General features: G+C 34.9%; 7 protein-coding genes across 14 annotated transcripts; 4 read left to right on the forward strand and 3 right to left on the reverse strand.

Moving 5' to 3' along the window:
* The first annotated feature begins 1,316 nt into the window (after positions 1–1,316).
* LOC113691668 (uncharacterized) lies at positions 1,317–17,354 on the forward strand. 2 transcript variants are annotated; one of them, XM_072053158.1, is made up of 18 exons: positions 1,317–1,884; positions 2,509–3,055; positions 5,257–5,502; positions 6,354–6,442; positions 7,115–7,325; positions 8,084–8,262; positions 8,376–8,600; positions 8,878–9,062; positions 11,596–11,689; positions 11,776–11,832; positions 11,918–12,052; positions 12,296–12,364; positions 13,517–13,630; positions 14,354–14,515; positions 14,599–14,727; positions 15,489–15,590; positions 16,267–16,346; positions 16,440–17,354. In XM_072053158.1, exons 1-18 carry the CDS (start codon positions 1,408–1,410, stop codon positions 16,825–16,827), a joined length of 3,489 nt encoding a protein of 1,162 aa, XP_071909259.1. In that variant the 5' UTR covers positions 1,317–1,407; the 3' UTR covers positions 16,828–17,354. The 2 variants fall into 2 exon arrangements, with proteins under 2 accessions (XP_071909259.1, XP_071909260.1); XM_072053159.1 differs by having other exon boundaries at positions 16,449–17,354.
* Positions 17,355–18,653: 1,299 nt separating this feature from the next.
* On the forward strand, positions 18,654–25,116 carry LOC113691787 (pentatricopeptide repeat-containing protein At2g41720-like). Its single transcript, XM_072053160.1, has 10 exons — positions 18,654–19,128; positions 19,601–19,773; positions 19,868–19,973; positions 20,476–21,585; positions 21,665–21,770; positions 21,867–22,071; positions 22,769–22,901; positions 23,048–23,152; positions 23,647–23,767; positions 24,576–25,116. The coding sequence occupies exons 1-10, from the start codon at positions 18,727–18,729 to the stop codon at positions 24,674–24,676; spliced, it is 2,562 nt and encodes an 853-aa protein (XP_071909261.1). The 5' UTR covers positions 18,654–18,726; the 3' UTR covers positions 24,677–25,116.
* A 402-nt stretch (positions 25,117–25,518) lies between these two features.
* Positions 25,519–31,226, reverse strand: LOC113694264 (pentatricopeptide repeat-containing protein At1g79540-like). 4 transcript variants are annotated; one of them, XM_072053163.1, is made up of 5 exons: positions 28,036–31,226; positions 27,814–27,899; positions 26,621–27,132; positions 26,435–26,486; positions 25,519–25,936 (listed from the first exon to the last, which is right to left on the reverse strand). In XM_072053163.1, the coding sequence occupies exon 1, from the start codon at positions 31,144–31,146 to the stop codon at positions 28,720–28,722; it is 2,427 nt and encodes an 808-aa protein (XP_071909264.1). In that variant the 5' UTR covers positions 31,147–31,226; the 3' UTR covers positions 25,519–25,936; positions 26,435–26,486; positions 26,621–27,132; positions 27,814–27,899; positions 28,036–28,719. The 4 variants fall into 4 exon arrangements, with proteins under 4 accessions (XP_071909264.1, XP_027068963.2, XP_071909263.1 ...); XM_027213162.2 differs by lacking the exon at positions 26,435–26,486; XM_072053162.1 differs by lacking the exon at positions 26,435–26,486 and having other exon boundaries at positions 25,519–25,986.
* A 4,911-nt stretch (positions 31,227–36,137) lies between these two features.
* Positions 36,138–66,036, forward strand: LOC113692830 (ABC transporter A family member 1-like). Of its 4 annotated transcripts, XM_072053164.1 has the most exons (40): positions 36,138–36,589; positions 38,218–38,297; positions 39,436–39,607; positions 40,484–40,566; positions 43,223–43,439; positions 44,121–44,347; positions 44,476–44,536; positions 44,687–44,773; positions 46,311–46,543; positions 46,620–46,734; positions 46,809–46,898; positions 47,155–47,366; positions 47,477–47,589; positions 48,849–48,955; positions 49,509–49,571; positions 49,890–49,976; positions 50,879–50,977; positions 51,057–51,241; positions 51,759–51,813; positions 51,921–51,992; positions 52,163–52,870; positions 52,962–53,140; positions 54,240–54,450; positions 55,012–55,095; positions 55,724–55,765; positions 55,860–55,956; positions 57,509–57,636; positions 57,714–57,818; positions 58,446–58,592; positions 59,817–60,077; positions 60,318–60,450; positions 61,420–61,499; positions 61,604–61,711; positions 62,720–62,870; positions 63,443–63,579; positions 63,700–63,774; positions 63,843–64,152; positions 64,552–64,685; positions 65,548–65,606; positions 65,688–66,036. In XM_072053164.1, the coding sequence occupies exons 1-40, from the start codon at positions 36,425–36,427 to the stop codon at positions 65,770–65,772; spliced, it is 5,757 nt and encodes a 1,918-aa protein (XP_071909265.1). In that variant the 5' UTR covers positions 36,138–36,424; the 3' UTR covers positions 65,773–66,036. The 4 variants fall into 4 exon arrangements, 3 of the variants coding, with proteins under 3 accessions (XP_071909265.1, XP_071909267.1, XP_071909266.1); XM_072053165.1 differs by lacking the exon at positions 38,218–38,297 and having other exon boundaries at positions 36,455–36,589; XM_072053166.1 differs by lacking the exons at positions 64,552–64,685; positions 65,548–65,606; positions 65,688–66,036 and having other exon boundaries at positions 63,856–64,026.
* Positions 66,037–70,623: 4,587 nt separating this feature from the next.
* Positions 70,624–73,754, reverse strand: LOC113692290 (heat stress transcription factor B-3-like). The gene is made up of 2 exons (XM_027210683.2): positions 73,163–73,754; positions 70,624–71,307 (listed from the first exon to the last, which is right to left on the reverse strand). Exons 1-2 carry the CDS (start codon positions 73,403–73,405, stop codon positions 70,765–70,767), a joined length of 786 nt encoding a protein of 261 aa, XP_027066484.1. The 5' UTR covers positions 73,406–73,754; the 3' UTR covers positions 70,624–70,764.
* Positions 73,755–79,404: 5,650 nt separating this feature from the next.
* On the forward strand, positions 79,405–88,746 carry LOC113691470 (thioredoxin reductase NTRC-like). Its single transcript, XM_027209612.2, has 10 exons — positions 79,405–79,916; positions 81,219–81,426; positions 81,539–81,644; positions 82,560–82,825; positions 84,814–85,093; positions 85,681–85,788; positions 86,411–86,497; positions 86,648–86,752; positions 87,851–87,981; positions 88,337–88,746. The coding sequence occupies exons 1-10, from the start codon at positions 79,553–79,555 to the stop codon at positions 88,395–88,397; spliced, it is 1,716 nt and encodes a 571-aa protein (XP_027065413.1). The 5' UTR covers positions 79,405–79,552; the 3' UTR covers positions 88,398–88,746.
* A 2,190-nt stretch (positions 88,747–90,936) lies between these two features.
* Positions 90,937–97,488, reverse strand: LOC113692449 (short integuments 2, mitochondrial-like). Its single transcript, XM_027210856.2, has 8 exons — positions 97,188–97,488; positions 96,982–97,086; positions 95,790–95,867; positions 94,867–95,008; positions 94,609–94,679; positions 93,846–93,942; positions 92,406–92,605; positions 90,937–91,376 (listed from the first exon to the last, which is right to left on the reverse strand). The coding sequence occupies exons 1-8, from the start codon at positions 97,365–97,367 to the stop codon at positions 91,134–91,136; spliced, it is 1,116 nt and encodes a 371-aa protein (XP_027066657.2). The 5' UTR covers positions 97,368–97,488; the 3' UTR covers positions 90,937–91,133.
* Positions 97,489–117,271: the final 19,783 nt, after the last annotated feature.

Here is a 117,271-nt window from a genome sequence, read left to right on the forward strand (position 1 = left end):
GTTATTTGCACAATTTCAAACTAAACACATAACCACTCGCTATCATCTCCAAGTAGTTGGTTACTCCCCCTTTCACTACTCTAATGTAATCTTACCTCTCCGCTTCTCCATTGAAGACCATCATTTTTTTTTCTTTTTTCATTATTCTTTGTAATGGACAAATAATCGATTTTTTTTATTCGATAAGTTTTCCTCCATCTGTTGCGGGAACGGGATAATGTTCGACTTTGAATTGTCAATTATATCCTTTATGGAAACGACAAACCAATTCGAGGAATTTTTTATACAAGTATTTAATTAGTTCAAACTTGTTTAGTATTGAATCGGGACCGAGACAATAAAAGTTCTTCTAGCGGGGAAGCCCATGATTTTTTTTGTTGAAATAAGGACAAATGATTTGATTTGACATTTCCTAAGATTTGATGGGTTCTGGATCCATTACTTTTAGAAAAATTTTCGATCACGGCACACATATTGAATGTACGCGGGTCACTAGTTTGGATAATCGTAATTTTGTGGGTATCTGTCTAATCTGACCCAAATGTTCCGTAACGGACATTTTAATCCCACAGTTGCTCTTTCATGGCCCACAAGATATGTAGTAGTCGTACCAAATTTAACTTTAAAAAAAAAAAAGGAGAAAAGCAAGCAATAAAGGGAGAAAGTAAAAGAAGTTGGTGAGGAACTGAGGATTACTTCATTGTTTGTTACAATAGTCTTCTGCTTAATGAAATGAATAATCTTCTGCTTAATTGTCTCGCAATTATTTTAGAACTTTTATCATTAACACGATTTTTAGTTACCTCCTTTGCTTTTAAATTATTTTTTTTAATTTTACACACAGTACTGCAGCACAAAAAGTACTACAGTATTATTTTTAGAACAATTTTTTAAATTAAGGATGCCCAGTATTATTTTTCAAATCCACTGACACGTCTAAATTCCACTCAAGCTATTATGTACATACAGACACTAATAATTACTATCCTCGTTGATATTTATATACTTTTTTTAAATTAATTTTATATTTCTAAAAATCTAACACTTAAAATATTTATTCTTACGTTTTTATTAAAAATTTAACACATGAAATGAAATATATTTTATCTAACGTATGGACGACTGTTAGACGGGCACTTCTTCACATAGGGAAATCATATGCTGTGCAGGTTGCAATTGGGTCGTGGCTGCCAAACACACAGAATGGGCCTGCTGGGTTTCTATGGGCCCAAACATAATCAGGAAATAGCAAATCCTCGCCTTAAAGCGCGAGCTTCGAAACGCGCTTTTAGCTCAATCTAAAACCTTACCGTTACTTGAGGGACTGACCTCCAAAACCCTTGATAAACCTGCTTACAAAAGAAAACCTGTGCCCTCGGCCACCGCCCTTGGCCGCGCCAGTCCATAATGGAAACGTTCTCAAACGCTACCGACATCTGCCAGCAACTCCTCCACCGATACGGAAACTCCGCCGCACCACAGCACCGCCACCTCTGCGCCACCGCGGCTGCCACCCGTTCACTTATCCAATCAGAATCCCTCCCCCTCTCTCCTTTCTCTTATTTTGCCGCCACTATCTCCACTCTCTCCGACCAAACAGAATTAGACCCCGACGCTTTCGCCGCGCTTTCGTCTTTTCTATCAATTTTGCTTCCGCTAGTACCGGAAAATGCTATTTCGCCGGATAAAGCAAAGGAGGCTGTGGAGGTTGTGGTGGAGAAGATAAATAGTGATGTTAATGAGGTTGCTCCGGGGAATGCTAGCGCTAGAGCTTTGGTTAAATCTCTAGGGGTTTTGCTAGGGTTTTGTAATTTGGAGGATTGGGATTCTGTTCAGCTGGGGTTCAATTCGCTTCTTAAGTTCTCCATTGATAAGAGACCCAAGGTTTCTTTCCATTGTCTTCTTCCAGTATCCTTATTACATGGCTTTTCGGTGTGGATGATATTGAGGGACGGAATTGTGTAATAATTGGTTTATAAATTTATGCTTTGTAATTTTTGCCATGGTGATATACTTATGTACAACATTTTCTATGAAGTTTGTGACCGTTTCATCGGATGTTGATGCACTTTTTATGGAGTTTAGCAACTTTGAAATGGAAAATGTCGGGTTGAGTGGTTTTAATTAGATAGTTAGACTATCCCGCCGCCAACTCTGGTAGGATTCAGTGGAATGAAAATGTTGTTGGCTTCCTTCTTTTGGTGGGTTTGGCTGGGTAATGATTCTGTATGGTTAACAATTCATTTTGTAAGAGTCTCAGCTGTCACTCCGTAATAAGAAATAAAGGTCGATTGCCCTTTCAATTGGGCACCTGAAGCATTCAAGGAGTAAACATTTAGTTATCTGAGGAATCCTTATTGCCGGTTCAATATTTGATCATTGATTTTTTTTTTGGCTCTTACTTTCTCAGAGTTTATGGTTATATTTTCAAATGTAAGTGAGCTTTAACTTATTCTTTTGTCTTACCTTACCCCCTTACCCCCTTTCACTGGACAATAATTATTTCAGGTCAGGAAATGTGCTCAAGATTGTATTGGGGCCGTTTTCAAGTCATTCAAATCTTGTTCTGTAATTAAGAAGGCAAGCAAATCAGTAAACTCATTGCTCAAGGATCACATGCCTGTGGCAATCAAAATAAGTTATTTAAAGGCTGCGGATGAATCCAAAAAAGATATCATGTCTAAACCTGAACACCAAGAAGTTCTTTATACTTTGAACATGTTGAAAAGTATTGTTCCCTATCTTTCTGTCAAAGTATGTATAAAAATACTCTCTCAATTGGTGAAGCTTCTGAAGCCTGAGTCCTCGGCTTTGGCCCAGCATGTTTTTGAGATTCTCCAAATTATGTTTGAAACTTCAAGCTCTGAAGTTATTGCCCCGGAGGCCGAGAACATTGTTAAATCCCTTGTCTCTTACATATCTTCGCAAGACAAGAATCCTATGGACTCTGTACTCTTTGCTGCGACTTCATTGAAAGATCTTATTAACAAAATTCATGCTAGTGAGATGACAGATTGGATCAACCATCTACCTTCAGTGATTGGCTCGATGGCAGGTATAATGTGTCATTCTTGTTTTTAGTCGTATATGACATAAATTCTTTATATTCTAGCTTTCCAAGTTACCTCTCCCGGTTCTTGTGTTCTATGGTTGAAGAGGAGGCTGCAATGCTTCTAATTTTAGTGGTTTAAGTGTAGAACTGAATAAAACTATTCATAATATTTATTCAATTTCTATAAAAAAAATTTATGTGGACTTCCATAGGTTTGTCTGATTGTCTCAGTTTAGCCAGAAATATTAGAAAAATAGTTTAAATGTAGTACAGTGAATGAAGAAAATGAAACCTTGATATTTGGTTGGATGTAGGCCTTCTTTTTGTTAGTAAAATGGTAAGGGCAAAACTGAGTCCTCCAGAAGGAAAAAAGATCTTGGAACAGAGTCTTCAATCATAAATCATCAGTTAACTAGCCCCTGGAATCTAACCTATAATGTGCTGTGCATATCTTTTTGGATGCTATCAATATTTATAAATGTGGGTTTGAGAGTTACTGTTGCTTTTTCTTGCTTCTTGTGGTTGTATATGGTGGACTTTGGGATTCCTTTATACAGTATTAGTGCTTCTCTATCTTTTCAATTATTTGCAAAAGGGTGGACTTGTAGCTTTAAATGCTTTTTAGGTTTTGTTTTCTCATTTTGCAAAGGCAAAGTTGTTGGTTAAAAGTGGCATATTAAGAATGGCTATGGAGAAGTATGAGGATACGAGGAATGGGAGAGTGTCATGCAGGTGATCATGTTTTTTGTAATAACATAAGCAGAAGGTAGACTAAAAGTTTGGGTAGCTTAAGGTAATTAAAGAGGTAGATGAAGGGATCAAGGTGTTGTGGCATGATAGTAGACAATTAAGGAACGGATTTATGGTTGCATTTGTACATGGAGGTTCAGGATGTAATTCAAGAGTTCTAAAATGGAATTAGAAAACAATTCTAGGCTTTGACATGTAATAGTATTGCACTGGCCCAGAATGGATGTGCTGTTTATGAACAAAATACTAGCTTTCAGGCTGTGGATGCAGTAACTAATTTTGTTCTTGAGATCAGAATTTGGTAAATCGAGACTGGATATCTGGTATATCTTGTTTCTGGAGGTCTACAAGAATTGGTTAAAACTTTCTGGATGAAAACCACCATACCTTGTTGAAGTTAAGATTTTAACTTGAGAAATTATCCTCTCCATATTTCTAAGTGAGGAAATGAGGGCAGCCTAAGGAATTGATGAACATGATTTTTTTTTGTCGTATTACAAAAGCAAGAGCAACATTACTCTTATTGTGCAATTATGCAGACTGGTTTGTGGTACCTTTTAGTAATCCTACCGGAATGGTAGTTATATATTAAAATTTAAAAGAAGGATGAGGTTATAAAATGATGAGTTTTGAGTTTTAGTCCTCTACAGCATAATGGAGCTGTTTGGGCTCATTAATTTGACCTGCTGTTGTTAAATCTCTGGCAGACAGCCGTCAACTGAAAGAAATTGGGCATGTTGGTTGGAACCATGTTGGTTAAATCCTTCAATTGATTATATATTCTCACTGAACGCAATGAAATAGCTTTTGTCGGAGAAGATCCCAATAGTAGTGAAAAGGAATTTATTTCTTTTTGTTATTTATGGGAAAATCTTAAGTAGCTGCATTGGTGCCTTTTTCAGGCTACTTGCACAGTCTTTTGCAAAGTTGCTGCACATTTTGCCACCATTGGTGTGTTGTTCTGTTTAGAACAGAATTTACTCTCTTCATTTATTTTCTGAACTAGTGAATTTGGGCTGCTTTTGGTTTTGAGTTTGAATGAGAAACTTTGTTTTCATACTTGTCTAAGTTACTTTAAGTATCCACAAATGAGTGTTAGAGTTACATATTTGTTATCATGTCCCTTCAGTATAATCCAAAGTTCTATGTTTTTCAAGCATGTTAGCCAACAGATTTTTTTTTTCAGATTCAATATTAAATGTATGTCTCAAAGAAAAGTTTCTTGGGTATTCCTATCGTCTTTCTTCTTAATGTGCATGTGAGAACACAATGTTTTGAACACTTGCTTTTTATATCAGTCAACCTAAAATAAGTAATATTTTTAACTTTAAACTTTCATTAACTTTGGTGCAAGTCTGTCAAGTCTGTCTTTTTTCTTTTTGTATTAATGATGGTTCATTTGTGATTCGTTGTTCAGGAATTACTAATATTAACTTATTGACTTGTCTGTTTAGGTCTTCTCAGATCTGAGGCTAGTGCTTTGCAGGCTTCAAATATTTTGCAAGAGTTGATCAACATTCATATTGATGGAAAAGTTATAGTAGCAATCCAAGGTCAGGTTGAAGATGATGAGGCTATCTTTATTGAGCGAACAGCAGTAAAATCCATTTGTGGAGTCTTCGAAGACCTGTTGACTGCTCAAGTTGGCATTCCAAATGAGCAGCTTCTGCAAGTCATCTCTGTCTTGTTCTTAAAACTTAGTAAGTGTACAGTTATGCAAAGATGCAGTCTACTTTTATTGACTCATAGCTTGATAGGAATAAATTTATCAATGTCGTAATTCAGAAGTAGCTTATAGCTTTTTTTTTTTTTTTTTTTTTTTTGTCAAAAAGTAGCTTATAGCTATTAGCTGCAGGTGTTTGATAGTTGTAGCATCCAACTGAGAACACTTATTTGTGTAGGTTTCCCTGTGAGAATGGCTGTTTTATATTTATTTTCTCTTTAATAATTTCATTTTGGATATTTTTGTATGACATCTACCTTGCTTGCTCCTTCACTTAGAAGATTTATATTAGAAGCGTACAGTTTGATATCGTCGTGAAATCCCCATGTGATTAGTTTTTTCACCCATGTATCTCAGCAAAATAATTGACATTGGACTGTTTCTTGCAATTTATTTTCCTTGGCAGTTCTTATTGTTTCTAAATTTCTGTCTAGAAGTATGCATCTGATTTCCCTGGGACTTAGAGTTGTTTCCATATGTTCGTAAGCTTGACCCTAATCCCATGCATTTCTGAAATGACCACCTTGATGACTTCATAGCTGTGTTTCTAAGTAAAAATGGTTGAGATAAGATGAAGTTTGACCTTTTTTCCCCTTTTAAAGTTTTGTTCTGTATTTTCTCTTGATTGAGAAACATTAGTGCCTGACAAAGTTATGCACTCTGTTTTGAGATAGCAGCATTAACTCATTACTCTGTGGCAAATGTCTTATACATTTGCACCTGTAATTAGCTGCTCTAATGCATGTTTACATGCTATGCAGACACAAATTTTCTTCATAGTGTTTCAGTCTGAAATGCAAGCTAATCTGTGACTATGTTTGCTTGTAGGAGAGGTGTCAGACGTTTATTTGAAGAGCATAGTGCTCAAACTCGCTCAAATGATGACTAATGATAGTGGTGATTCTGACACAATACATGTAAGTGTACTTTGAAGCTTCTTATTAATTAACTCTAAAGATTTTGAAACTATCCTATGGTATGCCATCTTACAGAAGTTGTTTTTGATATGATTCATGTCCTCCAAAAGATGTGGATTCCAATTTAGTCTGGCTTGTTGGAGTCTGAAGCTTCTCCTAACTTGAACTTTTATTTCTTTCCCTTTTTTTTTTGCTTCTTTATAGGGGATTTTTTGTAAAGTTATTTTATTAAGCAACCAAGTTAATGCAGCATCAAAGATTTATTTTATTAAGCAACCAAGTCAATGCAGCGTCAAAGATTTCATTGGCAAGTTACTTATCAAGTTATAAGAAAAAATGCAATTATTTATTAAGTAACCAAGTTAATATTTTATTATACATTCGTTGCATGAGTATTTCTTTTCAAACGAATGAATATATGCACTTGTATGATTCATCTTCATATCTTGCTGTCCTGTTTAAGTTTGCATTACTGTTCCTGCATCAGATGCATGTTCTTCCATTTGTATGTCAAACCTAGAGTGTCATGCACTTAATTGCTTACCCTAGGACTCCTGGAAGATAGACTAGTTTTTCCCTCATCTTCCAATCATCTGCATGGGTATCTAAGTTTGCTTAGTTGCTTAACTATACTGTTGGAGAGGTTGAGCATCTGTTTCTTGGTTTTTACAGCTCAAAAAGTGTATTGGATCTGCAGTTATTGCTATGGGGCCTGAAAAGTTACTTGTTCTTCTACCTATCGCCCTTGATACAAAAGATTATTCCTGTTCGAATACATGGTTGATACCGATATTAAAGGAATACGTAGTGGGATCATCTTTAGGATTCTTTATGGAGTATTTTGTAACTCTTGCTGATTCCTTACAGCAGGAATCCCGTAAAGGTATGGTTTAGAAATTATCAAAAGAAGTTGTTGATATTATTGCCGTAGTCATTTATGTTTTGATCCTCGTTATAGTTTTGAAGTTCTTGCTCAAGTCAAGGAGATTGCTCATTGTAGTAGCATGGGGGTAATGCTCTGGCAGTCCTTTACACTTACCAAAAAATGGAGGACTTGAATCAAAGAGGGTAGAATCTTGGATTGTAGATTGTACTGTATCATAAACTTCAGCAGCCAAGCATGATTTATGTTTGTTTTCCTCTTTTTTAGGTGATTGCTATTCTAATATAAGGTGTTTGAAATGTCAAAAACAGCTGTTGCTCTGCTGGATTAGCTGATCAAAGGAAAATGGACTTTGTATTTCCTCTTGCACATGTTAAGGGGGGTTGCTGATGATACAAGTGATTTGAATTTTTTTTTTTTCATTTTGGCATGATACGCTACTATCTAGTAGTGTTTAGTTTTGAAAATATCTTTCCTTTGCCAATATGCTAGAATAGAAAAAAATGTAGATTTTCCTTGATAAGCAGGTAGGCATGTCTAGTAACTTTAATTTGTTGTTCTATCTTGATGCAATGAATTGTTCATGATCTACTGGATAAGTTTCTTATTAAAAATCCAAAAAAGAATAGGCACAGTTATGTCTCCTTTTAATCAGCTGCAGGCACTTCTTGTTTGCTATTATGTTGTGTACTATTTTCTTTGCATCTATGTTTTCAAACTCTTCCTTTATATCCATTGAAAGTTTTCCTTGTTGCCAGTTAAGAAATCAGAAATTGGCAAAGATCTGGAGACTTATGCCTGCAACTGTTGGGAATTATTACCTTCCTTCTGTCGCTTTCCAACTGACACATACCAGAATTTTGGAGCTCTAGCCAAACATTTGATACCTTGTATCAAAGACCCACCTATGCTTCAAATTGTGGCAGTTGCCTTGAAGGTCTAGTAAAAAGAATTTGTTCCTCATTGCTTCTTTGCAGTACTGTTATTCAGCCTTATGTTTCTTTTCTAGTGATTGTCTTTTAGTCTTACCTTCTCTGTTGTTGCGCATAGGAACTAGTAGATCAAAACAAAAAGGTACTTGCATCTGATGAGCTTCCTGGTGCAAAATCATCAAAGATGAAAAATCCTGTGCAAGAGTTGAAGAAAGATCAGATTTACTCGAAAAAGATCGCAAGCAAGAATATGAGGGCTTTGGCATCATGGTCCCAGATTTTGCTTCAGGCCTTGATAGATATCTTCTTTGACTTACCTCCTGATAGACTTGAAATTTTGAAGGTTCTCTTGCTATGGTCATTTTTCTACCAAGTTCATAGTGAATTCCTTCATGGTCTAATTTCTGCCAGATCATGTCATGCTTGATTGCTTACCTATGCATGGTCCCCATTTTTCTATTTATGTTCAGGTCAGTGTCTAAGCTTATGAAGGGTCAGTGTGCATCATGCATATGCACTTGATGACTTACCAAATTGCTTGGTGCTTCTGCTCAATGCTATTATCAAATTTTGGATCTGCTTTATTAATGTGCATTTCATTTGACATTTTTAACTCTCAGGATGCAATTGGATGCTTGGCATCTATTACTGATCCTTTGACAACCAAAAAGATTTTTATTTCTTCACTTGAGAGGCTTCAGCTGATCAAGGACCTTGCTGACTCTGGAGAAGAGGAGTTTCATATTAAGGCTTCAGTTGACAATGACGAAACTAATGCCACTTCCAGGGAGAAAGATACAGAGAGGTACATTTTTTTTGCTAAGTTTAAACTATTAAGATTGTTTTTTGGTTGTTTACACTCCGTTCCTGTTGTCCTGCATCATTTTGCTGTCACCTAGTATCTCAGATTAGTTTTTGCTACATGTTGTTTATTGTTGCCCTGACAAGTCATAAAATTAATAGAAAGCTTAAGTTCATAGTTTATACCAGAAACCTCATGCTAATTGTTCTATTTCGGAACAGGGTCCTCATCATCACTACCTTCTTTATGCCTTCATTTTTTACTTTTTTCTGATGATCCATGTCCTCACTGGGATTTCTTTTACATTGTGGATTCTAATGTTTGCCCTCTAGTGGGAAATCCTAAGTGTCTATGATTGTAGTAATTTTTGCAACAGTTCACAGCTGTATTGTAAATACTGTAAGCATATAGACGCTAGTATTTGGAATATTAATTTTCTTGTTTCTTATTATTTTTTTTTAAACCTCATTTACTGAAAGCTATTGTACTCCTGACAATGGACCCGCTATAAGCTGTTGGAGTGTGTATCCCCATTTTATATAGTGTGAGCTCATCGTGATTTTATTAATATTTTTTTTTGTGTTTTTGGGGGGAAGGGGGGGGAGGTGGGTGGGTGTTGGGATGGATGTGGGAGTCAGCATTCAGGGATATATATATATATATATATATATGCATGTGCTTTTTAGAGTTTCATCTGAATACCCGTCTGGTCCTCAAATTCTTTAAGAGAAACAAATGATCTTGTGATGGTTTGTTTCGGGGTGGATCTACTCCAGTTCTATGGAAAACATGTGTAGTGAAGCTAGACTTTATGGGTTAAATCGTCCACAAGTGGAGACAGTGGATCCACTTGCTTTATCCTTATGAACAACAAAATACCAGGAGGACTGGACTCAGGTCATGAGATAACTTCTAATTGTATGATAATCTGTTTGGGCTTACAAAATTCTTCTTATTGTTCCGTGCTGAGTTTCATTCACGTATTTTATCTTTATACTGTTTATTTATGGTTGAACACAGTTTTAAGTCAAAATCACAGGTAAGGTGATTTTGAATAGCAGATATACACTATATGTTTAGTTGAATTGTATGGTTCATGGTTTGTGGTGTTGTGGCCACTTGAAAAATGGGAAGAAATCGGATTCAGCCACTGCAAAGAAGTTGGAGGTGGAGTAAATTGCATTTTGTATAGCTTGGCAATTTTATGAAGTTAACAACCGAAATTAAATAGAAACATTAGACAAAGCAGGATAGAGACCATAAATACATATAATAAAGTGTGAGTAGGTTCTGTCACCTGTTATGAGAGATGGCAAAATCATTCATTTAATAGCCTAAATTTGGCTTATATGGTATCTAGAAAATTGCAAGGTTAAGTCTTAGATCCTTTATGAGCTGTATGATTATATATATATATATCTATACCAACTTATTGTCCATATTTATGTCTATAGGAATTAAAAGAACAAGCTTGTGCATGGCATGATTAGATCAGCTCAGTTCTGGTTGTATTCTTGCATCTTGTCAATGTGGTTGAAGAAAGATTGTGTGCATGAGTTTTCAGCAATGTCATTTGGTATCTCTCCAGGAGGTGTAACTAATCTTTGACAGATGAGACATAAAAATGTGGCTATACATTCCTAGCAGGTCCCTGAAATCATTATAGGGTAGAAAAACTTCCTAAAAACTTGGGAAACAAAAGGTCTATGGGACAGTTTGTACTACTGAGGAATTGGCCCATGAAGCTTCTGAAGCTCCCCCCACCCCCACCCCCTTAAAAAAAATCAAAAGAGAAAGAAGGATCTGACAAGGCATAGGATACTCTCTCTCCAAAATAATGAAGCCTATCCTTGTAGGGTACTGATTTTTGTCCAAAAGTACAATACCCTTTCCATGAGTCAGGTGTCCTTGATTTAAAAAATTTGGACTCTTGGTGTATAATTTTCAGGTCAGGATGTTAATCTAGAGCTTGAGTTTTTCTTCATCTACGGTCAGAGCTGATTCAATCACAGCAGCCACAGTCAACTCATTTTGTTCATTTTTGTTTTTTGTTCTTCTTAGTTTTCATTTTGACTTAAAAATTTTGTTCAAGGCTTTTCATTTGTTGAAATATGTGCTTTCTTTTTGTTCTGCAAGTCCTAGCTCAGTTGATGTAAGAAGAATATAAGAGGTTATTAGGATTGTGACTAGGGGACTTCTTCCATTATTGGCTACAGAAAAGCTGAATTTGTTGTTTGTGCTATTCCCATGCCCAAGTCTCCCCTTCGTTTTCCAGCTAATCTCATTGTGTGTGTGTGTGTGTACAGGCACTGCTTGTTTGTTTAATGACTAAGCTGTAGAACTTGCAAATAGAATAGTTTTACTTGAAGAGGTAGTTTATAATGCTTCCAAAATTATGCTATTCTGGACTTGGGGTTGTATGATTTGATTTTCTTTTCTTAATGATCTACATACCTTGTTGAATCCAACCTATGATTTGTTTGTATTTATCGTTCTATGTTATTTATTATTTTGTTTTTTGGCTTTCATTTCAAAGGTGCATATTGCTGAAGCTAGCATCATGTTTTGTTGATAAAGCCAGTGAGGAATTGATTACCCTGCTATTTAAGTTTACGAAACATGCTTTAGAGGTATGCTAGTACTGAAGCTTTTGATGATCTATTTTGCGTATTTGATGATTGATATGATGAGTAGACGTAAAATATTAAGTTTTTAGGTGTTGGAAGGAACTGGCCAGCCTGAAGCATATCAGACTTTAAGCAGAATAATAGAGGTGTGTTTTTGGTATTGCACCTGTTGGGATTTCCAAACTGTTATTTGCTTTTGAGTCATTGACATTGGCGTGATCTTGTCTGCAGAAGCATCCTTCATTTTGCTTTTCACACTTTGCTGAGTTGATGGACTTGTTGCTGAATCTGAAGTCTCCATACAATATTGATTCGCTTAAAAGCCGCTTTGCTTGTCTCCGTACCTTGTTTATCCATGCAGTAAAGGTGGGCTTCTTATTGTTGGTGTTTTTTGTTATTCCTATACGAATGAGCTAATTTGAGTGTTTTTTTTTTAGTGTTGTATCCTTATTTAGAAATTGTTGTGTAGGTGGTCTTGATGTTGTAGGTGATAAAAGTACTGTAAGGAAATTGAACTTGCTTTTATGTGTTCGTAAAGTTGGCTTTATATCCGTTTAATTCTTCACGTATATTTGAATGCATGTTAACCTTTTGATTTGTTTTCTGCAGGAAGATTTGGATGATGAAAACACGAAGGCTTTTCTTATCCTGAATGAGATTATTCTTGCACTAAAAGATGTAAGAAACACTAGATAGAATTTATTGTAGTATCATATGACATAATATGAGAAAGGCTTATTTTCCATTTTCTGATGCACTCTGTCAACCTCTTCCTCCCTTTCTCCCAAAAAAAGAAGGCAAGACAAAGGAAAATGGTAGTACCATGCAAATAAAAATTGAGGGCAAAAGGAAACCTGCAGTCAATAAAGATTTTTGAAAAAGAGACAAGGGAACTTCTTTTGTCCATCAACAGTCAGGAACCTTAACTACAAGAAATTCTTTTTTTCCAACATATTCTCGATCATAACTGGAGTAGTCAATTCACGTGCAGGTTATCTCGTCTTAAGGTGAAAGAGAGCAGTTATCCTCTGTATTTATGCTAAATTATGGTCAAAAGTTATTAGTTTCAAATAGCCCTTTTAAACTTGAGCAAAAAAGAAGCGTAGATTATATCTATCTATATATATATATATTTTACCGCAAGAGGTTTGTTACTACAAACCATATTTTACTCATTTCTTTAGTTTCTTTTTTTTTTTCCTTCTAATGAACAACCACCAAATGTCCTGTTTTAATTTTTTTTCTTTTCTTTTTGGGGTGGGGAGGGGGAAGGGGTGTTTTTTTCAAAGAGGAGCAAAGTGTACCAGGAAGTTCTGCTTCGGGATGCATTAAACCTAATCAAACAAGTCCTCGAATGAAGTCAAATTTTGTACTTGTGTCAATTGCTATGAAGTTACTTGTGTTAAATAGAGAGGCCATGTGCATATGTTAGCAGTTTCAAGGTTTCTACTACTACCTTTATCTAACTACAAGTTTATTCAGGGATACAACTGTTTGTCTGTCATCCTTTTCTTGCAACTAATTATCATCTCAGATTTGCATTCAATGTTCATGTAGTTGTTGTAATTGCTTGCTTGCTCTTTTACTCAACCATTTTGCCCTTCTACCTACATTTACTTCATTACATGAAATGGACATTCATTGGCATGTACTTGTAGATCTTTTGGCTATCAAATGCAGTTTCAGTGATTTCAAGCGTGTTCTAAACACGTTTGCTAAGTATCTATTCATTGCGGCAGAACTGAAATTGTCAGAGTTCGTGTCAAATACAATGAATTCGTGTCTAATGTTGTCGTTAATGTAAAATTCTGGCTGCTGTTTCTTGTTCAGTCTGCGGAAGAAGGCAGAAAAGCAGCTTATGATGTCCTTACTGATATCAGTTCGAGCTTGCGAAGCACTTCCTGCACCATTTCTGATGGACATTTTCACAATTTCATCACCATGGTAAACATATCGTTTTCATATATGTTAGCTGAATAAGTAGTATTATTACATATTTTGGTTGCAAGTAATACAATAAACATATGACACGAAGTTTCATTGGGAGAATGGGTTAAAGAGTAATGATCACAATCTGTTTCCTGAGTATGAACCTACCTGTATTTGCTTCTTGCAAGTGTGGAATTTTAAACTACATTTCATAAAAATGTAAAGAACTTTTTCATTGAAAGTAAGTTTAGGACTGGAAAATTTTTATGAGATTTTACATCTGCATTATCTTTCCAGTTTCAGCAGATGTCTAAATTTGCCAAACCGCAACTTAATTCTGTTAAAGTGATTTGATGCCTCTCTAGGACTTGGTTGTTTCAACTATCAGGAACCTCATTTAAGAGACATTTTTTATGATTTGTAAGTAATAAATGCTGGCACGGGCACAGAAAGAGAACTAAGAGGACACTATTGCACATAGAAGTCAGATTGGTTGAACAGATGGAGAAATCATTAAGGATTTTGTCTTATTTGCATTCAAGTCCATAGGGGGCCTTAGGTTTATGTTACTGGCGATCATTATCAATGTCAGAGATGATATTTTGTGCTTTTACCTTGTCGCAGGGAACATATATGGTCAATAGCCATTTCCTTTCCTGATCATTTTTCAGTTCTACTTGTATCTGCTTTCTTTTTGTGTGCTTTTGTGTTATCTGACTATGTTGTTCTTATATTCAGGTTATGGCTTATCTTACAGGGTCGTCCCCCCATATAAGGAGTGGTGCAGTTTCTGCATTGTCTGTACTTGTTTATAATGATACAGATTTATGCCTTTCTGTACCTGACCTGATTCCATCTGTTTTGGCTTTGCTGCAAAGTAAAGCTATTGAGATTATAAAAGTAAGTTTCCCTTGTTTCTTTACAATAAGTACCTAGAACTGTTGCATTAATGCTTACGAGCCATCTGGAGTAAACTTTTTTAGGCTGTTCTGGGCTTTGTGAAAGTACTCGTATCAAGTCTTCAAGAAAATGACCTGCAGAAATTTCTCCCTGACATTGTCAATGGGATTTTACCTTGGTCATCTGTGTCTCGCCATCATTTCAGATCAAAGGTATGTTACGTTTGACTTCTCATGCTTCCACACAGAGAGAGAGAGAGAGAGAGAGAGAGAGAGAGAGAGAGAGAGAGAGGTCATCTTCCATATTATCAGTAAAATTGACATTCCCCAACAACAAGGATTGAGAATCTTGGAGAGGTAATGTAGTTAGACTCTGGAATATCGAGGTGTTAATTTCACACACATTTCTATCACTGTACCTTAATATTTAAATACTCTCTCCATGAAGTCAAGGTGCTGGCTGCCTTGTCATTTTCATTAGGTCATCTTTCGTTTAGTAGGATTCTTTGTGGTAGCCTGCAATGGGTGGTTCTGCTTGTGCTTTTTCGTTGTCTCAGCTCCTGGTATTGAGATCGATGTATTAGCATATTGTTATTCTTTTTTTCTTGCTCACTATTTTGCAGGACCAATCACTGATGATTATGTGCTGTCTATTCTAAGTCAATATCTTTTTTGTCTTTGTTTGTCTAAATTGGAAGTTGAATGTTACCAGTAGATGGAGAAATTGCCTAGACTTCTCTCTCTCCTCCCTCCTCCTCCCCCCCCCCCCCCCCCCCCAAAAAAACAAAAAAAAAAACCAAAAAAAAAAGTGCATGTGAACCAGAACAGATGCATGGATGTCCCCCTTTTCGTAGTTTTTTTCTCAGTTTTTTGCTATTTGCTTACAATTTATGGCTGTAGCCTGTAGCTTCAGTTGAATTTGCATTTTTGCATTGAGATTTGTAATTAGTATGCTTGTGGCATGCAAATAACAGGTCACAGTTATCTTGGAGATCATGGTGAGAAAGTGTCGAGTTGCAGCAATACAGTCACTTGCACCCCAGAAGTATCACGATTTTCTAAGGAGCGTCTTAAAGGTACCATTCTTCTCTTTGTCCTTGCTGAGTTTCTTTATGGTATAGAACACCTTTAGGTTTCATATCTTGTAGACTTGATATCACACCTACCAGAAAACAATTGTTGTCAGCAATGTGCAAGGGTATAGATTGAATTAACATGACATTTCCTACTCAAGTTAGACAGGTTTTGAATTAATTAACTAGTTAAACTTTGGCCTTCAGCTTGGCTCAATATACTATTGACTACAAGAAACATCAAGCTACTCAATCTTGAAGCTTGTGCAAGGGCATCTAGAACCAAATTTAACTGTCAAGCTAGTTAAGAAACCAAGTCGATGTTGAACAATGTAAATGTTTAAATTCATGCATTGCATTATCCTTTAAATTAAGTTCTAGAGACATATTAAAAGTGCTAATACACGATATTTTCTTATTGTGGACTTTTATTTAATGCTTAAAGCTATGGAAGCACTAGGCCTATTCAGCATAGTTGTTCAAATATGAGGTCTCCAAATAATTGCACTATAGTTGCAAGTCATACATCACAATGTCAAGATTCCACTTATCTAATAGGTTGTTGGGTACTTTATTCTGTGATTTATGCTTGCTTGCATCATGCTTCCTCTTGTTCCCCCATGTGCTTGTCACATAGTTTGCACCTTTCTTTCTCGTTTATTTTTTGTTCAATTTGCAGAATCGTCATGGCAAGACAAGTTCTAAGGATGCTGGCATCACTGAGACTGAATCAAATCCTTCAGATATATCCCAAGGGAGGTCTGATACTTGTGAAAACCTTTTCTCCTCATTTGATGGTTTATGTGACTTTTACATTTATTTCTGAAATTGAAATTTGTATGAACCCTCAAGCAAGCACAGGTGGCAAAAGAGAAAGTACGAGGAATCTACAAGTTCAACAAAAGGAGGAGGTTTGACTGGATCTAGGAAAAGAGCAAGGCACCAGAGACAGAAAGGCGATCTTCCTAGTGCCAAAAAGCCTTTTAAGCCTGCTAGTAGCATCAAATCACAAGAGTCAGTGGACAGAGAGGGTGATGCCAATCATGATAGACAAAATGCAAAGCAGTCACAGTGGCAAAGAAGAGATAGAAAGGGTAGTTTTATGAAGGGTCAGTCAAGGGGGAAGAGGAAGAGGGATTTTGTAGAAACTAAGCTGAGGAATGGGAAAACTCATAAACCTGCTGCCAAGCTAACCAATCGTAAAAGGGTAGGGAAGAAGCAGTCGAAAATTAATAAATGAGATAGACGTGTGATTAAGTGGCTAAATTTAAATTGAAGCTGCACTCAGAATGACTTCTCTGTGTGCCCTGAATTTTCAAAATGTCGGTGATACAACCGGAGGATGAAGGTCAAGCACTTTCAGAGCTTGGAGGAGACAATATAGAGAATGAAGTGTGAAGTTTCAGCCACATTGGCTGGTTAACTGGAGAAGTTGAAATATATACGCAGAGGCTGCAGTCTGCAAGCACTCCGCTCTTGACGGACAATGGACTTCAGTTTCAGTTATACATTGGATGCTGCCGAGTGTTAACCGCAAAAGGGCGTTGAAGGACCCAAAGATGTATATTGTCTGATTACCAGCGAATATGTGATTGTACCCGTTTTATTTGTTTATTCCCATCCTCGAGCAACCTTCACATGTATTGTTTTTTTTTCAACCCCTAGACCATATTTGTAGTGTCCTAATGGCTATGTGGTAATATAAATGAATGTATACTCTGTACATGATTAATTACAGCGAGATATATCAGGGGAGCAATTTTCTTCTTTCTTAAGTTAAAATGAATGTTAACTGTGTTTTTTCCAACCCCTAGATAGTAAATGATTGCCTTGAACCCCTCTAGCCTTCCAGGTCAGGGGAGCAATTTTCTTTAGTTGAAAAAGTGTGTTCTTTCTTAATTTTGAAGATTTCTGTAAACATTTCACTTGTACCTTATACATGTTAATGCGGTTAAAAAATAGGATAAATTTTCTTTGGCCTAGCAAATAAGATGCAACCAAATCTACTTGCATAAAACAGTCCCAACTCAGTTGGGATAGGAAAAATAAGTGATACAGATTACTTCTCTCTGTCTCATTTTGGTAGTCCTAATTTTTCTTTTACACAGTTTAAGAAAAAGTTGTTAACATTATTGGAAAAACAAATTTAAGTTGCTATTTTTCTAAAATACCTTTACATTAAATAGAGAACAACTTTATATTAATTATTCATGAAAATTTGAATTGATGGTTTATGAGAACTTGAATTGATGGTCAAGAAAAAATCAATCCTCATTTTACATTATTTCACATTAAATCAAAATGTATTATATGGGGTAGGTTAACAATCTATATTAAATAAAGTATTTATACTAATAACAACCTATATTGAATATAGGTATTTTAGAGAAATTAAAAGATAATTATATTCTTCAATTGGAAAATAGATTACAATTTGGAACAGATGAAAAAGAAAGATAGGATTATCAAAATGGAACAAAGGGAGTACTAAACTAGCTTTGAAAGAAAGATTAAATTAATAAGTAATACAGATACTAATAAACTAACTTTGAAAGAAGAATTAAATCCATACGCCTTTAATTTAAATCTACATCCTGTACAAGTTTAAACATTAATCATACACTTTATGCAAGTTTTAATACTAATCATCCAAGTCATTTTCATTCTATATTCAAAGTGTATATGTGAGTTATGGTACAGATTAAAATCTTCTTTCCTTTTTTTTTTTTTTTTGTCGACGGAGTGGGTGTCCGGGTCAAGTCCGTAAAGGCGGCCCGACTAATCCCACTTCGGCCCGGCCCAGCGTCCCAACCAATTTTTTATCGACGAAGTGGGTGTCCGGGTCCCACTAATCCCACTTCGATCCGGCCCAACGCCCCAACCAGACCTAGCACGTTAGATGCACGGAGAAACCGATGTTGCTGCGGAGGTTCGATCCCAGGACCTGACGGTCCCGAGGAAGAGGCGTCAACCACCAGCCCATTCACGTGGGGGCTTAAAATCTTCTTTCCCCTTTGTTAAAATTCGACCATTTCATTTGAATACTTAACGTCGTCGTTTTGGAGGCGTTTCCCACCATCACCGTGTGTTGTAAGCCTTGAAGCCCCCGAAACAGATAAACCTTCCATTTCTTCCTCTCATGGCAACATTACCCCATCACTCCCCCTTCCTGAAGCTCTCCAACCCACCCGAACCAAACTCCATCTCCCAACCCGCAAATGCAACCCGTCCAAGAACAACCCGGTTAACAATTCATTGCAAAAAACCCAAGAACGAGGAAGCATTCAAGGAGAAGCAGAAAGCCCACGTGGACTACGACAATGGGACCCATCGTGTCTCTGTACAAGTCAGCGGGCTCCGGGCATCCGACTTGCCGAAGCGGCACCGTTTACGGGTCGCAACCGACCGGTTCCAGAAGGACTGGTCCATCTCAGAGGTTGTGGAGAAGATAATGGCGCTCGACCGGTTTGAGGATATTGAAGGCGTCTTGAACCGCTGGGCTGGCCGGTTTGCCCGCAAGAATTTCCCGGTTCTTATCAGGGTAAGTAAACTTTGATGTTTAGTGAATCTTTTGGGACTTAATTTGTATTTAATCATTAAGTATTCAAGCTACTCAAGCTGGATTTGCTTGTTTCAGCTTGGCTCTAAATTCTAACATTGAGCTTAATATGTTTGTGTTCGATTTGATTGGACTCGTTTTCAAATTAAATTTGGCTTTTGAAATATTAACCTTTTAGTTGAACTTTTTGTGGCGCGAAAAGGAAATTTTAAACAATTAAGACTTTAATTTTGTGCTGAACTTTGAATTTGTGGTTTAAGGAGTTCTTTTTGTTACGGCGTTTCTTTTCCATCATTTGCATTTAAACGAAGAAATGCTTGCGACTCGAAATCCTGTTGATAGCGTATGACTTGTTTTGCTTATTAGCCTTTTGACTTGTTGTTTTGGTTTGTTGTTTGATCTTCTGAATATTTTTTATATAGACCGTTGAGCTTCTTGTGTTTATGCGGTATAGGAAATAACTCAAACAGGTTCAATTGAACATAGCATTCAAGTGTTTTCTTGGATGAAGAATCAGAAGATATATTGTGCAAGAAATGATATCTATAATATGATGATAAGATTACATGCTAGGCATAATCAAGTGGATCAAGCACGTGGCTTGTTCTTCGAGATGCAAAAGCGGAGGTATTCTTTTTCATTAACTTTATTTTTTCTGTAAAAACATCCACCATCTAGCTTCTATTAATTCCTGCCCTTGTTGCTTATCTTTTCCTTATAGATGCAAGCCGGATGTTGAAACCTATAATGCACTCATTAATGTGCATGGTCGAATTGGTCAGTGGCGCTGGGCAATGAATATCATGGAAGACATGCTTCGTGCAGCTGTGTGTAATTGTATTTTTCTTTCCTGATCAATCTTTTTGTAGTTTAATCTGAGCTTTCTTCTTGATTTTGATTCCTTTTCTAGCTTTCAATTAGTGTATGCTAAAAGTAATCCACTTCAACATGCCTGCAAGCAAACATTGTAGTTATTTTACCACAATTGCTTTCGTTCCCTTATTCATGACTGTGTGAATGATATAGCGTGAAAGCTTTAGTGACATTAACATGTTGGAGGTGAAATATTTTAACAAACATCAAGTTTTCACTCCATCAATGGGTTGAAAAGACATGAAGATGCTGAAAACTTACTCCATCAAACTCCATTAGAATCAAACAATTGATGAAGAATAAAATTCATTAGGCTAGATGCACTTCTTCAATAGTTCTAATCATGGTCACCCATGTCAACTGTTCTTGTTACATTAAAGTTGGAAGTTTCTCTTCATCTGTTTTGAAGATTTGTCATTGTATAGACATCTTTGTGACCTTGATTGATTCATGCAGATTCCACCAAGTAGGTCAACTTACAACAACTTGATCAATGCATGTGGATCTACTGGTAATTGGAAAGAAGCTCTTAGAGTTTGCAAGCAAATGACCGAAAATGGTGTGGGGCCTGATCTGGTGACCCACAATATAATGCTATCTGCATATAAAAGTGGGGCTGAATATTCTAGAGCATTATCCTACTTTGAACTGATGAAAGGAACAAATATTCGTCCTGACACTACTACCCTTAATATTATTATACATTGCCAGATAAAGCTTGGTCAATATGAGAAAGCTGTTCAACTTTTTAATTCAATGAGAGAGAAAAGAGCAGAATGTCACCCTGATGTTGTAACATTTACTACTATCATGCATATGTATTCGGTTTTGGGCCAGGTTGAAAACTGCAAAGCTGTTTTTAACTCGCTGCTGGCAGAAGGTTTGAAGCCTAATGTTGTTTCATATAATGCATTACTTGGTGCACATGCTTCATCTGGGATGAGTACAGAGGCCTTATCAATTTTTCATGAGATGAAACAGAAGGGACTCAGGCCAGATGTTGTCTCTTTTACATCTTTGCTCAATGCTTATGGAAGGTCACAGCAACCACAGAAGGCCAGGGAAATATTTGAGATGATGAAACAGAACCATTGCAAACCAAATCTAGTGAGCTATAATGCTCTCATTGATGCCTTTGGTTATAATGGGCTTTTATCTGAAGCTGTTGAAGTGTTGCATGAAATGGAGCAGAATGGCGTCCAACCTAACGTTGTTACAATTAGTACCTTGTTGGTGGCCTGTGGCAGGTGTTGTCAAAAAGTGAAGATTGAATCCATATTGCGAGCTGCTGAGTTGCGGCACATTAAATTGAACACAGTTGCATATAATTCTGCGATTGGAAGTTACATGAATTTTGGGGACTTTGATAAAGCAATAATTTTATATGGGTCGATGAGGAAACATAATGTTAAACCCGATTCTGTCACTTACAATGTGTTGATAAGTGGTTGCTGTAAGATGTCAAAGTTCTCTAATGCACTTGAATTTCTCAATGAAATGTTGGACCTCAAAGTTCCATTATCCCAAGAGGTGTATTCATCTGCTATATGTGCCTATAGTAAACAGGCAAGGACTATCGATTTGTGACTACTGTCCCTGTAATTAGATTCTCCCATACTTATCTCTCTCTCTCTCTCTCTCTCAGGGTCAACTTGCTGGAGCAGAATCAATGTTTTCCATGATGAAGATGGCTGGTTTTCATCCCGATGTTGTCACATATACTGCTATGCTACATGCATATAGTGTTGGTGGTAAGATCCTATGTTGGACTATTTCATATATGCTGGCTTAAAATTACTGATATTAAGAAGCTCAAACTGAATGTCTTGTGGAAATTCCGTATGCAGATGATTGGGAGAAAGCTTTTGCAATATTTCAAGAAATGGAATTGCATGGTGTCCAGCCAGATTCTATAGCTTGTTCAACTCTTATGAGAGCTTTTAATAGAGGATGCCAACCAGGAAAAGTTCTGCTTGCTGCAGATTTTATGAAAGAAAAGAAGATCCCCTTGTCAGATGCTATTTTCTCCGAAATTATCTCAGCATGTACCATGTGAGTTTTTCACTTTTTAAGCATGTTTTTCATGTTACAATGCTAATTTCTCTATTGTAGAATCCTTCTGCAGTTTTTAACGGATATGATTGGATTCTGTTATTTTGTGTGGGTATAAGTTTGATTTTTGTGGCCTGGTTATAAGCGTGATTTGAAGTGTTCTTTTTTACATATTTACAATGCACTTATGGATGTGGCTAGCTGGTTGGATCAGTGGCACTTGTGAAATTTACTGCATCATGTAACAGCTTTTTGCTTTAAGTTACAGAAAAAGAAAACATGCTAAATCAGCTTAGCATAAGAAAGTGGGAACGATTTTGAGTGGTTTCTAGTGTTCCTCATGTAACTTAATAGGTTTCTGGAACATGGTGAAATACTTGGTCATCTCTGATTAACATGCTAGTGCAAATTGATTAATCATTCAAAGGCATGTCTTATTGTTGTCAAACCAAAAATACGAGAGCTAAACTAGGAATGCAACTGATCACTGACTGGCAAAGTTTAGGGGTATCTGGAATTATCTCAAATGTGATGGTTTTCCTTTATGCTCATTTTATTGGATTAGTAGAATTATAGCAGAGTTTTCCCTATTATAAAACTTCTGTGATTGGTACTGGATAGCAACTTGTGAACTTGCTTCAGAAATTCCACTGTGTTTTCTATTCCTGGTCTTTAAATCATTTGTTTGTGAATGAAGCTTGCGAGATTGGAGAAGAACTACTGAAATTATAAAAATGATGGAGACTTCATTAGCTGTTATCTCTGTTGGAACTCTTAATCAACTTTTGCATGCTATCGGGAAATCTGGGAAGATTGAAACCATGATGAAGGTAATTGGAAGCTTCTCATTTATTCTTCTCTTATACCTAGAATAAATGCAACAGCATTTCCTCACGCAAAGTAGGATCTATTTTCTCTTTCCTAATTTGAAGTCTGAGTCCTGATGCCTTTATTATCCTTTTCGTATCAAATACAGTTATTCTACAAGATGGTGGCATTAGGTAGTGAAGTCAACTTCTCAACGTATTCAATTCTCTTAAAGAATCTTTTGGCTTCTGGAAATTGGAGGAAATATGTGGAGGTAAGCTCATAAAATGCCTCTGTTATTTTCCCTGTTTATACATTGATATAGACATGCATCAATGTGCATGTGCCTGTGTATCTGGACATATTGTCATGATCATTGGACTACTAAACTAAAATATGTGCCTTCACCAAAATGCTCATGTAAGAATTAGGTGATGACCCTTCTGGATTATGCAGGTAAACTTGTCCTTAAATATTATATAGGGGAAAAGCTATAGATGGAGAAATTCCAGTTACAAGATTATGAATCTGGTATTATATTTACTCTGCCTGTTTGAGAAGACTGCTCAATTGGCATGAAATCTAGGAATCTTGGAGTTAAAAGTCACTACATCCTGCTTCTGGCTGGAAGCACTTGACATGTCATGTTTTTTGAGTTGGGATTATATGAGATAGCTGTTCCCATTTGTAGTTGGAAATGGAATATACTGAATCTTACTCATTCATTCGGTCTCTCCTTGAGCTATATTCAGCTAAATTCTGGTGCAGGTTCTGCAATGGATGGAGGATGGAGGAATTCAGCCTTCAATGAAAATGTACCATGACATACTATCCTTTGCTCAAAAAAGCGCTGGAATTCAGTATGGAGCTACCATACAAGAGTGTGTTGGTAAGTTAGCACTCAAAGGGGCAATTAGCATCTCTGTTGCATACTATTTATGCAGAATACCACTCCCTATTCTTACTAAGAAACTGAAGAAGCCTCAAAAAACTGAAGATTTGTTTTGTTGCATGCTTTTATCTTGAGGAATCTTTCTGGAAAATTGCTTTTGACCCATTTTTATGCATGTAAATAAGATAGTAGAAGGCAATCAGAGGTTCCTGAAAGTGAGTTTTTAACTTTAAAAGTGATTTTACATTAGAACCTGAATTCCATTCCATGCTTAAGCTTTCAATTTTGTCACAATGTGTGTGTAGCTCTAAGTAGTGGCATCTGAACGATTGCTTGGCTTTGATAATTCGATTTATCTTCATATAATCCTTGAGTCTGACTGCAAAAAGCTTTTGACTCAAATTGCTACTTTTTAGACTGAATTGCAGATAATATATCACTTGAGTTGATTGACTTGACCAAGCGTGGAATTTGTTGGTCTAATCAACTTCAGTCAAGCTACAATGGCTTTGTATTGGTTTCCTCAGGAAACCTTCTCAAAGGCATTTAATCATGTAAATCTTTGAGTTCTATAATTACTTCTTCTTCGAATGTGAATAGCTTGGGATTGCTTATGCTCTATTTTTTGACTGAAAATGTTCCACTTAAGTCTAGGTCTAGGACCAGAGTTACCTTGCACATCATGCCCAAGTAACAAGGATGAAATTGAGGATCTTCTATCTTGATCCTTCCATGTCTTTCATACGCAGGAATAAACTTTTTCTCTTGCTCATTTCATTTGATTACAATTTTGAATGCTTGACAGAATCCATGAAGAGGAGAAGTAAAGTTGAAGCATCGCTGGAAAAGCCAAGAGAATCCTCCTCGCAAGCCCAAGCATTGGTAGGTGGAGTAAATATTTTATAGGAATGATCTGGCAGTTGCAGTAGAAACAGGGTGTATAATCTTGATGTTATTACATATCTTGGATAAACTTCCATGGCTTGGTTTCAGGAATCTAGTTTCATTCGTCTGCTCAATTTGATAAATAACAGAAAGGATTATAGCAGCTTATCTCTCAAATCACCGAGTCTGCATCAGGGGTGGGGGAAAAAGCCATAACATGTAAATGTCTCGCTATAATAGATGCTCTGTTTCACGAAACAACTGTGTCATCAGTTAGTGATTTCTCCCATTACTTGTTAGAGATACATAACGCCTATATGCAGGATTTATAACTGTGTGGTCCAAAAGATTATGTAATTCAAAGCCAGAGAAAACGATAGCGAGTTTACTCTTGGCTCAAGTGAAGGGCCATAATAATGTCAAGTCAGTGAAAATGGAAAGTTAGCTCCTGTGATTTTTAATCGGTTTTGCGTTGTAAAGTTTCACCGGCTTCATTTTAATTTTTTCTTTCTCCCTATTGTAGTTTTTGGAAAGGGAACAAATTATTTGGTTTAAATCGAATACTGTAACGCTGAACCTGTATATGGTTGTTTGTTCAACAATTCAACCAGGCCTCCTGGGGCTGACTGAAAAGGGACATTATGCCAATGGACCATTCAGTGGTGTGTTAATTAACAACCTGTGGAGAAATTTCATTCATAATGCAATTGGAAAGAGTTTTTCACAAAAGAAAAATTAAAGAGAGAGAGAGAGAGAAGGAGCAACAGGAGTCAAGAGTTGCGCGACCAATAGGTAACCAGCAACCTGTTTAGAAGGTATAATTGTCCAAGCTCTTAGCAGCAAGTCAAAACAAAACTGATGAGTTGACAAAACATCACATCTATACGTGAAATAACAGAAGATACATCTTGTATTTTATCATGTGTATACATTCCCCCGTTGGAAATGCAAGCAGCCTTAGTTAAGTGTACATGTATTAACAAATTAAGAAATGCTCAGGCCTCAGATTCTATTCATACATTCACCCTGTATAGGTCCAAGCATTACAAAGCAGAACAGGACACAATTTTTAGGGCCATCGAGATTGTACTTTGAACCCCACAAGAGTAGTGACTACCAAGTTCAAGCTCAATTATGGAAAAGAGCAATTGATCTATCCGAAACAACTGTGCAATACCCAGAATAGCGATAATCCATATGTTTAGCCTGAAAAGTCCAGTCTGCACAATTCAAAAACCAGCAGGGTGGCAGCCACTACTCTTCATGCATCGTAGCATCCCCCTAAAAAATCATAATTATTGATGGTAATGAACTCCAGAAGAGCATTCAAACTGAAAGAGCAAAGTGCAGTGACAAACAATCAGTGATTAATTTCCCAAACAGCAAAAGGTTTTAAGGGCCATTGAAGTTGTACCAAAAACCCCCACAAAGTTGTGACTGCCAAGTGCAAAATCAACTATGCAAAAGCAAATGAACTGCTGAAACAATGTGCAACACCAAGAATAGCTATAATCCATGCCTAGCTTGCAAAGTCCGGTCAGCACAATTCGACATTCCTTGAAACATCATACTTGTTGATCATAATGAACTGCCTAACAGCAATTTTATTAGAAGAACAAAGTGCAGCAACAACCAACCAGTGATTGATTTCCCAAATAGCAAAAACAAAAGGTCAAAAGTGCACAAAACACCCAAAAAGACATCAACATGGCAACAAAGAACCAGATTGTCCAAAATCAATGAAGTCATGTTAAAAAATCAATTTGCGAAAAACAGTACCATCGGCTATTGCTTTTTTTGGAGTTGGGAGGTGTATACTTCTTGTCGTTTGCTGTTAGGTTTCCAAAAGAAATCCAAATTAAGCAGAAGGATGACAAGTACATTAAAAGATATGGAACAACAATATGAAATAATCCTAGCTACTTTGAAAATTCTTGATATCATATGGGAAGAAAAAGTAATTACCTACTAACACCAGCAGTGAGGAATGAATTTCCAATGCAATTGTGGTACACTGAACAGCAGATTATGGCCCTTGTCATTTCTTGAAGAAGTTGGCAGTCATCCAGAGTTGCTCGGACGGTTGTCTTTAATTTCGACCAAAACTGCTGAGCATCATCTTATTATGTTTATGAATGAGATGCTTACTGCTTCAGTTTTGAAAGAAACAGAAGCAACCTTTGTCCTTTCAATAAGATCCATAAATCATCACAGTACCAACATGCACAAAAAACTCAAACCTCATCCTCGAGGGGGTTAAGATTCAGAAGTGAGACTTCGGTCAAGAAGAGCATAAGACCGACCGCTGGAGTAGAATGCAAAGGGCAGAAATAAAAGTGAACTTTTGAAGCATAGACCGCCTTCATGAACCCAGAACAGACCCATACTAACTTGTATCTTAAGATACAGATCGGCCTTCAAGTAAAATATTTTGGGAACAGAACACAGACTTGGGTGATTAATAGGTAGCCAGTAACCTGTTTAGAATACAATGTCCAAGTTCTTAGCAGTATGTCAGACCAAAATGAACCATGACAGGAATCTGTTAAAACAAAATCACATCCATAAATGGAAAAAATTAAAAACATAATTTAAAAAGAACATGTTGTGAATTCAAGCAGGCTTAAGGTACACGTATTAACATGTCATGAAATCTTTAGGCTCCAAATGCCATTTATGTGTTCTCATTGTATAGGTCCAAGCATTTCAAAACAAAACGCCACTACATTTTTAGGGCCATGGAAGTTGTACCTATGAACCCCAAAAAGTAGTGACTGCCAAGTGCAAAGTTAGATACTCAAAAGCAACTGAACTGCCAAAACAACTATGCTACACCCATGATAGCTATAATCCATCCTAGCTTGCAAATTCCAATCCATAGAATTCGACAACCAGCAGGGTGGCAGCTACCACCATTCATGCTTCAGAGTATATCCCTTAAAAAACCATAACCGTTGACGTGATTGACAGGGTTTCCGGTCTAATATAACGAACTCCAGAAAACCATTCAGACTAAAAGAAGAAAGTACAGCAACAACCAACCAGATATTAATTTCCCAAAAACACCCAAAAAAGACATTAAAATGGCAGCAGAGAACCAGATATAGAAAAAGAAATAAAATTATATAAAATATCAAATAATTTGAGGAAAACCGCACCATCAGCTATTGCTTATTGGAGTTCAGAGTCGATCTGGATTGCTAAATTCTCGCAAAAGGCCAATCCATATACTTTTCGTCATTTGCTGTCAGTTTTTCAGAATAAATCCAGTATAAGCAGAAGGCTGGAATACATACATTGAAAAATAAGGAACAACAAAAGGAAATAACCCTAGGTAGGTTGATCATTCTTGAAACATTGTGGGGAGAAAAAGTGATTACCCACTGACAGCGGTGAAGAATGAAGATCAAACACGTTCATGGCACATTGAACTGCAGCTTATGGCCCATGTCAATTCTAGTAGAAACTGCTCTCTTCCATGGTTGCCTTCGATGGCACTCTTAACCTTTAAGCAAAACTGCTGAGAATCATCTTGTCATGTTTATGATGGCTTATGCTTACTGCTTCGGTTTTTAAAGAAGAAGAAGCAGCATCTGTCCTTTAAATAGGATCCATGTATCATCATGGTGCCAACATGCAGAAAAGACCAAACTCATTCTTCAAGGGACTCAGAATTCAGAAGTGAGACCTTTACCCAGAAAAGCATATGAGCGGCTGCAGGAGTGGAATGTGAAGGGCGGAAATAGAAGTCAACTAGTGCAGTATAGACCACCTTCATGAACCCAAAACAGACCAGGTACCAATGATTTCTGTCTTAAGCATACAGGTCTAGTTTCAAGCAAAACATTTGGAGAAATGGAAACCCAGAATCTGAAACTGAAAACCAAGCCATAACTCATGTAAGAACCCAAATTACCCAATTTTAGACAAACAGAAGTGGGTTTGTGGATTTAATCTGCCAGATAAACACTACTTCAAAAATAACCTCCTAGTACTCTCCAGATGGGGCAGAGAAGAGCATCCAAAAATCTGCAACGTTGAATGAAAACCAATCGCTAGAAAACTTACCCATGTGACACACTTTCCAGTTTTCTTACTTTTCTATATCTATGATGAATTAAAAGGGATTTAGTATTTTTGTAAAGATAGGAATCTAAATTGTATCCCATGGACTTCATTTCTTTTAAGAGATAAAATGCATCCTCCGCCTTCTCTTGAGAATGAAGTAACATAGTTAGTAGATTGTTGCAGATTCGTGGCATCAATCGGATGCCTTTCTCCAGAGTGTACAGGAAAATGCTAATTGCCTGATCCAGCTTTCCATCAGTGCAAACACTCTGGATTAACATCACACAACCAGGAGCAGATATATTTATAGAAAGCTCCTCAAGGATGGAGAAAACCTTTAAAGCCTCCTCTGTTCTTCGTGCCTGACACAGACCAATGAGCCAAATATTATAAGGTGCAGAATCAAAAGTTACTGACTGAAAATCAATTTCAAGTATCCCTTTAACAGCCATTTCCAAGTTTCCCTCCTCAAAATGTTTTTCAATGGACCCAATTTTTTCATTTGCCTCACCACCAACAGCCTTCATATATTTCAACCAAATGCTAGAAGCCAGGGATGTCTTCATATTTCTGCAAGCCCAAGTCATAAGTGACTTGTAAACCTCTGGGCCAGGCGTGCATCCATTATTACTCATCTGTTCAAAGAGCTTAAATGCATCCTCTTCACGACCAGCCCTCTGAAGCCCATCTATTAGAGTTCCATATGTGATTTTATCGGGAGAATGCCCCTTGAGTTGGAGCTCCTCAAAAAGTTTGAAAGCACCATTCAAATTGCCACCTTTGCATAAGCCATTTATCAAAATGTTGTATGTTATGACATTTGGTACAACCCCACTATCAGCCAGCTGCATGAGAAGCTTGTAAGCTTTTAATATCAGCCCAGAGTCGCACAATTTCTCCACCATTGTTTGGAGGCTTGCACTATCAAGGACTCTATCTGCACCCTGAGAAAGCCTTAGAAATAATGAAGGATTTTTTCCTATCTCCATCCTGTAGAACATAAGGTGAGCTTTCTCAAGCTGACCAGACATACATAAACCATGAATAAGAGCATTAAAGGTTACAACAGAGGGAAAGCAGCCAATCTTCTCCATCTCATCAAAAATATTCTGCGCCTCTCGAACCATGCCATTCTCACACAAAGCACAAATTAAAACAGTATAAGTGCATGTATCAGGGAAGAGATCATTCCTTGAAATTTCTAGCTGAAGAGACCGCGCTTGATCTAACAGACCTATGTCACAGAACCCCTTAATTAAAGTATTGTAACATTGAGTATCTGGTACAACACCCCTTTGTGTCATGTCCTTCAACAGATTCAAAGCATCCTTTAACCTTCCAGCTTGCGATAGCCCACGCATCATAGTCGTATATAATACTCGATCAGGTATCACAGGAATCTCAAAAAGTTTCTGAAAGAGTTCGTGTGCTTCATCAATCCTACGGGCTCTAATCAAGCCATCAACCAAACAACTGTAGCCTGGTAGTTTAACGGCATAGCCATCTTTTGTAAAAGACTTCAACAGGGCAAATGCCTCATCAACCCTGCCTAACTTACAAAACCCATTAAGCAAAGCATTATAAGTGACATTATCCGGCAAACAACCACTAGTCTTCATCAAATTAAACAGCCTATGTGCATCATCAGTCCTCTTCGCCTGACACAAACCCGAGAGAATCACAGTGTAGGTAATCTTACTAGGCAACAATCCTAGATCACGCATTTCATCAAACAGATGCAACGCATCCTGAGTCTTCCCACTCTTGCACAACCCATGGATCAAAATGTTAAAAGTCGAGCGATTAGGCCTACAATTTGATTTCAACATCATATTATACAGTGCCAACGCTAACAAAATGACATCTTTCTTAACTACAACATGCAATGTTGTGTTATAAACAAATAAATCCGGTGTACAATCGAACTCTCTCATTTTCCCGAATGTTTCCACGGCCTTTTCAGCATTTTTAATCTTCCAATACGCCGAAATCAATACGACCAATGCAGCTGAATCCATAGGACCCAACCGTTTCCTAACCTCGTCAAAAATCCTCCAATATAACTCAAACCCATCAAGATGACCACTTTTACCACTACAATTATCCCCAACAAGCATGTCAACTATTAAACTATGTGAAGCCCGACTGCGAAGACGCTTGTTCTTCATAGCCCAGATAAAAAATCTAAATCCCAATTCAAGGTTTTTCTTTTTTTCTTCAATAACAGAAGCTACCACTTCACGAGTTATAAAAGGGACTACCTTCTCAAGAGCTGGCTCCATTGGGCTAATTTGCTCAATGATATTGAGAACCTCATTGGTGACCGCCAATTTGCAAGAAGATGAAGAAAATGATGCCCGGCGACGGTGAAGGTTATACGAATAAGAACGGGAAATCACATCGGAAGTCGTCTTTCTTAACATTTTCAATTGGTGGCGCTGAGAAGTTCGCCTGCATGAAATCGGAGCATTGTGGCTAGCAGTAATGGGCCTGTTGTCTGTTGCGGCCTATTTGGAGGAATGGGCTTTGGCCTTAAGTACTTGGACGCATCAGAACAGCCAAGTCCAATTTGTTTTGCAGTTCAGCCTAAAGTCCGAAATGGAGTTCCTATCGGCAGCGAATGTGGGGTGTAGGCGAGTCAAGTTACTTCTGAATAACTTGCAACTTGCAAGCAAAGTTCAGGCATTAGTATCTAGTACTCGAGTGTTCAACGAGTCTAATCTTTTTTTTTTTTTTTTTTTTTCGGAAACGATAAATCTAATCTATCCTATGTTAAGGGGAAGGGATGGGTCTAAGGAGGCCCAGAAATAAGTCGGAGGGGACTGAACCACCACTAGACCAAATGAGTGCACAGCACACCCGTCTAATCAGATAGATTAGGTTCAACGAGTCTAATCGGATAGTTGTATTATTTATATAATATATATATATAATTATAAAATAGCTATTATGGGTTCATGTTTTATCAAAAATCGAACTCAAACATCGTGCTGCTACTCATGTCCGACTCGACTTGATAGCACTGTACTGGCGAATTCGTTAAAGAGTGAATAAAGGATAACACGATAAATAAAAGAAAGTAAGATACTATCTTACTACTAATCTTGTTATTAATATGAAAAAAAATATACATATTCAATGTTTATTATTTTTAAATTTTGGTGGTAAAATAAGAATTTTGTTATATTAGTTAGTTATAATTAATTTATAAAACTATTAATTACTCGTGTTTTATTTCTTTTTATAAATCTTATTTCGTGATACTAAATTGTAACTTATCGACAAATAAAAAAATTTTGTAATTACCATGCACTAGAATGTGCATAAATCACAAGTTTGAATAATTCTTTAATTAAGAAATATCGCTCAAAGATAGAAGATCAAAAAAATAGAGTTAAATGTCAAAGTTTGCATGCCACTACAACTTAACGTTGTGCAATTTATTTATTTATTTTTTTTTTGTTGTGACTAAAGCAGTATTTTAATGGTGACGGAGGAAACTGAATAATTAATTGGTTAAAATGTTGAATTTGAATAAGTCGTCAAATCCAAGCTAGAAAAGTTCGTTGCACCTCTTTTGCTTTGTTTGCCAAGGTCACTTTTGTCAGAGGATGACTTGGAGCCACGTCTTTTGAGTTTTGAGGATCTATAAACAAATAAACAGCGCCAATAACGAATAACCACGAAACCCTCATCTTTGTTCATTTTCGCCGTCCTCAAGGATGGATGGAGAATAAAAATTATAGAAATGATGTATTTTATGCTATCCATAAACAAAGATAATCTATCCTAAATTCACTTGTCCTCTTGCCACATCATTCCAATTTGTTAGAAGAGCCAAAAATCAACTAGCAATTAGTCAATTGTATGAACTACTATATAAATTTGCAATTCAGCGGTGGTGGGCTGAAGTTGTACGCATCAATCGCACGAGGTTGGTCCAATGGTTAGGAGATGTTTTTTTATTGTTCTTTCTGATATTGAGTTCATGATTCGAATTCTATATCTAGTATTGTCGGGAGTGAAAATTGTGTGGGAAAGAACGGAAGGGTTACAAAAAAAAAAAACAGATAAAAAAAGGATCTTTCTTCACTTCATTTTTTATTTGCAACCAACCATTTCCTTGACGAAGGACTTGACTCTTCTTCGGTGGATTCTCTATCTATTTCTCGCAGTACATGTTTAGATGCACGACACGTGTCTTTATTTGTTAACAGATATTAGGATTAATCAAATTTAAAATGATCATGTCTCTTTCTAGTAAATGAATACACATGTCATATACTTAGATATACAATGCGAGAAATGAAGAGAGAATCCACTGAAAAGAACCCAAATCACCTTAATTAATGAAATGCACATGCAATTTTTTTTGCAATCAAATCTAGAGACTATCAATTGTCAAAATCATCTATCCAAACCAAGGGTGCAAGCTTTAGAAACAGATTTTTTTTTTTTGGTCATACATAACAAATATATCATTGCAACAAATATAATTCAGAAACAAGTGATGTATCTCTCATGATTTGTATGATCATTACTATCTTAAAATTGAACTTAAATTTTTACAGTTGAGAAATCCAATTTCATTGCAAAATGTAACACAAAATTTTTTTTTTTGGGGGGCCGGGGGGGGGGGGAGGGGATTGGGGGACTAAAAGTCTAAAACAGTTTTCCAAACTATGTTGCTGCCACGAGGGGAGGATATGCATGTAAAGTTATGGTGGCTGCCACGAGTTCCACAAGTGGTTTAGAATAGTCTTATTTTTTAATTATTTTTCAGGCTTAAAAGCGAAGGGATAAGGGCCAGGGGTCGGCTGCGTGGGCAATAATGAGATGGAGACAAGCTCAGCCGCTGCACCGTGGCGCCTCGACATCAAGGTGGGGATAACAGATCAAACGGTACTCTTTGATGTTGGACTGTGTGTTTAAGGAAAATATCAGAGGCAGTGTGGGCCCGCCAGCCATTTTAGGTGCTTTTACGCTGCTAACCCTTGATTTCCACTTCTATTATTGGTTAGTATTTAAATAGTGAATGTGTTTTTGACATGTGTTTATTAATACGAAAAACTAAGGAAACTTATTACTGAAAGGTAGAAATGAATTATCAAAAAAATATGAAATAAGTAGTAATGCTCCCTCCGTCCAATCTGTTTGTTATATTTCGGGAATCTAACTTTTTAAAAATAATATTTTAATTATGAAGTTTATACTTTTCTTTTCAATTTTACTCTCCAAATTTCAAATTTTAAATTTAAATATAAGATATCTTTGAATAAAAGAAGGCACACTTTTGGAAACAAAGGTTAAAAACGGCTTTAAGTTTTATAATATGACAAATATTTTGAAATATTTCAAAATAAAAAGTATACAGATAATATAAATTATTTCAAATTGATATGTCTAAATAATAATTATGTGATAAAAAATTATTTACTTTATCACAAAAATATTTTTGAGAATATTTATTTTATTATTTTAAAATTATTTTTTATTTCATATATATCACATCATAAAAATATTATAATAATTATTTTAACTAATCTTTCAAATATGATAGGTTAATTTTTTTTTTTTTATGAATGGTCAACAGCGTAACATACACGAGTCATATGAATTAAGGGTAAAACATTGGACCACAGATTTATGAATTTCGTCGACATTGACTAGTAGGTGGCATAAGCCAAGCAGCCAAGGGGGGTTCTAGAAGGATTTAGTCAGTGGTCAGGGGCGACATTCCCCAGCTAACTCCAGATTGTGACGGCTAAAGGTGTTGCCCCCATATTTTGCCAATTTTATAGATTTGGCACCATATATTTTTGCTTTTCCTGATGTCAAGCGTGGGATATTCCTTCTCTACAGCAGCATATACTAAGTAACTAATTGATTTACAATAAAAAATTAATAATAACTGACCCCTTAGGCCTACGAATTGCACAGGTGTAAATAGTTAGTCTATCAAAAGATTTGACAATTTTGATTTTAGAAAAAAAATAAAATAAAGACAACTTGGTAAGACACAACACTTGGAGCAAAGGATTATGGCCTCATTATTAATTACTGCAATATCTGTTCGTTTCATTGTTCTTAGTCTTCGAAGGCTTGACAGGATTTTAGTACTTTTAATTGACTCATTTGCTTTACATGAATTAAAAAAAATTTAAAATTCCATGTTGGGCATTACTAACTTGAAGCTGGAAATATTCAAGAAAATGAAAAATTAGATAGATATTAATAATGTTCTCAACTTGCTACATTTTTAAAAAAAATTATTAAAGTTTAACTATATTGACTAAAAGATAAACAAATTGAACATCCCATTATTTCGTCGGAACTTAAATTCCTAATCTGAAACACTTCAATTTTCTATTTTAGCATTGTACGTTTCAAAATCTCTGGCACCTCTAACACAGTACCAAATACTCACATGTAACTAGTCTTTAGAGTATTAAATATTACCAAAGAAATGAATGTACAATACAAATGCTTTAACCTAATTTTTTGAACTTTTATGCCGTGTTATGTAGTACTTTCTACAATTATAAACTGCGATTAATGACTTGAATGAGTTCAATATGCGTAAATCGATTTGGGTGAATGTTTGTACACACTTCTAATGTATGGAATTTTATTGTTTATTGGCTGCATCTTAGCATCTTATTGTAATTCAATGATGTACAATTCATGATTACCTTAAACAATTTAGCAATGTCCATCGTATCTTAAAATTGTAGAGAAGAAAGAGAAGAATGGAGCAGGAATTCCATGCACTCCTTTCAACTAATTGAAACAGGTTAATATTTATGAAATTTCTATCTATGATTATAATTCAATACACTCTTATCATATTATTACCTCTAAAATCATTTAAAGGTTGATATCTTTTTTTTTTTTTCACAAATCCAATGATGAATTGATATTCATTGGTATAGATACCTGCTCAAAAGGTATGGTAAAACTCCCCTATAGTGCCTTTACAAATCCAACGATAATTGATTATAGGATTTTTTTAATGAGTGCTCATCGAGCACTTACTAACACACCTAAAATTTACCTAACTTACTATATATATACACATATTATAATTATTACTTTCTCTTGTATTTATATACTTTTCCTATTTAATTGTATCCACCCTCATTTGTACTTATTTATTTTTTTAATTAAATTTTATATTTTAAAAAATATGACACGTGAAACATATTTTAACGAGTAGCCAAACAAACAGACCCCCATATTAATTGTGCCAAAAGAGCAACTACATATAAAGTCAGGGAGCCGGAGCAAATTGAAGAGAATACAAGTAAGAGAATACCCGGTAAAAGGAATGAGAAAAATATTTCAAAGAGAACAAATAAGAATAGACAAACGTTTCAATTGAAGTTTCTTTTAACGAAGACCCCCGTCAAGTGTCATTACTCATCAGAATCAACTTTCCTACATATGTTTTCACTCCTCCCCCTTTCAGCTCTTTCGTGCCACCTGCTCGATCCATCTCTTTGTCTGAACCCCCTTTTTCCTTTATCAGTCTATTGATAATTATTCCCTTTAAACCTTGAAAAAAAAGTAAGAAAATGGTGCGCAGTAGTTAAGAGAAAAAGTAGTTATCCTCATACTCATGCTGGTAATGTTTTCTTGTACGTCTTTAAGTTTAAGGTGATTTCTGATAGTGAAAGGGACCATAATTCTGGTCTATCAAGAATGGGAGTAAAAGGGTTTATGGAGAATCATCTAAATATTAGCAAGAAGGAGAGAAATAAAGTGAAAGAAGAAGAGATGAAGAGGAGCTCAAGAAAACAATTGAAGGCTATGCTTCGCAAGAATTGGCTTTTGAAAATTCGACACCCTTTTGTTACTCTTACAGAGGTCAGCACTTAGATCTTAAGCAACAATTGCACACACTACACACACTAATACTGTGATAAAAGAGTGGCCTTTTGTTGAAGAATTCATGATCATTGTTTCTATGTAATGGAATGGGTTCAAGGCTACGAGGTTCAGTTAGAAAGATGATTTTCTTCAATGAATCAATGCCTTTTTCTTATAGATTTGAATGCTAGGTTGGATTGTGAAAATTGCCTTTTTTCAACTCTTCTGGAGTTGAGTCTTGAATGTTGAAGAAATACATACTTTGACACTGTGATGAACCAGTACTCTTTACCGAATAAGTTGTAATTATAGATGTAGTTAATCAATTGGCCTGACCTTTTATAAGTTAATTTGAATTGCTTGCTTGGACTATAACACGTGTTTCTCCCCCCTTCCGAGTTTAAATTCTAATCTGGTCACCTTAAATTCGAAGCCATACGCACTTATGCAGACACTACTATTATGATAAATGTATGTTCTCTTTATTGAATTATTCGTGGTCATTATATTTCGTTATTGGAATAAGTTGGAGTTTTGACGATTTTCTTGGATGAACAATGACCATTTACATTGAAACTTGGAGAGCTTAGTTGGACAATGGAATTCGTTTTTTTTGCTTTTTGTTACTCTCGTTAAGGCCAGTCTTAAATATTAAGTAACATACACTTGCGCACGGCCTAATGCTATGATTAGGAGTTCTCCTTTATTTAAACATTGCCCACCAATAGATTTACTCTATAGATTATGTTCATGACTTTGAGTGTCAGTTATGTTTGCAAGATTTTCTTGAATGAACAACGGCCATTGTCATATAAATTGGGAATCTTATAGTTGCTTTATGGCATTTCCTTACTCTTATGGGCGTCAGTCCCCAGTGTTGACCTACACTCTTGAAACACATCCGCACTGTGATCAAGCAATCTCATTTACTGAAATAATTCATGATCATTGTTTCTAACCAATGAGATATGTGCAGGATTCTGCGTGTTAGTTAATTTGCAAGATTTTTTTTCCTTTTTGGTGAGAAATGATGATTTTTCATATAAATCTGAGTATACATAGAATTGTTTTTCTTTCCTTTCTCTGTCTTAAATAGTCTTAATCTTGGCAGTGAGTGATTTTCAAGATCTTGGTGGAGTTTATGATGGTTTTCCTTGGAGGTCTTTGATATTGGTTCTTTGTTGCTGATTTTGTTGCCCTTTTCTTCAAGAGTTTGATTCAGAGTTAATATGTTGTTCTTCTTTGGTGGTAAAAAAAAGGAATATAACTTGGTTTATTGAGAGTTCCGTTTAATGGGTGATTATACTCTCTTTGTCTATTTGAATGAGGGTGTCTTTTGCTTAACCATAGAAGAAGTTGATAGTTTAATTCTAATAAAAAAGGTAACATTCATTTGTAAATGAACAGGACATGTTCTTATATCGGTGTTGTTTATGCTTTTATCATAGAATGGTCTGTTGATTTGTCTTCACAAGTTTGAAATCTTGAAACTCTGTTTTTCTGGTCGGTTGGAAGTTAATCTTGAAAACAATTTACTCTCAACTTTAGATTTTGGGCTTACTAGCATTACATGTTATCAAATCAACTGAAGCTTACCACTTGTAATTTACTCTCTTGATCTACAGATTTTGCTCCCCACTGTTGTAATGCTATTGCTAATAGCTGTGAGGTCGCAAACTGATTTGCGAATCCATCCGGCCCAAGCGTATGTTTTTTATGCACCTACTTATGTTTCATTGTGATATGGCATGTAAGCAAGCAGGAACCTGATGTGGCTATTCCTGATTTCTCATTTCTCTAAAGTAGACCACCTGCAGAACCACACAATCATAAGCTTTATTTCACCGTCAACCATCCTATCTGGCATCTATTAATCTATTAACAGATGAAGTGTGTCAAAACTTATCAAACCCCTTCGCTCTTTAACTCTTTTTGCTAATATATAAATTTTTTTGAGCCTAATATATGAATATTTGTTTCCCCTATTCATGGTGGAAACTGGAAACCAGTAATTGTCTACCTGATTGTTGTTCACAAAGTCCTTTAAGATCCCAATTACTTAGTCCACTCTGACTGGACATGCATATAGTTTGATTGAGTATTGATGATTAACAGGAATTGCATTTTGGTTTTTCCTGTATAATTCTCTGATCTCTCAATCCCTGCAAGTAGAATGCAACAATCATATACATGCCAATCTTGTGATGAGTAGCAGTCAAAATTGATATGCATTACCTAACTTGACATGGAAAGAATCTTGTCTTGACTAGCGACAAAGAGGACTTTCTATAGTGATTTTATTCAACAGAACAGTCAAGTTTTAAAATGTGAGTCTTTTCTCTGTGTACATTCGGAGTTTGTGCTACAACGTGGTATTAATCATTAGGCATAGTAGAGTCCTGAACTCTCTTGTTGTTTACTTCTTTGTAATTGTTGAAGTTTCTGCTGCTTGTGTTCTCTGGGGATGTAAGAGAACATGTAAATTTTTTCTTTTTGGATATGGGTTGGAGAAGAAAAATGTTATTTCTAATGCTAATCGGTGGTTGTTAGAAAATTTAATTTCATTGTTTAGCCTTTGATAATTGCAGAAATGGTTTTTTTAAATCTTATCCTGTTTTTCAATGTTAAATTTCTGTCAGTAAATGGCGACTTACTTGGCAGATGAACATAAAAGAGATTTGGAAATAGAAAAAAAAAAGAGGCTGAATAAAAAGTAACATTTGAAGGATGTAAAAGATCTTTGTTCTTATTTTGTCCGTAGTTACGAGAAAATACTCCATTTATGCTTACATGGGGATTTACTCATTATTTGATTAGTTTAATGTAAGGGTAACCATTTGTAGGTATATTCGAAAAGACATGTTTGTACAAGTGGGAAAAAGTGATATATCTCAGCCTTTTGTCGACATTCTCCAGTTTTTGTCAGCCAAAGGGGAGCATTTGGCTTTTGCACCTGATACAAATGAGACAAAGATGATGATCAATATATTATCTTTAAAATTTCCTCTGCTGAAGGTATGTTGTCAAAATTGTTAAATCTTTTCTTTAGAATAAATTGATAGATTTTTCATGACGTTTTTTTCTTTGTGAGAAATTGGGAAACTGGCTTGATTCTAGTAGTACAGTCTTTAAGAAAGTTGTTAATTTGTTCTTTTTTGAATGCTGATGGTGGTTACTATTATTAGATTTGGTCAGCTTACAATTTCTTTATTTTTTTAATGTCTTCTTGCATAATTTGTACTTTGGCATGTGAATGTTAATATATGTCTTTGAGCCCTGAAGTCAGCACCGATGTTTGTTGTTCACTTGGAGATTTTCTAGCTAGAACACCTTTGCACTTTCTGATTTTCCTTGATGTCCTTAGACTGACTACTTCCTAAAAAATTCCTTTAGTTTTTCATTTTTAGAGATATGTATAAGTTGTATTGGAATTGTTTCCTTCACTCAGTAAAGGTGCTCAATTGCCATGTGGCTAAGTTGTCACGTGTTATTTATGTTGTAAAATTCGTCTTGGCTCTCATTATTTTGTCTTCAGCTTGAATAGGTTAAGATCGATAATGTTCTACCTTATCATAATATTTGTATATTAGTAGTTAGCATTTTCATTGTATACCTCTTGTTGGATGCTTAACTTTCTCACCATGGGGAGCTCATATTGTTATCTAGAACTCTAGTCTTTATGCTGTAATTTGTAATTTCTTGACCAGTAGCATATTAGAATCTCTAGTTACATCTCTTAGTGGCTTTCTTCTGATTAGCCTGTTAAACCAAATAATATATTTTTTTTCTCTTGTATAATTTCTACATTTCCTCAGACAATTGAGAATCATCTTTCTTGACATTTATGTTCTTACTGTTTAATTCGTGATTGTAAATTTCACCCTTGCATAGATGGTTGCAAGAGTTTACACGGATGAAGAAGAGCTTGACACCTACATTCGTTCAAAACATTATGGTGCTTATGATAAAGAAAAGTAAGTTTATTATCCAGTTATTGTATTCTGTTATGGAATGTGAAGTGGCTATCACTTAAAGAAATGTTTCACTACCCTAGGTAGTGAAAAGAACAAGTAGCATTACAAACCTTGAGAAAAGAAGAGTTTGTTTTTACTTTAGTTGTTCAGCTTTATTTTTGAGGTGGTATGCATTGGGAAAAACCTTCATTCTTACTTTCATATACACTTATTGAGTCCGTCATATGCAAGTTTTAAGGTGTAGATGATCATAGTTTATCGTTGCAGAGGTCCAATATCTCTCTCTCTCTCTCTCTCTCGCAGAAATATATCTCCTTATCAGTTTTCTACTTGCATTGTTTCTTCTAGTATTGCAGTACTTTTGAAGTTACTTGTCAGAAAATAATTTTGTACTGCATTTGGGGAGTAGTAAACTTGAGTTTCTTCATGTACTCTGTTGAGTTGGTCTTTTTTATCGATAATTGGATGATTGGTTTGACATATAAATTGTTTTTTGTTTGAAGTTAGTCAATATTTCAATCATTGGTGTTTTGACACGTAAAAGTTATGAATATTGTTGTTTTTCCATATATTTGATATTTGCGTTGGAGTCCAACATTGTAGGATTTATCTTATTAGTTGGTAGGAATTAGCTGTAATTAGTCTAAGAATACAGCTATGTAATTAGTCTAAGATAGCTGCTGTAATTAGTCTAAGAATACAGCTGTATATAGTCTGTAATTACGGACTATATACAGCTGTACATGGCTGATCATTTAACCTAGTTACTTGTATAAATAGATCAATGAAATATATAAAAGATATACGTTTTAGCATATTTAATAACTTGGTATCAGAGCCTTGGGGTTTTTCCTTGCTCTCCTCTTCTCTGAAAATTCCGGCCATTCTTTCAATAGCCCACACTGCTGAAATTTCTTCTCTAAAACACTAGTCATCACAATATGTCAACCAAACCTGATGTTGAATCTCCTAACAGCAAGAATCTCTCCACTCTAACCATACAAGATGCTTCTTCTTCCATCCACATTAAATTGGATGGCACTAATTATCGAGTTTGGTCCATGATTTTGGAGATGCATATTGCTAGAAGAAAAAAAATGGGCTATATTAATGGAAAAAAAGCTGCACCAGCAGTAGATGATTCAAGTTATGATGAATGGGAAGCTGAAGATTCTCTTGTCAAATCTTGGCTCATTAATTCAATGAGTGATAATCTGATATCTCACTTTTGTACAATGCGGCACAGCAAAGGAAGTTTGGGATGCTGTAAAAAGAAGTTACCTTGATGTATCGGATTCCTCTGAAGTTTATGAACTAATGAAGAAGACTTTTCATTTACAACAAGATGGTCGGCCTCTAGCAGGATATTACAACGAATTAAACTCAACCTTTATGGAGCTCGATTATCGACGGCCCAATGACATTGACATGACATGTGCTGCTGACATTGAAAAATATAGAAATTGTATTGCCGAAGTTGGGGCATAGAAATCACTATATCGGACAAAGCATGTTGAAATTGATCGGACTTTGATGTAGTTCCTATCTTTGATGTAGTACAGCTGTATATAGTGATTTCTATGCTCCAACTTCGGCAATACGATTTCTATATTTTTCAATGTCAGCAGCACATGTCATGTCAATGTCATTGGGCCGTCGATAATCGAGCTCCATAAAGGTTGAGTTTAATTCGTTGTAATATTCTGCTAGAGGCCGACCATCTTGTTGTAAATGAAAAGTCTTCTTCATTAGTTCATAAACTTCAGAGGAATCCGATACATCAAGGTAACTTCTTTTTACAGCATCCCAAACTTCCTTTGCTGTGCCGCATTGTACAAAGTGAGATATCAGATTATCACTCATTGAATTAATGAGCCAAGATTTGACAAGAGAATCTTCAGCTTCCCATTCATCATAACTTGAATCATCTACTGCTGGTGCAGCTTTTTTTCCATTAATATAGCCCATTTTTTTTCTTCTAGCAATATGCATCTCCAAAATCATGGACCAAACTCGATAATTAGTGCCATCCAATTTAATGTGGATGGAAGAAGAAGCATCTTGTATGGTTAGAGTGGAGAGATTCTTGCTGTTAGGAGATTCAACATCAGGTTTGGTTGACATATTGTGATGACTAGTGTTTTAGAGAAGAAATTTCAGCAGTGTGGGCTATTGAAAGAATGGCCGGAATTTTCAGAGAAGAGGAGAGCAAGGAAAAACCCCAAGGCTCTGATACCAAGTTATTAAATATGCTAAAAAGTATATCTTTTATATATTTCATTGATCTATTTATACAAGTAACTAGGTTAAATGGTCAGCCATGTACAGCTGTATATAGTCTGTAATTACAGACTATATACAGCTGTATTCTTAGACTAATTACAGCAGCTATCTTAGACTAATTACATAGCTGTATTCTTAGACTAATTACAGCTAATTCCTACCAACTGATTTACATTGCTTATGCAGTAGTATACAAGTCTTCTTTGTGTCAATGATATTAGCTGCTTAGAAAATTTAGTTTTGCATGTTCTGTGGTTATTGGCTTGTGGTCTTTTCTCTTGCTTAGAAAAGTTCAACTTGAAATTGGAAATCATCGTTCCAGGTTATAATCTCCAGAAAAATCTTAGTTTCCTTTCACTTTTGGTGTGTGTAGGAACTTCACAAATCCAAAAATTAGAGGAGCAGTTGTTTTTCACAATCAAGGTCCTGAGATGTTTGATTACAGCATAAGGTTGAACCACACATGGGCTTTTTCAGGATTCCCTGATGTCAGAACAATCATGGATGTGAATGGTCCTTATATGAATGACTTGGAATTAGGGGTCAATACAGTTCCAATTTTGCAATATGGCTTTAGTGGATTTTTGACGGTACATTTCTGTCTCCCTTTTCTTGTAGCCTTTAGTTTGTTCTTTATTCATCCGAAAATTGCTTTTCTACTGTTATGACTCTTCTCAACATTTTGAGCAGTTAATGTCACATTATTCATATGAATTAAACACAATTGTCATTTAGTCCTGGATGCAGAGCTCACAAACTTAATAGAATTACATTTCAAAAATGCTTTCTTGTATAATCTTTATTTGGCTAATACTAGACTAGTTGAGAAGGTAGTTTCTTAGGTTCTAGTGCTTTTCTTACACTGCAGGGAAATGGAGACGGTGTTCTGAAAGTAGGTTTCTTGGGGTGAATTCCTCTTTTTTGAAATGTTTACACTTGATGCTTGTCTTTAAAACTTGGTGATTGTGGAATAATCCATTTTTAGTAGTTCTTAAGCATGTCAGCTAACCTGTGAAAGTTTATCCTAATCATTGGGTGATGTTCTGTATGCAAAGATTGTTAGAGAACTAGGTGCTGCCACCTCTTAGCTTGACTGAAGCTTCTGCTGGATGATTTTAATAACTTTGTTTGTCTTCTACTTTCTCCTGTTTGGAATTCTAACCTTTTTAATGAACTGCAGTTCGTGAAGTTATTATAAGTTTTCTTTTCCTTGGTATCGGACCTCTGCAGAGCCATTAATCAGATTTTTGCTCCTACTTTTCTTCTTACAGCTCCAACAAGTCCTGGACTCTTTCATTATTTTTGTTTCCCAGCAGAATATAGCTAATTTATCTATTGAAGAACGTGGGTTGCCTCAGCAATCAGCCAGCATAAGGTCGGCTGTTGAGGTACCTTGGACCCAGTTCAGTCCTTCGAACATAAGCATAGTCCCATTTCCAACTCGTCAATATACTGATGATGAGTTCCAGTCAATCGTCAAGAAAGTAATGGGAGTACTGTATGTATATTAAAACCTCTCTTTTTTATGGTCTTTTTGCTCAAGTTTTCTGACTTCTGTGCAAGCTTTAATACTCTTTCTTTGACTTTCAATCGAAACTATTTTTTTTTTTTTAATTTTCTGATCAGGTACTTGCTTGGATTTCTGTACCCCATATCTCGTCTTATAAGCTATTCTGTCTTTGAAAAGGTCAGTCATATGTATGCTTTTTTTTTTTTTTGGTCTATCCGAACTTGTGATCTTCCTCTGAATTGCATTCTTTTGGCTAAAACTAAAAATTGAAAGTTTTGTTCTTTAAAAGCATTTGATATGAGTTCATTTGAACTGCTAATACTTCAGGAGCACAAGATAAAACAAGGTCTTTACATGATGGGATTGAAAGATGAAATATTCTTTCTTTCTTGGTGGATAACATATGCTTTGCAGGTAAAAATAACTTCTCTTTGATTTGCACTGTTATTGTGGCATTACATCTTCATGTTGGCTGTTATTTATAGTCATAAATAGTACTTCAAATTGATAGCTTTCCTCTAAGCATTGGATGAATCCTCTTTTATTACTTGGAAATATTGCCTTGCTAAGTTTAAATGGAAGGCTTTATGTACCAATTGGAGATTTTGCTTGATCTAATTGTTGAAGATTGTTTTTCTATCTACCTGATAGCAATAAAGTAGCAGTAACCTTATTTTATTTAGAGTAATGGAACATCTAGTTTGTGTGTAAGATGTTTCAGACTCTGCCACAATCAATGAAATCTGTCTTTTGAAATTGTGAGACCACTACCTAAAATTTAGGGACACAAAGAAAGAAGGCAGAGTTGGGATATGACAACTCTCTATAGGAAAGCATGGGAAAGAAAAGAATGAAAGATACTTTAAGTGACAGTTGTATCATTGGTAGCACCTTGATCCAAAAGGAGATGAGGAAGCCCTAAATGCCTCATTGGAAGGATGGGATTGAATAAAGAATAGCAGTGGTAGCTACAGGGATCAAGCTTGAGCAGTTGTAACAAGGCCTTTAATTAAGAAAATGAGTCTAGCTCATTGTTAAGAAATTTTGAACCTCTATTATCTCTGTAGCTTAATTGGATTGGTTTTAGTGGAAGAATTATCGCTTAGAAGTTTTGGTGTGATTGGAAGATGACCTTTAGTATTTCCCTTGACAAGTTTCTTCAACTCTCGGCTCTTAAATTATGCCCAAATTCAGAGGTGAAGCAAGATTCCCTATATAGAGCTTCATGTCTACCTTTTGAGAGGGAAATAACCAGAAAAGTTTTACTGGACAAGTGTCTTCCTAGAATGGAAGGGGGAGGCAAGTCTGTTATTTCATTTGTGTGATTAAGTCTCTTCTGTCTTGTGATGAAATTATTTACTGTGCTTGTCTGGTCATACACTTTGTCTGCAGTGAAACACTAGTAAATTATGGGAAAGCTTAGTCCCAGGTTCTTGATTTTTTGTCGTCTCTGCTGGAATTAGTGTCCGTTAAGCAATTAAGAAAAGTTACTGTAATGGTGGCTAAGTTTCCAAATTTATTTCCTTAGTTTTACTTTGCAATTTGTAACTGTTGGTGTTCCTGATTTCCCACTTCAAGATCACTCTCTTGTGATTGTAGTACTTAAAAATTCTGTTCTTTGTTTTCCTGTTGCACTTTACCTGATCCATTTTATCAGGAACTGTGTTCTTGCTAGTTATCTTGTTTTCCAATCATGTCTTACCAGTTTTCCCGTTTTACTAAAATATACTATCCACTATGCTAATATTAAGAATCACAAATGGTTTTGTTGTTTGGTCTGATAATTTTTTCTTGGATGGTTTTACCGTCATTTTTGAAGTATGCCATGTACTGTATATTCTGTGTCGTCAATTAGGGTAAGTTCGTTTTTAAATGTTCAGGCAATTTCTTGCCAAGTTTTGTGTGTGGTTTTACATTTCTCTTTTAAAACTCCTTTTTGCTTGTTTTGCAGTTTGCAGTTTCTTCTGGGATCTTGACTCTTTGCACTATGAATACTCTTTTCGAGTACAGTGACAAATCACTGGTTTTCATCTACTTCTTTTCTTTTGGACTCAGTGCAATATCGCTGTCATTTCTAATCTCGACTTTCTTCTCACGGGCAAAAACGGCTGTGGCAGTTGGGACCCTTTCTTTCCTGGGGGCCTTCTTCCCATATTACACAGTCAATGATGAGGCTGTTTCTATGTTAGTATTGCTGGCATGTCAGATAACAAATTGTGTTTTCCTGCAAGGAAGTAATCCCTTCATGCTATTCATGTAGGGCATTAAAGGTCACTGCTTCTGTCCTTTCACCTACTGCCTTTGCTTTGGGATCAGTCAACTTTGCTGACTATGAACGTGCTCATGTTGGACTTCGTTGGAGCAACATCTGGCGTGTATGTTCTGTGCATTGTCATATTTCTTCTCCAAGACCATATTTCATAGTTTTAAAAGTTTTATGCTTTTCCAGGAGTCATCTGGAGTTTCTTTTTTGGTCTGTCTCCTGATGATGTTGTTTGACACAGTAGTGTATTGTGGAATGGGCCTTTACCTGGATAAGGTACATACTCAATAATTTGTCTGATTTCTGATTCTGCCAGGAGTGTGTGCACTAATATATCCATAAAAGCTGCTGTAATTGCTCTTTACAATAGGGCATCTCTACAAGTTGAACCGATCATTAGTATCCAATAGATTGTATTTTTTTAACGGGGTTGTCCTTTTTAATAGACTTTGTATCTTCATCAATATTTTGAGATTTTCCTTGATTAAGTTTTATTACACATTAATGATTAACTATTTTTTGATGTGTTCAGGTCCTTCCAAAGGAGAATGGCATACGTTATCCATGGAACTTCATGTTTCAGATATCCTTTTGGAGGAAGAGAAGTACCAGTGGTCGTTCCTGTACAGTAGAAAAATTAACTGACCATCATGTAAAGCAAGAGACTAGTCCTGTTGAGGATGTACATAACCCAGCTGTAGAAGCAATGAGCTTAGAAATGAGGCAACAAGAGCTTGACAACCGGTACATGTGCTGCGTTTAGTTGCCCCTGTATTTAATCTTCAAACAAATACCTGTCATATGCCTCTGATTTCTTCAATTATTAATGTGATCTTTGTCTTTATATTTTCCAGATGCATTCAGATTAGAAATTTGCACAAGGAGTTTCTGACAAAAATGGGGACATGTTGTGCTGTAAATTCTTTGCAGCTAAATCTGTATGAGAACCAGATTCTTGCTCTTCTTGGTATTCACATTCACTTTATGTCAACATATGACATGTTTTATGAGAAAATTGGATCTTTTGACTTATATTTGCATTTGTAATTGAATCTTGTTATCTTCTGTTGTGCTTAACAAGATTGCTTTTTTTTCTGAAGATGCTTGTGATTGATATTCTTCTGGAATGCTTGATGCTTATGGTTGCATCCCATTATATAGAGTACAAGAGTTTGCACGAAGTGCTTTTCCTGGCACCAGTTAACTACAAGGCGTAGTGTTTTGGAAGTCTCTTTGACTTGGAATTGTTGATAGTTGTTTTGCTCCTTGAGACAATTAGCAGAAAAGATTTTATACCAATTTATTAGGGTCTGTCCTTGATTTTGCTAAATGGACAAGGTGATGAGACCTCCTTTCCATGAATTCTTTATAGGTTGGATAGAGCAGAATTGCTCCTCCTATTTTTTTTTGGAGAAAGTATGTTGTTCTTAGCTGTCTTTCTTAAAAGTTCCTGCTTGATGTGGCTCCTCTCGTTCAGGTGTGAAGAATCACATGCCAGGTTTTGGTCATTCCAAATAGTTAGAATTCAAGAGCAAGCCTTAGTGGTTAAGTAGTTCTGTTGTGAATTGGGAAGTCAAAAAGGTTCATAGTATGGATATAATCTCTCTTCCTTCCAACTGTAGGATTGTTAGTAGCCTTATATATGGATTTATAAATCATGGTGACATGCAACTATTGTGTTCACCTTGTCCATTTGGACAATGTGGCAAGACAGGCTATTTGTGAGGCCTTTGATGGAGTGGAATGTTTCTTTTCTATCTTCTTCTCAGACTGTAATAGCTTAGATATTTTATGATATGCTGACCTAGCCAAAGTTGTAGTTCAACAGAGTGTCAGGCATCCATAAAGTATTTGCTTTTTGGCATAGGTATCTTTCCTTCTTAAGAACTTTATTGTAGTTCAATCTATGGAGATTTATGAGCACAATAGATCGTATTCAAAAAATGACTGCAAGAGTTTTGTGAAACCTGGGGACCGACTTTGATATGCTTTGATCTCACTTTTTTTGGCTATACCTTAATATTTAAGCTACCTCATCTATAAACTTGTCTTTTATGAACATAGAATATAGAATATAATTACTCCTTTTATTTGTTTTTCTCTGCTTTATAAAATTCTTAAAGAATTTGGCCTTATGCAGCTTCCTTTATTTCATCACATTATATGATTAATCATCATGGTTTGATTTGTCATTTAATTGTTGCTTTAAATGGTTATCCACTGAAGGACATAATGGAGCTGGAAAGAGCACGACAATATCCATGCTTGTTGGTCTTCTTCGTCCTACTTCTGGAGATGCATTGATATATGGAAAGAACATCTTGACTGACATGGTAATGTGGTTTCTTTATCTATTTTTGCACACAAGTTGAAGTTTTGAAGTGACAAAACTAATATTTAGTACCATCAGTCTGGTTTAGTCAATTACATTAGCTGACTGGGGCCTGTCTCTTTTGCATCTGCTAATGAAACAGCGATTTTGAAAGTTAAATTCTTGCAAAAAAAAGACTAATTTTTCAAAAAGTAGCAAGAAGTTTTCTGTATGTCCTCATTGTAAAGTTTCTTTTCATTTTGTGTGAGAAGTTTTACTTGTTAAGCAAGGTAAGATTTTTAGTTTCTTACAGTCAGTTTAGCTTGTCCAACGAATATTGCATCTCAGTGGTTTTCCATGGAAAATCTCTGTGCATCTGTATTTTATTTAGTCCATGCTGTCTTTCTTTTTCTGTTTCCTTTTAAAAGCTCATTTAACTGATGAAGAATAAGAGGGTTTGATGGCAAGATAATCAGTAACTTAGTTGGGCATATGATGGCCAACCTGCCTTGCCAAATTATATGTGAATGTTTTCTGAAGTTATGACCTTGATAACTATCTATTTGATATTGCAGGATGAGATACGGAAGAGTTTGGGTGTCTGTCCTCAACAGGACATTCTTTTTCCAGAGCTAACTGTGAGTAACTATTGCTCAAATAATATCCCCAGCATTAGTACGTCATGGATATGTTTATTTCATCACGTCAACTTTAGAGTGGGAGGATTGAGGAAGTGTGGAACCTAAAGAATTGCATACTCATGGCTTTTAGTCTTTGGCCTGCTCTAATTCCAGCAGTCCACCTTTTCCTGTGCATTAAATGAAAAAAGAATTTATAGCTTTGGAGAAGGGGACAGTGATGTCTTCATGCAGGGTTGCTGGAGCTTTAGTTGTTCCTGAACCATGTTTAAGTATTGTGTTTGGAACGGTGAGCATATTATCTGGAAATATTTGCAGGTGAAGGAGCATTTGGAAATATTTGCCACCATAAAGGGCGTCGATGAAGACTCTATTGATAGTAGTGTCACTGAAGTGGTGGATGAAGTAAGTTCCCAATTGCTGTATTCTGCTGATGCATTTCTACTGATCTAGGATCGACTGTTGATTACATGATGCTGTCATACCAGACAGCTAATAAAATAGCCTGAGCCATGACCTTTTGAGAATCTTGATGTAAAACCATTTTGTATATCAATCCAACCATACAATCAGTTGAAATGAGTTTTCGTGGATTCACTTAACCAATATCCTTGTTTGGAGCTCTCATTTTTAAGACGGTCGCTTGCCTATTCTTACTAGAGCAATAACGGAGAAAACTCCTGAGCCCTTGAGGTTTCTGGTTATTTCGGTTAGCACCCCAAAAGTTTTCAATATCTCTGTAGAAGTGCACTCCAAAATTCATAGGTATTGCTGAAAACTATTTTTATTCCCAACTTGCCCTTCAATGGTCCACACTGAATTATCTATTTAACTTAAAGAAGGCCATGGGGATGTAAAACAAGGGGGGCAGGCAAAGCCTACCTGGTTAATAATTGGCGATTCCCCTTCTACCCCTTCTATTCTGCTGTTTTGTGCCCTTGTAAGTTAAACCAGTTGCTTTAATTTCTTGCCATCCATGCAAGGATAGATGGGAAATGAAAATGCTTTTCAGCATACATTATGAATTTCCGTGTCATTGTTACTGACATAAGGTTACTTTCATAGATGAGATTTCAAATAATGGAAGGTAAGTGTAATATTGGAAACTTCGAGGGTGCCAAGTGATAGTGTTTAGAAACCTCAGGGTTGGTTTCTGAAATTATTCCTATATTTTACTCACAGCATGCATTTAGCATTACGTATATTTTGATTATTTTCTTGCTGGAATGTAGCATCTACAGCTACCTTTCCTTGACAGCTTTGCTCCTGTTTCTTTTATTAATGCTTGTAATTGGATGTTTCATTAGGTGGGACTTGCAGATAAAATTGGTACTACTGTCAAGGCTCTTTCTGGAGGTATGAAGAGAAAATTGTCCCTTGGGATTGCACTGATCGGAAATAGTAAGGTGAGTATGACTGTTGGAACGTTCTTGACTATTATGTCTTGTTAAAATGTTCTACAATCATATCATTTCACTTTCAAAGGTTATTGTTCTTGATGAACCTACAAGTGGAATGGATCCATATTCAATGCGATTGACGTGGCAATTTATAAAAAGAATTAAGAAAGGAAGGATAATATTGTTAACAACTCACTCCATGGATGAAGCTGATGTACTGGGAGATCGCATAGCCATCATGGCTAATGGTACTCTGAAATGCTGTGGAAGGTACTTTCCCCTGATCAATCTTTTGACTAACTCATTTTCACTGCTGTAACATGGTTTGGCCTTTTGTAAATTTCCTGTTTTCCGACTTGATTTAATGCGTATTCTGTTAAAGCTTGAAACAGAAAAGTTCTTTGGTAAATTTACGGTCTCAGTTGAATTACTAAATAAATGCGTGCAAGGTTTCAAAAAGTCGGTTTAATAGGAAACATGAACTTATGAGTTTATTATTTTGGGGTGCGAGAGTTAAGACATACTGTCCATGCCTCTTGCTATCAAGGATACTGTCAATGATTTGACAACAACTGAAGGTGATTTCATAGACCTGACAGCTCTACTCCATCTATTCCACTAAAATATCAAAAATTTGACCATGAAACTGGACAAGAAGATAGAGATAAAGTGTTAGAAACAGCATACCACAATCTGAATGCTATGAACACTTGATTTAGAAGAAATGGTATATATTGAGGAAGTCCTTTGGGTAATTCCTTTCCTTGACTTTGTTATCATTTCACAGTTCCCTTTACCTGAAGCACCAGTATGGGGTTGGTTACACTCTTACCTTGGTAAAGGTGAAGTCTTTTCTTATTACAAATTACTCTTTAGTCTTCAACAGTCTTTTCCATATAAAAGGCCTTCTTCCCTTTCTATTAGCCTTATGATTAACTTCCTTTTTCAGTCCGCACCATGTGCTTCTCCAGCTGCTGATATTGTGTATCAACATATTCCATCTGCAACATGTGTGAGTGAGGTATTTCTCTGTCTACATCTTGGTTTTTTTGTAAAATGATGACACATGTTTTCTGCAGTGAGAATGAGTGATAAATGACACATGTATTGATCGTTGAGGTATTGCATCTGCTAAATTTATTGGTGTTGATTATTACATTTTTTGTTGGTGTCTTTTTTTGGGTGGTGCAGGTTGGAACTGAAATTTCCTTTAAGCTTCCACTGTCATCCTCATCTTCATTTGAGAGCATGTTTCGAGAAATAGAGCAGTGTATGAGAAGATCGAACCCCAATGCTGAAGCTAGGGGTCAAGAGAATGACGACAATATTGGTGTTGAGAGCTATGGTATATCTGTCACAACTTTAGAGGAAGTGTTCCTGAGAGTAGCAGGGGGTGACTTTGATGAGGCTGACTGCTTTAAAGAGAACAATTCTGCAGCTTCATCTGATTCTAATGTTTCTAGAGCTTGTCAAAGTTATGCTCCAAACCATGTGTTCCATATCAAACAGTGCACAAACTTTTTTAAAGTTCTCGGGCTTCTAGTTACCACAGTTGGGAGGGCATGTGGTCTATTTTTTGCAACTGTTTTAAGTGTCTTTAAGTTCTTAAGTATGCAGTGCTGCTGTTGTTTTGTGCTTTCGAGGTCAACATTTTGGAAGCATGTGAAAGCTTTACTTATTAAGAGAGCAATATCAGCTAAGAGGGATCGGAAGACCATTGTCTTTCAGCTGTTAATCCCGGCTGTGTTCTTATTCATTGGTCTTCTCTTTCTCAGTCTTAAGCCACATCCAGATCAGCAGTCAATAACTTTCACAACCTCACACTTTAATCCTCTCCTGAGTGGTGGTGGAGGTGGAGGTCCTATACCTTTTGATCTCTCATGGCCTATTGCTCAGGAGGTTAGTAAATTCTTTCCAACTTCACGTGGACTATCAACTGTCTCTGTTCAATGAATAACATTTTGCCACCTTGTTTGTGCTATCTTTGTAGGTTGCAAAGCATCTGAAAGGGGGCTGGATCCAGAGGGTAAAAAAGACTCTGTATAAGTTCCCTGACTCTGAAATGGCATTGAATGATGCTATTCAGGCTGCAGGGCCCACTTTGGGACCAGCCCTTCTTGAAATGAGTGAATATCTAATGTCCAGTTTTAATGAATCTTATGAGTCAAGGTGCGTGGTATTGAGTTTTAGGGGTAGTGCATGATTGTGGACAACTCTTTTAGCATCTCTCTTGTTTCCTTTCTCTGATTTGTAGTTCTTCCCTGATTGCATATGAAATTAAGTACATGATCAGTTTTAATTGGTTTTATTTTCATTCTTCTTGTATCATGAATTTAACACATTATATGTCTCAGTAGCTGTTATGGTTATCTAGAATAAAATTTTTTTACCATTATTTTGTTTCTGCTGCTTGATCAAGTAGAATTAAGTTTCTTCTTTATTATCTTTTTCATCCTTCAATCTAACCTCTTTCAGACAAAGTTGATAAGTTTGTTTACTGGCCTTATGATATTAGTTGTGTTGCAATTAAATAGATCATGCTTGCAACGAGATATTTTTATTGAATATTTAGTTGGTTGGGATAAAGTGTATTAACTGCAGATATCTACTGGCCTTATGATATTTAGTAAATAACCACAAAGGGGTTTCAGGGATGCTCTCAGAGCTTGTTTATGAGCTTTTACAACTCGGTTTATGTAATAAAAGGAGAAAAAAATACAGACAATGATGCAATTAATTGAAGACTAAATTAGTTGAGGTTGGGTTGTCTTTTTGATACCATACCTTCCGTATTTTGTGCGACATCTATTTCAAACTGAGTCGCCTAGTTTGACTCAGCATGCAGTTTTTAAGATAGGATTTGTAAAAATACAATATGAATAACAAAGTAAATATTGTCTTTTTCAATTTTGTTTCCTTTTATTTGGCAGAGGGAGGGGAGAGGTAGTAAAGCAGTTTGGTCATATAGTTTTCATTATTACTTTTCATAGAATTAAGAAAACTCTGGCGTGCATCAATGAACCTTTTAACAAATGTTGGAAGAGTAAAACATTTCAGTTCAGAAAAGTCAACATTGTTCTCTGATGCAGTAAAGGAAAGTAGCAAATTATCACATTTGGTTTGGCAAGGATAAAGTACATTTTGTTGAGAGCTTGTATTGAAGTCGTAATATTGTCCTTCTGCCTTATCTAATATGATCTTTTGAAACCTCTAAATGTTTCTTTCATTATCTGTTGTTCTCTTATCAACTTCGTGCACCCCTTTGCAGGTATGGAGCAATTGTAATGGACAATCAGACTGATGATGGGAGGGTGGGTTATACTGTCCTGCATAATAGTTCTTGCCAGCATGCTGCTCCAACATTTATCAATCTGATGAACTCAGCAATACTCAGGCTGGCTACCCTCAACGAGAATATGTCAATAACGACACGGAATCATCCTCTGCCACTGACAGAAAGTCAGCATCTGCAGCGTCATGTATGGTTTGCTATTACTTAATCATTTAAAATACCCTAGAAATGGTAAAATAGTTTCTTGAAGCTGAGGTCTTTATTTCATGAGTCTATTAACCATACCTTTGGATGGATTGCTAGTTACTTGTTTGAATATATATTATAGGCCACCTTACAAACAATATGCCAGTCTTTTTGGATGTATTCACCCTATAGATATCTTAAAATCATGTCTTCCTTTCTGATCTTGAAGCTTTGAGTTTGAAGTTGGAGTCATTTCATGGCTTTTTAATACTCATTAGCTTCATAAAAGAACTTTTGTTGTGAACTTTGTTCTGGATTTATTAGTGCACATTTTATTGTGCACTGTCCATTGTTGAGTTTGACGCTTGGTGGCTCAAAATGATTTATAAACAAACCCTCATCACAACGTTATTGACTTTTATTCTCATAAAGATATCCACAGGTTGTCATGTATTCATTACTGTCTCTCTGCTGAAAATTTTAATTTTGTTCCATGTGATTCTCTGTAATTAATTGTATCTGACTTGTGTTCATTTTCACATGATACTGTGTTGTTTTGCAGGATCTTGATGCGTTCTCAGCTGCTATTGTTGTTAACATTGCCTTTTCATTTATTCCGGCCTCTTTTGCTGTGGCTATTGTGAAGGTAATTTGCCTTAGCTCATTCTTGAAAATGATAATTGTGATGGTTTGGTTCTCAGGAACAGGTTTGTAAGTGATATATAAAGAGAAGACCCAGTGTTTTCCTGAACTTTCTAATAGTCTTGGAGGCAAAATTAAGGCAAGAGGGAAAAAAATTATGCAATTTTCATTTTTCTTTTTTGCTGACTACCTGGCTAGTTGAAATTTTGTCAATTATTCCATATTACAAAGGGATAAAAATTTCAAAGTAAATTAATTACTGCCACTTGAAAACCAAAAATTTAAAATATTTTTAAGCTCACTGGAAGTTCTCATTCGAAATCTTTTTTTCTAATCAATAACTGAACCTAGGGTCTTGGCTTTGCTGCTGGGTGTAAGAGCATTGGCACTAAATTTAGTTCTATAAGTTTCCTATTGTATATTACTTTTGTCAGTCACTGAAAGTTAAAGTTGTTACCCATAATATGCAAGGATCCCAAAGTTAGTTACTAAACTCGCTATCATCACTTGCTATTTGAGGTTCCCATATTGCAAAAAATTGGAGAACTTCTATTATAACTCATTGATGAATTTAGTATTTATTATGAATTTCTAATGGTTGAAACTTCTAAGACAAATTGTCTTTGATGCAGGAACATGAAGTAAAAGCCAAGCATCAGCAATTGATTAGTGGGGTATATTCAGTTTCTACGAAGTTTCCAGTTTCTGGAATTATTGCTATGCTTTGTTTTTGTGGTTTTGTTCTTTTTAACAGTCAATTAAATGCAGGTATCTATATTGGCATATTGGGCTTCAACATATATGTGGGACTTCATCAGCTTTTTATTTCCTTCATCAATTGCAATTATTCTCTTTTCTGCATTTGGTATGTTCTTGATCTTTGCTGTCTACATGTTCCATGGACAGTTGGAGGAAAATTGCTTGCGTAATTAATTGCCTGCTACGTTCTCAGTTGAATGTCCTTGCTTTTACTTCTGTTGTTAGAGTTACTTTTCAGATGCCTTAATGCCATGAAAGGAATCACAGTTAACAAAAGTTAGGATGAACGTGAAAACAGATAATCAGCCTGCATTGACTGGAGAAAGGTTCAAACATAGCTGAAAATTATGTTATTTATTTTCCTTTTTGCGTCCCAAAAACATTTCATGACTAGTTCAGTAAAGCCTCGATGATGTTGAGATTGGGCATCTCGTTTGATGGTTGGGTAATATTGAGAACTTATTTGGGATTGTGGTGCTTTTACTAAAAAGGTACTTCTAGGCAATACAAGCACTTCTAAGGTGTTTGGTAAGCATCATTCTGTAAATTTAGGAGTACATTTTTTATCTCAAAAGTACTTTTAGCACAAGCTCAAAATTAGTGCTTTTGGATTAACTTTTGTGTTTCAAAAAATAAAAATAAAGTTTGTCCGTTTTATCATAATTTCGAACTGAATAAAGGGATAAATACATTTTAATAATTTCAACAACTACATATTATCAAGTAGAAAAACCACTTATGCAAGTATTCATTTCAAACAATATAATTAAACACTTCATTCTTTTACCACAAACCCTACTAGGGGAAGCTCTTTTTAATTAGCCACCGCAACCCCAAAGGCACACGACATCTCTAATAGCAATTTCTAGAGCATTTAATGTTTCATTTCATCATCCTAACTTCATGTTTTAACTGTTTCATTGGTATTTTTGAGGGTTGTGATGGAAATATAAATTTAAGGTGTCCTAGAGTAACTCACAAAGCAAACCCTGTGGAATAGTTTAGTCCTAGCTTTTTATTCTTTTGTTCCTAAAAACTAATCATGCAAGTCCTCTTCTTTCTTTTATGTTTCCCTAGTTAAGAAGACAACTTAGCAAACTAAACAAAACTTTCTGGACTGCTGAAGCTGTTAAGATGGCTAAATATCGTACCACTGAATTGCTATGAGCTTATATAAGAATACAATCTATCCTTTGCTTAACTTATTGTCTGCATCTTACTTAAATGCTTCTATTTTTTTATTTTTTTTTACTGTTTAGCCGGGGCCGTCCTTGTTGCTTAAAAGTTGATTCATGCTTTTTAAGCTAAAATCTGCTTTTGAGGTGTTTTCATTTGGTTTTGACTTGGGCTTTAAGCTTATATTAGCTGAAAAAGTTGATCCCATGAGCAACGCAGGACAGCCTTCTTAGAAGAACTTTGCTTTTTAAAACTGACAAAACAGAAAAACCATATCAACTAGCAGTTTATATTGGAAATACCATTTCAAGTGATGGAAATAAGATGTTGGTTTATTTTATGGGAAATACTAGTAGCTTTTCTCAAACTTCTTTAATTCTTTGGTGTAAACCTTCATATTTCCGCTTCCTCTTATAAGTTCTGTTATTTCATGTTCCCACTGTTTGTGGCTATCTACAAATTGAAAATTTTTTCTTTTGCAGGTCTTGAGCAGTTTATTGGAAAAGAATCCCTCTTCCCCACCATAATGCTGTTACTGGAATATGGACTAGCAGTTGCATCATCAACCTACTGCCTTACCTTCTTCTTCTCGGAGCACAGCCTCGCACAGGTATCATTCTGCTGTCAAATGTTTAAAGTTTGAACTTTTCTGCCTATTTGACACTAACATTGTATATCTACAAGCAGAATATAGTTCTGTTGGTCCAGTTCTTCAGTGGGATTATCCTCATGGTTGTATCATTCATAATGGGGCTTATGAAGTCTACAGAGCGGGCCAATTCCCTTCTCAAGGTTTGCATGCATAGAGCAGCAACATGTTTTTTATTACATCATTTTTCAAAGCAAACTGATTCCTCAAGATTAGCATTTGATGTTCTGAAAGAGTCAATTGATGGACTTTCGATTGGATTTGTTTACAAATGGGATGATGATTATGCAACTTATGTCATTAGTCTTTTTAAGGGTATAGCTATTTTTTCATACATTCAGTGAATGTTTCCTACATTTTGGTTTATGCCTTTGTCACCTCCAAGTTTTTGAGTTCCAACAAGTTGAATAACTTTTGATGGTTTTAACATCTTGTCACCTCTTTACAGTCCTATCTATGATACTTGTTGAACTCATAAGAGGTAAACCAATTATTAGATGTTTCTCATGGGCGGTGGACAGATTCTGTCACTTTGTCTTTTATCAAGAAAATTGTGTGCTGGAGACTTCAAAATCGTGTAGATAAATTTATCCTAATGAAGTTCTAGAAAAATGATAGTGACTCGGACTTTGTTCTTCTCCAGGGCAATATGTGACTGCTTAGAAATTTTCACTAACTTAAAAGATTGTGCCAAGGGTTATGACTGGTGATCTTAAAAGCCTTCACACTCGGATATTGAGCTTACTAACTATCGTATTTGTATCTTCCAGAACTTCTTCAGGTTGTCACCGGGATTTTGCTTTGCCGATGGATTATCTTCATTAGCTCTTTTACGACAAGATATGAAGAATGGATCTGGTAGTAGAGTTTTTGACTGGAATGTGACGGGTGCTTCCCTTTGTTACTTGGCTGCAGAGGTGCTGTTCTGATCTTATGGCATGAGATTATCTTGCTTCTGTGTACTACTAATCAGTGTTTAAGCAAGATATAACGTTTTTCTGGGAATCATATAGTGGTCTTGCTAATTTTTAGGTTTGCTTATGTGGTCACGCTTTTCTCAAGTAGAAATTATCACTCTTCAGCCCTATGGGACGAGTTTTCTCATCATTGAGATTGCATGATTATAGTTCCAGAAATCTACATTTTAACTTCAAAATTGTTGGGAGATAGGTTCTAAAATACTAGTTTGCAGTTATTTTCTGCTCTTTCAGTTTTACATAAAGCCTCACACTTTACTAGTAATTGAACAAGTCTTTTTCATTTTGCAAGAGGGGGATTAATGGATGTTATAGATTGAATTTTCAGTGGAGAAGCTGCAGAACTGGAATTGGATACTAATGGCTGGTGTAGCACTGATTTTAGGTGCTTTAAACAAGTTTGAAGTGCTTGAGTCTTTAGAGTGTTGCTAGCCTAGCTGGTAGGGAGATTAGCCAGGTGAAAGTAAGGTCCTTGGCTCAATTCTCAAGCCTCGCCTCTTGCCCTTTACCCTTGTAAGGCTTGGAGTCTTCCCTTGAACCCAAAAAAAAAAAAACAAATTGCTGTCCTTTCTTTGCCTGTTTGCTTAGGCCATTATTGATCTGTAGCTGCGATTGATGAAGGCAGATAGAACAATTCTACCTCAATTATCCTATTTCTCAGGGCAGATAGAGCCTAGTCATTTTATTAAGATCTTTCATCTGTTGGTTTGTCGCCAGGTTTTCTGCTACCTATCTCTGAAGTATCTATGTTGGATGTCTTGCTGCTATCATACCACGTAGCAATGCATAGCTGGACTGTCCTTGATTGACAGCAGTAGTTTCTTAACATATGAAGTGCACTGGATCTCTCAAGCTTAAGCATTGAAGTTTCATCAATGAATTCAAACTTAAAAAATTGAAAATGTCTAAAACTTTCTTAAAGGGGAAGTGGATGCTTTAAAGAGTGGACAACTCTGTGAACTCAACTAGGTGATTAAACAAAAGGAAGTAGACAGTTTCAATGGTTTAGATAACATAGGATCATGGCTTTTGATATTCAGAATTTTGAGTGGATTAGTGGATCAATAGGTTTTGGTAGCATGCATTATTGTTCTGGTTTATATTTCGAGCATATGAATTTTTTATTCTTTTTTTATCTGTACTGATTGGTCATTCCTCTTACAGGCTGTCATTTATTTCCTTCTAGCACTTGGCCTAGAGCTCTTGCCACCTCACAAGATAAATTTAGCCACAGCTTATGAGTGGTGGATGAGTATTAAACTTTCACTTGCAACTTCTGGCAGTTTGTCAGAGCCACTTCTGAAATCATCCACAGGAGATGTTGCTCTTAAAGTTGATGAAGACATCGATGTCCTTACAGAGAGAAATAGGGTACTCTCAGGTTCAATTGATGGTGCGATCATATATTTGCGCAATCTGTGCAAGGTATTCCATGCAACCTTTCTATTCACTGTAACATTAGTGTATCTTTTTGTAAGAATGAATATAGCCCGTAAGGGTCTTTCTTTCAACTCAGTATGTGGTTTGATTCCTACTGTCCATAGCCGGTTCATGATTCTTCTTCTCCTATACTAAAATGTCCTCCAACCCTCCAAATGTATAAACAAGTTAAAGAGAATCTTGATGAATTTCTTAAAGTTACCAGTAATATATTTCTTGTTTTAGGTTTATTCGGGAGGAAAGCACAGGCTAAAAGTAGCAGTTGATTCATTGACTTTCGCAGTTCAGGAAGGAGAGTGTTTTGGCTTTCTAGGAACCAATGGAGCAGGGAAGACAACCACCCTGTCCATGCTTTCTGGTATTAAATATGCTTTAGCAGTGACAGTTTAATTTACAAAAAAGACCTCAATTTGTTTAATTTGTAGGAAAACAAAGCAATTTCTCAGTTAGCAATGACTTCTCTCTGTTCAACCTGATGACGTGTTGCATTATAACGTCATATAACAATGCTGCAGCTGTCACCGGGAAATTTTTTTTTTTCTTTAATCCTACTGCCTGGCATGCAATTTCACATGTCGTTTGCATTCTTCTTATTAACCCCTCAGCATGCACACTTTGAATATTTTGTAATGGCTGAAGGTGAGAGCTGAACCCTAAACATCTGCCTGGGTTACGTTACTGAATTACTGTATCATTCTAAAGCTGAAACTATGTAGAGGGGTGAATATTCTTTGATACACTTTTTAGACCTGCCTCATGTGTGGGCTAAATATTCTTTGATAGGCCAAGTATGTGCAAGCAGGAAGAGGTGTGGTTTTCAGAATTGATAACTGGATCTTTGCTAACTATTCTGCTACCATATAAAGTTATCAACTGTTTCAAAAGGTAAAGGTGTTAAGAAGGAAAGTCGTTTTATTGTTTGTCTAATCTAGGATGCCTGCTCGTGTAGTCTGGCTTGTTTAAATGAGCCCAACACCTGGATGCAGTCTTTGGCTTAGATGTGCATATGGACATTGATAGACATAAAACTCTCAGCAGCATATGTATGTCTTTCTGGGATTTTTTATCTCTAAACTTCTCTGGTTTGGGTTAAACAAGCTACTTGGGAAGAACTTTAAACACATATACTTCTGTGAAGCACATCTGGATTTTGCCAAGAATGTGTATCTCACAGCATAGACTGTAAGCTTCATACTGATTTGGGTTCTCTAAGTACCTTCTTGTATCCTTCTTTTTCATTTTTTTGGATAAACAGGGAATGAGAGGTAGTCGGATACTATTCCCACTTAATAAATCTTTTCTTGGTTGGATGAATATTTCAATGCAGGAGAAGAACATCCAACTAGTGGAAAAGCATTTATTTTTGGCAAAGACATAGGTGCGAACCCAGAGGCTGCTCGTCGTCTTGTAAGTCTTGATTTTTTTGTTTATTTGTGCTTTATCTAATCTCTAAATTCATCAAGTCAACTTTTGCCTGGCTAACATATAGAACTTTTTTCTTGATGTGTCAGATTGGTTATTGTCCTCAATTTGATGCGCTACTAGAGTTTCTCAATGCTCAAGAACATCTTGAGCTCTATGCCAGAATAAAAGGAGTTTCAGAATTTGAGCTCAAAGATGTATGCCCTTCTTGATGCTTTTAAATTACGTCTCATCCATTTATTTTTTATTTTTATTCTTGTGAGCAATTGATAGTGAAATTCTGAGAAGTTCATGGACCTATATTGCTGTTATTTTGTCATGGGGAATTATCATCTTAATGCTAGGAGCCAACCTCTAGAAGGATAACCTTGGTGTAACTGTAATGTCTTTCCATTTTGACTTTGAGGCATTGGTTTGATTCAAAACTTTTGGCCTGTTTGCTTGCAGGCAAGAGACACACATACCTACCTACTTTATTGGTGTTTCACATGGATAATTTTTTGGTGGTTTAGGAAGAAGATGCTTTCCATGTTAACGAACTAAACTTATAAAGAGATTTGCAAAGGTTTTGCTACTTAAGTATTATGAATTAACAGCCTTGACTTTGGAGGGACAAATATGAATTGGAAAGTTGATGCTATTTGGGCTATAAAAAGCATTACTTGGAAAGTATACTTTCATTTTCCCATATTTATCTTCTATCTGTGAAGGTTGATATTGAATAACTTTTGCATGGGCACAACTCTAAACAAATTAATGTCCTGAGTTGATCTATGAACACTGCTGTAAATCAAAAGATTTCCTATGTGTATTGTTATGAATAGTTGATTATTATTTATTTTTCTTGTCCAATGTTAAATGCATTTTGTCTTGTGGACAAACCAAACCTTCAAGCTTGGTGAACAAATTACGAACTATATGTTATTTGGTTTTACGTACCTTTTCTAGTGCTTATTAAAAAAAGAATTCATCCTGAACTTCATATTTTATCATTATTTCCCAACATCCATGGAGACAATTCAGTGCTTCTTGTTTGGGATGAGGAATAGATGTATCTTATCAAGTTCAGGACTAGAATGAGTCAATTTCATTATAGTAAGATCCAAGAGTCTGAAAACTGTGACACTATTTTTTTAATCTGCCATCTGAATATCAGTTGTGGCTCTACAGCATCAATGATTAATGCTGGTAAGAACGTTAAACAGGTTGTTAGAGAAAAACTGGTAGAGTTTGATTTGCTGAAGCATGCCACTAAACCATCGTTTGCCTTAAGTGGGGGAAACAAGCGTAAACTATCTGTTGCAATCGCAATGATCGGAGATCCCCCCATTGTCATTCTTGACGAGCCATCAACTGGTAATTAATTCTTCTGATGTTAGTTTGTGTGTATTGTGATTAGTATTCTTAATGCCCATTAGTTTTTCCCTTCATCTTCTTTTAGATATTAAAAAGCTTCTACCATGCATATACCCATTATAATACGCTTGTGCTAGTACAGCTGTGGGGTTTCATCTCACCTGAATATCAGGAAAAGTCATTCGGCAAGTGTAAGATTGCTTTCTATGATAAACAACTTAATTGTTGTTACAAAGAGAAACCTAATAGTCTAATCCTCAATGTAAAATAGTTCTCATGCTGAGTATCGTGCATGGTCTGCCTCTAGGTTAGGTAAAGATCAGTGTTAGCTCCTTGTCTTGCTGCCATAGTCTGTCCAGAACTTAAGAAGCAGTTGCCAGGCTTGTAGTAGTCATTTGATTCTTTGTATTCGTATAATTCTTACAAAAGATGGTCTTTTACACAGCATTTTTATCCTCTATTTTAATATTTTACTGTCACATCCTTCTTTCACTCTCCAGCAGAATTATGCTTCAGCTTCTACCATTTATTTTCTGATGCTTAACCAATATTTAATGCCACAATTACTTTAGGTATGGATCCTATTGCCAAACGATTCATGTGGGAGGTTATATCCCAGCTATCAACCAGACGAGGAAAGACAGCTGTCATTCTAACTACTCATAGCATGAATGAAGCACAAGCTCTGTGTTCTAGGATTGGGATCATGGTATGTCCTGTAGCATTTAGCTTGTCTATGATATGTATATAATTGAAATCTTGTAGTGCTAACTTGTACCCCTCCCACAAAAAAAATTCTGCTTTTTCTTTGTTAAACACAATGTCAAAGGTTGGAGGCAGGCTTAGATGCATTGGAAGTCCTCAGCATCTAAAAACGAGATTTGGGAATCATCTTGAACTAGAGGTATTTTCTTAGTTAAATTGTTTGTCCATGGTTTCTTTGTGGCTAGAAATCTTATATTTCACCAACAGGTCAAACCTACAGAAGTAAGCATCATGGACATGGAAAATCTATGCCAAATAATACAAGAAAAACTCTTCGATGTTCCATGTCATACAAGAAGTATACTTGGTGACCTTGAAGTTTGCATTGGAGCAAAGGACACTATAGCATCAGAAAGCACATCAGTTGCAGAGATTAGCTTATCAGAGGAAATCATAGTTGCAATTGGACGATGGCTTGGGAATGAAGAAAGAGTACGGGCTCTTGTATCTGCAAGTGCGAGTAATGCTTCATCTGGGGCTACTGGTGAGCAGTTATCAGAGCAGTTGGTCCGTGATGGTAAGTCCATGCCTTTCATCAATCTATTAGTTTCACACAATTCAAATATCACTGTAGTGTTGTTTTTGGTCATCGCTTACGCTTGCAGTCTCCCCTCCCCATAGAAATTGACAATTGCTTCATAACTGAGTGGATATGATCCTTTTCCTGGATGAATCTAATATCTTAATCTACAATCATATACTTTGAACTTTGTGTTATGCAATTAATATGTGCTCACCAAATTTAAATGGTGCAGATCAATTTAAATAATTGAGCAGCTCTGGTTTCTGACTCTTCCTCTCCCAATGCCAAATTTACACCCTGGAATTTTCTTCTTTTTTTCATCTCTGGGTTGGTTAATAAGCCCAAGGCTTTCGCTTTATTAAATACTAAAGCTGTTGCAATTCATGACTATAGGTGGTATCCCACTGCCTGTATTTTCGGAGTGGTGGTTAACCAAAGAAAAGTTCTCTGCTATTGATTCATTTATCCAATCATCATTTCCTGGCACCACATTTCAAGGTTGCAATGGATTGAGTGCTCAATATCAGGTATGACTTGTGCAAAATTTTTTGCATTTACTCTGTTTGTTTTAGAATATGTTAGCCTGCCACTCTTACATCAAGACTCCTAGTTTTATTTGCTGATGAATATGAATGCCCCTTTTTTCTCCGGTAGAATAAAGGAGCTTTTAGATATATAGTAGGAAGTAACAGAAATGAGTAGTGTATCCCAATTTTCCTGTTCTCTACTTGTATTTTGCAGTATTATAGTCAGTAGATGTAGATGGTGAGCATGAGGTGTATTTGTCTATTCGCCAGAACAAGAAGTAAACAAATTTGTTTTGTTGTTTTAAAAACACGCAGTGGCACCTGAGTTACTAGAAACAGCTTTCCTTGCTTTTTTCTTCCCATTTAACTTGAATCGAGAACAATTTTACGTAAACTGAAATTTAAAATCTATTTACAGGGTTTCCTTATCCTTTCGAGGAACATTCAAATTGTTTCATCCTCAGATTTGAATCTTGTGGTTTATGCATGACTGCAATCTTGTTTTAACGTCATCTTAAGATTGTCATAAGAAATTTATGGTGATCAGTGGGATGAACATAATTGGTTTTGAATCCAATAGCTATCTTCTCCTACTAATCTGGAAGGATGAATTAGACTTCCAAGATGAATTGCATTATGGATTCACATAATTCTTAAATGAAACTAAGTTGTAACTAACCAGAAAGCTTGACTTGTATGCCTAGGTATATAGGGGATGTGCAAATTGATTATGTGCAGCAGCAGGAGCATTTAAAAAGAAAAAAAATGCTAATGCATCAACTATTCAACTCGTACATACATTTTGTGGAAGCTTGCTTTTGGATCTTTAATTAGTTGATGATTTATCTTCAAAATGTTGCAGCTGCCTTATGAGGAAGACCTCTCTCTTGCTGATGTTTTTGGTCACCTAGAGCGTAACAGGTGCAGTAATTACTCTTCGTGAATTATCAGCATTTTCTAAAGCTTTTGGTACTGATCACGTGTACTTTTTCATCTCTGCAGAAATTTACTGGGCATCAAAGAGTACAGTATCAGTCAATCAACACTAGAGACAATCTTTAACCATTTTGCTGCTGCTAACACATGAAATAAATACTATTTAGCATAACCTTAAGTGGAAGCTAATCCCTTCTTGTTTTTAGAGTTTGAAGGGTCTTTTTCTTCCAATATATATGGTAATTTTGCTGCAAGCAGTGGAGGAATTCCCCTTGATGCAGATAGAAGATTCGCTATAGGCATTTCTGTCCTCTCCACTAGGAGTATTTTACCAATAAATGTATTGCCTTTCACAGATTACTGTGGAAGTATAAATCTGTCTTATATAATGGAACTTTTTCATTGCTTTATCTCATCATTCATACTCAGTGTTTCTTCCTACCCTTTTCCCTCTCATTGTAGGTTTTTTTTTTTTTTTTGTTGTTGTTGTCAATTTTGGTTTTCATTAAGACCAAGAGAAAGAGGTACAGATGGTGGTGAAGCTTTCTCCAAATACTATAAATAACCCAAGCAATTAACTTAGTTGAAGATTTAACTCGGGTAGCAACAACGAAGGTATCAGGCACCAATGAAGTTTGGCCAAACTTTGCCAACACAAGTTGTCTTAGTTGGTAAGGATGGGAAATTTCATCACAAAAGTTATGTGTTCGAATTTCGCCATCGATGTGAGAACTGTGTCAGTGGGTCATTTGTAAAAATCTCTATAAATGACCTATGTTTTTGAGGCTATGCCATAATTTGTGGTGGTGTTTGAGTCGGTAATAATCAGTTTTAAATTTCACCATCGATGTAAGAACTGTATTAGTGAGCGATTTGTAAGAATTCTTATAAGCGACCTATGGTCTCGAAACGATGTCAGTTTTGAATTTCACTATCGATGTAAGAACTGTGCTAAGCGACCTATGGTCTCGGAATGATGTCATACTCCATGGTGGTGTCTGGGTCAGCAATAATTTTGGTTGTCAAATAATAAAACATCAATAAACAATTTTTCCTAGTTAAGATCAAATGTTGGACCTTAGAAGTTATACAATTCAAGCTTCCCTTGGACTTATCCAGCAGCTTGTACGTGCATGAGCTAGATATGGCGTCAGTATTATGCAAGAAAGTGAAGAAAACATAACAATCTACTAATTTCTAAATTCTTTGGCTATTCTTCTTTGGTGGTGGGGGCAACTGACTTAGATTTAGGTAGAAGTTTTAGATTAATGGAATTCTCTACCTTCTAGTCTTTACAATAAAATCAAAGCGTGGCTCTCACGCTCTTGGAAATTCCAACACACTTGTCTAAGTTCTGGTTATTGGAAAATAGTGTGATTAAAGGGTTGATTACACTTTTCGTCCACGTAATTTTGACATTTTAACACATATTAGATCACCCTCAACTAATTTATTTAAGCCTTTTGACACCTTAAGTTATTCTTTTATTATTGATCCAAATTTTCCGAGATTATGATATTGATGCTTTAATCATTAATTTTTTTTTTGCTTAATCATTAATTTTGCCAATCTCATGAATCATGATTTCGAATTATAACGTATTATAACTTATTTCGTTTCAATAACGATGGAATTTCAAAATATGTATAATTGGATATTGGCCAGTGTAAAATTCAATATTGAACGAATGATTAAATGCTTAGTCTTTCGTCAAAAGTAGATGTGGATACAGGAAACTGGGATTTTTCAAGCTGATTAGGTCATGAGTTTCTGATTTCTAAGGATCCAACAGTTCCATTCAACACCAACTTCACCCAACCAATGTACATACACATATTGGTAATCTTTTAGATAACAGATTGGTAAGGAAAAAAAATTAAAAAAAAAAAAAACAGTTCATGTGAACAAATATAGAACCAGTTTTAGGTTCAATTAGACCTAAGACTAAAACCCTTTTTGTTTTTTTGGTTTGGGTATTTTTCAAAATTCAATTTGAGTACCTCATTATTGCTACCTCAACAATGTGGAAAAGGAGACCAAGACTTTGTTGTCATCCTTCACATTTGTTTTGGAAGCTAGGATATCCACAACAAAATTCCAACCCTTCACATGGACAAAGCTTTTGAAAGAATCACATGAGTCATTCATCTAATTCTCAAACATTACCTAATTTAAGAGTCAAAATTTGCAGAGTTTGAGCTTTGAAATATCTGTAGTTGCACTAATCAAATGTGTCCCATATACCCACTCCAAACATATAGTCGCAGTCAAAAGAAGAACATCTCTTTCCACAACCATCTCATCATTTGTTTCAACTTGAAATTGTCTCTTTTTCTTTTTGCTTCTTAAGAGAGAAAAGGAATGATATGCACATATGCACACATACAACATTACCAACTAATTTTAACGTAAAGGGTATTTTTAAAAACTTGAAAAAAAAATAAAATCTCAACACATTTCAGATTTTATGCAAGGTTTTCTTGGTTTTAGAGGGTAGAAACAGCAAACCAACAACAAGCAAACAGAAACCAGAAACAAAGAATCAAAGCTATAACTAACATATGGACTTTAACCATGTACATCACCAAGTCTGCGCACTAAATTTTTTATATGAGCTGTTTTGTGTTGACAACATGTGTTGAACAGAATTTTGTCAATGCTATTACACGTTTTTATTTGTTAAAGATGTAGACTTAGATCATATCATAAATTCTACTTTCACAAAGTACATATGATGCGTAGACCAAGGAGGTAATATCTAACCTGTTTGATAATCCAATTCAGTACTTGAGTTTAATGAAGTCAGATTTTAATATGTTCGGGTGCATTTAAGAGTTAAAAATAGAGCATCTGAATTAATTAAGTGACAAGTTTACTAAAAAAAAAGTGATAGACTATTTACTTATCGCTTATTAACTTATGGATTAATCTTTTCTACATACACTATCAACGTTGGATGAATGACAACTATGCAAAATTTGAATTTGAAATTCAATTTTTGCACACATGTCATGAATCAAACGATGATAGTATATACACTGTCAGTGTATATAAGATTTATTCTTAACTTATTACTCAATGTGATGTACAATCAAATATATCAGATTTAACAATTGGGTAACTTAACGGATTTAGATTTCAAATCTCAATTTTATCCCAGGCAACCAAGAACTTAACTCCAATAGTTCAAACTATAAGTGGACAAAATCAGCTACCAAAAAAGAAAGACCAAAAACAGAAGGCGATAACTTGAAGTCATCGTGATGTTAGGTGCCATTCTTGGAACAGATATTCTAATTCAATGTACAAAGGTGTCTATTCCACAATCTGCAAATCCTGTGAGTTTGACTTAGTCGAATATTTTGCCTCAGTATTTCAAGCCAAAATATGTGGTTGTTTTTCAGAAATGGTCACAGTCGATGCTCAACAAAAGTCAAGAATTGTAAGAAATTCATGCAAATAAACCACACGGAATGTGAAACAATGGCTGCAATTGGAAGTAATTTCGTGAGAACTGAGATCCATCTAGAAGCTCTTTAGTGCTTCATTGCTTCTAGGTCCTGGTTTCTGAGAGTCAGGTATTTTGGTCACAATAACCCTTTTGAAAAAAAAAGCTGTTGTCTCAATCTTAATTATTTTCTGCTTTTACATTTCCCTTTATAACTATACTCTGTATTGCACATAATAGACAATTAATCATTTTGTTTACATTCTCAAATCAAATTGAATATACAGTGGGATGACAATCCGGTCGCTTCGGGTCATTTAGATTAGGACATTAATAACTTACATGTTAGAAAATCATGCCATTGATAAGTTACATGTTAGAAAATCTCAATTCACTACTTAGCTGTGCTATTATGGTATATTGATAATGACGCCAATTCTCCTGGATTAATTATATCATTAGCTTCACTTTTTCATGATAACATTCGTATTTATCTACTTAATCTTACATTCAGTACTTGTACAACATTATTTATTTACTTTACATTCTAATGTAGCTAGTAAAAGATAAAAGGGCAAATTAGATTAAAACCCCCCTTTAGTTTTAAAAACTATATATAACTCCCTCATAATTTAGATTAAAACGTCAAAATAACGGAAATGATCATCTATAATGGAACCTATGAAAATGTTGAAATTACCCTAATTTAAAAACTAAAATGGATTAAGTGACCAAAATATATAAACATAATATGCATGACACTCTAACCCCGTATGATTTTATATTTTACCATATAACCCCTTATGATTTAGTACTTTACCATATAACTAGGGGTGGCAATTTGCAACACGACCTGAAAACACGACACGAACCTAACACGAAATTAATGGGTTTGGGTTGAGGTTTCGGGAATTCGGGTCAGAATCGGGTTGAACCCGATGAACCCGAAAAGAAAACAGGTCGATTTCGGATCAACCCGTGGTGACCCGATTTGACCCGTTTACGAATTAAAAATAATTTAATAAACATAAAAATAATTTTATCTAACTAAACTAAGTTATTCTTTTTTTCAAAGGCATTAATTACTTAATCCTAAATGAATTTATTTAATTTGTGTGAAGTTGAAATTATTATATTTGGACAAATAATATATTATATTATTTTTTACTTTTATACTGTTTTAATTTATTTTATATTTTGTTTGGGATAAAACACTTTTACGGTGTTTAATTTATTTTAGATTTGGTTTGGAATTATTTATTTAAATTTTTATTACTTGATTATGTAATTAGTTTTGTGAGAAATTAATTTTATTAGAAATTACAGTGATAAATTAATAAATTAAAATTAAGTTTCGGGTCATTTCGGGTCGACCCGCCAACCCGTCAACCTGAAATTTTCGGGTTCGGGTCAGTATACCTGACCCGTCACGGGTTGGCGGGTCGGGTTCTGGTCAACAGATTTTCTGGCCCGACCCGCCAACCTGAATTGGACCCGAATTGCTACCCCTACATATAACCCCCTTATAGTTTTCAATATATATACATAACCCGGTACAAGAAACAGAGAGTAATTTACAAATTAATGATTTTTTAAAGTTTGAACCATCTTCACAGTTCATTCCTTTTTAATACATTGCAAAAACACAAATCTAATACTTAATTAACTGAGAGATTTCCAACAAAATAAGTGCACTTATTTGCACGATTGAAACAGAATAACTTGAGCATTTCTACTAATCTCAGCAAACTTTCTCTTCCTCTCTATCTCTCCTTGAACTTCCAATCTCACACCAAAAAGTTTTGGCCTCTCATCAAACTCATCATTATCAACAATAGAGCCATCATTCTTCTCCCCAGCCTGGTCAGCATACACGGCCACCAAGTCAAGCAACTCCTTGCATTTCTTCTTCATGGTGGAAAGTTCACTGCTCAAGACTCCATTCTCCCTCTTAAGTCGTTTATTCTCATCAATGAGGACAGTGTACTGATCTGACGATGATGAAGTTGATGATGACCTTTGGCTTTGGTCTTCATCGGATTGATCTTTTGTTGGTGCAGCTGCAGCTGCAGCAGCTTGATGATGATGATGATGATTTTGTTGTCCCTTATTATTATTAGAATGTGACTTGTTAGTCCATGCTTTTCTTCGACGGATTTCGCAGAGCAGATCCCTTTCGCCTTTGCGAAACATGTCGTTGCTGAACTCCCACCGGGCCGTTGCAACTTTGCGAAAACCCTTTTTTAAGTCATAGATATTAGAAAAAGAACATAATCAAGAGCTCATGACAAAGCTACTCAATTTTTTGTTTGGAAACTGAAATAAGCATAAACTATGTAAGAATCTATCTTTGGTACATGCCTTATCACAAAACTCCTTTATACCAAAAGGTGTTGATCATAAATATACAGAAAAATTAATCTTTTCTACACCGACCGACAGTATTTATCCTGACAACATAAGAGAGTTATATCATATATGAGATATAATGATTCAAGAGCGTTATTATTCGTGGCCATATGAAGAAATTTACATTAGCAATATATTTATGTTGGATTTTATCCCTATACCTACATGTACTATCACAAATTTTCTTTACACGAACATGTATATATATTATTCGTGTAAAGTTAAAAAAAAAATAGTTAACTTGATGACAACTATTCATGAGCATGTAAAGAAAATATTATACTAGCACGGAGATAAAAAGTTGCATTTGAAAAAGAGTGCAAGTAGTTTCTTACATGGGAACTATTCTATTAATTCCTCCTTTTTTTCATTGTTTTTTTTTTCTTTTTCATGCCCTTCTTTGGATATCTTTTGGTTTAGAAACTCATCTCTATACAACTTCACATGTATATGGCAACTAGATCTAACCACTCAAAAAAAAAAAAAGGATCTAATTAATTAAAAAAAGGTATCATGGTTTTCTACGTCAAGTCAAACAACTCATATTTGATTGATGGACCCAATTAAGTACCTATCTTTTTTGTAACGCTCCAGGATCATCAATTCAACAAGATTAAAAACACTAGAAGATTATAAACGCTAAATGGCCACAATTTTCCAGCCTGAAAGCAACACGAATTCAATAACTACAGGATGGCTTTTATCATTTGACATTTGCCAAATTTTCACTCAAGAATCATGAATCGACAATCTTATTGGTCAATCCCACTCTCCATGACTTGCAACCTGTGGCTCTCCAGATACAGATCATGGATCGCTAGCTGATTGGTATCTAACAACCACCACTAATAAATCATCACAACCCAATTTAAAAAAAAAAAAGAGTAAAGAATAGTGTGTGTTATGTGTGAAACGAATCTGTCGAATTTTTTCTGCTCTTGTGGGGTTGGCCAGGACAGGATGTCAAAGAAATAGTTCTTAACTATTTACCCTTTCAACGCTATGACTCAATCTTGGGATTTTGGAAGACCAGAGAATTATCTATATCTACCAGCCTTGTACGTCACATGTGGATATGATAAGAATGTTCAACGACCATGCAGAAAGCAAGCATCAGCACATATTATGAGGAGTCGTGTACAAATTTATGAATGTGCTTGGACAGTTATTTGGAAATTTTTTAAATTATTTTTAATCACCTTTTAATTTTACATGTATTACATCATAAAAAGTGTTATAATATTATTCCCGAAATAATCTTTGATACAAAAGTAAAAAGTGTTATAATATTATTCCCGAAATAATCTTTGATACAAAAGGAAGCTACTTTTTTTTTTGTTACAATAATTACCATTACTCAAAAGAAGTTCTTATAAAAATGCTTTTGGGTAGTTACCCAGTTGTAACTGAGCTTGTGGTATCAAGTTAGTAAATGAAATATATAAAAATGCTTTTGACCAAAAAAAAAAAAAAAGAAGAAGTTCTTATGGTTTGGACCAATAAAATAGGACGGAGGCTTTGAATGGGATTATTTGTTCTTAGATAATTCAATGAAATTGACCTAGCTATATCTATATATATATACACGCACAAAACACACAGAGACACACACACATTTATGGGGCTGTGTGGCGATTGGATTTCTTTGAGAAGACTGGCTTAAATTGGAAAATAGTGAACATACATAAGTATTGAGCTGCCGGACAAAGCTAGAGAAGTTGCTGTGTTTGAAGAGCGTCGGGAGCAAGTCTCTGGCGAACTCCGCCGGCTGCCAGACGACAAAAGCCGTTCCCTCCGTGTTCCACGAGATTACTTCATCGGTGGAGGGATCTTCAACAAGCATGTAGGTTTTCAACAGGAAAGGTGGAGGTGAAGACTTCCTCACATATTCAAGCAAACTCTTTTCACATTCAGGCTCCATCATCATCAAAAATACAATATAGGTAATAAGAATATTTCAAGAAGATTGATAGAGAGGATTTTAAAAACAGGGGGGGAGAGAGAGAGAGAGAGAGAGAGAGACAGAGACAAAGAGAGAGACTTTGGTGATTACTCCTGCTCTATGATCGAATTCTTTCTGACCCGGCTGGGAAATTAATAAGGAAGAAATTAAGTGGATGGTGATGATAGCAGGGTAACTAAGAGGTGGAGGAGGAGGACATGAGAAGAAGGGCAGTTAAGAACTCCCAACCCCAGCAATAGAAGCCCAATACGACTCCGCAGTTCATGAGAAATGCAAGAGCTTTGCTGACTTGTCCTTCTCTCCCAATAACTAAGATAGAAATTGTTGAAACGTACGTTTACTACTTCTTATATAGTTACGAGCCAGAGGAATGGAATTATGGCTGAGCTTAGCTAACACCTTGCCCATCTACTTCATCATCCGTCTACCAAATTGTCAAACGGAACGTGTGCATATTATGTATGTGTACTGTGTGTTTGTAAGGTGTGTATATATGTATATATATATGTGTGTGCAATTGTGTATGAGATATCCCCTATTGAAGCTTGATATATTTCTACTTAAATACACACACACACACACACACATATATATATATATTCTATAGACCTAGATCATGTCATCGTGTGAAGTAGAGTTCATCAAACCATGAATTAGAAATTAATAGTATTCATTTTCATTAGGTTGCATGAATTACTACCTCATCCACAAGGTTTAATTCTTGAAGAAGATTGATCATTTGCTTGTCCATTCTAACAAATTAGCAATTTTTGCTTCTCCCTTAGAACGGTAAGAGAGAAACCTAGTTATAAGTGGACATGTTTTTTTTTTTAAAAAAAAATTACTATTAATAGGCATTACTTCAAAAGTACAAGAATCGAATTGATAAATCGCTCTCTCTCTTTTTTTTAATGTAGTTTATTCCCTTTATATAACTTGCCTTGGAATAGCATTTGGAAAATGGAAACAAAAATGTAAAAGAAAGAGAAATTGATGGGAATTTTAGGTATATATAGTCAATTTGTGACTGTAGATCAAGTTGAACGGTCAACAGCGCTTGCATGGATATAGCACCGTCTACGAGTTCATGTATAAATCAACTGTACGTGTGGAAGATGGTGATTACAACAACTAGGCAGAATTGTCTTGTGAAGATTTTCAAGGAAATGAATAATGCTTTTATTGTTTTTATTTAGGATAATTAGTAAGTGTAGGTGTGCTGGTATTTTCTCTGTTTCTCAGCTACGTGTACATTCTTTATTTTATATTCTAATAAAGAGTCTAACGTGCAAATTGCTCAAATCCCAAATTTCTTTGACAATGTAGCGTTTAGTATGATTTTGCTGCTATTTTTGTCATCTTCCTTCTCTTTCAGTCATTATCTAAATGCTTTGGAAGAAATGACTTTATTGACTTTCTGTTCTTCTCCTCCTTGTCTCAAAGGTTCATTTGGGGATTGATATAACCTACTCATCAACTTGGCGCGTGTGATTTGATGTTAACCTACTTACCTTCAAGATGAAGCTTATTACTATGGCCTCGCACGGCTCTAAAATTAAAGGGTGCGATTATTATTATTAACCTTTTAGTATTTCTTTCTGCACCTTTTTTATCCCTGACTGTCAGATGCCGGTGCCCTTTTATTCTTAAGTTTGCTATTAAAGAAAAGACTCATAGCTAGCCTTACATGAAAAACAAATTTGGATTGAATTTGTAGGTCAAGCATAGTATCATTTCTCTAAGTCTGATAGCCAGATTCCAACAAACTCAGTGGCAGTGGGAAATCCAAATGGGATCATGCTTGAAATTGATGTTCACTACTAGGGTTACATATCACGCTTGAAATTGATGTTCACTAGGAAATCGATTTGCTAGAATGTTTCCTAGTGTTGTTAAGTATCCGGTGAGCTAGGGTAAGGTAATGGTTCATTCTCAATCTTATTGAAGCTTTGCTATGGCTCATTAGGTTTCTAGACTAAAGTAATGAAGTATTCAACTAATTCATGCTCTCTAATAGTAGAGTAGTGTAACCATGACTAATGGCTTCTATAACCTTCTTTACTTATTACTACAATCTTCTATGACCCCATTCGGTTTCATGTCAATCATTTGATGAATTAAATAGAAGTAAACACATTGAAAAACTAAAAAGGAAGAACAAAAAGAAAACTATGATCATTCGAACCAGCCCTCATATTTTTGTTATTTACGTATTTCTTTTTCAATTTTTTCTCGAACCAGCCCTCAAATTTTAATTTTTTTCATAGGCGCCCGATCAAGCCTTGAAATACATTAATTTTTTCTCTTAATTTGTTCATGATTTGATTTACTTCACTTGTCTAAGATCTAATCAACTCACTCTTTGAAACTTTAAAGTGCTACAAAAGGTGAAAGTTACAATACACATGCGGTGTCTAGGTGAGTGCACTATGCTGGTTACTTCATTATCTCATAATCCTATGGCTTGTATGTGAATATTTTTTTTTTTTTTTTTTAAAAGTGAAGTTTAACTATCCATTAGACCCCATCTTATTATTTTAAAAAAGAAGAAAAATTTTGAGATTTTTATAAAAGTTGAAGATTCACAAGTATTCAATTTAAGTTCGAGTTATCATGATTTTCTTAAAGCTAAGAAACTCAATGTTTGATCATAACTTTTGTATGCAGAAACCATTTGCTTTTACCAGATTATTAAAATCTTAAGCAATATGATTTATCGTTTTTATAAGATCTAATTATCTTAAATAGGATGAACTAACTACAGCTTTTAGAATCTTAAATATAATTTCAAGAAAATAGTTCCGAATTTCATATTCTCAAAAATTAAACTCTAGCATTACAAAAATCAATATTGCCTAATTAAACACCGCTTGTTAAGTCTTCCTCTATATATATATTTTTTTTAAAAAACCCAAATGTATTTGAGTTGAAAATTTGGTAGTTTTCTTATTTATTCTTCGATTAATTTATTTGTTAGTTGTTCCTTATTTGTCGAATCTATTTATGATTTGTTGAAGCATAGATGGCAAGTCCAAATTCTAGGGAATCTAAGGTGAAAAGTCAGTGGCAAAAATTAGTAAAAAAAAAAGCACCTAAACCTTTATTAGGTGTTCGTCCATGTTTAGGTTTTGGTATTTTCACCAAACACTTCCTTTATTAATCTTTCCTCCCAACACGAGGAAAGATTCCCTACATGCATGCATACTAATTAAGATGGATTTATTTTTATTTAAACTTTTCTTTTTACATTCTTTTCTTCTTGCATGAGGGAGGAGCGTCTGCATGAAGGGCGGGCTTGAATTTTTTAGCCTTCGATTATTATATATATATTTTGTTTTGTTCTGGGGTGGGGTGGGGGAAGTATTTTGTTGAACAGGATCGGATGAGCTGAGATGAAAATATTGAGAAGAAGTTTCCGAAATTGGTAGGCAACGAACGCTGAGTTTTCTTGACCTTTCTGTTCTAAAATTCTTTCCTCTAATTTTCTCACAACATGATTTGCACTTCTAGCTAGAGTTCCAGCCATCTATCTTTTTTTTCTTTCTGACATTTTCTTACGAAAGTAAGAATTTTCGGCAAATAAATCTAACTTCCCACAGTAACTCCAAAAGCCGGTAACTTTGGGAGTCCTGTGAGGGACTTATAAACCTAAACCCCAACCCCCCCAATACTGATGTGGGATAGAAAACCCCACAGGATGCCCCGCTGCTAAGAAGTAAAGACCCCCAAACCCCTAGCCATCTATCTTTTTTTTCTGGTTGATGGTTTTTGTTTTGTCTTTGAACCCCTTCACCAACCATACTTTTGCATTCCCACTTGAGTGTTTTACGTGGAAAGTTGTGTGAATTGGAAATGAGTTACTAGATTTTAACGTCTTCATCCAAACTTTACACAAACGTAGAGAAATGTGGCTCTTGGGATTGTTTTTCTTTTATAAAAAGAAGTTGAGGAAAAGAAGCTCTCTCTTTAGGCTTTGAAGGCCTAAAGATTTCATTTGCGTGTATCATTTGTGTTGCTTTTAAAACCAGGGTGAGAGAGTTTGGGGTAAAATTAAAAAACTGACTTAGGGCTTTGCTTGAATCGAGAAATTCGGCGAAGGATTTGGAATTCGTACAAATCGCTCTAGTTGTTTGAATTAATGTTTAATGGATATTTGGGTTTGTAATATATATACTGAATATTACAATATATTTTAAATATTAGAATAAATTATAAATCCAAATACCTCTTAAATAATGTATATAATTAGGGGAAGATTCCAAATCTTTCATAAAATCCCTTAATCCAAACGTAACGGAAAAGAATTTCAAGAGAAGCGAGATGAGCGATAGCGCTCAATTCCTCCTTGAACTAAGGGCCTCAACACGAGCACCGTTTATAAGTCTTCTCAGGAACCACAAGAGTTGCCGGCTTTTGTGGTTTCCTGTGGAATTAGGTTTGTAGAATGCCAAAAAGTCAATTCTGGCTTTGAAAAAATAAAAAATAAAGAGAAGCAATTATTGGACAATCCCCGTTAGATCCTTTTTCATGACTAGAATTCTTCTATTTGAATGAGCATAGAATGCTCTCTCATCTTCTCCAATGGAAAAGTATATTTTTGTTCTAGATAAATTTTTAGACTTAACTTATAAAACAAGAGTGGAGTTTGACTCGATAAATAAACAAATCAATTGAGTTCGACTTAATCAATAAACAAATCAAGTCTGAATGAACACAAGTTTAACCAACAAATTTAAAAACTGGCATTCAACCTGATTTCCCCCATAGCATCCGAAAATTTAATAAGTTCTATCCGTCCAAAAGCATGACCGAAAATCCATGCAATAGTCAAGAGGACAGGAATGTGACTTACTACTCAGCTGCCCAATGGGCCCTAAGCCTACACTCAACCTGAGCAGGGAATCGATTACTGTTTGGCAGTCCAATTGTTAAGTCAATTTAATGATATCTCTGAGAGTGGGGTCAGGCCTTTCTAAAGTTGTCAAGTCTATTTACAGCATGGGAGCCCAAACATTTGATCTGAGATAAATCCAGCAGTCCAGAAACAACTACTGGAAATTTCATTTAAGAGTACTTTCAAAAGGGAAGTCCACTTAAGGCTCACACATATTACATTTCAATTTAGTGACATGAAATTTTTGTCTATTTGTATGTAGCATTTTAAATCTTTTGTCTCTCTATGACAGCCAAACTTAAGGATGAGATTTCGCATTTGACTCTAAAACTCTTTTTAATTCCTCTTTCCTTTGCAAAGACTAAAAAAGTCTTTCTTGAACTTGAAAATGCATTTTAATGATGTCCTTTGTTAGTTAGAAACGTTTTATATACCTCGAATTTATCTGTGTAGATTAGCAAAATTCCGTAAGAAAAAAACCACTGTCAGGGATGTAAACGTATTTAATCAAATAAAATATTCCAATATTTCAGACTTGTTTGTTTATTTTGAATAAGTAACGAGTTTAAAACTGTATTCAAGTTCGACATGTTTATTTTATCGAGACGAAGTCAAAAGTGTTTTTTTGTATTAAGTCGAGTTCAAATAGTTTGAATTTTTATTACATACGTCCTTTCATCTCGTGCAAATTGAGCCAAGTTCAAAATGAGTTTAAAAGTTTATTAAATACAAAATACTGTTTTATGTTTGCCCTGATTAGTCCAACAAACCAAACTCGTTACATTCTTAATGAGTTGAATTTGATTCGAGTATCGAGTTTGATTCATTTTTCAATCTTCAATCACTACTATTAATTTTTTAAAAATGAAAAAAATTAATTTTAAAGGTTGTTATTCTTTTATATCTTGTTCAGAATTGGGTTGGCACATGGCAAAGAGGTCGGTAGGAAGGATATGAAGGATAGGCCTCTTCTTTGACGCCACCAAACGCAGCATTCGGCAACCCCCGACAAAACAAACGACAGAACAAGGAAAAACAATACTACATAATTTCTTAATAGTACACTTCGACTCAAAAATTTCAGAAATTATCCCAAACTAAAATTTTAAAAAGAAAGAAAAGGAAAATCTGGAAAAAAGCGTTGGACTGAATAACGACGACTTCATCAGCTGGTTCTGGGGGCTAAAACGAAGATATCATTGTATGGTCCGAAACCAATGGCGGCCACTGCCACTCCCACCAAAGTAACCACCACCACCACCGCCGTCGCCGCCGGTCTCCCTCCTGTCACCATGCGAATCATTATTGGAACTACTAGTAATTTGGCAACTCACCGACTCCCTCCGGTTCCGGCACCGGCCCTGGCGCCTGCTTCTTCTTCTGCTTCTGCGCTCAGTAATGCCGGCCTTCTCTTAGTTAGAAACCGGTCAACGATATCGCACGCAACTGCCCGAGTTTGTTCACCGTCCAGCGGTTTGACTCGTCGCCATTCTCCGCCGTGGTGGTCACCGTCATTTCGAGTAGCTGCTGCTGCTGCTGCTGGTGTTGCTTCAGCGGAGGAACAAGTTTCTAGCTCTTCAGGTGATTAAGTTTAGCGTCTAGGTGATCGAACGGAATATAAATTGGCTTAAAACTCGGAATTTTGAATTTGGAGCATCCTATGTCGAGTTCCATATTGAATTGTATGGGAATGCATGCTCCGCTTTGTTGGATTTTGTAGTATCTGTTTGGGGATGTTGATGTTGTTAGTTGCTGAAGGAAATAATTGATGAAATATATTGATTTTACTTTTGGCCCAAAGATTGTAATTTGTGTCAACTATGGGAAGGCATTCGATGATGATTTATTGGACGTTGTAAAATTAAGTTGGAAGCCAAAGTTAATGTGGTTAGAGTGGTTTGAGGAAGTGTGTGGTGAGGTCTTGTGGTTTCGAGAATGATTTGGTTGGTAATAGAGCAAAATTTAAATGTACTTGGAAAGCAATCCATATTGTGAGAAATAAGCTTGGGGAATTGTTATTTGGAATCTAAATAATGCAAGAGGCATAAAGGTTTTGAGGAATGATGATGGTAGGTTTCGTTTTGTTGGACGATACTGAGGTTGGAGGAGGAAATTTTTGAGCTTTGAACTGATGACAAATAGGTGATCATGCTTTAGTTGGCTATTCTGTACATGATCCAATTTTGTGAAGTTATACTTGTCTTTTAGGGGTTAACAGTAAAAGGATAGTACTGTTTGAAAATCGTTGATAAAAAGTGTAGAGGGGAAAGGCAACGATATGCCATGGGTAAGAACCATGTTTTGTTGGTATTCCATCCACAGCTTTGTTTGTTGCCATAACTTTATAAGAAAAACATATAGAAAGTTATTAACCAATTAAAGTAATTGGCAGTTAAATAAAGAATCAAACTTTTCTAATAATGGATATATCCTTTAGTTTGGTAATACCCAGAAGGACTTAGCACAAACTATTATGAGACCAGGTATAAGAGGAATGTTAACAGGAGCTACTTTCTTTGACAGTGGTCTTCTTGTTTAGATTCTGTGAACCTTGTTTATAGCTTTTCTTTGGTATTGAAAAATCACTTTTCAACAGAAATATGAATTAAGTTATATCTTGCTTTGAGATCACTCGGTTGATATCATGTGTTCAGGCCCTCATTTTGCCTATCTTATTTTGAGCTACTTACTGTTCAACTCCTGCTGCTCTTCAGGGGGGAAAGAAAAAGAAAAGAAAAACGAACTACACAGTTGCAAAATGTTATCAACCACTGCCTTCATTTGATCTTATCTGTACTCCAATTTGATGATATTTCACAGGTGTCTTCTTTTGTAGTTTAACATGGAGTTTCCTTGACATAATGTGCTTTTCCATTCATGCAGATGAAACTGTGGAAAATTTGGTAATAATAGGATCAGGTCCAGCAGGCTATACATCAGCAATTTATGCTGCTCGAGCTAACCTGAAGCCCATTGTGTTTGAGGGATACCAACTAGGTGGCGTTCCAGGGGGACAATTAATGACGACCACGGAAGTAGAGAACTTCCCTGGGTTTCCAGATGGAATAACTGGTCCGGACCTAATGGATAGGTACATAAAGATGAGTGTCACTTTGTCTATCTTCCTGATCCTTTGGCAGCCAATGTTGCTGTACCTATTTTGTAGAGAATTATAAGAATTGTGATAATATTTCATTCATTAGGATGCGGCGTCAAGCTGAACGCTGGGGATCTGAACTATTCCAGGAGGACGTAGAGTTTATTGATGTGAAGAATCGTCCTTTCACCGTGCAAAGTAGTGAACGCAAGGTGATGCTTATAAGTATTTGATGTGTTATTTTAGCGTCTGATGATTCAATTATTGGAGTACAATGACTACAGACATTCAACTAAAATTGCCATTGAAAATATAACTTTGCGTTGAAGGGAACACTTTTCCATATGAAAGTTGAGGAAATTCTTTGGAATTTGTTTCAGTAAATTATTTCTTGAGGCATCAATCTGAGCCAGTAGCTTTAGAGTGGGAAAAGAATTTGTTTTGGTCCTACTCTAACTTGTTATTGGAGTGCAGAAGATTTGTCCCTGTAAATAACAGATTTTTGTTAATTGTCTACTTGCAGCATAAGAAATCTATAGTCTATAATTTTCTCAACTTATTGATTGCAGTTCCAGTAAACCCAATCCTTTTGAGCTTTTCATTTTTGTGAGGTGTTTGGAAAAGCTTTGCTCATGGGATAACCTTCCCAACTGTAATTGGGATTCCTTCCAATTACTAAATAAGTTGGCCTGAGGCTGAGAAGTGAGAAATGTTTGCTGTTGATGTGAGAGTTCTTAATTTGGCTTTGGAAATCTGAAAGGCAGTATTTTGTACCTATTGTTCTTGAATATTTATTTGTTTGTCCCATAGAAGTACGAGATACCCTTTAATATAAAGTTTTTTTTTTATTATTATTATCTTCTGGGTAGTGGTTATGAATGTCAAGGTACTGTCATCTGTTCTATTGGTCCTTTGATTACATGTGTTTGTGTTCACTATGAGGTCATGCGTACTTTATTTCATGGCTTATGAGATATTGAGCAAACTGTGATGTTAACAGACATGATTTTTTCCCTGCTAGCACACCAGGCAATTGGATTTTGGCTTGTGTTCATGGAACTTTGTTCCTCAGATGTTCATTCTAGAACCTTTTTATGCCTCACTTTTTGCTATATGCTTATTTTCAGGTAAAGTGCCATAGCCTCATTGTGGCCACAGGAGCCACCGCAAAAAGGTTGAGACTTCCTCGTGAAGATGAATTTTGGAGTAGAGGAATTAGTGCCTGTGCAATATGTGATGGAGCATCACCGCTTTTCAAAGGTCAAGTCCTCGCTGTGGTTGGAGGAGGCGATACTGCTACAGAGGAGGCATTATATTTGACTAAATATGCTGGACATGTTCATTTACTCGTTCGTAGGGACCAATTAAGAGCATCAAAAGCAATGCAAGATAGGTGTGTTCATTCACTTGTTCTCTTTGCATATCTTCTTGTCTTTCTGAAACTGTCCAGCGCAAAAAAGTGATCACATTATATTGCTTCACTTGCATTCTGTAGGAACTAAGCTGGTAAGGCATTTACTGACTTCATAATTGTTCCACTTTTTGCCCTTTTAGGCACTTTTGTTGACTTTTTTCTTGTAAAAGTCCTTTTTCTTTTTCTGCTTTGCCTATATAAGAGAATCCAAAGTAAATTTCAATACGCCCTTTCAGCTTTTTTCTGCCATGACTGCTGCTTATTGTTGCTTATTTGCTTTTTCATACTATATAGTTCTCCTTGTAGGAGATGTCCCACTTCTAAATAAACGTTGCCAACTATTACCAGTGACATGATTACACTGAAACAATTGACTAAATTGGCGTGAACTTGCTAAGATGCTGACCCTGAGATTTGGATACTGGTCCTTAGCATCTGATGATGCAACTTGTACACTGAAAAAATGCAGAAGAAATTGAAAGAGAACAGAGAATAAAAAGCTAGATGCATTGAGCACTCTGAGACAGAAAATAGATAGCCTAGGTGGATTGAGCATTCTAAGAGTATGATTCAATTATTCAATGTGTTTGGCGAGAAGGAACTGCAGTGAACTCGTAGGTTGTTTGTCTATTTTTGTGAGTTTATGGTTAGTCTCCTGCATATATACTATAAAGATCTGGAGATATGTTTGGATTTGATTGTTTGTTTTTTATTTTTTAAAGCACAATAATGATTTCATTTATCAATTGACGATGAAATGTCACAAAAGCCATGTGTGAATATTATTGGGATGAAGAGGTGCATTCTTTCATCTAACTAGAGTAGATCTTGAGGAAATAACTTTTCTAAATTGCAAGTGGCTGCTAGTGTACACAAATTGTCTTTCGAAATGCTAATATCAGAGCTCTCTCTTTCTCTCTCTCCTTAAAATAGCGACAGAAAGAGAGGGAGAGCTGGTGCACTCTAGAGACACAATGGTCTGTTGCTTGAATGTCTTACTAGTTTAGTTGCCTTGTTTGGAAAATCTTTGTGTGATTGAAAAACATGTCTTGCCATGGGTTCAGGCCACATGTTTAAGTTAGACCTTTATTTGGTCATTTCCCTTCTTTTCAAAGAAAACCATGGTTAATGCACCACTATGTGAAAGATAAGGGATCTAGTTTGATGTTAGAAATTTGTTGAATGCCACATGATTTGATTAGGTAGTCTTTTTAACTTCTAGTAATTTGTTGGATGGTCATTGTGTACTTCATAACATGGAACTTGCAGTTTATGACTTCATATCGGTTTACTCATCTCTCAGGTTATTTTTGTTTTGGCTGTTTGCACTCCCTTTTATAGAAAATTTGTGGCTTTTCATGGAAACCATGTAACTGTGACAAATATAAGAAGTATACCGGGTCTAATATAGTATTTCTGTAATACCAGCATAATTAAGATAAGCAGGTATTTCTTTATCCTATTCAACCTATATAATCATACTTGAAAGAATTTCCATATTTTCTGTTATTATTTGCAGTTAACCCTTACTTGAAGGAAAAGCATGTGCATAGTTTGTGCCATGATTCTCTTTTGATACTGCCATATTCCAATTTTTTTTTTAAGACGAAGCTCTTTTCTTTCAGCAAGAAATCAACGTTTATACTCGGTTTGTGAAAGGGTGTAAAGTTGTATTAGATTTTTTCTGCAATCCATATATGTCTGGAAATTGTGTCAAACTTTGTTATAAGAAGTGTTTGTTGCCACAATGCTCACCGTGGAAATAGATTGATGATTTATTCAGTGAATTTTATTTGTGCTGATTTTCGTAGTCACTTGTTGCCTTGGTTGTGTGTCTCTTGTGTAAATAAAGTTGCATCTATTGTTTTGGCTGCTTTTTCTGGTGAATTGAATAACTAATGAGTGATCTATTTAAGTTGTTATTCCTGAATGTTTGTTTAACAGGTTGATTATGGCGAATGTTTCAGAGTTTTCAACAATCCAAATGTCACCGTGCACTTCAATACAGAGACAGTCGATGTTGTCAGCAATAACAAAGGGCAAATGTCAGGCATTTTAGTGAGAAAAGTTGATACTCACGAAGAATCGGTGCTTGAGGCAAAAGGATTATTTTATGGGATAGGTCATTCACCAAATAGCCAGTTGTTGGAAGGCCAAGTAGAACTTGATAGCACAGGGTACATTCTGGTTGAGGAGGGTACTGCAAAAACATCTGTGGATGGTGTATTTGCTGCCGGAGATGTACAGGTAATAGTGCAAACAGTTGTTTTCATTATTGTCACATCACTTTGTAATGATCAGTGTGTTGATTTAACTTTTGATGTATATATCCAGAGAGGAAAATGTTTGAACGTAGTGTGACTTTTATTGAAATCATTATTTTTCCACTTACCCAGAGTCCACAAGGAGAAATTGATTAGTAATAAGTCAAATTGGTCAACGTAAAAAGTGGAGGGAAGGTGTATAATCATGACTCGTATTCCATTACTGTAATACATTCTAGTATATCATTAACCTCACTCGGATTATAATTTCCAAGTGGAATCCAGAACAAGAGTCATATTTTGTTTCTAATCCCCTTTCTTGACCAGCAAGGTTTCAGTCAGCATGGGTTATTGACTAAGCACTTTTGAGAAAATTGCATTTATCATACTAATCACTGCTTGGAAACAGTATGCTTGACGCCATAAAAAGTCAATTTTGAAATATGAACTGCTTCATTTATTTTTTGGGAGGATGCAAATTTCATCATATGATAGATAGTAGATATTTTGAATGTACATGTTTTTACACAGTACAGGATACTAGAATCTTGTTTTGCCATCCATGAGCAGGATCATGAATGGAGACAAGCTATAACTGCAGCTGGATCAGGATGTGTTGCTGCTTTATCAGTGGAAAGATATCTTACAAGTGAAAATCTTGTGGTTGAATTTCACCAGGTATTTTACTTCCTAGTGTTTTGACTACCATCTAGCTTGCTTTCTTAGTTCTCCCTTCTAATTCTGTTTGTATATCAAGTACTACACTTTGGTATATCGCGTCTCTATGGTGGATTTCTCCAAGTTTTCCCAAGTATCTGGTACAACATTTCTTAAACTGGATACAACTTTACCCTTGTTGAGGTTTTCAAGTGAAACTTCCAAGTTGTTGAGCACTAAAGTTCATCAAGGCTGCATTTACGTTGTTGCTTGCAGTTTATAGTGCATACGTCCTTTTCTTGTATTTGCATACATCTATATGTGTACACCCGCATAGGGTGTACAATGTCTGCAATGTTTTGGTGTATGGTTACTTGTGCTTATCATATTTACCCACGTACTGAATCTTTTAGGGTTCAGGTTGACTATTTGCACCTGAGTTCTTTGTCCATTTCTTTTATTTGATATTGCTGGATCACTATGACATCCTAACTCATGAGTCCCTAACCTTAATACGAAAAGGAGGAAAAAGTGATGAAACATCAAAAGCACAGAAGGGAGAAAACGTAAAGTAACTCTCTGATTTTGGATCATGTGAGATGGAAATGCTAACTTTTAGCTGCCCCCACTTTCCATTTGACAGCCTAAAACTGAAGAGGTTAGAAAGGAGCTTACAGACAGAGATGTGCAAGAAGGTTTTGATATTTCGCTTACGAAGCACAAGGGCCAGGTATAAGATCCTCTTTAAAAAACCTCTGAGCATACGTTTTCATCCTTGAATCTGGTTTCTTTACTTGGCTTTCTCACAGATGCTTATTTATCAGTTCTGATACATGTTACCTCTCTGTAAACTTATTTGTTTTTTCCTTTTCCATCTCAGTATGCTCTAAGAAAATTGTACCATGAAAGTCCACGACTTGTATGTGTTCTTTATACTTCACCGACATGTGGTCCTTGCAGAACTTTGAAACCAATTCTCAACAAGGTACGCCACTGATACTCTAGTGGAGAGAGAAATTTTGTCCGTGATCTTTTCTTATATTTCTTTCATGAATAGTCATATCTGCATACATAGCTATACAGGCATGCTTTCCTGTGTTTATCATAGGAACTGAGAAGTAGCAAGTCAGAGAGTTGCAAATATCGTGACTGTTAATCCTTTGTAGTTATACTATCTGAAGCTTTGATGCAATTAATTATAATGTATACATATTCCATTTTCGTCTCTTACTACTTTTCGAACTGTCTAATAGCACTTTCCTTGAATGGAAAGTGAGTCTTTAAAACAAAAATGGTAAGGCCCCACATGCTTATGATTGAATTTAATAAATCAAGTTTTCCTTTACATGCATGCTCCGTTGGTTCAAAAGTGCAAATTTTTGCCTGAGGTAGTAAACCTTAGAAATAAGACTAGGCTTGACCTTTTTTCTACACGTGAATCTGAAATAGCGTGCTGCTTATGGATTATCAATCTGACTAACAAAAGCACTAGGGAGAACCAAAAATAAATAAAGGAAACAATATAGCACCGACATCCCACATCTAAAATATTCTCGGGACATGTAGGGTCCATTTTAGTCTTCCTTGCAAATTTCTTGTATTTTTCCATTAAATTTGTAAGCAAATATGTAACTGGGGACTTGAAGCATGTCAAAGCATAAGCTAGTGAGTTAACAAACCTACTTCCCAACTGGATACATGCACAGTTCTCGTTTAAGTGCATCTAGCATGAGAAATCTCTTCTGCGAGTGCTCCAAGTAAATGATCTTTTGAAACTGTATGAATGAGTGTCAACTAAACTGCAATTTTGGTTTATTCAGAAATTCCCTTTAAGCAAAATTTGATTTCCTTGTATCATCCATTAGATGCCCAGACTAGGTGTATGCCTAAGAAACTATTAGTGGATTCGAAGATTAATATCACACTTAATCAAATCCGTGCACTGTTGGTACATTGAAACCAGGAACAAACAGATTCCAAGCTTTAAAATTGATGAATAATATCGTCTAATTTGCCAATTTTCCTGTTGAAAGACAGGAAACTCCCGTTTTCTTACAAAAAGCTTTCTGAATTTGTGCATCAGGTGGTAGATGAATTTGACCACAATGTACATTTTGTTGAAATTGACATTGAGGAAGACCAAGAGGTTGCTGAAGCAGCTGGAATCATGGGAACACCATGCGTACAGTTCTTCAAGGACAAGGATTTGCTGAAGTAAGTTTGATCTGGAACGCTTTGCTTTCTCATAGAACATACATTGTCCAAAAAATGTCTTGTCTTATCAAAGTCTGCAAATTTCACCCGATATCTTCTCCGATACTCTGGCCAAAGCTAAATAACAGAGTACTTGCTTGCCCCCGAAAACTTGACTTTGGAAAAGCTTCGTATTTCCTGACAGCCTGTATATAGTCAATGTTTGGATCATTGTTTGTTTCTTGTATTAAATGTGGCCTTTGTCCCATAAATTTTGATCACGAGTGACAACTAAACATGCTTTAATGTCATGCTTAGTATTGCATAATCAAATGTTTAACTTCGTATTTGACTAGCAGCACACTTGAATCTGCAGGACTGTGCCAGGAGTCAAAACGAAGAAAGAGTACAGAGAATTCATTGAAGCCAACAAATGAGTTCAAACTTCTGATTCCTTCTTCCTAAATGCTCGTACTCCTGATGCATCATTTTGGCAATTCAATTTTGACATTCAAAATCATTGAGAAAATGCCATGTTGTTGTACAACTTATTAAGTTATCAAAAACAGATAACCAAAAAAAAAAAAAAAAAAAACAAGAAGCATTTGTACCATTCAAAGGGGGACGGTGGGTTTAGAAAAAGAGCTGTAAATGCTTTAGTTCAAACATGTCAAAGCATTACTGCAGTGTAAAAGTTCAATTTTTTTGTACATCAGAACTTCATGTCATAGCTGAGGCCTTTTAGCTTCATCCAGCTTCATTCGGAATAAAGCACAGTTGATGCTACTACTACAAAAAAAAAACCCCAAGAAAAGACAGAGAATTGATTTAGTAATACTAGAAAAATGAAAGATCGAATTCCTCGAGGATTCAATTTCCTGTATGCTAAACTATCAATGAATACAGCACGAGGTTTAGTGAAATAAAGATTGAGTCTTATTACCATCGCGCCTTGTGGAATCATGATTGACATTTCTTACATGACTGAGAAAATGCCCATAGGGACACCAATTAGCCAACAGTTTATTTAGCAAAAGTTAAAAAAAAAATAATAAAAATTAACCCTTAAAATGCTTATTTTTGCTAATAATCTGACGTTATTCTTATACGCAGGAAAAATTGAATTTTTGCTTACTGGAGTGATTCAACCAAATATGATAGGACTCTTAGGGGGCGTTTGGTAAGAGGGAATCGGATTCGGGGAATGGAATGAACCCCATAAATGGTGTTTGGTTCACTGGAATGGGAATTGAAATCTTGGAATGATTTCTAAAAATTTGGTGTTTCTCCATTCTCTAGTATTTTGGTGGGTTTTGTCCGATTCCCAAGTTTGATTCCAAGAAACAAATCCAATTACATATTATAATTATACAATGATATAATTAATATTTATATATATTATATTTATTATATATTATAATATATACATATATATAATATATTATAATTATAATATTAGTACATTATATAAATATATATTATATTTATATAATATATATATAAATTTATTAATATTATGTAATAATATATTTATAATATATATATATGTATATTTAATAAATGCATATTATATGTGCATATGATTATAATATACACATGTATATAATATTAATAAATTATATAATTATATTTATTATTTTAAATACAATAATATATAATAATTACTATATCTAATATTAATATGCATTATACTTATATAAAATATGAGTACAATTAATATTTATATATTATATAATTATAATTATGTACATATATATAATATATTATAATTATAATATTAGTACATTATATAAATATATATTATAATTATTCAGTTAAATATAATTATATTTATATAATATATATAAATTTATTAATATTATGTAATAATACATTTATAATATATATGTATATTTATAAATGCATATTATATGTGCATATGATTATAATATACACATGTATATAACATTAATAAATTATATAATTATATTTATATTTATTATCTTAAATACAATAATATATAATAATTACTATATCTAATATTAATATGCATTATACTTATATAAAATATGAGTACAATTAATATTTATATATTATATAATTATAATTATGTATTTATTTTATAGCGTTTGTATAATTATAATTAATTATATATGTAACATTTAATTTAATTAGTTACAAACTTATAATAATGATGTTATTGTATTATATAATTATATATTATAATTATTTAGTTAAATATAATTATACTTATATAATATATATTATAAATTTATTAATGTTATATAATATTATATTTATAATATATATGTATATTTATAAATGTATATTATATGTGCATATAATTATAATATATACATGTATGTAATATTAATAAGTTATATAATTATAATAATTATTATTTTAAATATAATAATATATAATAATAACTATATTTAATATGTAATATATATTATATTTATATAAAATATTAGTATAATTAATATTTGTATATATTATATAATTATATATTTATATATTTATATTTAATTATATATATAATATTTAATTGAATTAGTTACAAATTTATAATGATAATATTATTATCTAAATTTACTAATACATTTATACTAATATATTTACTAATACATTTATACCAATATATTTAATTAGTGAAAATTTCTTATATCTTATTTACAAAGAGCCAATAATTATCATTTACGATGTGATTTATAATATATTTATTATATTCCATTCCGAAAGAGTCGACGAACCAAATATCAACTATAGTAATGATACACATTCCAGGTACTTGAACCAAACAAATATATTGGAATGAATGACCTCATTCCAAACCCAAGATATCCGATTCCGAATCCGAATCCGATTCCGACGTGCGAACCAAACACTCCCTTAGTTTTCACACCATGCAAGCTTCGGTTAAACCTCAACCACGGCTAGCTACATGGTCCAGAGGACAATTTTTACAACAAATTCATGAACAGCAAATAGAAAATCTGAGGAATCCAAAGAAACTTTGCTCAGAAACAGCCTTTCTGTAAGTGTCATAATTACAATTTCCACCGTACCTAGCCAACAATAATTACATGTACAGTATACGATGGGGGCACCAAAATCTAACAGTACAAGAGTCCCTTGGAGGACATCCAATAAAATTGGAAAATCTACTACAAGAACGTTTATAAGAAACAGACTCAAGAAATATCCGGGACATCATCAAGGATGAAAGGACCAAGTTTTCCCATTCTAAACAAAGCAAGGAATTTCTTAGATACCATTGTACGCGCCTCTGATGCTTTGTGGGGTATCTTTAAAGCTATTTGAAGCATATCAAATTGCTGGTCTATGAGGTTCTCCAAGTCCCCTTCACTCTCCAAACTACCATTAAATTCAGACAAGGTTGTGTACAATGCACGTTTGACTTCAGTAACATAATTCTGCAAAGAAAACATTCATAAAGCCATGAATTTGTATTGTTTTAGATTGCCTTGTGCTGCTTGTATTCTGTTAATTACTGTTTACCAACAACAAAGTTAGAATTGTTCAATTAGGGAATAAAGAAACAAGGTACAAAACCAAAAACTGATGCTTCACAAAGCATAAACCAAAAACTGTCAGATGCGCAATAAAACAAAAGCAATTTGAGTGGGATGATAGTTGTGAATTCCAAAAGAGCCCAGTAAAAGATGCAAATGTTGTCAATTGGATAATCCCAAGCTTTTTAGATTTCTTCTCCAAAACATCAAACTTTGGTTCATATTCCTGGCCTCGAAATTCCATTATGGTTTCCAGAGTTCCATTGCATCACAAGTTTAGGAGGCAAGAATGTTATCTGCTGTCGTGAGGCTGGTGTGGATGGGGGATCTTCTTATATATTCTGACCCAGATTCTAGCAGATCTAGTTAATTCATGCCACGTGGAGCATTTTATTTATCGAAATCGTGTCTCAGAATCCCAAGATTGAACTTCTCATGTATTCATAGTTATTGCAAGTTTTGAACTTTGTTGACTCTGGTTGGTTGGATTTATGGTTGATTTATTGGTGATTAATGTTTGGGAGCCACTGAAGTCCTAGTGCTGGTGTAAGTTTCATGGTTGGGTTGAGTGGAATGTTCTATTGTGCTGCAGTTGTCACCATATTTTGGTGATTGCACAGGTCAAAATTGAATTCTAGGCAAAATATGAAAAGGGTTGATGGATAGATTTTTAGAAAAAATTTCAATAGTAGGTGTGCACCACATGCCTACCATTTTAGATAATTTATGTTTGAGTTGCTTTATTGATGCACTTATGTCTTTTTGGAGGGCTAAACTGAATTTAACTGACATGATGGTATTTGTATAAGATAGGACTTACAAGAGCAATCCAGTTTTCTTTTTTTAGTATTTTTATTTTTATTTTTTTTTGGGTTTCACATTTGAACTCGCTTGAGACATTCCGTGAGAGATCAAGAAGTCAAGAGTTACCTCAACATAAAGCACATCAGAGTTATTTTGGGGTTTTCTCCTGTTTGGTAGAAGATCTTTGACATCATATGCTGGTTTGACTCCCTCAGTTGCTCTGCCAAACAAGTGCTTCCAATGAAATGGAGTTCCACGAGTATTTAGAACTGCTAGCAAGTATTGAGCAATACGCTCTTCGCCAACTACAGAATCTTTAACAGAGCCTGCGTTTGCATATCTAAATACTCAACAAATGCGGCATACATTGGATAAGCATTTCAAATGATAAGATGGGTGCAGCAAAAATACAACTTCATTTGGATGCCTGCTTTGAATACTATGTGGCTAAAAGATGCAAAGAAAAATGAGAACATTGAACTGATATGAGACTTCTGCTTTCGTTTTGACCAACTTATCTTTTTACTAGATTTTAAGTTGAGTTAAAGTTGAATATAGTACAACAACATTGGCAGTCCGGACTGGTCCTACTAGACCAAGCTACATTCATGTCCTATTTGTTCATTCAACAGACAATCACTCAGGAACAGATCCAATTTGCTTTGCAGGACATTAAACAATGAGAAAACAGGAGAAGTAAAACAAATTACAGCTTTCTTCTGCAGTGAAACTTTCCAATTTATTCTTTAATAAACAGGAGAAGCAAAACAAATCAAATGTTTCCCAAACCTTGCATATGCTCATGGTCAAACAATAAAATTTACACAAACAAGTTAAAGGAATCATGTTCACAAATACCAGTCTTGTTTGGTAAGAATTATAAGATTGTTAACATCTATTTACCTTTTGTTTATTTATGGGTCGAGGCAACATGTAAAACTCTTTAATCAAGCAGTATATCAAATTTTAGTGAAGCTTCAATCATTTCATTCCTCATCTGTTCTTTCTTCTCCTCATGTTTTTCCTCTATGTTAGGGCTGCAAACGAGCCGAGTCGAGTCAAGCTTTGAGCTAATTGAGCCGAGCCTCGACTAAATTTTACCAAGCTCGAGCTCGAGCTCGAGCTCGACGAGCCGGCAATTTTCGAACTCGAGCTCTACTCGAATCAAGTCGAGCCGAGCTCGAGCTCGAGCTCGAAAAAAAATAAAAAATAAATATTTTATTTTTTAAAAAATAAATAAAATAATATTTTTTTTCTGAATAAATAATAAAATATTATGGATATATATGTAATTTTACTATAAAAATAAAAAATATATATATATAATATACGTAATTTTATTATTAAATAAAAATAAATAAAAAAAATATATACATATACTCAAGCTCGCGAGCTAACGAGCTTAATATTCTTAGCTCGAGTTTGACTCGAGCCGGCTCGAGCTCGACTCGAGCTTGACTCGAGCCGCTCGCGAGCGGCTCGATTCGTTTGCAGCCCTATGTGGATTTACCTGCCCAGCAGTCTAAAAAAGAAAAGGCTAAGTTTTAACATGGAAATAGGCTTAACCTGCAAGAGCTAGTTTCAATCCAGTCTCTATGTCTGCAATACTTGGTACGAGCACTCCAGGAGTGTCCAAAACATATACGCTAGGCTGATGAGCAATCTGCAGGCAATCAAATCAGCATCAAGAGTAGATCAAGTAAACTTCACAACATGCATTATAAGACAAAAAGAAGTATCAGATCTGATCAATATTGCAGTTCTATTAGAGGTGTAGATAGATGATGACTGAGTGAACTTTAAGCACAAGAGTAAATTCTCATGGTCAAATAGAATTCTGTAACAACATCAAACTACTCATCCATTTAATTACAAGATTATGGTTGTATGAGATAAGAAAAATAATAGATATTCAAACCTCTTTAAAAATGTAAAAATAGCTAATAGCTGCTCAGGCAAGCTCTCATAAAGATGGTACATAACATGAGTAATCATTTCATGACTTATCTATCAAGAAATTCTTATTTCCCACCTTTCCTATCTCTGGTCTTAGAATCATTCAACTAAAACTCCCATACAGCTAATATAACAAACTCTACAATTTCAGTCACCAAGCTTTAATGTTCCTTAGCATATAAATGGCCAGTGTGTGCCCCAAGAAGAGAACGCAATGAGGGAAAATAAGCTTTAACAGAATAAGACTGCAAAGATTTAAATCTAAAATGTATTACATAGCAGTGCTACATCTCAATGTTAATGAAGCTGCAGAATTGTTTACTTAATCAATTTTTTAATGAGGACCTCAAAGTGCTTTTTAGAGCTTCTCTACCTTGTATCCAGCAATATCTTGAGTAACTCCAGGCAATGGTCCCACTGTAGCTCGCTTCGTCTTATGCTGCACTAAGATTAATCAGAGGCCATCATTACTCATTGATTTTGTTTTCTTGTTTTTCTACTAATGGACCATCACTATTTATTTATTTTTTTTTTTTTGGGGAGGTGGAGAGGAAGACTTGGAACCTGAAAGTACTGGTAAAAGTGGAAACGTCTAGAGACAGAAAACAACATTCAAAAGAAAAAAACTCACATGGAAAGCGATAGGATGCAATTTGATGGATTGAATTGATTAAGGCTGACTTGCCAACATTTGGAACACCAACCACCATTACAAGCAGAGTAGGCTCCCTTGAGATTACTTCCTTCAGTTTGAACTCCACAAGATCAAGAAGCTTCATAAATCATTTAATGTCAGAGCAAAATTGAAAGCAAACAAGTTTGGATGAACAGCAAAATTTACATTGAAGACGTCCTATTTCTTTGAAAGAAATGAAGCAAAAGGTTGCCTTAAGGCTCAAAATGAGAGGAAGTCTACACACACTCCTAATGAGGTATAAAAGTAATAGTTCCATCTCTGTCTCAAATGCAATAATTTATTCATGTTGATTAAATGGTTACAACTTCTCTTGGCAAAGTGGCAGAATCTTTGATCCCTATCTACTGCAAAGAAGAGATATTCACCAATTGCACTGGTGATGCATATTGGACACCCACAAACAGTAGCATTTGCAGATGTTATAATAATCACCTGATGGGTAGATTTGGAATTTCACAAGAAAATGCTTAAGTGCATATTCTCTAAATATTTGCTTCCAGGTTTTCCAGAATTTAAATGGACAGAATCATCCTAGTGATTAGCATAGTAATCGGCAAAAAAAAATAGGTTCTCTAAGCTAAGATATTTCTGATTCTATGTGTAAAAGCCAACCATCTGAAATTTTTTTGTTTAGCCAAGTTTGCAAGTACAACAACAAACAATGTTTAAGCCAATATAGGACTTTGCTTTAGGTCCAACCTTACAAGATGCTTTAGGTCCAAGCTTACAAAATGACTGTAAATAAGCATCATAACCAAAAGCAAACACATTTAGGAACAAATACCATGGTAATGAATTATAAAGTTCAAAAAGGTTTAAAGAACAGAAGCACTTGAGGGGGGAAAAAGAGTACAAACCTGTTGAACTGAACTTTTGCTGTGTGCATTTATTGCAAGACAATCATGTTTACACGAATCAAAATAACGGATCCATCTCTGCATGAACTTAAACCTGTCAATTTCACCCTACTTGGGCTTCAACAGCCAAAACAAACAGGTTCAATCATTAAAACAAATCCAGCATCCACCAAACAAAGAGAAATCACTCCAAAGGTACCAAACAGTCTTCATTATGCCAGAATCTCTTATGCAAAAACGAGTTCAGATGAAACGATTAACATCTTTCACAAAAACTACCTATACCAGGAGTTTAAGGGCACTGATACATTCCTCTACACCAAAATCACTGAAACCACACTTCACTGGACCACCTAAAGAAGCTATTACAAGGTCCTCCGTAATATTACCAACAAACTAAAGAATAGCAGAAAAGGGGTAAAAAGAAAGGTGACAACCTTTTTTTCTCCCTTTCTCTTTCCCAATTTCTTCAATTATTTCAGCATGCAAGTAAATAACCAAAAGTAAGAAACTTTTAAAGGGTAGATCACATAGACATCCGCCGTATTTATCTCTTTACCTTCATAAGAACCCTCTGAGTTAATAGATGCCAATCTTATCATAATACCGAGATCTCATAAAGCTAATCCACCTTCACATTGATACTGTTGGGGAAGGTCAAAGCAATTTTAAAAAACTTATGCAACATCTTTATAATCAGAATAAAACTTTTTTTGCCCTCAAACTATAACGGCCAATGGAATTCTCTGTTGACAGACAGAACCATAGGCCATTAAGTAGCATCAAACACCCCAAAAGTCCAGTAACTTCGGAAAGCACAGAACTACTACATAGGCAGCCTTAAAAGTCTTTTGCTGTTTCCATATGGGAATACTGTTGTGTCCATATTTTTCTTTTTCAATTCTTCCCCTAAAAACTCAAACAAATGTATATAGCCAAATCAACTAAGTCATCTTTTTTAAGGAGATAAACATTAAATTCAGAACAAGATCATCATATACAGCCCAAAAAAATTAATTTAGATACCATCTTTTAACCAAAGAGAGGAAAAGGCAAAAAAAAAAAAAAAGGCACATACAATACAAAAACATAACCAAATTTTCAAGAATACGAGCTCAGACAAGTTCACCGACGCAATGTGTTACTAGTTACAACTAATTACGGGGAAAAAAGAAAACAAAACAACATTTACATGCATGATGTTGGGGTTGGCCAAATCCTTCTTGTTAAGAGCAATGACCCTTCTTTTCCCTGAAAGCATTGGCTGCAAATCTTGATTTGCCGATGACAATGGTATCTGTAAATATAATTTCACCGAAAAAAGAAAACAAATTACAACCAAACAAAAAAGCAACAAGTAACAGAAATAAAGGGGTTGGCAGTTCAATTACAACTTACACGGGCATCCCGGACTTCGATGACAAAGTCGGAGACCTTAAGGCGGCTGCGGATTGCTTTAGTGGCGGCGGCCATGTGACCGGGGAACCAGTTGATGTTTCCACCTCCCTTGTTGAATCCCATTTGTCCCAATAAAATTCCTTTCCCTTTCTTCACCATCCCATCTCTCACTCCTCCCATTTTTACTTGTTTCTCTTTATGTTTTTTTTTCTCTTCTGTTTCTCTGTTTCTCTGAGCTTAAACCCCTGACTAGCTCTGGCTATGGCTTCTCTGCAACTAAACGCTTAAACCCTGTCTTCCGTTTTCTTTTGGGTTAATTGCGATAGGCACCCTCAACTATCCCAAGTTTTCATTTTGTCCTCTCAACTATCAATTTTAACATTTTAAGACACAATTTATGACACGTTGATCAAATCAGTTGCAAATTAATGAATTTTTCTTAATAATTTTTTTGGTGAAAAGACTTTGTGGCCTCTAATTTTCATGTGTGAAAACCCTTTTTAAGATGTATTAAAGTCTTTTCATTCTAAAATGACTATACAAAGTTACTAGTTTGCAATCCATTTATGTAAATATTACTAAATTAGCATACTATGTTAGAGTCTTAAAATTAATAATTTTCTATGTGAATTGCTATCCCTTATAGATTAGAGGTGCAAATTGCAATTAATTCTTTTCTTTTTATTTGTCCTTTGACATTAATCATCAAAATAGTCCCTTACGTTTTCAAGGAAAAAAAGAAAATATTATTTAGTCTCTCATATTTAAAATCAATCAAAATAGTCCCTTAGATGTTAAAAAAAAAATTGCGCTTCTTAATCCAGAGCTGATTTTCAATCACTTTTCCAACTAAAAAGCGCACACCTAATTCACATGCTTACAATTTAAGGGTAAAATGGGAATATAATTTTTTTCAGAAAAAAAGTACATGACAATCACATAACCATCTTCCAAATAGGGAACCCTAATTTTTATCCATCAAACCCAAAAAGTAAGGTCACCCGCACCTCTGCACTTTTTTCACCTATATAGCATCTGTCTCACTGTAAACTACTTTAAAAATTGTAAAATTGAGTTAAAATGAGTATTGTATGATGATCTTAGAAATTTTACCTAACTAAAAAACAAAATAGGTTACGAGTCACTGCATAGATCAAACCTACTTATATATTTATCTAGATGAAATCAGTGTGAGAGAAGGGGTGTCCAAGCTCTCGAGGGTGATTGAGTTTTTAGCAAAGAAGGCTTTCCGTAAGAGCGAAAAGGTGGAGGTAACCTTTTAATTTCATTTTACTTGCACTGAATCTTAGGCATCATTTGGATTGAAGGAAAGAAAAGGGAGAACTCTAGTGAAAAAGAAAAGAAAAGAGTTCTAAAGGAAATTAGAATCCATGCATTTTATTTGGATTATAGAAGGAATTGAAAGGAAACCACTACGAGTTAGTTAGCTTCTTATCCATAATTTAAAAAACCAATTTGTAAACACATAATAGCTTTTTGGATAAAATACACTAAACCCCCTTATAGTTTGAGTTATTATCATAAAACCTTTTCATTGTTTAAAAACCCCCAAAGAGTCCCCTCGTGGTTTGGACTAATTTGGCTAACGAATGGAAATCATCCAATTTAACGGAAAAAATATCAAATTCCTATATTAACCTTGTTCAACCTATACTAAAAGTTAGATCAGGGTTTACATAAGATTTTAAAAACTTTCTCACTTCATTTGAGAATAAAGAAACATCAAGTGGCTCATTTGAAATTTCAAAACTTATCATCTTCTCCAAATCTCCACTTTTTACTTTGACAATAGTAGAACAGCCACCAATTACCATAGCCACCATTCAACTGAAAATCCAAATCAAGACAAGACCCAAATTTTACTTTCTTAATTCTCTCAAATCTTGCATATTCATGGAGGAATTTATTGTGACAGCCCCACCTTCCCCTAAGGCGAACCAAAAGGGTTAGCGGACTGCCTGCCCAACTCTCGCCAGGACTAACGGTTCAGTTTACATCGATCTAATACGTTCCGGAACATACAAGTGCGCGTAAACAAGTCAAAATCACAACACAAAATAAAATAAAATAAAAAATGAAAAAAATCGGAGCCGGCCATGAATAGTACCGGCCATGTCAGAATACAGCCAAACATCACGCAAACATACACATCTTGAAATTCAACATTTACATACCAAAATAGCATACAAAATTATCCCATAAGTTTATACATGTACGGTTGCAAATTACAATTCAACGATGGGTTGGGTCAAAATGAGTTTAGGGTTTTGCCCAAAAAGAGCTATTCAACATGTATATACATAAGCTCAACTCGGCAATCCATATTCATCGCCTTTCCAAAAGTATTCAATTTCCTGTAAGGAAAACAAACGGAATAGAGTGAGCTTACGCCTAGTGAGATACTATCACTCAAGCAACCAAGTTCATATAAGCATAAAGCTTTTCATTTCAAATCATCAAAAGTAAACCAAGAGCGCACATTAATAGAGTTGATAAAAGGATATGGGCGGCTCTCAAAAGCCCCTTTTCTCGCTTACATTCTTGATCGGATCTCATTGACCCTCCATCAATGTTTAAAAGTAACCAACTGTAGGCTCCACTTTACTTCCATTCCTTCCACCCAACATACCCTTACCGGGCCCGAACTCCAAACAGTAGAAATTTTGGTAATACTCGAGTATACCAGAATCAAGAGTCTCACTACTACAAGATTCCATATAACAGTCCCCATGGCTCGTCAATTTTCACGACCAAACCCTCGCAGGCTCGATTCAATTGACTACCAATGGGGTTGAGCTCAGTAGTAACAGTAATGGCCATTGGATACTCGTCCAAACGACACCAAAATCCAGTTTTCAGGTACCATTCAAGTACCACAGTAAACAGTGAACAGTCATATACAATACAAGAGAGAGTGAGGGCGATCAAGTACACCTTCACATTAATCAATTTCAATGGCCAAATAAACCTTCAAGGTATCAATTTCAAGTATATTAAAGCCACATTGTAAACAAACAAGTGAGTAGTACACTCACCAAGCAAGCAAATGAGATTTCATCAACTTCCGCTCAATGAGCGTCTTGGACCACCGTCACGTCCTAAAACATTCAAATAAGCATAATAAGACTCGATTACAAGTCATAACCAAATCCACATACCACCAAAATAAGGTTCCACTAGAATGTATACGCACTAGAGTAAATCAGGGAAATCCGGAAATGGAATTAAGCTCTAATCCAAAAAAATAGTTTTTGACATAATTTTGCAGTTTTGGCACCATTGGGACTACGATTATCGGATGGAGGTGAAAGATACACCGTTTCGAAGCTAACAAATAGGGCTACAATGTTACAGATGGTCACTTAGTCCAGTTCATAGTACAACTAGGTCAAAAATGCAGAATACTAAACCAGAACCGCAAAAACAGGTGAACAAACTGCATTCTAGTTAACAAACTGTAATTCAGGTTACCTAAGTCCAAATCAAGTGATTCCAAAGCCATCCAAAAGCTAAGACATCAGGCTACATTTCTTCAGAAAACCTCAACAACCAAATCAGAAGTATTCCCAACCAAATAAACCAATTACAGAAGCAATTCTCAAGTTCGGGTAAAAACAGGGCAGCAGGGGTATTTCAGTCTTTTCACAAGCTACGCTACTCCGATTGGCCTGAAATTTTTCAGGCAACTCTAAAATATTATTCCCTACAACTTTCATGTTTTAATCCAAGGCTAATTCGGTCTCTAACTATGATGAACAGTACCGGGCAGAATGAAGGAAATGAAACCCTAACTTTCCAAATTTCCTTCCAAAACAGAAATTTTCTGCAATTAATCACACTTTCCACCTTCTAGCTTCTTTCAATATCATTTCCAATCATCATACATGGCCACACAATAATAATCATATGAAAACAGAAAAATCACAAATAAATATAAAACTTCACCAAATTCAACCAAAATCAAAATATAATCCACAAAATTACCTCTTAGGCTACCACAAATCATGAATTAAACACCATTAGATGGAGGAGAGGGGTTCCTTCACTACTCACCTTAGTAATACAAGAGAGAGAGCAACTAATCACCTTAGCCTTCCAAACAACTCCACTAAACACCTCACAATCACTAAGTGAAGGGGTTTTATGGAACAAATGCAAGATCAAATGGTTGATTTGTTGAATTTGAGCAAGATGGAAGCAAGTATTTGAAGAGCTTTTCCCTTTCTTTTTACTTGAAGTGGCCGGCCAAGAAGAGGAAGAAAATGGTGAATTTTTGGTAATTTTTTTTGATTTATTTGGTCAATGGTAAAAGGTGAATAGTAGTCATAAAGTACAACCAATCTCTAAGTGACACTTGTCACTTCATTAAATGCATAGCTACCCCTTTGTTTCCTCACACCAATCCACTTGGTAACCTCTAAATATCTCTTAGCACCCGATAATTTAAACCCAATATCCAAGACTTAACCTAGTTGGCTGAATTTTTTCGAACTTTCCGCACTAGCGGGTCCCACGTCCGGTATACGCTCTTAATTTCTCAAAACCTAATCGATACTTGAAAAATCATCTAAAAACTATATTTACTCATAAAAATTATCGGAAAAATTTTCCTAATAAAGAAAATGCAGAAAACATGCCATTAAAGAGAATAAAACCTAGAAATGAGAAAGTTACGGGTTCTCACATTTATCACTGTTATCATTCTATCTCAAAAAAACTCCATGAAAGAGCAAAACAAATTTCAAACTCCTCAACAAATTCACCACTCACCCACGGTACTATTGTTACTGCTGCCAGCACCGTCGTCAAGGTTTCATCATCGGCAGCATCATTCTCTACATTAGGCACAAGCAAAAGGTTTCATCATTGTCATCATCGTTCCAAGATCAAGAAATTGCTAAGAACCCGTCGCCTTACTACTATTATCATTGAACACTGAACTAGTCAAGGCAGTGATCAGACACAAGCTGTAAGACTCCACTAAGCTAAGCCCATCCCGTTCAGAGAATGGTGTTAGTCAGTAGACACATACAAGAATTTTTAGGCAAATTTAAGATCCTTCAAATATATATAACCCTACCGCCAATGGCCCACGAGTAGGGGTGCGTCTTCTACTCTGGCTTGTCCTTCTCATTAAGGTGTTCTGTTATTCTTGTAAGCTGACCCACTGAAGCAGAAGACCAATTCTTTTCTTTCAAACTCCTGCTTTCTATGTCCCTAACCACCTTCATTTCGCTTGTAAGTGAAATAGCCTCTTCATCAAATTCATCACCAGTCTCACGAGAGAAAGCATACCTAGGAAGCCCATCGAACAATTAAAACTATCAGCAGCCAACTAAATTCATCTGCTACAATGATGGAAGTGTACGAATCAATCTATCAATGGCAATTTTTGCTGCTTCAATTGCCATGGTCATCACCTTCATCGTCATCTTCAACACCATTAGGTCTCAGATTTCATCTAAATTCTTGAAGTTTCATGACTCTTCATGTGAAATTGGTGACAAATAATTGTAAATAGACTTTGGGACAAAAATTTGGTGAAGTTTCAGCAATAAATTGTAGTGACTACCACGCAGCAGTAGAAGCGGTGGTGACACACCTCTATCTCTGCTTTCTGGTTTGCTGCACCAGTAGATGGGAGAGAGAGGGAAAAGAAATAGAGAAGGAAAGAAGAAAAAAAGAAAAATAAGATTAACAAAGGTTGTTGTTGATTTTGCTTTAGTTTTGCTTCTGTTTTTCTACTCTAGATGGTTCAGGAGAAAGAAGAAAAACGAAGAACGAGGAAAAAAAGAAAAGAAAAGAAAATGTAAAATTATTACATTACCCTTGATGTATTGTTATCACACTCGCTTATAAAGCGTGTGTAATTCATTTCCTGTCAAATTGGATGATTTTCGTTCGTTGCCCAAATTAGTCCAAATCATGAGGGGGTTCTTTGAGGGTTTTTAAACAATGAGGAGGCTTTATGACAATAACCCAAACCACAAGGGGGTTTAGTGTATTTTACCCTAGCCTTTATAGAAAATTTTACCATTTTTACAAATGTTCATGTTTTTTTCCTCCATTTCTACCCACTTTTGGATGGAAAGCGGGCTAACAAAAACTAGATCTTGTCCCTCCATTTCCATCCCTATCGTTTTCTTTCCCTCTTCAAAAATCAATCCAAAAATTAAAGATCTTGTCCCTCCATTTTCTTTCCTTTCCCCTCCCTCCTATTCTCTAAAACAAATAGAGCCTTAATTTTTAGGGTAAAACCAATCCAAATTTTTAATTTGTGTTTTATGTTTTAAGTATATCCACATGAATACGTGATGCATGATTTTAATTTCATTTATTTTATGCCAAATTATAATTTCATTTTAATCGGTGTCCTTTAGTAGTGTGTGTTTTTTTGTTTCTTGCTTAAGCGATATGACGAAATAATCTTCAAATCAACATGCAACATTATAATTATTGAAGTTTATCTCAATTATGTTATTACTATCAAGGATTAATTGATGCATTTCCCTTGAATCATCTTCTATATGTGTTTCAAAAGTTAGTCTTGTTAATTTGCCATTTTGATTCCATCTTATTTATGCTAAATTTCCAGCACTCTTAAAAGAATTGATTTCAAACAATCTAGGAAGTATGTTTCAATTCGGTGTCTAATTTGTCAAAATTTTGAAGTTTATCTTAAAGTATAGTTAAGAGTGTTTTAGTCACTTTGGTGGAATAATTAATGATTTACCACCCTCTAATTCTTTTTTGTGTATTTTTCAGTCATTGAAACCTGAATGTTAGTTTTGTTTTTTTTGTTTTTGTAAAAAGCATGTAGTAAAGAGCAAACAGAAAATATATATTAAACCTAGAGGTGGCAATATGGATAACTGGTTCATAATTGGTTTTGAATTAATGGATGGTGGATGAAATTTATCCAATCCATTTAGATGCATTTAATAAAAGGATTTAAATGGATTAAATAAAAACCAATTATCTATTTATAATCCATTTAAATAATTCTATCAAGACCAAAGCAGTATCAAAATAAGCATGGTGAACACAAATTCCTACAAATCACTTGATCACTAAAGTGCAAGTTAGATAGCTTCAGAATTCTATTTTAAGAGTATTCTGCTTGATACTCTTAAGACCAGATTGAATGCAAATAAAGAGCCAACCACTTAAAAGAGATTTACATATTTACACAGGGGCCCAAAAAAAACATAATTTCAAGCAAATAGGAGTCTAGCTCAAACCCAAATTCCAAATCCCAAAACTACCGGAGAAAATGACGATAGCCATACACGAGATTAAATATTTTTCACTAGCTATTGCGTCTAAATAGAGTTAGCAGATGTTTGACAGACAGGACAAGAAGGCGTTTGTAGCAACCACAAGTCTATGCACTGAACATGGAAGTTGTGGTTGCAAATGGGCAGCAATTTGCAAACTTCACCGATCTTGAAAGCTCTCCAAGCACACAACACATTCTTTGTGGGGGTCTTCTTGTACTGGAAGATGAGCATTTATAGAAACGTCACATGCGTATTAGCTATTTGTGAGAATGACTGTTTGAAAGATGAGTTTTTATAGTTGGGTTCTCTGCTTGGAATTGAGTTGAAAAACATGCAACAAGAAATATATGGTTTTTAGTCATTCCGTTTCTTTTATTTGGTTTTTTAGTAAATGGATATATATGATTTTTGGTGGATAATCCATATAAATCCATTTAATTTAATGGTTTTACTTTGATCAACCATTTAAAACCAATACTATAAATGGATAATCCAAATCCATTTAATTATGGGTTATATGGACTGATAAATGGATCTCAATCCAAATTGCCACCTCTAACTAAACCTTTTGACTTTGCTTTTAAGTTTAACTCATTAGACTTGGTAATAGGCTCAATCACATAATATATTGAACAATTGAGAATAAAAATGTTATTACCCAATCACTCAAAAAAAATCTTTTTTGGATTCAACTAAATTTTAAGGCTAATCATTTTTATTTTTTTTTTATAACTTCCACATTTTATCTTTTCACATCATCCTTGTAGCTAAATCCTTCGACTCTAATCGAATATAAGAAAGCATCACAATTCTTTCTCTAAAATAAAAAATTCCTCCTGCAACTATGAAAAGGGATGTCATATCTAGTGTGAACAAGAGTGTTGGAAATAATGGTATGGAAGGCGAAGAGGTTTCGCATTTTCTACGTTCACTTTGGAATTCATTCCGTGCGAATAAGAGTGTTGGAGATGATGATATCGAAGTTGAAGAGCAACTGGTAACCCTTCACTTCGTGTTTCCCTGTTTAAACACTATAACGTTGTAATAGTTCACTTTGACATTTAACATTATGATTATTGAAATTTATCTCAATTATGTTAATTGATGAATTTCCTTGAATCCCTTTTTGTGTGTTTCAAAATTTCCCTTGTAGACTAGAACCACAACTACCAAAACTCATTTGACATACAAGTGCATGTTTTCAATTATGTATTTTAGTGTTATGTTTTCATAGATACATCCTATTCTAACTCTAGCTTCATTAATTTTCAAATTTATAAATAAATGTTATTGCAGCAACATGTTCTGGAAGCTGCAACTGTATACTTCTAATTCAACCAATTGATGGCACATAGACATGAGGTTGCTAGTCAAATCAGCTATTTGCAGGGATTCCTAATCATAACAACCTAAATGAGTTGAATTTGAACATCCTGCTTGGTGACATTAATGTTGAGTTAGAGAAGTATGTGACTGTATTCTAAACTACTCTTGATGTAGCAACGGGGGCGGATTTAAAGTGGGGGCATGGGCCCCCACTGTCCCCCTTAAATTCTTATAATACATCTATAATTTTGACATAATTTTAAAGGTGCCCCCAGAATTTTTTTTAGAAAAAATGTGAAAGAATGGGTCACAAAATTTATATCATTCACTTTCCTCCTCTAGTTCCCATTTTTCCACCAACAGGGCCAAGTACCAATTATAGCAGTCATTCCTTTTGGTCCTCACTCCCCAAGTTCCCTTTACTCCTGTGGTCCCCCATTTCCCTTCACAACCGGCTCCTCTTCTTCCACACCCAAACCAACTATTTTTTCTTTTTATCACTTCATCCAATTATCATTTACTTCCTTTGTCCCCACTCCCCAATTTTCCTTTCTTCATCTGGCTCTCTCGGTTGTCCCCACTTCCTAACATACATACGAGAGCCTTTTTTTTTTTCCACAACCAAAACTTGTTACTCTTTTTTTTGATCACTTCATCCTATTTAGAGATTGCATTAAAATTAATTGATCTTTTAGGACTTGGGTCTGCCATATTTTGCAGCTCTTTTCGCCAACTTTAGGAGACCATCAAAATCAGGTTCTATACAATTACTTCTTATTATTATTATTTTAAGTTTGTTTGCAAATATATTTCTAGAGCATGAAACTATTACTGTTTTAAAGAAATTTGAAAATTGATTAGTTAATGTAATAACTAATAAATGGGTTATTTGATAAATATTTTAACTTGTGAAATGGTGATTTTATGCATGAGACTTTTTTTTTGCTTAAAAAAAATCAGAAAAAGAGCAAATAAAAAATTTTAGTGTTATTTTTGCCCCCACTAAGATTTTTTTCTGGCTCCGCCCCTGTGTAGCAATATTTGGACCATCTGCCAATGAGTTAAATTTTGTAGACTAAACTGGTAGGTAATTTCTTTTGTTCATCAAAAACTATCTTTTGAAAAAAAAACTTAAAATTGACAAGTATCTTGCCCAAAAAAAAAAAGAAAGAAAAAAAAAGAAGGATCTACAGAGATAAAATCTTTCTTCTTTTTATGCATAGCATGTGTAGCTTAATAAACATGCAAAAAATGAGATTGTAAATGTGAACAGGTGTATGTTTTCTTTTTTCTATGTTATTGGTCCCAAAGTTGCATTTGTTTAGAATCATTCTTATGTTTTTAGATCTCTGGTTACATGGAAATTATCTTGTTTATCAATTCAGAGAAAATGAATTGGATACACAAGGGATAAGAAAATTGAATAAAGTTGGTCTGGGAAATGCCAAATGATTACTGCTAGAGGATGAACGTATTAAAATTTGAACATTACTTCATAAAACTCTGTTTATAGTACTTGTCTTCGATCTGTAGTTTTTATGTGCCACATAGATATAATCAAAATTCTAATAGAAGCTTGTACATATATTTTAAAACATTTAAAAGTCATGACACAATATTTAAAAATTTTAATTTTCATAGTCAATTTTTAAAAATTTCTTGATCTTATTCTAATTTAATTATTCTTTTTTTTAATAAATATTCTACTATAGTTGTGGGGTCCAAAAATTTAACTAATTCAAATATTGGCGTAGCGGTATGTTACTAAAGTGCTAGAATTGATAGCTTCATGATGGAAATTATAATTAATTCCTTTCTTTTGTCTGTTTCGTGACAGTTTGAACCTTTTATCGTCATTATACTTTTCAAGGACAGTCAGTTCTAATTGGGCCAGAATAAGTGTACTTTAGGTCATCCATAATAACATTGGCCTCACTTAAAAACAGGCCAATGTTGGGCCTATTTATTGTCAGGTCGAAGTTTATGTTAAATGTAGCCCCTTGTTTAGCCAACCAAAATGGTCAAGCTTGGCTCCAGCAGATCCCATAAAGAATGAGGGTTGATGTGGATTGGCAGCGGGGCGGGGATGGGATAGAGGATCCGTCCCCGCCCGACTCATGTTCTAAAATCTCACCCACATTTTTATCCTATTCCTCGTTTGTTTACTTATATTTCTCACCTATTCCTCATTTTATCCACATTTGTGTCCTCCACATTTTTATCCTATTCCTCATGGTGCTCCTATGGTTGTTTACTTATATTTCTTACCTTTTATTTTGACATTAATTAATTATATATATATAATTAACAACAATATTGTAAATCACTTTTTTATATTCTCAGCTAAATATTCAATATGTAATCAAAAGTTAAAATTTGATCTTTTTTAATTCATTTCTCTACTTTTTAAAGCAAATCTAAATTTATAACCATCATATTTGTTTAAACAACTTAGATATGTAAAAAAAATTGAAGTAAACTAAAAATAACCAAATCATTATTTTATCTAAAAATTATAATTTTTTAGCTCTCAAATTATAATAGATATGCTGGGAAAAAAATTATAATAGATATGCATATATTATTGATATGTAGCTATAATCTGTATAGCAAATCTAAACTCACAACCATCATATTTATTTTTATTTTTTGGTAAATAACTTACAATATGTAAAAAGTTCAAGTAAAATAAAAATAATCAAATAATCATTTTATCATAGAAATTATGATATATGCATACATTATTCATCTGTAATTATAATGTGTGTGTGTGTAGAAAACGATATATAGATACTTATTTTTTTAACTTTATCTTAATACAGGGGACGGGATGGGGGTATCTTTCCCGGTCTCTTGCCCCCCTTCTCCCCACCCTATCCTCGACACCATGACTTCCCCGTAAGGACGCCCACTCTCGTTGCCATTCCTATATGATTTTTAAATCCCAATATTTGGAATCCTTAATTTGTCGTATATTAAAACTAAACTAATTTTACATTCTAGAGGTGAATATTCAAGAGTGGATATCATTTGTAATAAAATATAAATCACGCAAGTTGTTGGTTAGATTCATTCTTTCCCTATTTTAGTAGTTGTTCATTCAAAGATAAATGTATGATGTTAGTCATTTTTCCCCTTTTTTGAAGTAAGCAGGGGAAGAATGAAATTTAAGAAGTGGAGAAGATCGAGAATGAGAAATCAAATTCAGGACTCTTAATTTTCAGGACATCAATTTTAGCTACTAAATGAAAGCCTTCTTAGTCAATGTTAGTATCCTACATTAAAGAGAAACATATCCTAATGGCAAAATTAAATAGTACACAGTGTTATTTTATTTCATGGATTAATACAATGGTGAGGAAAAAAATAATAGATGCCATGGCTGTTGCAGCTCTAGCGAGGGGTCTAACAAATGATGTTCTACAAGTTGTTTGATTTCTTCGATTATGTGCAGATGCAGCAGATCTTGATAATAATGTTGCAGCTCATCCATAATGCAGTGAGTTGCCGAACAAAGACATTGGCTAGAATGGGAAAGAGTCACGACTGTCACCGGGATTCTGAATGACAAATTACGGCAAGATGATAGATTTTAGGGTTATTATCACTTTATCCCCTTAAATAATATCACTACTATCAGTTTACCCCCTAACATTATCTTTTAGTTACTTTACCCCCATAAGTAATTCAACTCAACATGTTAAGAAATTTTGGACAAAAATACCCTTTTATTTTATAGTATTACTACATTATTATTATCACTTTATTCGTTTAGATTATAGTGATATAATCATTTTAGTTCTTAACATCATTTTCTAGGCATTTTACTTCATCGTTAATCTAATTAGTATGGTCAGAAAATTTTAAATATATTTACCCTTGTTTATATATAATTAAAAATAAAAAAATTGGAATGATTATTCTTCCTCTTTTTTTTTCACTTTAAGAGATCGAAAAACATAAAAATAGAAGGGTTTTCTCAAATTTCTTTTTTGTTCACATTTATTAATACTAGAAAAAGAAAAAGAAATAGGAAAGAAGGAGACAAAAAATTAGATTTTACAAAAAAAGAAAATAAGAAAAGTCTAACATTATCATATTACTTTAAGATTGTCGAGATTAGGATTGGAATTTGATGGTAAACAAAAAAGTGAAATAATTTTAAAATAATAAAAGTATTTAATTCTTTTTTATTTGTAATTTAAAAAAAAAAGAATTGAACTCTCTCTCTCCCTCTCCCCCTCCACCTCCCCCTCTCCCTCCGCCTCCGCCTCCCCCTCTCCATCTTTTTATTTTTTTTCAATATTAATAAGATTGCTAAGAAGAAAGAAATTAATACTTTGACTTTTTTTCTTGATACTAAAAAGGAGAAGAGTCACTCTAAATTTTTTATTATTTTTGTTATGCAAAGAGGAGGGTATTTTCTTCTAAAATTTTTTAACTTGCTAAGTTGGTTTAATGGTAGGATAAATTGTCTAAAAAATAACTCTAGGGGGTAAATTAATAATGAGACTATATTTTATGGGGGTAAAGTGATAATAATTTTAAGGATTAAACATGTCTTTTCACTTTAATTAACAAGCTTCATTAAATTTGACCGTTAGTTTTGGGGGTAAAGTGACTAAAAGATAACGTTAAGGGGGAAATTGATAGTAGTACCAAATGTTAAGGGGGTAAAGTGATAATAACCCTAAATTTTACATAAGCCAATTATCCGACATGCCAATTTCCTAATATTTTTGGACTCCAAACTCAATTAGCTTCAGTTATCAACCCTACTTTTTGGGGTCATGGATCTTTTGATATACACTAATGTGTAACACTCATGTTTTACACCCTGATGCATTGAGATGTGTCATTCTTAAGATTTAACTTAATTAGGGGAAGGGAGAATTATTCAAAATGTCCTTCACATTTCATCATATGAATTTTTTCATTCTTCACTTTTAAAATGAAAACTTTACATCCCTTACAAAATTAAGTCAGTAAAATTTGATCCCAACCTAGATTTTTTATCACTTTTTACCTTAAATCCATTACGTGATCCGTGCATGATCATTTTTTAAGAGCAAAAAAGTTAGATCCCATTTATAGTTAATCAAATGATCCAATCTATGTTTATTTTTGTCCCTAAAAGAGTGAGATTTGACCTGATTCTTATTCATTTTTCGTAAAAAGATGGGATCTGATTTAATTCATGTTCATTTTTGCTACTAAAAAAGTGGGATCTCACTTTTGTACATAAAAAAATGACTGCATATGATTCATGTAGTAATTTCAAGCTAAAAAGTGATTAAAAATTTAGGTTGAGGCTAATTTTATTGCCTTGAATTTGTAAAAGACGTAAAGTTAATATTTTTAAAATGAGGGACTAAAAAATTCATTTGACAAAATATGATGGACGTTTTGAAAGATTTTCCCTAATTAGGGATATAATTATGATAGTTTAAAGATATAGATATCCACATATTAAAGTGTGTAACATAAATCCTATACCTCATTTTACATTTGAAGACCTGTTGCCTCTTTATGGTGTTAACATTATGATTGTTCTTTACTTTCGGCAGCCCGTAATTATTCAATCTCTAAGATTAAAAAGTATAACATATGGATCAATTAATGTTTGGGGTCTTTTTTTTATCTTTTACTACAAGTAGTTGATTAACCCTAATTTTCCATGATCTATCTACTTGTGTTGGTTCTATTTGTACTTTTTTTTTTTTTTTTGGTAATTGAGAAGTCTTGAATATAGGAACACCTATTTACAATCATTTTTATCTACCATCCAATCCAATCCTCCCTCTGATTTTATTTGTACTTGATTAAATATAAGCTATAATTTGATCGTCAATACTTATAGCACTTTGCAATATAACACTAATTTGTTTTGTTATAACATATAGGTTGTGATAACTTGTTAATTAATAAAAATTAAAAAGTAAATATACCACAATAAAAATGAAAAAATAAGTTAAATTAAATTTAAAAAATTCATTGTAAGTGTACACATAATAATAACAAAACGAAGTAACTAGTGGCACAAGAGAGGCTGGGAAAAGCAGAAATAAAAAGAAAAAGATAACAAGACTACTGTAGTCCAAAAATATAAATATAGTTACACATATATATGCTCAAGCATGCATATATTTAAGGTGGATTCCTTTTTTGTCAACAAAATATTTAGGTAGTTTTGATTTCGGTCATAACTGTGGATCAGAATAAGCTCCATAGACCAAAATAAACTTCTGAAATCATAATTCGTGGTACTTATAAATTACTTACCAACATAACTTACATAATGAGTGACATATCCAAGAGAAATAATTAGGACCACTCTTTTATAAAACTGATAGGGCATATAATAGTGTTGGATATATCATGAATGCAAAAATTCAAATTCAAAGTCAATTTAGAATTAGGTGATTCCACTAACATTTAAAACATCAACGTATATAAGATTGACTCAAATAACTACTAGTATGACTTGTCCTTACTTGCTCAAAATTATTTAATCTCACTAACTCTTTTGAAACTAAAAGTTGTCATGAAATGTTTTAGTTTAGTTTCAATTAGTTTTAAATTTGTAAAGATTAATTCTTCACTTGAGACCTTTTAACATCTTAATAATGTTAGAAAATTTTAATACATAATACGCTTTTACTTTTCTTGATCAATGGCTTGTTCACCAAACTGATTAAGGCCCTACATAAATATTTGTTTTTTTTAGTCTTGAGTACAACTGACCTATGCTGGGCCACGTCTTCAAAAATCTCACAACCACCAATCTAATTTATTTGATGTCTTTTGCCAGAAAAGATGCCTTGACTAAGTGCTTTAAAGTAAACAAGCTTATGTCTTTTGCATTATCTTCTGGTACTTAGTTTAAAAAAAAAAAAGTAATTGATTAAACTTCGTTTACTATTATCTATTTATTTATCGGTTTTACTATTTGTTGATTATCTACAAGTTATATTTTGATCTTCCGTGCTTATAATACTGCTAGTGATTAAGTCACACATAAATATCTTGAAATTACTCTCCTTCCCTAAGTCGATTTAGTTAGAGACAAAATAATACAATTGTGTAAAAAGGGTAAAGGGTTCAGAATGGAGAATTGGAGAAGTTTGAATAGTGTGAGTTTGTGAATAATGTGGTAGAGTAATTAATTTACAATTGTGCACATAATCATAAATACTAAGATTTGTTTTTTATTGAGACCATTTTACCCTTCTAAATTAGTGTATAAAAGGAATTAAAAAAATTGATTACTATGTATATCAATACCACAAATTGAGGGCAGGGCTTAGGAATTATATTGTACCTGTATTAATACCGCAAATATAGCTACACCTATATATGCTCTAAGCATGCATATATCAAAGCTGCAAGTGATGAGGGCATGTCCTTTTTTTTTTTTTTTTTTTTGTCGGAACGTTAGCTTGTTTTATATATATAGAACTGTAAACTTTACAATATTTTGGACAAAGATCCAATCAAAAGGGACAAATTGTCCTACAGAATCACTGATGCCTAGCATCTAAGATTGGGATTCACCCATTCTTCATCTAACTAGATGTTTAGAGCATGAATGCTCAGTTTGATACTTTCTACTTTCCTAGAATTAGCAAAAGAATAGAGCACTGTTGAAACAAAGTACCAATGGATCGAATGTCCTCAACTAGAGTGGCCATCAGCTGATTGTTGTACTTTGCTGCTGTTATATTTTCTACCAGCTTGCGATTGTCAAGTTCTACTTTGATATTCCTCCAGCCTTGGCCTGCAACTTTCAGTAGAGCTAATCTAACCGCAACAGCTTGGTCTTGTAATGTATCCCCGGATGATCTTTCTCTAAGTGCCCAGGCTGCTTGCAGTTGTCCCAAGTTATCTATAGCTGTGATTCCAATCCCCACTGTTGCTTGCCTTCTGTCTTGATGCGTGTGGATCTTTAATAACATACCAGTGTGGCTCTCATTTTGAACCTGGACAGTCCGTTGCTGTATCGCTGTTTCCTGAGTGCTCCTTCTTGAATTCTCCCCTTTGTTAGCTTCATTATATTCTGTCCACTCCTGCTGTGCCTTCTCAATTATCTTGAAAGGCTCCTTTTCCTTATGGTTAAACTCTCTATTATTCCTTGCTTGCTCAAATTTAGTTAATCTCACTGATTTGCAACTAAAAACTGTCATGAAGTGTTTTAGGTTGCCTTTAATTTTTTTTTTCTTTTAAACTAATTTAACATTTGAAAAGGTGAAATATTCCACTGCAGGAATTTTGACAACATATTTTAAATTGAAAAAAATTCTTAATATCAACAAATACACCTTTATCGTTAACTAGATTTTAAAATTTACTTTTCTCTATTAGTGGCTTGTTCACAAATGTTTGTTTTAGTCTTTGAGTGTAACTGACCTGCTGAGCCACATCTCAAAATATCTCACAACCAACAATCTTATTAATTACTTCTACGTCTTTTGGCTGGACAGATACTTAATTTGACCTAAGTGCTTAGGATAAACTAGCTTATGTATTTGGCATTATCTTCTTGTGATTAGTATCTCATTAGAGAATCTAATCCATAAAATTTTTCCCAACCAAGAAATGCACACGACTTAAGCATTGACGCGTTCCCCTGTTTATTTTCAAGATATTTAGCAAAATCTTCTCAGATTGATCCGATTTGCTCAAAGATATGGTTAAAATCAATCCTATATTCGGTTAGCATGATTTATTCTTTTTCAGAAACCACCAAAAAACACAAGAAGAAAAAGCCCTTTCCTGTATACCATTTTCCAAGGGATGGAAGAAAATTATATGTGCTTTTGGTTGCCAGCCTAAAAGTAGGAAGAACTTGATAATGCATGTGCATATACTGCATGAAACTCTTGACCATATCGAGTAAATAATGAGTAATTGGTTGAAATTAGTACTATCTTTTCATTGTTGCTAATAGTACAAATTGGAACATGGTGGCCTCGTTCATGAGTCAAAGATTGACAGGGCGGTGGCTTTTGGTACCTTCAGTTGGTTATGAAGATGAGTCAAAGGTAAAGAACAAAGATGAGAAATTAAAGGAAAAAAAAAAAGAAGAAGACAAACATACAATACTGACATTCTCTGCTTGGTGCTTAGTTACAGTCTAGCTAGCATGAATATGCATGTTAGAGCATTGGAAACTATGAATTCTTAATTTCTGTTTTCTGTCTTACACTAGTGCTCTCTCTATATCTCAAATCCTTACTTACCTCCCCATTTTTTTTATTTTATGTTTTTTGGTCCTTCCAAACTTGTATTATAGAATCTTCACTCTATAACAATTGAGTAGTTAAAGTAATATTAACTTTTAAACGACCCCATTGAACACCAAAGATTACTAATTGGAAACTCCACAAATTGAAAGCACTAGTCTTTAAAATGCTGACTCAAAGTAAAAGTATCTGGAGGATTCAAAATAGGAAGAGTTACCTTGATTGACCAATTTGCATATAAGTATTAATTTGCTAAGCTGAGCTAGGTAAAATACATTAGTTGATCCGTCTTCCTTTTCCCATAAGAATCTACTTGTCAAGATTGAGACATAGTTCCTATTTGATAACTCAATTTGGCACTTAAGTTTAATGAATTCAGATCTTAATATGTTCAGTTACGTTTGATAAAAAAAATAGAACATTTGAATTAATTAAGTGACACTGAATTTTTTAGGCAATTTTGGTCCTTAAAATAAGTAATAAGCTATTCACTTATCACTCAATGTAATATACACTCAACAGTATCAAATTTTGTACTTAGCTATTCACTAATTTAGTGAATTCAAATTTCAAATTTCAGTTTTATCAAACACATCCATAGTACTTATTTATCCTAATCCAAGGGCCTGCAGGTTGATCTGTAAAGTTTATCAAGAAAATAATATTAAGAACTAGTCTTAATTAGAATCAACCCTCTATAATTAATCTTTCATATAATCACATGTACTAGGTGTACGTCTGCAAAACTCTTGCTTATATATAGACATCTACATATGCATGCATGCATTCATGTACGTGTTTTGAACACACACACGCACAGTGATATGTTTGTTGTGTCTTTCCCTACAAATCTTGGAGCCAGTTCTTAGAAGTACTATTGTATGTAATTAGTTGGCTGATATTTCCATAAGTATCCTCACCAAGAAATGTTTACGACTTATGCAGCGACACGTTCCCTATTGTCAACATATTTTTGTCACGATTTTTAGTAAAATCTTCTCACATTGATCCGATCTGAATAAGCATATGTTCTACATATCAGAGATCCCACTGGACAAATGACAAATATTCAATTTCCATGAGCTTTTCTGGCTCCTGCCCCAGTTAAGCTCAATAACTACTTATCCACTGCATTGGAAACTATGAAAATGTAGTTTCCTTTTTCTGTCAGCACTAGGAATATTCAATACTTATTACACCATTCGATAATTGTTTTTGGCCTTTCGAACTTGCACCACAATATTTTCATCATCAATTGAGTACTCAATTAACATTAGCTTTTCAATGGCTCCATTTGAACACCAAAGATTACTAATCGTGGCCTCCCCACCAACTCCACAAATTGGAAGCATTTATCTCTAAAATGCTCATTCAAAGTAAAATATTCGGAGGATTGAAAATTGGAACAGTTGTCTTGTTTAACCAATTCACATATTAGTCTGCTAAGCCGAACTAGGTAAAATATTTCTCTGAATTCTGACTTCCTTCTAGGCATAAAATCTACCGTTCAAGATTGAGACACGGTACTACTTTTTCCTAACATCCTACCGTCTGCAGGTTGATCCGTAAAGTTTATTGACAAAACCTTAACAAGAATTGCTCATAATTAAATAGAGTCAACCCTTTATAATTAAATTTTCAAATAATCATATTAGGTCTATGCCTGCTAACTCTTTCATATATATATACATACCTATACATACAAGCATGCATGTCTTTCGTTTTCACACACACACACACACACTCATATACATAGATATTTGTTGTGTCTTTACCTAATCTTGAAGCCAGATCTTAATACTATCTTATGGAATTAGTTGGCTGATATTTCCATAAGTATCTCAAACTGATGTTTCTCAAAATATCTCTGTCAAATATCAGTGGAGCCAATACTCCAAGCTACAGCTACTCATCTTGCTTAATAATTTTACAATTGTTTAATTATGGAATTGCCTTAATTATGTATGCAAGAGAATAAGCTGGTATGAAGATGACAAATTAATTATATTTGCATGCGGTCTTTACATGCCCGGCCCTGTGACTAGGGATGTACACGAGCCGAGCTACTCGCGAGTAGCTCGGTCAATGGCTTGGTTTGAATTCGGTTTGATCGAGCTCGAGCCGAGTCTCGAGCTACTCGATTGTTATTCGAGTCGAGTTTCGAGCCAATATTTTGAGGCTCGTGGCTTGTCGAACTACTCGTCGAGTTGGGGTG

The sequence above is a fragment of the Coffea arabica genome, chromosome 6c (assembly GCF_036785885.1).
Source record: "Coffea arabica cultivar ET-39 chromosome 6c, Coffea Arabica ET-39 HiFi, whole genome shotgun sequence".
NCBI classification, from domain to species: domain Eukaryota; kingdom Viridiplantae; phylum Streptophyta; class Magnoliopsida; order Gentianales; family Rubiaceae; genus Coffea; species Coffea arabica.

What these genes read in the sequence shown, in the direction of transcription:
- LOC113691668 (XM_072053158.1), top strand. Translation starts at nt 1,408, where the DNA reads ATGGAAACGTTCTCAAACGCTACCGACATCTGCCAGCAACTCCTCCAC. An exon ending in ACAGCAGGAATCCCGTAAAG is followed by an intron (nt 7,326 to 8,083) that starts GTATGGTTTAGA and finishes CCTTGTTGCCAG; the next exon opens with TTAAGAAATCAGAAATTGGC. An exon ending in TTCTAAGGAGCGTCTTAAAG is followed by an intron (nt 15,591 to 16,266) that starts GTACCATTCTTC and finishes TTCAATTTGCAG; the next exon opens with AATCGTCATGGCAAGACAAG.
- LOC113691787 (XM_072053160.1), top strand. Translation starts at nt 18,727, where the DNA reads ATGGCAACATTACCCCATCACTCCCCCTTCCTGAAGCTCTCCAACCCA. An exon ending in AAGACATGCTTCGTGCAGCT is followed by an intron (nt 19,974 to 20,475) that starts GTGTGTAATTGT and finishes TGATTCATGCAG; the next exon opens with ATTCCACCAAGTAGGTCAAC. An exon ending in ATTATCTCAGCATGTACCAT is followed by an intron (nt 22,072 to 22,768) that starts GTGAGTTTTTCA and finishes TTGTGAATGAAG; the next exon opens with CTTGCGAGATTGGAGAAGAA.
- LOC113694264 (XM_027213162.2), bottom strand. Translation starts at nt 31,146, where the DNA reads ATGTTAAGAAAGACGACTTCCGATGTGATTTCCCGTTCTTATTCGTAT.
- LOC113692830 (XM_072053164.1), top strand. Translation starts at nt 36,425, where the DNA reads ATGGGAGTAAAAGGGTTTATGGAGAATCATCTAAATATTAGCAAGAAG. An exon ending in TCTTGACGAGCCATCAACTG is followed by an intron (nt 62,871 to 63,442) that starts GTAATTAATTCT and finishes CAATTACTTTAG; the next exon opens with GTATGGATCCTATTGCCAAA. An exon ending in GTTCTAGGATTGGGATCATG is followed by an intron (nt 63,580 to 63,699) that starts GTATGTCCTGTA and finishes ACAATGTCAAAG; the next exon opens with GTTGGAGGCAGGCTTAGATG.
- LOC113692290 (XM_027210683.2), bottom strand. Translation starts at nt 73,405, where the DNA reads ATGATGATGGAGCCTGAATGTGAAAAGAGTTTGCTTGAATATGTGAGG. An exon ending in TCCGGCAGCTCAATACTTAT is followed by an intron (nt 71,308 to 73,162) that starts GTATGTTCACTA and finishes GACTTAAAAAAG; the next exon opens with GGTTTTCGCAAAGTTGCAAC.
- LOC113691470 (XM_027209612.2), top strand. Translation starts at nt 79,553, where the DNA reads ATGGCGGCCACTGCCACTCCCACCAAAGTAACCACCACCACCACCGCC. An exon ending in TTGCTGCCGGAGATGTACAG is followed by an intron (nt 85,094 to 85,680) that starts GTAATAGTGCAA and finishes ATCCATGAGCAG; the next exon opens with GATCATGAATGGAGACAAGC. An exon ending in AAGGACAAGGATTTGCTGAA is followed by an intron (nt 87,982 to 88,336) that starts GTAAGTTTGATC and finishes TTGAATCTGCAG; the next exon opens with GACTGTGCCAGGAGTCAAAA.
- LOC113692449 (XM_027210856.2), bottom strand. Translation starts at nt 97,367, where the DNA reads ATGGGAGGAGTGAGAGATGGGATGGTGAAGAAAGGGAAAGGAATTTTA. An exon ending in CCAACCCCAACATCATGCAT is followed by an intron (nt 95,868 to 96,981) that starts GTAAATGTTGTT and finishes AAGTTCATGCAG; the next exon opens with AGATGGATCCGTTATTTTGA. An exon ending in TGCATCCTATCGCTTTCCAT is followed by an intron (nt 94,680 to 94,866) that starts GTGAGTTTTTTT and finishes GATTAATCTTAG; the next exon opens with TGCAGCATAAGACGAAGCGA.